At 43.3% G+C, this 143748-nt stretch overlaps 8 protein-coding genes and 1 long non-coding RNA gene across 14 annotated transcripts; 2 read left to right on the plus strand and 7 right to left on the minus strand.

Annotated features, from left to right (window-relative positions):
* The first annotated feature begins 4212 nt into the window (after positions 1 to 4212).
* LOC100487732 lies at positions 4213 to 10476 on the plus strand. Its single transcript, XM_031906148.1, has 5 exons — positions 4213 to 4280; positions 7048 to 7223; positions 7497 to 7634; positions 8607 to 8729; positions 10046 to 10476. The coding sequence occupies exons 1-5, from the start codon at positions 4261 to 4263 to the stop codon at positions 10177 to 10179; spliced, it is 591 nt and encodes a 196-aa protein (XP_031762008.1). The 5' UTR covers positions 4213 to 4260; the 3' UTR covers positions 10180 to 10476.
* A 213-nt stretch (positions 10477 to 10689) lies between these two features.
* lim2 (lens intrinsic membrane protein 2) lies at positions 10690 to 16466 on the minus strand. The gene is given in 5 exon segments (NM_001102779.1): positions 10690 to 12101; positions 12209 to 12343; positions 12498 to 12647; positions 14802 to 14998; positions 16411 to 16466. Coding segments are annotated over 4 exon segments (525 nt in total). The 5' UTR covers positions 14980 to 14998; positions 16411 to 16466; the 3' UTR covers positions 10690 to 12039.
* Positions 16467 to 19158: 2692 nt separating this feature from the next.
* On the minus strand, positions 19159 to 26064 carry LOC101733353. The gene is made up of 2 exons (XM_004916400.4): positions 25958 to 26064; positions 19159 to 21871 (listed from the first exon to the last, which is right to left on the minus strand). The coding sequence occupies exons 1-2, from the start codon at positions 25984 to 25986 to the stop codon at positions 20110 to 20112; spliced, it is 1791 nt and encodes a 596-aa protein (XP_004916457.1). The 5' UTR covers positions 25987 to 26064; the 3' UTR covers positions 19159 to 20109.
* A 996-nt stretch (positions 26065 to 27060) lies between these two features.
* LOC100487412 (nucleotide-binding oligomerization domain-containing protein 2) lies at positions 27061 to 35507 on the minus strand. The gene is made up of 7 exons (XM_002938201.5): positions 35187 to 35507; positions 33888 to 33974; positions 33276 to 33317; positions 30871 to 32668; positions 29721 to 29804; positions 29069 to 29236; positions 27061 to 28290 (listed from the first exon to the last, which is right to left on the minus strand). Exons 1-7 carry the CDS (start codon positions 35413 to 35415, stop codon positions 27972 to 27974), a joined length of 2727 nt encoding a protein of 908 aa, XP_002938247.5. The 5' UTR covers positions 35416 to 35507; the 3' UTR covers positions 27061 to 27971.
* A 4884-nt stretch (positions 35508 to 40391) lies between these two features.
* On the minus strand, positions 40392 to 43998 carry hamp2 (hepcidin antimicrobial peptide 2). Its single transcript, NM_001097261.1, has 3 exons — positions 43829 to 43998; positions 42251 to 42313; positions 40392 to 40731 (listed from the first exon to the last, which is right to left on the minus strand). Exons 1-3 carry the CDS (start codon positions 43907 to 43909, stop codon positions 40633 to 40635), a joined length of 243 nt encoding a protein of 80 aa, NP_001090730.1. The 5' UTR covers positions 43910 to 43998; the 3' UTR covers positions 40392 to 40632.
* Positions 43999 to 52908: 8910 nt separating this feature from the next.
* On the minus strand, positions 52909 to 55644 carry hamp (hepcidin 1). 2 transcript variants are annotated; one of them, XM_031904679.1, is made up of 4 exons: positions 55630 to 55644; positions 54239 to 55521; positions 54036 to 54098; positions 52909 to 53445 (listed from the first exon to the last, which is right to left on the minus strand). In XM_031904679.1, the coding sequence occupies exons 2-4, from the start codon at positions 54317 to 54319 to the stop codon at positions 53344 to 53346; spliced, it is 246 nt and encodes an 81-aa protein (XP_031760539.1). In that variant the 5' UTR covers positions 54320 to 55521; positions 55630 to 55644; the 3' UTR covers positions 52909 to 53343. The 2 variants fall into 2 exon arrangements, with proteins under 2 accessions (XP_031760539.1, NP_001090729.1); NM_001097260.1 differs by lacking the exon at positions 55630 to 55644 and having other exon boundaries at positions 53184 to 53445; positions 54239 to 54342.
* Positions 55645 to 64413: 8769 nt separating this feature from the next.
* usf2 (upstream transcription factor 2, c-fos interacting) lies at positions 64414 to 83182 on the minus strand. Of its 2 annotated transcripts, none has more exons than XM_012966455.3 (10): positions 82613 to 83182; positions 71407 to 71453; positions 71166 to 71281; positions 70757 to 70876; positions 69556 to 69709; positions 68841 to 68928; positions 67335 to 67396; positions 66259 to 66353; positions 65927 to 66055; positions 64414 to 65365 (listed from the first exon to the last, which is right to left on the minus strand). In XM_012966455.3, exons 1-10 carry the CDS (start codon positions 82645 to 82647, stop codon positions 65276 to 65278), a joined length of 936 nt encoding a protein of 311 aa, XP_012821909.1. In that variant the 5' UTR covers positions 82648 to 83182; the 3' UTR covers positions 64414 to 65275.
* A 3552-nt stretch (positions 83183 to 86734) lies between these two features.
* Positions 86735 to 102403, plus strand: LOC100487110 (signal-regulatory protein beta-1-like). Of its 4 annotated transcripts, XM_031906055.1 has the most exons (7): positions 86735 to 91629; positions 93606 to 93638; positions 95719 to 96057; positions 98714 to 99010; positions 100184 to 100285; positions 101613 to 101653; positions 101946 to 102403. In XM_031906055.1, the coding sequence occupies exons 1-6, from the start codon at positions 91581 to 91583 to the stop codon at positions 101639 to 101641; spliced, it is 849 nt and encodes a 282-aa protein (XP_031761915.1). In that variant the 5' UTR covers positions 86735 to 91580; the 3' UTR covers positions 101642 to 101653; positions 101946 to 102403. The 4 variants fall into 4 exon arrangements, with proteins under 4 accessions (XP_031761915.1, XP_012823033.2, XP_012823034.2 ...); XM_012967579.2 differs by lacking the exon at positions 86735 to 91629 and having other exon boundaries at positions 93245 to 93638; XM_012967580.2 differs by lacking the exon at positions 86735 to 91629 and having other exon boundaries at positions 93245 to 93638; positions 101950 to 102403.
* Positions 102404 to 123738: 21335 nt separating this feature from the next.
* On the minus strand, positions 123739 to 128409 carry LOC116412473. Its single transcript, XR_004223720.1, has 4 exons — positions 128352 to 128409; positions 127489 to 127642; positions 126103 to 126239; positions 123739 to 124327 (listed from the first exon to the last, which is right to left on the minus strand). It is a non-coding gene; the product is annotated as an uncharacterized LOC116412473 (long non-coding RNA).
* Between the last annotated feature and the right edge of the window lie 15339 nt (positions 128410 to 143748).

A 143748-nucleotide genomic window follows, 5' to 3' on the forward strand; every position in this document is an offset into this window, starting at 1 on the left:
ATTCAGCAGGAACAGACCCCTAAGTTTGCTCATAGCCTGTACAGAGAGATACCATAAAACTATGGCACATAGGGATTCCCCTGTACTAAGCACAATTCAGCAGGAACAGCCCCCTAAGTTTGCTCATAGCCTGTACAGAGAGATACCATAAAACTATGGCACATAGGGATTCCCCTGTACTAAGCACAATTCAGCAGGAACAGCCCCTAAGTTTGCTCATAGCCTGTACAGAGAGATACCATAAAACTATGGCAGCATTGGGATTCCCCTGTACTAAGCACAATTCAGCAGGAACAGCCCCCTAAGTTTGCTCATAGCCTGTACAGAGAGATACCGTAAAACTATGGCAGCAGAGGGATTCCCCTGTACTAAGCACAATTCAGCAGGAACAGCCCCCTAAGTTTGCTCATAGCCTGTACAGAGAGATACCATAAAACTATGGCACATAGGGATTCCCCTGTACTAAGCACAATTCAGCAGGAACAGCCCCCTATGTTTGCCCATAGCCTGTACAGAGAGATACCATAAAACTATGGCACATAGGGATTCCCCTGTATTAAGCACAATTCAGCAGGAACAGCCCCCTAAGTTTGCTCATAGCCTGTACAGAGAGATACCATAAAACTATGGCAGCAGAGGGATTCCCCTGTACTAAGCACAATTCAGCAGGAACAGCCCCCTAAGTTTGCTCATAGCCTGTACAGAGAGATACCATAAAACTATGGCAGCAGAGGGATTCCCCTGTACTAAGCACAATTCAGCAGGAACAGCCCCCTAAGTTTGCTCATAGCCTTTACAGAGAGATACCATACCCCAGCATACTATACTACCCGAGTAGATTTGTACAATCTCTGCAGCCAGTAAATGCATTAATCTCCCCCTAAAACATTTTTCTGGGGGCAGCTGTATATCTGGGTGGGGGGAGGTTTCCCACATGTTCTGAGGTTGCATGGGAATTGTACACATAATACCCAATACTGTTGTTTCCGCAGCTGAGACAATCCTGCCCAGAAGTGATGAGTGACGCTGCCTCCAATTTCTGTCAATATTTTGTCTTTTTCTTGAAAAAGATTTCAGTGCGGCTGTTGTGCAACTTCCCAAGTGCCTGTCAGGGCAAAACTGGGAAATAATGTTGCACAGAGACGTGCGGTTGCACAACGCCATTTCCTCCATAACAGGGTCACGCCGAGGCAATAAACACCTATTATCCCTCTGTTATACCTGCCAGGGTGGAAGTGTCACAGGGAAGCTGTAAAAGAAATATATTTGCTTCATGCTTAGTAAATAGACCAGTTTGAGGAAAAGAGGATTTATTTCAATTAAAGTCAATGTAGGAAATGTAGACTCTACATAGAGCTGAACCCCCCCCCCCACATTTATTGGGGTGCCACCCATATATATACAGGTATATCCCCAGATGGGAGCAGCAGTAATAAGTAATAAGAAGGACAAGTGATTATGGGCCCGTAGGGCAGGTTCCATGTTACCAGGGCTGCTGGGGAGGGAAAGCCGATGGTTATAAAGACATTCCAACCTACTGCACTTCCGCTGTTAGTAGATGCAGAGAGTTGTAGCCAATCACTGAACTGCAGGTTGTGCTGCACTCATTTAGCATCTCCATCTTGCCCTACTGTCTCCATCTTTTACTATTATCTCCATCTTGCCCTACTGTCTCCATCTTTTACTATTATCTCCATCTTGCCCTACTGTCTCCATCTTTTACTATTATCTCCATCTTGCCCTACTGTCTCCATCTTTTACTATTATCTCCATCTTGCCCTACTGTCTCCATCTTTTACTATTATCTCCATCTTGCCCTACTGTCTCCATCTTTTACTATTATCTCCATCTTGCCCTACTGTCTCCATCTTTTACTATTGTCTCCATCTTGCCCTACTGTCTCCATCTTGCCCTACTGTCTCCATCTTGCCCTACTGTCTCCATCTTGCCCTACTGTCTCCATCTTGCCCTACTGTCTCCATCTTTTACTATTATCTCCATCTTGCCCTACTGTCTCCATCTTTTACTATTATCTCCATCTTGCCCTACTGTCTCCATCTTTTACTATTATCTCCATCTTGCCCTACTGTCTCCATCTTTTACTATTATCTCCATCTTGCCCTACTGTCTCCATCTTTTACTATTATCTCCATCTTGCCCTACTGTCTCCATCTTTTACTATTGTCTCCATCTTGCCCTACTGTCTCCATCTTGCCCTACTGTCTCCATCTTGCCCTACTGTCTCCATCTTGCCCTACTGTCCCCATCTTTTACTATTGTCTCCATCTTGCCCTACTGTCTCCATCTTGCCCTACTGTCCCCATCTTTTACTATTGTCTCCATCTTGCCCTACTGTCTCCATCTTGCCCTACTGTCTCCATCTTGCCCTACTGTCCCCATCTTTTACTATTGTCTCCATCTTGCCCTACTGTCTCCATCTTGCCCTACTGTCTCCATCTTTTACTATTATCTCCATCTTGCCCTACTGTCTCCATTTGTTCCTATTATCTCCATCTTGCCCTACTGTCTCCATCTTGCCCTACTGTCTCCATCTTTTACTATTGTCTCCATCTTGCCCTACTGTCTCCATTTGTTCCTATTGTAATCTTGCCCTACTGTCTCCATTTGTTCCTATTATCTCCATCTTGTCCTACTGTCTCCATCTTTCCCTACTGTCTCCATCTTGCCCTACTGTCTCCATTTGTTCCTATTATCTCCATCTTGTCCTACTGTCTCCATCTTGCCCTACTGTCTCCATCTTGACCTACTGTCTCCATCTTGCCCTAGTGTCTCCATTTTTTCCAGTTATCTCCATCTTACCCTGCTGTCTCCTTCTTTTCCAATTGTGTCCATCATGCCCTACTATCTCCATCTTGCTCTACTTTCTTCATCTTTTACTATTGTCTCAATCTTGCCCTGCTTTCCTCATCTTGCCCTACTGTCTCCATCTTGTCCTACTGTCTCCATCTTGCCCTACTGTCTTTATCTTGCCCTACTGTCTCCATCTTGACCTACTGTCTCCATCTTGCCCTACTGTCTCCATCTTGCCCTACTGTCTCCATCTTGCCCTACTGTCTCCATTTTTCCAGTTATCTCCATCTTGCACTGCTCTCTCCTTCTTTTCCAATTGTCTCCATCTTGCCCTGCTGTCTCCATTTTTTCCAGTTATCTCCATCTTGCACTGCTCTCTCCTTTTTTTCCAATTGTCTCCATCTTGCCCTACTGTCTCCATCTTGCCCTACTGTCTCCATCTTGCCCTGCTGTCTCCATTTTTTCCAGTTATCTCCATCTTACCCTGCTGTTTCCTTCTTTTCCAATTGTCTCCATCGTGTCCTACTGTCTCCATTGTGTCCTACTGTCTCCATTGTGTCCTACTGTCTCCATTGTGTCCTACTGTCTCCATCGTGTCCTACTGTCTTTATATTGCCTCTACTGTCTCCATCTCATCCCACTGTTTGCATTTGGTCCTTATACACCTATACCTGCCTACCTACAGGTGCTAAGTACAAGGCCCTCTTGCCCTACTGTTTTAATTTTCCCTACAGTCTCCATCCTGGCCTACTGCCTTTATCTTGCCCTACAGTCTCCATCCTGGCCTACTGCCTTTATCTTGCCCTACAGTCTCCATCCTGGCCTACTGCCTTTATCTTGCCCTGCAGTCTCCATCCTGGCCTACTGCCTTTATCTTGCCCTACAGTCTCCATCCTGGCCTACTGCCTTTATCTTGCCCTACAGTCTCCATCCTGGCCTACTGCCTTTATCTTGCCCTACAGTCTCCATCCTGGCCTACTGCCTTTATCTTGCCCTACAGTCTCCATTCATTGCTATCGTTATTTTTATTTGGGTCCCTCCTATTCATCTTCCAGTCTCTCATTCCAACCACTGCCTGGTTGCTATGGTAAACTGTACACAGCAACTAGCTGCTGGTGAACAGTAAAGTTAGAAAATAAACATGTGGGTCCCTGTGTCTGTCACTGAATCTCCCAGGATGCATTTCCAAGTGAATAGCAGAGAATAGCGGGACCTGCGGGCCCAGGAGAGTTCACTACATCACCTGAAAGAGTTTCCAATAAAAAGTTGTTTTAACATTGTGTAACCACATCCTTATTGTCCTATCTGACTATAGTTCCCCTTGTGGGTTACATAACAAGTTCCTGCTGTAACTGCCACTGAGCCTGGGTGTGGGGCAATTCTGCAGGATATAAGCTCGGACCCCTGACCCAGCCGTCTCTCCTGCAATTGCCTCCTCCCAGAGTCACTATGAACCCCAGCCGGCCAAGGTAACTCAACTCTTCTCTTCTCCACTTTTGTGGCTTCCATAATGGGTACCACCATGCTGATGGCTAGACCTTTACTTTACCCTAAATATACAACTCCCACAATTCCCTGTTAGCCTGCAGCTATGGGGGTGGGGTTATAGGTATTGTGATGTGCTTCTGTTTGTATATATTGTGCAAAAATGTGTGTTTGAGTGTCACATGGGCAGGTTGTGGGTTTTCCTACATGCACTCATTTGTTTATTAAGTTGGAGCCCACTGTACCAGGGGGTGGGCAAGTATCTGACAGCTGGAGCCATACTATTCATGGTACTGCAGCCCAATACATTATTGTACCGGCGCCCCCAGCCCAGAGTGGGGTAAGGCTGCATGCTTACTGGGGCAAGTGTTCTTAATATAATCAGCCCCAGAAACCAAAGAGGAGTGTGATTTGGGGCCAGATTTGTATCTTTATATTCATTGTGGTATTGCAACTTCCTGGTCAGAAGCCCCTTTTCCCTTTCTAGTTATTACTTCCTGATTGTCACTAACTGTTGGTGTAAATGCCACAATGCAGAAAACCTACCAAAAAAGCAGAACAAAGGGATATTATCCATGTCTCTATTTGCCCCTCTGTCTTCATCTTGCCCTACCTTCTCCATCTTGTCCTAATGTTTTCATCTTGCCCTACAGTCTCCATTTGCCCCTCTGACTTCATCTTGCCCTGCTATTCCAAGTCTGCCTCCCTGTCTATATCTGGCCTTACTGATTCCATCTTGTCCTACTGCCTCCATCTTGCCCTACTGCCTCTATCTTATTCTACTGTCTCCATCTTGCCTTACTGATTCCATCTTGCCCTACTGTCTCCATCTTGCCTTACTGATTCCATCTTGCCCTACTGGCTCCATCTTGCCCTACTGCCTCTATCTTATTCTACTGTCTCCATCTTGCCTTACTGATTCCATCTTGCCCTACTGTCTCCATCTTGCCCTACTGCCTCCATCTTATTCTACTGTCTCCATCTTGCCCTACTGCCTCCATCTTATTCTACTGCCTCCATCTTGCCCTACTGTCTCCATCTTGCCTTACTGATTCCATCTTGCCCTACTGTCTCCATCTTGCCTTACTGATTCCATCTTGCCCTACTGGCTCCATCTTGCCCTACTGCCTCTATATTATTCTACTGTCTCCATCTTGCCTTACTGATTCCATCTTGCCCTACTGGCTCCATCTTGCCCTACTGCCTCCATCTTATTCTACTGTCTCCATCTTGCCTTACTGATTCCATCTTGCCCTACTGGCTCCATCTTGCCCTACTGCCTCCATCTTATTCTACTGTCTCCATCTTGCCCTACTGCCTCCATCTTATTCTACTGTCTCCATCTTGCCCTACTGTCTCCATCTTGCCTTACTGATTCCATCTTGCCCTACTGGCTCCATCTTGCCCTACTGTCTCTATCTTACCCTACTGCCTCCATCTTGTTCTACTGTCTCCATCTTGTCCTACTGCCTCCATCTTGTCCTACTGTCTCCATCTTGCCCTACCTTCTCCATCTTGTCCTAATGTTTTCATCTTGCCCTACAGTCTGCATTTGCCCCTCTGTCTTCATCTTGCCCTGCTATTCAAGTCTGCCTCCCTGTCTATATCCTGCCCTACTGTCTCCATCTTGCCTTACTGATTCCAACTTGCCCTACTGGCTCCATCTTGCCCTACTGTCTCTATCTTAACCTACTGCCTCCATCTTGTTCTACTGTCTCCATCTTGTCCTACTGCCTCCATCTTGCCCTACTGTCTCCATCTTGCCCTACTGTCTCCATCTTGCCCTACTGTCTCCATCTTGCCCTACTGTCTCCATCTTGCCTTACTGATTCCATCTTGCCCTACTGTCTCCATCTTGCCCTACTGTCTCCATCTTGCCCTTCCTTCTCCATCTTGTCCTAATGTTTTCATCTTGTCCTACTGTCTCCATCTTGCCTTACTGATTCCATCTTGCCCTACTGTCTCCATCTTGCCTTACTGATTTCATCTTGCCCTACTGTCTCCATCTTGCCCTACTGTCTCCATCTTGCCCTTCCTTCTCCATCTTGTCCTAATGTTTTCATCTTGTCCTACTGTCTCCATCTTGCCTTACTGATTCCATCTTGCCCTACTGTCTCCATCTTGCCCTACTGTCTCCATCTTGCTCTTCCTTCTCCATCTTGTCCTAATGTTTTCATCTTGTCCTACTGTCTCCATTTTGTCCTACTGTCTCCATTTTGTCCTACTGCCTCCATCTTGCCCCTCTATATCTATCCTGCCCCACTGTCTCTGTCATGTCCTACTGTCTCCACCTTGCCCTACTGTCACCATCTTGTCCTACTACATCTATACCTTCCTACCTACAGGTGCTAAGAACAAGAGCCCCACTTTTTGACTTTTGGGGATGGGTAGTTGCTGTTGCAGGTCTCTGTGCTTAATAATTAAAAGGATTACATTTATGTCTGGATATAAAGGATTAAACTGATACAATGGAAATGTTTGGTTGTTTTATAGTACAAAGTTTACCCTAAATTATGTTTATTTCATACGGACAGTGACTAAACTACTTTGTTGTTTAGCTGTTCAACTGTTATCTGGTTGCTAGGTGCATTGACCCTTAGTAACTAGGCATTTGTAAATTAAAATGACCTTATTATCAATTTGCTACTTTGATTTTAGATTTTTGGCCTCAATATTAACTAATTTCTTAATCTCTATCTTTCCTTCCTTATGTTTCCCTCCTTGGCCCATTGCCCCTGGTGGTGCCGGCAGCGAGGAATTATCCTACAAGCTGAGGTTGGCAGTTGCGCTGCTGATAAGTGGCAGCAATCTCTTCCTGCTCATCGCCCTGGTGTCGGATTATTGGATCAACGCCCGCAATGGGCTGCTCTATTTGGGCTTATGGAAAGGCTGCAACGCGGATGTGTGCGTCTCACAGACCGGACTGGGTAAGTAGAATATGAGCGAAAGACCCAAACACACCACATGCAATGAATTTAATTCCATGACTGCCAGTATATAGTGCTTCTACCCCCCATATGTAATAGCCCACTCTAAGTTTGCCCAGGAGCAGTAACCAATAGCAACCAGTGAGATGTTTCCTTTTAAACTGTTGACCAGTAAGTGCTACCTACTGATTGGTTGCTATGGGTTACTACGCCTGGGCAAACTTAGTGCCTTTTATTACATAACCCCATATGTGCCAACTCTCTCTCTTTCAGTTTATGCCAAAGTCGCCCTCATTACCTGCTTTATCCTGGCCCTGGTGTTTAATGCGGTCACCGTGTTGCACTTCAAATACGACTTCTCCACCATTCCCAACTTCAAGAGACGTATAGGATGGGGAATGATGGCAATAGGTAAGTACCGAGCGGGGACCATTGCCTTTATTCCAACTGGGAGCGGGCAGGAGGGACCGGGCCCCTTTAAGAATTACAATATTGTAGACCCTCCAGCTGTTGTTGGAAAGGATCTTGGAAATGTAATTGAACAGCAATGAAAGTTGTATCCCCCAATTATTCATTGTCTTAGGGGACCCCAAGCCCATGATTGGGGGCAGGGAGCCCTAAATATGTGAATAGCCCCTTAATTTAGATGAGGGGGTATCAACTTAACCATAATACATAATACAAAAAAATAATATACCCCTTGGTATTTCTAATCTCCTTTATTTAGGACCCTAGCTAGGGTTGCCACCTTTTTTTTTGTAATACTGGCCTTTGGGTTGGGTGCTGGCAGTGATGTCATTTGGGGGTGGGGTTATGATGTAAGGGGTGGGGAATTGGGCGGGCTGGGTGGAGGAAAGGACGAATGGAGCAGGGGAAATGAGCGGGGCAGAGGTGAGCCGGTGACTATAAAGGCTGATTGGCGGTGGAGAAGGTGAGGAAAGGGAAGGATTTATAGAATATTACAGATTTACCTTGATGGTAAATTTGTAATACCAGTGCTAGCTCTAGCTGGTGATTTACTGGCCAAGCCGGTTACCTACTAGCCATGTGGCAACTTTAATCCCAGCACTGCAAAGCTCTGAGCCACTTGCTCCCCATAAAGCACATGATTCTTATAGGGGGCAAAGTAGAGCAAAAAAAAAAAAGGATAAGCCACACCCACATTTTGTTACTATTTATTTACCTTACATAGAGCTGACATACTATAAATCACATTATAGATGGGGAATATGTCCCACCAGTCTGTAACACATACACCGGGGTCAGTTTGAACATGGCCATAGAAGGAAAGGAGAGTACCTGGATCATCGGAACCAGGGGGGGCCGTGGACGACATGGGTTTGGCACGTTTTAGATTAACAACCATTTTTGCTGTGATTACAGGATTGTTCGAGTTTTATGGAATGGCCCACGGAACAGCTTTTCTTGTGGTCTCGCCAATTTTTGAGAGTGTTTCTTGGGCACTCATCCTGGGTTGGATAGCAGTCGTTCTTGCATTTGCAGCAGGTAAGATTTTTACTACTCGGCATAACAACTTGCAGCATCCATCTTTTCTTATTACTAATAAGCCATATACATTTGATACATGGGTGGTGTGAAAGGCTGGAGGTGGCAGTTATAAGTTGGGCCTATAATGGCTGCAGTTGATCCATACATCTCTAGCTACAGCCTTGCCTAGATAGCAGCCTGTGAATAAAATATTTGCAAGTTGGCAAAGCCACCAATACTCGCATCCAACTCCAACCTTCCAACAAGTATCCTCCAGAAATGGTAAAATGGTAGGTCCTTGAGGCCCTGAGTTTTGGAAGCGCTCTACAACATATTTGTTTGGAGGAATGTTATAATAGGCAATGCTCCTGTTTGGCCAAGATGACGGCAGCAGAATAACAAAAAGACAGTAGGGCCATATGGTGATGGTAGAATAAGGTGGACACAGTAGGGCAAGATGGAGACAGTAGGGCGATATGGTGATGGTAGAATAAGATGGACACAGTAGGGCAAGATAGTGACATTAGGGCAAGATAGTGACATTAGGGCAAGATGGAGACAGTAGGATAAGATGGTGACAGTAGGGTGATATGGTGATGGTAGCTTAAGATGGACACAGTAGGGCAAGATGGAGACAGTAGGATAAGATGGAAGACAGTAGGGCAAGATGGAGACAGTAGGATAATATGGAGACAGTAGGGCAAGATGGAGACAGTAGGATAAGTTGGTGACAGTAGGGCAAGATGGAGACAGTATGATAAGATGGTGACATTAGGGCAAGATGGAGATAGTAGGATAAGATGGTGACAGTAGGGTGATATGGTGATGATAGATTAAGATGGAGACAGTAGGGCAAGATGGAGACAGTAGGATAAGATGGAACACAGTAGGGCAATATGGTGGTCCTCAACCTATAGCTCAGGAGCAACATCTTGATCACCAACCCCTTTAGATGTTGCTCCCAGTGCTTATTTGTGAATTCCTGGCTTGGAGGCAAGTTTTAGTTGCATAAGAACCAAGTGTACTGCCAACCAGAGCCTCCTATAGGCTGCCAGCCCACATAGGTACTACCGAATAGCCAATCACAGCACTTATTTGGTGCCCCACAGGTACACAGTTCATGTTTATGTTGCTCCCCAACTTTTTTTTACATTTGAATGTTGGGGACCCCGAAATTAGGAAGTCCCCATTTGGGAAAAACTACAGTAGTAGGCTCAACTGTAATTTGTTGTATGCCGCATTACTCCCAAGTGAGTTTGTTAAACCTACCTCTGTACTGTCTTGTTTGGGATGATCTGTAACATATTTTTCCTTTCTTTTTTTCTCTGTTTTAGGAGGGGTGAGCTACTATCATGCCAGGAGAGAGCCAGAGATTCCAGAACCAACCACTGCCCCCACCTCAGCAACCAATCCAGTGTTTATAACCACAGAAAAAGACCCACCCCCCAGCTCTATTATTGTATCTTAATCTTACTCTCATCAGGTGCCGCCATTTTATCCACCCACCATGTTCTACACACAAAATACAGTGGACCAAATAAATAGGATTGGGGTGGACATGCTCAAAAACAATCACGTGGCCACTTGCTACACCAAAAATGCAGATGTTTTTTACCTGTATATATGCTTACCCCCCACCATAGGTAAATATTACAACCTTGCTGATCATTTCTCTTGCATTAACTCTATGCATACTGTGCTGTAAATAAGAATAATTGAGGGTGGGTTCTGGGAGTATTCAATAAATTCGTAAAAACAAAGTTGACCTTGAGGAGTGGATCTTCATTGCTTCTTTTCATACAGGACCATGATGGACCCCTCGTTTTTATGTGATGCCAAAATCATGTGATGGTGGCGAATGGTTGAAAGCGATCATTTATGCATGTGATTTGGGTACAGAATGTCTGTGTTTATTCTTTTACCAAAATAAAAGCAAAAAAAAATACCCGACCAGAAGGAAAACCACTCGGGACTTCTATTTCACCACTGAAACCTTGATGAAAGCATCAGATTTCTCCTTTATTATAAACACATTTGTGGGCAAATCAGACTGCAAAGAACTTGTAAGTACATGAAGTGATTGTCCAGTTGTTTGTGAGTACCTTGACATGATTAAACCTGTTGCAGGCATTGATAGGGGGGTCATTTATGACCAGGGGGTGTGGCCACTATAGTCTGTCTGAACCCAGAAGGAGAGTTTATTGAATAACAGCAGTTTGGTGTCATGGCTGACTGCCCAGAAAACTGAGAACCATGCTGTGTAGGGGGTCAACCCAACCCATAGGCCAAAAGATGGCAAAATTAGATCTACTCATTCAACCAGCAAACCAAATAAGGGAACTTAGGTGACTTTGAAGTTGGCCATTGAGCGTCCATACATACCAATGGGGTTGAATTTTCTTTAGGGACATACCAAGTGTAATTTGATGGGATCACAGACTAGTCATAGATACCCTCTGTGTCATAGATCAATGGTCAAATAAGCCTAGTTTGCCAGACTTTATTGCTCCATGTATGACTATCTTTAATCTTTAAGAACTGCTCATCTACAATTTCCAACACATCATTCAAAGAGTTCTGTTGTATAGTCCAAAATATGCCCAGCAAATGCAGAAGAGTGGGGTCGTTGAGTTTACATTGTGATAATTCTCTATAGTCTAAGATGCTTCTTTTTTAAGCTTTACAGTCTTCAGACACATTGCTGAGGGGACAATGTCGTGTCAACTGCATTTAAGATCTTCTGCTCAGTGCAGAACTCTAATATTTGAGTGGAAGTCCTTAGTGCATAGTCTTAATGGATCTTCAGTTGTTGAAATGTCCTTCAAAATATCTAGCAAGAGACAACTCTAGTCTTTTCTTTGGTGGCCTCTAGGGTTGAGCAATCCCTATTCGTTGTATCCACCAAGGTATTTTTTGAACATGCTAAACACCAAAGCAGGAGAAGACTATTATGGCCAAAAGATTTTGAATTCACTTATTACTGCACTAAGCCCTATGAATTATTATTACCATCAAGCTCTTTCTAAATATAATCCATGATCAACTATCATCTGTAGTCCTGGCATCTCTAGATCTTGGACACCATAGGAGATGAAGAACTAGACAGGGGACCTCCTCAAAATTGTATCTGAAATCAGTTTGCCATAAAAAAGAAGCATGTTAGGACGTAACAGAAGACCCTAGTAGATAGAGCATAGGTGTGTGGTGCAACCTGAGAAATATGAGGTTTGTGGATACAGAGAGTAAGGTTTGGAGGTCTTTTCATTTTGGTGGTTCATTTATAAATCAGAAATTTCTTTTTAATATCCTTAATGTAGCTCCTTCAGCATTAACGGGGTCCTGACCCTCGCCGGTTCTCGTGCATTCTGTAAGCGCACATGTAGAATATACCTGCAAGTAAAAAGGTATGGTGTAAGTAGACTATAAATGTGGAAGGTACAGATTACTACAAGGTAACACAATCAATGGGATGTAGAAGCAACAGACACAATAAATACCTGCAAAGAAGGTCATGAGCAAAGCCACCCAACCAAGGATGTAGGACCATGAGAATCGCCAGTCGCCAAAACGCTTTCCCAGGAAATTAACGGTTACTCCAGTGTAGACAGCCATGGCGAGCAGTACAAACAGTGCTAGGGAGAAGAGGCAAAGGGAGTAGTAATGAGAGAAGAAAAGGGCATAAGGAGAACCTTACCTAAGACTACTAACCCAACATCTTATGAGAAATCCAGGTGTTACCATGTCCTTAGCAGTCTAATTTCCCCTGTTTATGTTCAGGCTACTTACTGGAAATAAAGAACATGATCCCTGCAGCGAAGGATCTGTTAAACCTTTGGAAGGTAGAGAAGTGAGCGAAGGACAGAATTCCAGCGATGATCCCACCAAAGCAACTCAAAGTGGAGAGGATCATGAAGGCACGGGTGGCGTTCCAGTAGGCTGCATTATAAATAATGCAATATAATTATAGTAAATACTATGGTTTCAAGGTACTGACACAGACGTCCAATTGCACCAATGCAGGTACCAGTAGTGACCATTCAGCATTAAGCTCTGCTTGGTTAGAAAAAGAATCAAACACACATTTTTACTAACTAGTCTCTGTAAGGATCAAACTGGCCTCCTATAGTACTAGAGCATCTCCTGTGGGCCTGTTCTTAGTGCACCCAAACCTATAAGAATTTCCATTTCCCCAGCTTTATTTCCACTGTGGGCCTTTATAAAGTCTATACCAGAAGTTTGGAACTACCTATATTTTATTGCTGTTGTTCCAGGGTGTCAGGTTCTCTGGTGGAGTCTAGAAGACCCCTTTGGAGGCCCTGGGGTTGGAAATTCTACAGATCCTAGATTATTCTGTAAAGCCAACTTTAAGACTGCAATTCCACGGAAGCTAACAGCTGGAGACATTATATATACTGTAGAGTATAGGCCCTATGGAGTAACGAACGACTTGGATTGTCCTACACATTTTTACTAATTAGTCTCCACAAGGATCAAACTGGCCTCCTATAGTACTAGAGCATCTCCTGTGGGCCTGTTCTTAGTGCACCCAAACCTATAAGAATTTCCATTTCCCCAGCTTTATTTCCACTGTGGGCCTTTATAAAGTCTATACCAGAAGTTTGGAACTACCTATATTTTATTGCTGTTGTTCCAGGGTGTCAGGTTCTCTGGTGGAGCCTAGAAGACCCCTTTGAAGGCCCAGGGGTTGGAAATTCTACAGATCCTAGACTATTCTGTAAAGTCAAATTAAAGACTGCAATTCCACGGTGAACAGCTGGAGACATTATATATACTGTAGAGAAGAGGTGCTATGGAGTAATGAAGGGCTTGGATTGTCCTACACATTTTTACTAACTAGTCTCCATAAGGGTTGGACTGGCCTCCAATAGTACTAGAGCATCTCCTGTGGGACTGTTCCTAGTGCACCCAAGCCTAGGAGAATTTCCATTAGTCCATGATTATTTCCACTGTGGGCCTTTATATAAAATCCATACCAGACATTTTGCTCTACCTATCTCTAATTGCTGTTGTCCCAGAGTGGTGGGTTCTAGAAGAACGGAATAACACAAAACCTGGAGAGATAATATAGCTGAAGGTTATGGCTTTCAAAAGAATGAAAACCGGGGCAGCACAATGCTAGTGTCAGCAAACAGCCAATACCTCCCTAGATGGTCCAACACTATCGAACTCTTAAAAGGACAATTATGTTGGGGTCAATAGGATAGGTCTTCAGCTACACTCACACAGATAAGAGTTTCATTGTCCAGGCTTTAAGCTGATCTGAACGCCCCTCCACCCCACGCCAACAATCATCACAACAGAGTCCTAACTAAACCTGTTGGCAGAGGGCTGTATCAGCAGCTCCAGAGGATTCTTGCCCACTCGGATTTACAAGCCAGCCTAATGAATACGTTGCCAAACCCCCATGCAGATATTGGTTGGAGAATTCTGACTTTTATCTTCATGTACAGCCTAGTAAGCTGAAGTGCCCAACAATATCACCTTATATAGGCTCATCTTTAGGGTATGACACACCTGCCTTTTGTCTTGAAATGTCCAAACAGTAATAGGGACATTTCTAGGGTAAACAAAATTCTGCTAAAAATACAAATGATCCATGACATTGCACAACAATTATTATAGATGAGATGATGATGGCCGTTCTTCATTGACTGAAGAGTTCTCCACTAGTTCTCAATTATTTATTGAATACCTTCCCATTCTGATCGGAGCCCTCACTTTCCTGCCCAGGTCCCCACGTTAATAACTGTAGCCATGCCTGAATACTTCCATTAAGGCCCAGGCACTCAGGGGATACTGGGTAATAGTAGTACAAGCCCAGGCTGTAGAGCAGGGGTTCTCAACCTGTGGGTCGGGACCCTTCCACAGGGGTCGCCTAAGACCATTGGAAAACACATATTTCCGATGGTCTAAGGGATAATTTCATGGTTGGGGGTCACCACACCATGGGGAACTGTATTAAAGAAGGTTGAGAACCACTGCTGTAGAGCTTGATGTATCCCTAATGGTGGGATTGCTGAGCTTCTAGCTCTTACACACTAGATATGAAGGCTGAGAAGAGACACTCACCGATGCTCTCTGTCTGCATGTAACACTTGCCGGTCACACAGTACCTCCACAGCCCCTGATGGGCGAAGGCCCCAGACAGCCGATACTGCATCCAGAAATCAGTGGCTGTAGAGACAACCAACAAGATGTTGCCCACACAGGCACAGAAGAGTCCTCCTCCCATAAAGCTGTACATCATGGCGACCGTGTGGTTCTACCTGCGGGAAATGGAGAACAGTGGCCTTAAACATATGTTATGTCTATCGTACACTGCATATATGTACAAAGCACGCATGTCCCATGTATACTGCATGCAACCCTATAGGTAATAGACAGTCTTGGCCATTTGGTTGAGGAAATATCTCTGCATTTGGGGTCTCAAACATATAAGCACAACTTTATTAAAGGCAAACTGTCATAAAAATGAAATATTGTGATGGCGCCCCCTAGCCATTGCCATGCAAATATTTACCAGCACCCACTCTGGCTCCACAGGTATCTCCCATGGAAGTTAAAAGTTGTAGGCAATAGAAAAAAATACAAGTACAGGTATAGGACCTGTTATCCAGAATGCTCGGGACCAAGGGTATTCCGTAATATGGAGCTCCACATCTTAAGTCTACTAAAAAATCAATAAAACATTAATTAAACCCAATAGGATTGTTTTGTATCCAGTAAGGGGTAATTATATCTTAGTTGGGATCAAGTACAGGTACTGTTTTATTATTACAGAGAAAAGGGAATCATTTAACCATTAAATAAACCCAATAGGGCTGTTCTGCCCCCAATAAGGGGTAATTATATCTTAGTTGGGATCAAGTACAGGTACTGTTTTATTATTACAGAGAAAAGGGAATCATTTAACCATTAAATAAACCCAATAGGGCTGTTCTGCCCCCAATAAGGGGTAATTATATCTTAGTTGGGATCAAGTACAGGTACTGTTTTATTATTACAGAGAAAAGGGAATCATTTAACCATTAAATAAACCCAATAGGACTGTTCTGCCCCCAATAAGGGGTAATTATATCTTAGTTGGGATCAAGTACAGGTACTGTTTTATTATTACAGAGAAAAGGGAATCATTTAACCATTAAATAAACCCAATAGGGCTGTTCTGCCCCCAATAAGGGGTAATTATATCTTAGTTGGGATCAAGTACAGGTACTGTTTTATTATTACAGAGAAAAAGGAAATCAATTTTAAAAATCTTAATTATTTGATTAAAATTGAGTCTATGGGAGACAGGCTTTCCGTAATTCGGATCTTTCTGGATAACTGGTTTCCGGATAACCGATCCCATACCTATGGTTTATAACCCCTTACTTTAAAGGGGAACACCACCCACACAATGAAAAAAAAAACATTTGTTACTTGTCATTGAAATCAAGTTTTTGTTTATGCCTTTGTGTTCCCTGGTGTAGCATAAGTCAGTCCCAATGGGTCTGTTAATCAGAAGTCAGAACCAGCAGTGCAGACAGATACTGCTGCCAATAACAATTATGTTAATGAATAGCATTAAAGACACAGAATATTACATTACGAAAAAAAGAAAAAAAAAAGCTTTTTAAGTCGTATGTCCTGTGCGACTTGAGTTGCCATGTCCCGGGCCATAGCAACAGCTGCTTACCTGCGTGTGTGTCTTTGCAAGAGCTGCCAGAGATGTTTCTCCTGCGCCGAGCAGAGTTGAAGAGACCCAGACTAGGCTGGCTTCCAAAAAAAAACCCCATGATGCCCAAACACTTTGCTTGTTTTCTGTTGACGCAGGTAAAAATGGTTTCCTCCCCCCCGGCTACCTGATAATAGAATCCAGCAGATCCCACCCCTCTCTCCCTGAGCTGGTATGGTCCATGATAAAGACTTGTGCTTAGCTGGCACTCTGGGGCCCTGAATGGATGTGATGAGAGGGACAGATTTCTTTTTCTGCTCCGGGGAAGCGAGGCCTCTCGGAACAATGCGGCCAGGGTTAACCCCTTTCTTGCTGACACGCACATTTGTTTGGTACATGATTCATCCCTAGGGGGCTGGGGGGGGCAGGTTTGGGACTTTGTATATTGATGTTATTCCTTTATCTGCCTTTATTTTCTAACCCAGGCACAATATAATAGGTTATGGGATTTCATAATATCATATCATACAACAGGCTGCTGTACAAGGGGATATGTAAACCAGCTCCGACTTTAAATCAGCCGCAGGTATTTCCAGGCAGCAGAGCTGTAAACTTTAATACTCCTTTCATATAAAGGGTAACTGATCCTGTCTTATGGGGCGCTGGCCCTTGAGCTTGACCAGGTATCTAGCGTCCATAGAGCAAGGTGGGGCTTTGATTCTTTGCTAGAAAGGATATGTAAAAAATCATGATTACAGGTATGGGATCCCTTAAAAATGGTTTCTCTGTAATAATAAAACAGTACCTTTACTTGATCCCAACTAAGATATAATTGCCCCTTATTGGGGGCAGAACAGCCCTATTGGGTTTATTTCATGGTTAAATGATTCCCTTTTCTCTGTAATAATAAAACAGTACCTGTACTTGATCCCAACTAAGATATAATTACCCCTTATTGGGGCAGAACAGCCCTATTGGGTTTATTTCATGGTTAAATGATTCCCTTTTCTCTGTAATAATAAAACAGTACCTGTACTTGATCCCAACTAAGATATAATTACCCCTTATTGGGGGCAGAACAGCCCTATTGGGTTTATTTAATGGTTAAATGATTCCCTTTTCTCTGTAATAATAAAACAGTACCTGTACTTGATCCCAACTAAGATATAATTACCCCTTATTGGGGCAGAACAGCCCTATTGGGTTTATTTCATGGTTAAATGATTCCCTTTTCTCTGTAATAATAGTAATACAACTCGGTGTAATATCAGTCACCCTACTAGAGACCCCGGGTTGTTTGGGATATATTATATAACAGTACCAGCCATCAGCAATCAGATTACCTACTAACCTGCTGTATTCACTATAGAAATGATCCTTAATTCAAATACCTGACATTACACAGTACTATTGTACCCAGACTATAATCCTGTGTCAGGATAAACCCTTGCAAGGGGCAGGCTGTGTCCTGTCTATAGATTGCTGGGGGTTTTCAGAGAATTCCATGTGGAATTTAAACAACCTGGCAGAACAAGGGATTATCTGCTCTCAGTTTTTAACAGACTCAGGAAAAGCCTTTCCCTGTAGGTTTTGTGCCCCTTCTGTCCCAGCTTTATGGATTATCCCCCACTCTGTGCAACTAATTCTCTCTTGTTGGAAATGGGAGCGTTATACAGGGAACTCTGAGTATCACTCGTGTATTATAAGGGATAATGTACCCCCTACTGTAAATGATAAGGATATTAGCAGTCACTGAGGGGTTCTGTGCCCATATAAAGGCACAAGGCTGCAGGCTGAGTTATACAGGGAACTCTGAGTATCACTCATGTATTATAAGGGATAATGTACCCCCTACTGTAAATGATAAGGATATTAGCAGTCACTGAGGGGTTCTGTGCCCATATAAAGGCACAAGGCTGCAGGCTGAGTTATACAGGGAACTCTGAGTATCACTCGTGTATTATAAGGGATAATGTACCCCCTACTGTAAATGATAAGGATATTAGCAGTCACTGAGGGGTTCTGTGCCCATATAAAGGCACAAGGCTGCAGGCTGAGTTATACAGGGAACTCTGAGTATCACTCATGTATTATAAGGGATAATGTACCCCCTACTGTAAATGATAAGGATATTAGCAGTCACTGAGGGGTTCTGTGCCCATATAAAGGCACAAGGCTGCAGGCTGAGTTATACAGGGAACTCTGAGTATCACTCATGTATTATAAGGGATAATGTACCCCCTACTGTAAATGATAAGGATATTAGCAGTCACTGAGGGGTTCTGTGCCCATATAAAGGCACAAGGCTGCAGGCTGAGTTATACAGGGAACTCTGAGTATCACTCATGTATTATAAGGGATAATGTACCCCCTACTGTAAATGATAAGGATATTAGCAGTCACTGAGGGGTTCTGTGCCCATATAAAGGCACAAGGCTGCAGGCTGAGTTATACAGGGAACTCTGAGTATCACTCATGTATTATAAGGGATAATGTACCCCCTACTGTAAATGATAAGGATATTAGAGGGCACAAGTTAAAGAGTATTCCCTTCTGTCCCACTTATAGTAGAGGGTATATTATTTCAATGTTTCAAAGAATGAATAAGTCATGTCAGTAACATCACCAAACACTAACCCTAAGCAGCAGTATCATTAAGCACTATATTTATATATATATATATATATATATATACATATATATATAAAGCTGAGTTTTATAGATTATTAGTGGCATTTATAGGTTATATGATTTACTGACGACACAAAGTAGCGAAAAAAATGAACATTTTTATTGAAGCTGCCAAATACGCAGAGTAAAATCCTCATATAAAATATAACTATTCTTTAGATTTCTTACATTTTAACATATGAAACCCTATCTCTGCGCCTGAGATGCTCTCGGCCAATCACTCACGTACGGTCAGACGGCGCCACAACTGCCCTGGGCACGTACCTTATAGAGAATACAGTTATAGGGGACTGAATATTCCAGGCAAATAAAAACAAAAAATACCCATATGTGCCTATGGGCTAAAAAGTGGATTTTAAAGGGAAACTAAAACATATTTCTGAAGGTTGTATTACACAAAGTTGGGGTAACCCCTTGGCTTTTACACTTGCACACTGGGTGCTGTAAACAATCTGCAATCACTGGGTGCCTATTACTGGTATGTAGCTCCACCCTCTTTGATAAAGGCGTGGCATGGCCTATGGAAGGCGGAGCCAGCAACAGAAGCAGTTAGGTTATAATAGGTTATACAGTTGTCTAAACTAACATCTCCAGTATGTGGCTGGCAGAGGATTATGGGAGTTCTGGTGACTATGGCTAACCTATATCTATCTTTATAGCCAGCCTTCAAAAAGCTATACTTGCCCAACAGAGCAAAGGCAAGCAGGGCAAACCCCCGTGTGTTTATTGCTTGGGTGCTTGGGGTGCCAACCCTCCATATGGGCACTGGGTGGCTGGAGGTTTACTCCTATTGTGCCTTTTGGTGTTTCCCATTTGAAACATACAATATAAAATTCTTAAGGATTAAGTCTGTGACTGGTCAGCAACAGCTGAGAGCCAGTGGTTACAAGCACTACCTAACTGGCAACCCCATTAAATGCCCCAAGCTGAAGACCCCTAACTCTCTACTCTCTACCTATGGTTTCTGCATATTTAACTTCAATCAACAACTAGTAAAAATAAGGTTTAATATATCCCATAATGCTCCAGTTAACCATCTGTGGAGTCTACAAACTCCAACACAATGTCGTCATTCTCCTTCGGCACATAAACCACCAATGCGTAACTGTCAGTTCCTGACGCCTCTGTGTTTGGTTCCTGGGTCTCAAGGGCGCCGGATTTCTCTTCTTTGGGATGAGTGCCGGTAGGAGATGGAGAATTAGATGGTACATGATCTTGGCCAGTAGTAATTTCAACCTCCATCTGTTCGGATTTGGCATCAGTATCTCCCTCGTCCTTGTTGGAACCTTGCATGAAACTGATATTTGCTCCACCAGCCTCTTCCTCTGTATCTTTGGACGAACTGGGTTCTTCTTCATTGGCCAGACTGGCAGATGTTGATGTTACATTTTCAGATGATCGATTTTCTTCAGTTGACTCTTTTTTTATTTCCCAGTCGTCTGTCACCAAATGGTCTGGAACCGTGTCGGCATTTGCAGCATTCTGTTTGGAGGACTCAGTAGACTCGACAAGAGACTTTTCTTCAGGACTAGTTGTCTCCCAATCTTCATCTTCATTGGCTTGTTTTGCTTCTCCAAATGAACTGGACTGGTTTTCTTTGGTGGTTGCGTCAGACCATGGAGAGGTGTCAGACACGTTGGTTCTCTGTTGCCAAGAAGCCCGGGTTTCTCCCCCTGTGTCTATACTGTTGGACCAGCGGCCCCGTTTCAAATTATACCCTCTGCCTTGGAATCGTTCTGGACTGTCTTGGTCTCTTCTCTGAGAAAAATAGCCCCTTCTGTCTCCAAACCTTGATGCTCTGTCCTGGTTCATTGAATTATTCTGCCAGCGGGGCGTTCCAAAGTCATCTCTACCCCTTCCACCACCCCTGCCGAAATCTCGCTGCTGCCTTCCAGGCCAGCCATCTCCCTCCTGTTTATCTCCAAACCTTCCAAAGCTTTTTCGTGCTGGGGCCATTTGCTTATCCCCGTCTGGTGCGTCATTTGCAGCATCTGAAGATCTATCAGTAGACCTCCTGTTCCAGCCGTTGCCCTCAGGCCTGTTTGTATTGGGGTAGTTCTGTGCCGAGTAATTTGCAAGGTTGAAAAACCTGTCACTAGACATGCCAGCGGCGTTATTAACCTCAGGCTGCTGCGGGCCACTGTTGCTTTGTCCTGATGAAGTTCCATAAGGATTCCACGGGATTCCGCTCTGAGCAGGGCAGTTGGTGAATGAGCTATGATTGAGGTTAGCTTTTCCACTACTGGGGACCTGCATGAAACATGAAGGCTGATATGATTGGTTGCCCTCGTGGTTAAGGTAAGGAAAGTATCCCGGCTGGCAACTGGCAGACACATTGGAGCAAGAAGGAAAGCATTGACTCTGGTTCATCCAGGGGCTGTATGGTGCACATCCCGTCTGATAAGGACAAGCAGATGGGACCCAGGACCCTCCATAGTAAGGACTCTGGGGAAGCATTCTGTGGGAACCAATGATTGCATTGTTGAGCAGATATGACAAGGCATCCAGGCGGATGGGAACAGTCATGGCAGAAATGGATGAACCACTGCGCCCAAACACAGATGGCTGAAGGTCCGTGGTCCCAGAGGAATGGGAGGACTGCACAAGAGAGTGAGAAGGCTTCTGGTGAGAGGAACTAGAAGAGGAGGGCCTGGTGGGTGGATTATGTGGCTTTTTTTCTGCAGCTTTGGAGCCCTCTGCTGGTGGGTTTGCATTAGTGTCCATACTGCCACTATTCTTACTGACTGCATCATGAGAAGTAGATGCTTGGTCTCCTTCCTTGGTCTCCTCCCTGCAATGCAAGGAAAAATACTAAACTGTTACTGTTTATGTTGCAGTCAGACAGGACCAAGGCGCCAGAGATATCTACTGATCAGGGCAGAGATTTCTATATCTCCATACACCAACCCTCTGGTCCCTACTCAGGTATCAGGTAGGGGCATACTCCTGTTATATATATATATAGCCAGCAGGAGAGGTAGTGACCAACTGCATGGCATTATTATGAAGCCAATGACAGTACCCTTAAAGATTGTGGTGACTTTTTTCAATATGTTGGTGGCATAGTGGGTCAGAACTTTAGCCCAGAAATACCCTCCTTTGCAAACAGCCAGTCACACAATACAGTGGCATTTTAAAGACCACCAGAACAGGCGCTACTGACTGTGAGGAGGTAAAAAATATAATCTGCTAAATGTCCAACCTACAGTCCTACGGGAGAGATATAGGCCTGGCAGGAGTGATACAGAGGGGACACAGACCCTGCCAGAGTGACACATACAGGAGACACAGGACATGGAGGGACAGACGGCTAGCATGAGTTATATACAGGGGTGCGTGTAATACAGGAGAGATACAGGAAAACAGGAGGGATATACAGGGGGCAGGAGGGATGTACAGGGGGCAGGAGGGATATACAGGGGGCAGGAGGGATATACAGGGGGCAGGAGGGATATACAGGGGGCAGGAGGGATATACTAGGGGGCAGGAGGGATATACAGGGGGCAGGAGGGATATACAGGGGGCAGGAGGGATATACTAGGGGCAGGAGGGATACACTAGGGGGCAGGAGGGATATACTAGGGGGCAGGAGGGATATACTAGGGGGCAGGAGGGATATACTAGGGGCAGGAGGGATACACTAGGGGGCAGGAGGGATACACTAGGGGGCAGGAAGGGATACACTAGGGGGGCAGGAGGATATACTAGGGGGCAGGAGGGATACACTAGGGGGCAGGAGGGATATATTAGGGGGCAGGAGGGATATACTAGGGGGCAGGAGGGATATACTAGGGGGCAGGAGGGATATACTAGGGCAGGGGGATACACTAGGGGCAGGAGGGATATACTAGGGGGCAGGAGGGATATACTAGGGGGCAGGAGGGATATACTAGGGGGCAGGAGGGATACACTAGGGGGCAGGAGGGATACACTAGGGGCAGGAGGGATACACTAGGGGGCAGGAGGGATATACTAGGGGGCAGGAGGGATATACTAGGGGGCAGGAGGGATATACTAGGGGCAGGAGGGATACACTAGGGGGCAGGAGGGATACACTAGGGGGCAGGAGGGATACACTAGGGGGCAGGAGGGATACACTAGGGGGCAGGAGGGATATACTAGGGGGCAGGAGGGATTACACTAGGGGGCAGGAGGGATACACTAGGGGGCAGGAGGGATATACTAGGGGGGCAGGAGGGATATACTAGGGGGCAGGAGGGATATACTAGGGGCAGGAGGGATATACTAGGGGCAGGAGGGATACACTAGGGGCAGGAGGGATATACTAGGGGCAGGAGGGATACACTAGGGGGCAGGAGGGATATTCTAGGGGGCAGGAGGGATATACTAGGGGGGCAGGAGGATATACTAGGGGCAGGAGGGATATACTAGGGGCAGGAGGGATACACTAGGGGGCAGGAGGGATATACTAGGGGGCAGGAGGGATATACTAGGGGGCAGGAGGGATACACTAGGGGGCAGGAGGGATACACTAGGGGGCAGGAGGGATATACTAGGGGGCAGGAGGGATACACTAGGGGGCAGGAGGGATATACTAGGGGGCAGGAGGGATATACTAGGGGGCAGGAGGGATACACTAGGGGGCAGGGGGGATATACTAGGGGGCAGGAGGGATATACTAGGGGGCAGGAGGATATACTAGGGGGCAGGAGGGATATACTAGGGGGCAGGAGGGATATACTAGGGGGCAGGAGGGATACACTAGGGGGCAGGAGGGATATACTAGGGGCAGGAGGGATACACTAGGGGCAGGAGGATATACTAGGGGGCAGGAGGGATACACTAGGGGGCAGGAGGGATATACTAGGGGGCAGGAGGGATATACTAGGGGCAGGAGGGATATACTAGGGGGCAGGAGGGATATACTAGGGGGCAGGAGGGATATACTAGGGGGCAGGAGGGATATACAGGGGGCAGGAGGGATATACTAGGGGGCAGGAGGGATATACTAGGGGGCAGGAGGGATATACTAGGGGGCAGGAGGATATACTAGGGGGCAGGAGGATATACTAGGGGGCAGGAGGGATATACAGGGGGCCGGAGGGATATACTAGGGGGCAGGAGGGATATACTAGGGGGCAGGAGGGATATACTAGGGGGGCAGGAGGGATATACTAGGGGGCAGGAGGATATACTAGGGGGCAGGAGGATATACTAGGGGGCAGGAGGGATACACTAGGGGGCAGGAGGGATACACTAGGGGCAGGAGGGATATACTAGGGGGCAGGAGGGATATACTAGGGGGCAGGAGGGATATACTAGGGGGCAGGAGGGATATACTAGGGGGCAGGAGGGATACACTAGGGGGCAGGAGGGATATACTAGGGGGCAGGAGGGATATACTAGGGGGCAGGAGGGATATACTAGGGGGCAGGAGGGATACACTAGGGGCAGGAGGGATATACTAGGGGCAGGAGGGATACCTAGGGCAGGAGGGATATACTAGGGGGCAGGAGGGATAATACAGGGGGCAGGAGGGATATACTAGGGGGCAGGAGGGATACACTAGGGGGCAGGAGGGATATACTAGGGGGCAGAGGGATATACTAGGGGGCAGGAGGGATATACAGGGGGCAGGAGGGGATATACTAGGGGGCAGGAGGGATATACTAGGGGGCAGGAGGGAACACTAGGGGCAGGAGATATACTAGGGGGCAGAGAGGATATACTAGGGGGCAGGAGGGATACACTAGGGGCAGGAGATAACAGGGGGCAGGGGATATACAGGGGGCAGGAGGGGATATACTAGGGGGCAGGAGGATTACACTAGGGGCAGGAGGATATACTAGGGGGCAGGAGGAATACTAGGGGGCAGGAGGGATACCTAGGGGGCAGGAGGGATATACTAGGGGGCAGGAGGGATATACAGGGGGCAGGAGGGATATACTAGGGGGCAGGAGGGATATTACTAGGGGGCAGGAGGGATACACTAGGGGCAGGAGGGATATACTAGGGGGCAGGAGGGATATACTAGGGGCAGGAGGATATACTACGGGGGCAGGAGGGATATACTAGGGGGCAGGAGGGATATACTAGGGGGCAGGAGGGATATACTTAGGTGGGCAGGAAGGGATTATGACTAGGGGGCAGGATGATATACTAGGGGGCAGGAGGGATATCTAGGGGGCAGGAGGGGATATACTAGGGGGACAGGAGGGATATACTAGGGGGCAGGAGGATATACTAGGGGGGCAGGAGGGATATAACTAGGGGGCAGGAGGATATACTAGGCGGGCCGGAGGGATATACTAGGGGGCAGGAGGATAATTACTAGGGGGCAGGAGGGATATACTGGGGGCAGGAGGGATATACTAGGGGGCATGGAGGGATATACCTAGGGGGCAGGGAGGAATATACTAGGCGGGCAGGAGGGATCATACTAGGCGGGCATGAGGGATACACAGGGGGCAGGGACGGGATGACACTAGGGGGACAGGAGGGATATACTAGGGGGCAGGAGGGATATTACTAGGGGGCAGGAGGAAAGGGGCAGGAGGGATATACAGGGGCAGAGGATAATACTGGGGGCAGGGAGGGATATACTAGGGGGCAGGAGGGCATATACCAGGGGGCAGAGGGATATACTAGGGGGCAGGAGGGATATACTAGGGGGCAGCGAGGATACACTAGGGGGCAGGAGGATATACTAGGGGGCAGGAGGATATACTAGGGGGCAGGAGGGATATACTAGGGGCAGGAGGGATATGGGGCACAGGCCATGCAGGAGAAAGAAATGATGGTAGAAACAACTAACGGAACGGATTAATGAAAAGAACAAGATATCGATGGGGCAGTTTATGGGGCAGTTTATGGGGCAGTCGCTCAGGACAGACACCCTATGAGCCCCATTGCGCACCTGTTCCGCTGGTTGGAGTTACTCTCCATGGCTCCTTCCCGCTAGTCACAGCCAGTCAGATCCGACTACTCAACTCCGCACTTACAGACTCTGCCCCTGACCACGCCCAGCCCTGAGGGACAAGCCACGCCCAGCCCTGAGGGACAAGCCACGCCCAGCCGCGGAGCGTTTGCTTCAGAAGAGCCAATGAGCTTCCTCATTCCTAGGGAGTTATACTGGCCAGGAGCGTTATAACCTTCCGCTTGGATCCCTAGCTAAGGCCCTGGGTCTGCTTTATGCTCATTGGTTGTTCAAATATGTTCAATATACCTGCTGGGGCCCCTAGTCTGGCTAAGGGAAGGGTCACATTGGGGGGGGGGGGTAACTAATATGTTGTTATTGCTTTCCCTGTTTTTTTTAATAACAGTCTGTCTAGTTTCAGCCTGAGATATAAAATTCAGCCTGGTTGTTGGGGGTCGGTGACCCTAGCAACCAGAAGGCAGATAAATCCTGATGTTAGATTTGCATTGCCTTTATTACCTTTCTGTTAGCTTCCACTGCCTGGGGGGGGCTTTTATTAATCAAAATCTCAGTGATGTGGGCGGGGGGGGGGGTGGTTTAACCCGATGGCCCCACGTCTGGATAATGGGTTTGATTTGTGGGCACTGTTGTTAAAGGGAAACTATATCCCCAGAATGAATACGTAACCAACAGATAGTTTATATTATGTTAAGTGGCCTATTAAAGAATCTCCCCAAACTGGAATATATATATCAGTAAATATTGCCCTTTTCCATCCTTTCCCTTGAGCCGCCATTTAGTGATGGGCTGTGTGCTCCCTCAGAGATCAGCTGACAGGAAGTGATGTGGGAGCAAATGGCAGAACTCTGCCCATTCATTGGCTGATGGGGCCTAGCATGTATGTGTGCCTTGGCTTGTTTGTGTGCACAGTGCTGAATGGAAAGTGAAAGTAGTTATCTGCCCCGCCTCTATGCCTGAGACATAGAGGCGGGGCAAGCAATATATGATTGACAGCTGGGATTTTTAAATGCCTTTATAATGGGTACAGATGTGTTAATAAAAAAGAAATTTGGGTTTCAGGTTTAATTGGAACAGGACTTTTATTATACAGCTTTTTATGTCTGGCTGACAGGTCCCCTTTAAGGCTGCGTTGAACACAATAGCCAGTGAGGGGGGCGGAGTTTACAATAAGCACACACCCAATGAAATACATAGAACAATAAATGAAACCTGCAAGAACGTATTATTTGTACAGTAAAACCATAATCCAAACCAGGCACTTGGCTTTGTTCTATTAAACTAAACATATTTCACTTGCAAAATGTGGAATTTCTTGCACGTAGTTCAAAGAAGGGTTAATTTCTAATTTCTGATGTTTTTACAAAAAAACACATATTTTTAATATATAAACACAAACAAAGCCCTTTGATCAAAGGAGATGGGAGTGGCATAAGAGGGTGTATTAGACCACACCCCTAAATATTCCCCCCCCTCCCGTTGCTCTACGTGGAGCCCCCAGTGCATCACTCTGCAGCTGCCAAATGTGTAATGATGTCATCACTGCAATGACATCATCACTCTTCATGGGTTTGTGGGGGCTTGAGGGTCTTATTAAAGACTTAATGGGGGTTTAGGGTTTATAATAATTAAGCAAGAGGGCAGGAAAGTCATTTTATTGCCCCAACCAAACGTGATTCCGTCTTCTTTTATAAAAAAATGGACAATAATATTTATTGAGAAATGTTGGCACAACTTCAAAAATTGCCTTTTGCCCAATATAAAAGGTTGTTTCTGGGAGCATTAGGTACACAGCAGTCCCCGCCCCCCCCTATGGCTTAGCACCCCAGTTCCAGAGCCACCAGTACAGGAATCCCAGTGGTACTATTAGAGGTAGACTGAATCGTCCCTTAGTCCTTTAGGTGCCCCAGAGAGTAAGGCATTGCCTATATTTTACAGGAGTTTGTATTTTTACAGTATGTAGGAATGATGCCATTTTGGAATGGGCGGGTCTCTCTCAGCATACCGCCCCTGAGGAGCACTCTAGGAGTTCAGTTATTTCCTTCTTCAGTAGAAGTGTCCTTTCCTTAACATTATTATCTTCCACCTCCACCTCCTCCTTCTCCAGCTCCCACAGAATATTGTGCAGGGCATTGGCATTCTTGGCTGACTCCAGCTGCTGCGGGTCCTTCTTCAGATCTTCCACCCAGTCCAGATAGGCCTGTAGCAGCCCCATGTCCCCCGCAAAGCTGCGCAGGATCTTCAGGTCTTGCCTACACTCTTGCAGCTCTACGAGGAGGTGCTTGCTGCTCTCAGACAGGTTGTTGCCTGCAATTCTGTGGACAGAAGAAGGCGAGATTTGTAAGTACACACCCCCGAGGAGCAAGGCCCTGTTCCACAATTAAATGATTATGGTTTGTTACTGCAACTTTGTAAATAGTCTTTTTTTTATTAAGGATTTCTGTTGTTTTTATTCCATCTCTCTCTAAGCTGGCATTTAGGGGTGGAATTGAGTCATTTCACTGTGTGTTGTAACAAATTGCAAGATGTGATTGGTCAACTGCGGCACAATGAAAGAACAAAAGCTAGACCTGATTGGTTGCTATGTGAGTGGGTACAGACAGGTAGAAATATGAGTTCGGGTTTCAAAAATTGATTTTATATGCTGCGCTCTTACTGTTTCTCACTGTTCTCAAATAAACTCGTTTGTTTTTGTTTTGCTGTTGCAACATCTCCTGTGTACAGTAGGGGGAGCTCCTGCTTCACACCACTCATTCTGATAGGCTATTTTAGTCCTGGTCTGACTATTAGGCAGGTTTCAGGCCACAAGCATCAACCTATTCCACTGAAATAAACTGCTGTCAAATGTGTGCTTACTATTCATTTCATAAAATCAGATTGTAAGCTCTTTGGGGCAGGGCTCTCTTCACCTCTTGTATCGGTTATTGATTGCTTTATATGTTACTCTGTATGTCCAATGTATGAAACCCACTTATTGTACAGCGCTGCGGGATATGTTGGCGCTTTATAAATAAATGTTAATAATAATAATAATACTAAAATCAAATAAGTTACTTGGCCCCTAAGGGTTAAGGTGTGGACAGCGCAACTCACGTCAGGAGTCTCAGAGTGGAGTTGTGGGTCAGGCAAGGCACAAAGTTGTCCAGGCCGTTGTCTGTGATGCCGGTGATATCTACATACAGCTCCTCCAGGGTCTCGTTACTGCTGAGTGCGTCCCATAGATACCGCACACCTTCTGAGCCAATGCTATTGCCACACATCCTAGGGGGGGAAATGGCAGAATTAGGGACAGACAGTGGCTAGGTAGTGAGTATGTAAGAAGGTAACGGTGAGGCAGTGGGCTTTATTATGGTGGTGTAACTATAAAGGGAGCAGATATATTGTATTTCAATACCAGCCTCTGAACCAGCATTGAGAACTGTGCTGCCAAAAGTGCCGGCTACACAGCACCTTCTACTGGTTGAAAACAATATTGCAGCATGCTTGCTCTTCCCACTATGGCCTATTCCATCCCTTATTATATGTTGGTAGGGAGCAGCTGTGATAAGGGTTGTTTATTTGTGTTGGGTCCATGAGGGAAAAATATGTTGAGCAAGAATGTCTGACTTCAACTGGTTTTAAACTACAACTCCCAGCACCTCTGACAGGCTGTATGGCTGCTGATCATTTGGACATCTTCATGAGAAGTAATACAGGTTTGCATTTAAGGATAATAAGCAGGAAAGTGAGCAGCTTTATAACTTACAGGAGACTTTTCACTTCACAATCAGACTTCAGCACCTTGGACACAATCATGGCAGCTTCCTTGGTCAGGGAGTTATAGCGAAGGCTGGAGAAGAGACAAAGGGAGCGTTATCATTTCTACAGGATCGGACTGGGCCGCTGGGACACCGGGAAAAATCCCGGCTGTAGTGGGTCCCGGCGGCCCGGACCCAACCCTTGCCGGCGCTCCCCCAACTGACTGTTCCTCCCCTGACGTGTCAAATTTACGTGCTCGGGGGAGGACGTTGGGTGGGGGGCCCTGCGAGGGGGTTAGGGGGGTTCCTGCGGGGGGGTTAGGGGACGCACCCACCTTCACCCTCCAGTCCGACCCTGCATTCCTATGTTTTTTCCATCCTCTTCTGCCTATTACAATTGATTGGTTGCTATAGGTTACTAGACCTGGAGCATCCTGGGTGGTTGATAAGGTTTTCTATAACTGGAGTAGACTGTTCACCTATTACTTATAAGCAGTTGCTAGACCAAGGGTTACCATGTTTTTTTTCACATAATACTGGCCTTCGGGTTGGGGGCGGCCAGTGACATCATTTGGCGGGCGGTGCTATGATGTAAAATGGACGGACTGGGTAGGGAAACAGTGAATGTGACTAGTAAATGGGCAGAAAAATGGGTGAAATGGGCAGGGCAGGGGTGGGCCTGTGATTATAATGGGGGTAAGGAAAGGGGGCAATGTCGGACTGGGATGCCAGGGGCCCACCAGAAAACCTTAGACCGTAGGTCCATTCTCCACATACTTTTCCTCTTCACCTTACTCAAATTCCTTATTCTACTAGTCTCTTCTCTTTACCATTCTATAATCTACCCTTCACTCCATTTCTATTTCTACAGAAAAGATGAATGACAAAGATATAGACATACAAGGCAAAGTGTCTGGGAGGGAAGTTGGGGGCCCACTGACACCTGGGACCACCGGGAGTTTTCCTGGTATCCAGGTGGGCCAGTCCGACACTGAAGCAAATTGTACCCCTGTTACTGCTGGTCGGTAGCTATGGATTCCCAGACCTGGAGCTATGAGAGTCTGGTCTCTTTAGGTTACTATACTTGTATTGCTTTGCCCATAAGGACTTATTTCTAGTACCCAAATACAGCTGTGCAGTGGTACAGCCAATACTCACTAGAGGGTTTGGCAGCGATGGAGCAGAGGCTGTAGAATCCGCAACCCTTGGATACCGATATTGGCATAGCCGATGTTGAGGATCTTGAGGCTGCTGGTGCAGTGCTGGAGGACGTAGCACAGAGTGGCGCAGTCGGCGGGGTTCAGCGTAACCTTGAAAAAATTAACTTCGTCGATCTCAGAGGCCACGTTTTGTACCACCGTTTCCTGCTGGAATTCCCTCAGGCAGTGCAACAGATTGAGGAGCTTCTGATTGACTTCATATCTAATTTTCCCTTTAAACCAGCTGGTCAGAGGGTCCAGGACATCGTGGCTCAGGCAGTCTACCAGCCCTTTCATCTTCCCTTCAATTCTAAAACAGAGGAGGCCCATGAAGAACCTAGAGAACATCTGCAGCCTTTCCCACTGGTTGTCCATCTGGATCTCCAGAGTGGTGGACAGAAGTTTGCTTGGGACTGGGTCTTCAGGAATGACTCCAAAGCACCAGAGATCAAGGCATTGTGTCAGCTCTTCTGCCTCGGGAGTGAGAGACATGACACAGTAGAGGGCAGCGAGGTGCTCCTGGAGAGTTAAATGGAAGAATGCAAACACCTCCTGTTGCTGCCCAGATTCCTGCACAAAGATTCGTTGCAAGAAGCTGTCCGGTAGTTCTGTAGGGTGAAACCCATACGTTTGGATGTCCTCTGGGTAAAACAGAATTTTGTTCTTCAACAGTGAATAGTAGGCCAGTTTCCCCAGTTGATAAAGTACATCCTTCATAGCCGTAAGAATGGGAGGGCTGCAGAGGACGATGGGCTCAGAGGCAGCTCCATCTCTGCTTGAGGACCCTCTCATGTGGTGGTGCATGATGGTGCAAAGATAGCAACGATAAACCTCAGTTATGGTCTGGGGCGGCCTCTCGGTGCAATAGCCACTGTCCCGGCACTGGAAGAAGGAACTCAGGGCTGTGCATATGATGAAGCAATAGAGTGGGATGAAGGACATGCCCGATAAATGGTCATTTTGTATTATGTACTGGAAGACATTCTCCGACAGGTCTTTCTCTCTAAAAAACCTGAAGCAGTACTCTCTCACTTGCTCCTGCTCAAATCCCAGGATAACCACTCGACGATCAAAAGCGGCTATTGGAATGGATGGACGTGGCCTACTGGTAACCACGATGGAAGCCCCTGGTAACAGCTTCCCACTGATAAGGCTATAAACCAGGTCTTTGATGGGTACGGCCTCCCTGATATTCTTCACGGCCTTCCCATCATTTATGGAGTACTGAAATTCATCCAGACCATCTAGAATAATCAAGAGGTTTCGGGGGTCAAGGCATAGCTCTTCCAGCACATCTTCTAAGTGGACATGGTTGCGCTTTACAAGATCAAGAAAGCTCAACGGGCTTCTTGATAAGTTCAGCTCCCGAAATGCAAAATGTACAGCACAGGCGACATCTCTGTATAGCATTCCTATAGCCCAGTCATGGATCAGCCTCTGCATTGCCAGACTCTTGCCAATCCCAGCAATCCCAGTGACAAGAACCCTCCGTGGCATTTGTGATTCAGAAGCCACCGGAGTTAGAAGGTCTCCTAAAGTGATCTTCTGGTGCTTGTTATGGGCGTAGATGCGAGCACGGCGATTAGCAAGGATAAAGTACTCGTGTTGGTCGGGAAATGTCTCAGGGTCTTCATTGGTGATCAATAACTCGGTGTACTTGATCTCTATCAGCTCACAGCAGCTGTGGGAGGTCTCCAGGTTCCCTTGGATCTTCTTCTTTTGGGACAGAATGGAATGCTTGTGGTACCGCAGACTCTCTGGATAAAGAATAAGGAAGGTTCCATTACTTTTCTCAACTTTAGATCTTTGGGGTAAAATATGATTAGTGATATATTGCTGCATTACAGGGTTTTGACTGAGAGGAACCAGAAGACTGGTGAACTCATACCCATGGAGAAGGCATTAACAGCATAAGGGGCAGAAGTAATAAACCCTATGGCGATATGACATTCTAAAGTACCCCACCTAACATGGGCCTGTATCTCCTTCAAGTAAGGGGTCTTTCCTGTGCTTGGCCTGCCCCTCAGTTCAAGCCCCACAATCTCCAGCCTTTGGTCAGCCCCCCCTTATCTCATGAAATGAGTACATGCCGAGCTGGGATTCCTTATGTGGCTCTAGGAGTTCAAAATGATGATGGAAGATATAGTGATAACAATAGAAATGTATTCCTACTCAAGGAGTCTGATTTCTGGTTGCTAGGTTAAGTGAGTCTTGGTAACTGAGGTTAGAGTATGCCAGAAGAGAGAGGCAATGAAATAAAGATCCACAAACAATGCCAAAAACACCAACTTTTGTAGAGTACATTAACCTACAATACACAAAGGAATTTCCTTTTTAACCCTATACTTGTTAGTGCTCACTTACCTTTCACCCGGCAAAACTTGACGGACGGATTTGTTTTTGTGTCTGTAAAGAAGAGAATAAAAGATATAGGTCTTTGCTCTGGGTCTGACATGCAGTACATGTGTATGGTATTTACTCAATGATAGGATAAGCAGCAATACAATGACCAAGCCTTAAGGTCCCCATACACGGGCAGATCATCTTCTCCCGATATCCCCCACCTATGGGTTGGCGATATCTGGAGAATCCAGGGTAAACGGTCGAATAATAATGATGGACATAGGGAAAGTCGGTCCTGAAATCGTCCAGATCTCGATCGGACAGGTTAGAAAATCTAGTCGGATTGGGGACCGCATTGGCTCGTTGATGCGGTCCCCGATCCGACTAGATTTTCTAACCTGTCCGATCGAGATCTGGATGATTTCAGGCCAGATATCAGTCAGGCAGGCCTGTCGGGAGTGCCCAAACACAGGTCGATTATCAGTCCATGTATGGGGACCTTTATGATTCCTACACAAAGAATGAATTGGCCACTGGGGGGCTTCCGTTTTGGGCCGGATCGGGGTTCTTCAACCTTCAGAAGTACTGGCTGTTGCCCAATTGTTCTGTTGAGTTGTTCTGACAATAACTCACCCAGTCTCTCCAACTTGAACATGCGAGTGTTACTCAGCTTTCTCTTTAACGTGGTCCAGGTACTGGTTTTGTCAGGTTTCTCTTTTTCTGAAAATGAGCAAATTTAGCAAAGGTCACTCGATCCGTTTAGTTCAAAGGCTTCATATTTGGTCAACAATAAACTCATTTTAAAGTCTTAAAGTTGCTGCACGCTGCCTGATACATTCTGCTGGCCCTCCAACTATGTCTGCAGTTTATTGACCCACGTGTAGGGCTCTTCTGCCTCTCCAGTTGATAAATGTCCAAAGAATTGGCCAGATACCAGCAGGCGTAAAGGGGAAAATGCTTTCCGGCAAGGACCTCAGTAATGTGTTAATGTGGTTGTTTCCTAGCAGGACTCCTTAGCACCCCATAACATTCAGTGACATTTCAATGCCATAGCTCAGGCTGTAAGAATAGGGTGGTGGCCCCCCAAGCTTGAACGTCTAAATGGGTAGAGACCCAATGCAGGTCATCTTTGTAAAGGGCAAGATGGAACGTGCAAAAAAGACTGGGATCGCCTCTGGTTTTTGAACTTTGCAAGCTGCCTTGCACATAATAAATGACTCCCTAAGAGTCATAAAGTGGCCATACACGTTAAGATCCGCTCGCTTGGCGGTGGGGATCTTCTCCCGATATCCCCACCTACGGGTGGGGGATATCGGGCAAATTTAGGCTATTTCAGTCGTTTGTCCCTGGGGCAAAACGATCAAATTATAAGGATGGTAAAGGGGCAGTCAGTTCGGGGACTGTATCAACGAGCCGATGCGGTACCCGATCCGACTAAATTTTTTAACTTGCCCGATCGAGATCTGGCCGATTTCAGGCCAGATATCGGTAGGGCAGGCTTGTCGTTGCTACCCCTACATGGGCCGATAAGCTGCCGAATTGGTCTAAGGGACTGATATCGGCAGCTACAATCGGCCCTTGTATGGCCACCTTAACTGGTCTAATGAGGGAAGTGCTATCAAACAAACACTTACTGCTCCTCAAACAAAGTTGTCTGAGAGCTCCCTCCTCCCTTTAATGATGTCACGGACTAACACAAAGGAATGTATCCTACGCTGAGCCAAACTAATGTCATCGATGTGCTGCCTGCAGGTTGGAGAACCTCAATATCAAGGTGTTGTTGACTCCATCTTGCATCGCTGGAACTAAAGACAGCTCTGTTCACAAGGGGGTTCTTCCAGGATAAGCCCGGTGATGCCTGCTTAGCTGAGCCTACCACTTTCTACCTAACGTTAATGAACCCCAATACGTTTCCCATTCCCCTCTCCGTACCGATTGACCCAGGCGTTTGACAGAAGTAGACCGGGAAGGTGTTCCGTAGCCAGTTTTGCAGGTCTTGGCAATAATAATCTTGCACCTGTTGAAGAACATGGAGGAACTTCCGGCAGAACTCCTCATCCTTGGTCACCATCTCCAACATGGACATGACCTGGTTTTTTTCCGGCTGGCATTCCAGAAGCTTGAAATATAGCTCCTGGGAGAAATGTCCCTCTTCGTACATGTGCCTGAGGATCACAACCGGGTTCCTTTCCAGCCATTTGGTCAAACTGGGTCGGAACAACAGAACTTCACAGAGGCATTTTTCTTTGAAAGACATCTACAGACATAAACATAAAAAAGCCATAAGCATAGAGCTCTGCTAAGCAGGACCATGGCAACTATATGGCAATATACACTGGAAGATGCTTTGGCTTCTTCCTTGGCTACCCTTAAACCTTGGCTAAAGGTTCTAAAGGTTTCCTATCACTAGGGAGTCACACTTATGACTTTATAGCCAAGGCACATAACCATAAAACTAGGTCGCCTTCCTGGGGTTGATATTGGTGGCCAACCCAACCATGTCTGATGGAAAAGACACTGCTTTCAATAGCAACTGCATTTACAAATAATTTTATAACCATTGAAAATATGTCATTAAAGGGGAACTCCACCCAAACACAGCTTTTTGAAACATAATTTCAAGCAACTTTGCAATATACATCATTTAAACAATATGCAGCCTTTACATGATGTTTGATGTAATAATATGGTTTGGAACAGTTCCCTAAGCCCCGCCCCCTGTTCCCCTGCTGATCTGGCTGACTACTTTGAGAATAATAATAATAAAAAAAAATAAAATAATAATAAAATGTAACTGTAGTCACCTGCCCTCAGCCTGCCTTCAGCCTGCCTCCTCCCAATCCCACAATTCCCTGCTGCACACGTGATGTCAATAAGGAAAGGAACATCCCAGTGCAATGCATTGTGGGTTATGTAGTTCCTGCATGCTGTCTGTAAGCTGTGGGGAAGTTGTTACAATTTGTAACATCAGTGTTTTAGTCCCTCCTCCCCTGCCAGGATTTCAAATGATACAGAAAGAGAAGAACTAGTTTGCAGCTGGATTTCAGCATATGAAAGTAGTATCCATGCATCTTTTTGTATACAGTGATGGGTATATTAGGGGTTTCTGGGTTGTGTGGGGCTCTTTAACAAACGTTGGCACAGGTCCCGTGCCTGCACACGTGGTTCTTGTTGCTGATATTGTATAAAGTAGTATATTATTCCTGTTGCAGAATCAGTTCCATGTGTTTAATTGCAGGTAAATCACCCAGGGAGACCATATCTGACACTATTTATTGCTTTTATCATGGAGAACCTATTTAACTTGTCCTTTATTGTCGGTTGTTTTCCACGTTTCATCATCAGAGTGTCATCAGCGCGTAGTCTTTTCAGTAGTCAGTGCCTGGCGCCTTGCTCAGTTGACAGAGAGTGGACCATTAAGGGGGTGGTCCCAAACCAAAATGTGTTAAAGAGCCCCACACAACCCAGAAACCCCTAATATCCCTATGTTCCTTCAACAAGTAGGAATAAGTATAATTTTTATATGCTGAAATCCAACTGCAAAACAGTTCTTCTCTTTCTGCATCATTTGAAATCCTGGCCGGGGAGGAGGGACTAAAACACTGATGTTACAAATTGTCACCGACCCCAGCACCCATAAAGTTGTTCTGTAAGGCTACAATTTTATTGTTATTGTTACTTTTAATTAATTATTTTTCTATCCAGGTCCCCTCCTTTCTATATTTCAGTCTCCATGGTTGCTATTGCAATTTAAAACCTAGAAACCAGATAACTGCTGAAAGAAAATAAAAATCATTTCAAAACTCCCCACAAATAATAAAAAATGAAGACCAATTGCAAACTGTCTCATAATATCACTCTCTACATCATAGTAAAAGTTCATTCAAAAGTGATGTAAGAACCAACACTTATGTTTACAGCTCCATTATGAATTGCAAGCTCTTCAGGGCAGGCAGTACCAGCTATAGATACACTAATTCCCCTTATGAATAAAGTGGGAGCTGCAGTTCAGCAGCACCTGGAGGGAGTGATCCCTGCTGTGACCCATAGTTACAGGTGACCCATAGGTTTACCCATATCTCCTTTCTGTAAGGCAAAAGAGCCAGAGATTGGGCACCTACCTTGGGCGGCTCGGTCACGGCTCTGAGCTTCTCTCAAACATATTCAGATCTGTTTTATCTTGATCCATTTTCTGCATTTTGCACAGGTCCAAAGTACTGGGAAGATTACCTGCAGCGACCACACCCTAATATGAAGTCCATTGGGCCGTGTAGTACGTGACGCCGGGAGCGACAGCACCGGATTTATTAACTAGTACAGCAATATTCAACTAACTCTCTTGGGCATAGTGCTGCCAGCTCTGCCCATTCATTTTGCCCACATACTGTATGGCATCCCGGGATCAGTCCTGCCCTGCTTTATGGCTGAGATTCTAGCTATCTGTATAACAGAGCATTCTGTCACAGTGGCACAGATCCTATCTGATCCCCCCCCCATTGTAAGCAGCAGTCCTGCCCTGCTTTATGGCTGAGATTCTAGCTATCTGTATAACAGAGCATTCTGTCACAGTGGCACAGATCCTATCTGATCCCCCCATTGTAAGCAGCAGTCCTGCCCTGCTTTATGGCTGAGATTCTAGCTATCTGTATAACAGAGCATTCTGTCACAGTGGCACAGATCCTATCTGATCCCCCCATTGTAAGCAGCAGTCCTGCCCTGCTTTATGGCTGACAGGGAGGCATTGACTGCGGTAACAAAAAACAAAGCTTAGCAAGGCAAATGAAAAAAAAACAAAAAACTTTACATTTGGACATGATAATATCCCTTTAAATGCATGGAAGTGGTTTTAACCCTAAAAAAGTAGTTGTTTTAGTTTCATTCCAGGGCGGCTCATGAAGGCAAATAACCAAGAGGCCTTATCAGCAGTCGCGCTGTAGTTACAGGCTGTGGGCTGGTACCAAGGTGCCTGTTTATTACACTTGTACCAAAGTGGGACAATTAGCCCATTACTGACAGTGATCCGACGCCCTACACTGCAGATACACATTGATAAGGACGGGGCTTGTTTTTCTAATCTATCAATGACAACAGATCTACCTCCATATGTAACAAATGCACTAAGTTTGCCCAGGAGCAGTCATTTGTAGATTGTAAGCTCTTTTGGGCAGGGCTCTCTTCACCTCTTGTATCGGTTACTGATTGCTTTATATGTTACTCCTTGTAGAGTGTAAGCTCTTTTGGGCAGGGCTCTCTTCCCCTCTTGTATCGGTTACTGATTGCTTTATATGTTACTCCTTGTAGAGTGTAAGCTCTTTTGGGCAGGGCTCTCTTCCCCTCTTGTATCGGTTACTGATTGCTTTATATGTTACTCCTTATAGATTGTAAGCTCTTTTGGACAGGGCTCTCTTCCCCTCCTGTATCTGTTATTGATTGCTTTATATGTTACTCCTTATAGATTGTAAGCTCTTTTGGGCAGGGCTCCCTTCCCCTCTTGTATCGGTTACTGATTGCTTTATATGTTACTCCTTATAGATTGTAAGCTCTTTTGGACAGGGCTCTCTTCCCCTCCTGTATCTGTTATTGATTGCTTTATATGTTACTCCTTGTAGATTGTAAGCTCTTTTGGGCAGGGCTCTCTTCCCCTCTTGTATCGGTTACTGATTGCTTTATATGTTACTCTGTATGTCCAATGTATGAAACCCACTTATTGTAGTGCTCTTGCATTTCCCTCTAGACAAATGACCCCTCTGGTTATTCGGAATTTAAAGGGCAACTAAACCCATATATTTACACCTTTCAATACACACAACAATAATGTACCCGTGAAGCAGATATTTTCATCTTAAACCCAAAATAATTTTTTGCCTTTGTATTTGCCTGTCCCCTGTTGTCCTGCATTGTCCTGTACCCTGCATTGCTGGTTCTGACTCTTGCAACAATGTAGCAGAAAGGAACAAACTATTTAAAGCAATATCAGTGACCCCAGGCTTCTGTTTTTAAAATAAAAAATCCCATGATGCTTTGTCCGTTACTTTTTTTATATGAAGGCAGCAATGACAATGCAGCAAGAGGGGAAGGAAGATACGAACAGTATGGCTGAGTGGGCTTTTGGCACCAATGGGCAGATTTTGATGCAGGTGTAAATGTTGAACTGGGGGGACGGCTTGCCAAAGTATCTCTTGTCTGTCCTGCCCCCTATTATCCTTGGTTATTCCTTTCTTTTTACCCTATGTAGTTGCTGGTAAATTTGTATTAACTTGTCCTCTGCCCCCATCCCACCTTCTGGCCCCTCTCCCAGCTCCCTTTCTAACCAGCCTTGCTCCCTATTTCCCCCTATATGCTCCCACTATTGTCATGCCCCGCCCCTGTCATGCCCTGCCCCCACCCACATCACAACTCCGCCCTAATGTCACAGCCCCAATCCCTTGTGGCCCCGTCCCCTACCCTGGCCAGTAAGAACATTGATGAAAAGTGACAACCCTAAATGTTTTGGGTCTCATCTCTACTTGAACTTTTAATATGATATAGAGAGTAATACTCAGACAATTTGCAATTGGTTTTCATTTTTTTATTATTTGCGGTTTGTTAATTATTTAGCTATGGTCTAGTTGCTATGGTCTAAAGTATCCTAGCAACCAGGCAGTGGTTTGACAGAGAGACTGAAATATGAATAGGAGAGGGCCTGAATAGAAAGATAAGGAATAAAAAAATAAGAATAATAATAAAACTGTAGCCTCACAGAGCAATAGTTTTTTGTCTGATGGGGTCAGTGACCCCCATTTGAAAGCTGCAAGGAGTTAGAAGTAGAAGGGAAATACTCTAACACTATAGTAAAAAACGTAAGATTTATATATATATATATATATATACACAATATATAGAGGCACATATAAGGCAGAAATGTATTTTTTATTGCTTACCCATTGGCACAAATCAGTTAAACAAACAACTAAATCAGTCATTAAGTATTAAAGAGTAAACTGCAATGAAATAGTTCTATACAAAGAGTCGGTAGATAAGGATATTAAACAATAATATAAAAGGGAATATAAATAAATGAGGAGAGAAGCAGCATTCTAATAAATAAATATGTTCAGCAGGTGGGGGGGGGGGTGTACAATGGACAAGAGGAACGGCACGTAAGGAATGCAAGGGGACCCAGTGTGGGTTATACAGAGCATTCTGTATCGTCTCAATGAGAGCCTGAATTGTAGGGGACGGTTATAATGACCCCCAAAGAACCTAGAGATGATTCTTGAAGACCATCAGGATCTCCAGGCCTAGAGCAGAGGGTTGTCTGTGGCTGCTCATCCCTAAAGTTGGGTCTTGCTTGGTCCTTTCATGATGTTCCTCCTTTCTGGATCGAAGGGAAGAAGGTTCAGGTAAAACAGCACATCCCGCAGCCCTTCTGTTTCTTGCAGCACTTGCAGCAGTAGACGCAGATGTTGAGGTGTCTCTTGGTCCGGAACAGAGGTCCCTGCAGGAAGAAGATAACGGATATCAGAGAGGGATTCTGCCTGGGTCCAAACCTGCCATCATTATCTGGGTAATGCTATCTTTTATACTAATATTCCACTACTATCAGTCTGGGACTCCCATTATTAAAGGGGAAGTTCACCTTTGAATTAACTTTAGTATGATGTAGAGCAGTGATCCCCAACCAGTGGCTCAGGGGCAACATGTTGCTCCCCAACCCCTTGGATGTTGCTCTCAGTGCCCCCAAACCAGGGAGTTATTTTTGAATTCCTGAGCCTCTAGTAGTCTGCCAGTCCACACTGGGCTACTAATTAACCAATCTGAGTCCTTATTGGTCACCTACTAGGAAAGTTTTTGCGCTTATGTTCTCCCCAGCTTTTTTTTAACTGGAATGTTGCTCATGGGTAATAAAAGTTGGGGATCCCTGATGTAGAGAGTAATATTCCAAGACAATTTGCAACTGGTCTTCATTTTTTGTTATCTGTAGTTTTTTTTTTTCAACTATTTCACTTTTTGTTCAGCAGCTCTGGAGTTTCAGCGGCTATCTGGTTGCTAGGGATGAAATTACCTTAACAACTAAGGAGTGGTTTAAAGGAGAGGCTGATGTGTGAATAAATAGAAAAATAATAATAATAATAAAAAGAGCAATCGTTTTTTGGCTCTGGGGTCAGTGACCCCCATTTGAAAGCAGGGAAAAATCAGAAAAAGAAGGCAAATAATTCAAAAACTATAATAAAAAAAGAAATAATGAAGACAAATTTAAAAATCGTATGTTACTATGTTTTCAATAGACCCTGGGGACCAGGCAACAGTAGGGCCCGCTGTACCATAGTCCCCCCTCCCTAGCCCCTCTAGTATCTTTAAATATAGTAATGCGGTCGGGGCCGGCGGTGCAACGAGGGGGGGGGGCAGAGGAGGAGGGAATGGTTGTGTCGGGCCCCTTCAAAAGATTTTTCAGCAGGGGGGCCTGGAGCAAACACATTTAGCCGCTGGGTGAACTACCTCTTTAAACGCTCCCACTGAGACCAATGAGCCACTGACCAATGAAATTGATTCCCAGCACTATGGCAGCCATCTTGCTATTATCTTACATACAGAGATTACTGTGCCATTTTGGCTATATCAGACTGGAGTCAGACATCAGTAGAGAGGACATGCTGCTGTTTAGTTGTTCGGTGTTTATTGCTTTGAGCTCCAGTTGAAGAAACAAAGAACATGGAGCCAGATGTACACAGATTAGGTAGGATTCTCATTGGGCTATTCATTTGCATTTTAATGAGGCCACTGGAGAGCTGGGGTAAAGCTTTATAGGTTTAATATCGTGTTTAGCATCCAACCCTGATGTTGCTGGACTGCAACTCCCAGCATGCTTTAACCCTTGCGAGTATTTTTGTACCCCGGCGACAATATACAGTGTGGTTGAGCAAATCATGTAAAAGTGGCAAGTGTGCTGTAGATGCATATATGGGATATTAGACTATAGATACACCTTCTACAGGGGAAACAGGGGCTTTACTCACCAAAGCATCGGATTCCCCCTGCTCAGATTCAGAGATCGGGTGTTCTGGAGCCTTTATTTCATTCTGTTAAAGAGGATAAAATAAGACAAAATGAATATACAGATCACTGATGTTGAATTCCAGCATTGGGGGTTGTTGGGACTTGAACTACAGGTGGAAGGACATGGTTAAGTGAAGGCGACCACACACTGGCCCACAGTTGACTGACCCATGGCCAAACCAGGGGGTCCCAGTGGGGACCAGGCAACAGGAAGGGGGGGCCCTTGGCTGATGTAGAATTCCAGCCTCCAGCATTGGGAGTTGTTGGGACTTGAACTATAGCTGGAAGGACATGGGTTAGTGAAGGCGACCACACACTGGCCCACAGTTGACTGACCCATGGCCAAAATCAGGGGGGTCCCAGTGGGGACCAGGCAACAAGGGGGCCCCCTTGGCTGATGTAGAATTCCAGCCTCCACCATTGGGAGTTGTTGGGACTTGGACTATAGCTGGAAGGACATGGGTTAGTGAAGGCGACCACACACTGGCCCACAGTTGACTGACCCATTGGCCCAAACCAGGGGGTCCCAGTGGGGACCAGGTAACAGGGGGGGGGGGGCCTTGGCTGATGTAGAATTCCAGCCTCCAGCATTGGGAGTTGTTGGGACTTGAACTATAGCTGGAAGGACATGGTTAAGTGAAGGCGACCACACTGGCCCACAGTTGACTGACCCATGTCCAAACCAGGGGGTCCCAGTGGGGACCAGGCAACAGGAAGGGGGGGCCCTTGGCTGATGTAGAATTCCAACCTCCAGCATTGGGAGTTGTTGGCACTTGAACTGTAGCTGGAAGGACAGTGCAGGCGACCACACTAGCCCACAGTTGACTGACCCATGACCCAAACCAGGGGGTCCCAGTTTGGGGGGCCCTTGACTGATGTAGAATTCCAGCCTCCAGCATTTGGAGTTGTTGGGACTTGAACTATAGCTGGAAGGACATGGTTAAGTGAAGGCGACCACACACTGGCCCACAGTTGACTGACCCATGTCCAAACCAGGGGGTCCCAGTGGGGACCAGGCAACAGGAAGGGGGGGGCCCTTGGCTGATGTAGAATTCCAGCCTCCAGCATTGGGAGTTGTTGGGACTTGAACTATAGCTGGAAGGACATGGGTTAGTGAAGGCGACCACACACTGACCCACAGTTGACTGACCCATTGGCCCAAACCAGGGGGGTCCCAGTGGGGACCAGGCAACAGGGGGGGGGGCCCTTGGCTGATGTAAAATTCCATCCTCCAGCATTGGGTGTTGTTGGGACTTGGACTATAGCTGGAAGGACATGGTTAAGTGAAGGCAACCACACAGTGGCCCACAGTTGACTGACCCACTGGCATGGCCCAAACCAGGGGGTCCTAGTGGGGACCAGGCAACGGGGGGGCCATTGGCTGATGTAGAATTCCAGCCTCCAGCATTGGGAGTTGTTGGGACTTGGATTATAGCTGGAACTGTACCCCAACAAAACATTTATGTCTTACTCTACCCAATATCCCACCATTGATAGACCATCTCCCAACACCCAAGTGGTTTGTGAGTGGCACTTACCCCACTGAGGGAGGCGCTGTGGCCCCTGTGGCAGATGAGAGAGAGAAGGAGCAGCAGGCAGCAGAGCAGGAGAGACTTCATTTTGCTGGTTGGCCAGTGACTCTCTGTTGGGCAGATGAATGGCTGATCGTGGCTACCCTGTTCTCAGACAGACGTATTTATGGGCAGCGCCAGGCTCAGGGGTCACCCAGTAGGTCACACTGCTGATAATCCCATGCGCCAGGGTGCCCTCCCTCCTTATCTCCCTCCTCCTTATCTGCTTTGTTTATTCCTTTCTTACTGGCAATCCGAGTTCCCGTTATCTATAGGGAAAAAGCCAGAGTTTGGAAATAGGTATAGATGTCACAGGTATAGTCACACTAAATATAATTCAGTTTCTTATACAGAGAGATATATCTGAGAGTGGGTTAGGGGGTGCAGGCCGGTAGGGGGCCCTGAGTAGTAGCCGATTGCACCATATGCAGATCCCATGCAGTGTAATTTGTTGGGATTTATATAGGGGCATCACTGTAGAGGCAGCAGACCCCAAAGACGTAGGGGCCCACTAAGCAATTTAAATACATGTTCATTAAAGATATCTTATATGGAGAGATTATGGGGTGCTGAAATGATTTTGCTATGGGGACCTATAACATCTAGTTATACCACTGGATTTCTGGAACACATAGGGGTCTATTCATCAAATCACGAGTTCGAAGCCCGAATGGGAAAAATTCGGATTGGATACAATAATTTCTGAAGATCGCAAATATCACAAAATGCTTCCAAAAAAATCGTATTAGTCACGATAATATCGTATTGGCGATCTGAAATTTTCATATGGAACGATCGTAAACGGCAGGAAAACCTTTCCGACTTTGATCCATCTGTGCATGATTTTGGAAGCCTCCCATAGGGCTCAATGGCACTCTGCAGCTCCAACCCGGCCCAAGGAAAGTCTCCCATAGGGCTCAATGGCACTCTGCAGCTCCAACCTGGCCCAAGGAAAGTCTCCCATAGGGCTCAATGGCACTCTGCAGCTCCAACCCGGCCCAAGGAAAGTCTCCCATAGGGCTCAATGGCACTCTGCAGCTCCAACCTGGCCCAAGGAAAGTCTCCCATAGGGCTCAATGGCACTCTGCAGCTCCAACCTGGCCCAAGGAAAGTCTCCCATAGGGCTCAATGGCACTCTGCAGCTCCAACCCGGCCCAAGGAAAGTCTCCCATAGGGCTCAATGGCACTCTGCAGCTCCAACCCGGCCCAAGGAAAGTCTCCCATAGGGCTCAATGGCACTCTGCAGCTCCAACCCGACCCAAGGAAAGTCTCCCATAGGGCTCAATGGCACTCTGCAGCTCCAACCCGGCCCAAGGAAGGACCCAAGGCCAAAGCCCTGCAGCCCAACCGCCAAGGAGCTCCCATAGGGCTCAATGCACTCTGCAGCTCCAACCCGGCCCAAGGAAAGTCTCCCATAGGGCTCAATGGCACTCTGCAGCTCCAACCCGGCCCAAGGAAAGTCTCCCATAGGGCTCAATGGCACTCTGCAGCTCCAACCCGGCCCAAGGAAAGCCTCCCATAGGGCTCAATGGCACTCTGCAGCTCCAACCCGGCCCAAGGAAAGTCTCCCATAGGGCTCAATGGCACTCTGCAGCTCCAACCCGGCCCAAGGAAAGTCTCCCATAGGGCTCAATGGCACTCTGCAGCTCCAACCCGGCCCAAGGAAAGCCTCCCATAGGGCTCAATGGCACTCTGCAGCTCCAACCCGGCCCAAGGAAAGTCTCCCATAGGGCTCAATGGCACTCTGCAGCTCCAACCCGCCCAAGGAAAGTCTCCCATAGGGCTCAATGGCACTCTGCAGCTCCAACCCGGCCCAAGGAAAGTCTCCCATACGGCTCAATGGCACTCTGCAGGTCCAACCCGGCCCAAGGAAAGTCTCCCATAGGGCTCAATGGCACTCTGCAGCTCCAACCTGGCCCAAGGAAAGTCTCCCATAGGCTCAATGGCACTCTGCAGCTCCAACCCGGCCCAAGGAAAGTCTCCCATAGGGCTCAATGGCACTCTGCAGCTCCAACCCGGCCCAAGGAAGCCTCCCATAGGGCTCAATGGCACTCTGCAGCTCCAACCCGGCCCAAGGAAAGCCTCCCATAGGGCTCAATGGCACTCTGCAGCTCCAACCCGGCCCAAGGGAAAGTCTCCCATAGGGCTCAATGGCACTCTGCAGCTCCAACCCGGCCCAAGGAAAGTCTCCCATAGGGCTCAATGGCACTCTGCAGCTCCAACCCGGCCCAAGGAAAGTCTCCCATAGGGCTCAATGGCACTCTGCAGCTCCAACCCGGCCCAAGGAAAGTCTCCCATAGGGCTCAATGGCACTCTGCAGCTCCAACCCGGCCCAAGGAAAGTCTCCCATAGGGCTCAATGGCACTCTGCAGCTCCAACCCGGCCCAAGGAAAGTCTCCCATAGGGCTCAATGGCACTCTGCAGCTCCAACCCGGCCCAAGGAAAGTCTCCCATAGGGCTCAATGGCACTCTGCAGCTCCAACCCGGCCCAAGGAAAGTCTCCCATAGGGCTCAATGGCACTCTGCAGCTCCAACCCGGCCCAAGGAAAGTCTCCCATAGGGCTCAATGGCACTCTGCAGCTCCAACCGGCCCAAGGAAAGCCTCCCATAGGGCTCAATGGCACTCTGCAGCTCCAACCCGGCCCAAGGAAAGTCTCCCATAGGGCTCAATGGCACTCTGCAGCTCCAACCTGGCCCAAGGAAAGTCTCCCATAGGGCTCAATGGCACTCTGCAGCTCCAACCCGGCCCAAGGAAAGTCTCCCATAGGGCTCAATGGCACTCTGCAGCTCCAACCCGGCCCAAGGAAAGTCTCCCATAGGGCTCAATGACACTCTGCAGCTCCAACCCGGCCCAAGGAAAGTCTCCCATAGGGCTCAATGGCACTCTGCAGCTCCAACCTGGCCCAAGGAAAGTCTCCCATAGGGCTCAATGGCACTCTGCAGCTCCAACCCGGCCCAAGGAAAGTCTCCCATAGGGCTCAATGGCACTCTGCAGCTCCAACCCGGCCCAAGGAAAGTCTCCCATAGGGCTCAATGACACTCTGCAGCTCCAACCTGGCCCAAGGAAAGTCACCATACTGAAGCTTGAATGAATCCGAAACTTTCGTACGTGTTGCGATAGAACCATTTTGACGTGTAATTTTTGATGCACGGTACAAAAAAGTTACGCAAAATAACGAAAAAACCAGCAAAAATACGCAAGGTACGAAGAAATACGAATTAGTTGTATTCGGAGCGAATATACTTTCATGAATAGACCCCATAGACTTGCCGCAGGAATGGTGGGATTTACAGCACAGCAATTTCACATTATTTGAATCAAATTTGGTATGAATGATTTCCATGTCAATCTGTAGTTAGCTCAGTTTGGACTCTATCCCCTATATGTAATAAAAGGCTCTAAGTTTGCCCAGGAGCGGTAACCCAGAGCAACCAATAAGATGTTTGTTTGTGACCAGTAAATGCTACATGCTGATTGGTTGCTATGGGTTACTGCTCCTGGGCAAACTTAGTGCCTTTTATTACATAACCCCAATAAACCCCTTCCAGCCCTAAATCACCCTAAACCAGCGGTTCTCAACCTGTGGGTCGGGGCCCCTTTGGGGGTTGAATGACCCTTTCACAGGGGTCGCCTAAGACCATTGGAAAACACATATTTGCGATGGTCTTAGGAATAATTTTATGGTTGGGGGTCACCACAACATGAGGAACTGTATTAAAGGGTTGCGGTATCAGGAAGGTTGGGAACCACTGCCCCAAACCAACCACAGTATCATTTATATACCCGCAATTTACCGACCACAGGGTCAAACTGGGCAAGTGGGACACCAGGAAAAATCCAGGTTGGCTCTGCCGTCCTAGGCCTGCTGCCTGTCTGGGAACTGCGGGGTGGGAAGAACGGTTTTGATGGAAAGTTGGCCGGTTGGCAGCTAGAGAAGATACATGATGGGACTGTGGAGAGTTGCGTTGGGGTGGGGGAATGGGGTTGTTGGCCTTTGAGATGTAAGCCCACCATATGGGTAGGGGTGATGTCCCCTGTTGGGCCCCCCAGTACCCCAGTTTAACACTGCCCGCCCATCTCTGATGTCACAGGAAGGGGAAGGAGCGACTATATAAATAATAGCAGTGCTCATTTTTAACATCTAAAATGACTTGGGATGGGGGGGGTCAAAAAGATGTTGGGCTGGAGGTGACTATGGCCCCCATACACCTGCTACAGGGAGCAATTGGTCGGTGCTTTCCATCTGTGGTTGGTAAGGGTAACTGTACTGGTGTAATTTAACCCCCACATTGGTAAATGAGCCCCTGAATGTTGTAATGATGAGGGAAGGTAGGGGGCAAGGAGACAGGAGGACAGCACTTTATGCACAAAAACAATCTCAATGGGGCCCTAAAATGATAAATATAACTGCGGTTCAGATATTTCAAATAAATGTAACAATGCAGAAGGTTCAATGATCCCCAGTAAAATAACATCCCTACTTGTGTGTAAATCTCTGTTATGGGGGGGTTTCTGTGTGTTGGGTGGGGGGGAGACACCGTATAGTAACACAGCTATGGCTGATCCACATCACAACAACAAGGACCTTTCCTGTAATAATCTCCCTGATAAGGTTCCTGCCTCCGACCTGTGTGTTGGGCTGAAGTTCAGGAGCTGTCGGCTCCCAGGTGTCGGTCACTGTCAGACCCAGGGGCGCCAGCCGAGATGAGGACATCAACCCACCAACCTGGGGAGGGACAGGGGGGTGGGGGAAATTCCTGCTCTATGTGCATATGGGACACAAAGTATAGAGAAATGTCCCCAAAATGTTTGTGCAGAAATTGCTCTTCCTGTCAAGGATGAAAGGGAATGAGGTCACGCGGAGACAGAATCTGATAAGAAAAGAGATTTCAGGACAATAAAAAAATTGCAGTGTTTATACCTTGGAAAATAAAGTGATCTTCAGTGCGATACAGAAAAAATACACGTATAAAATATATGTTTCCTTGTCTTTGTGATCTCGGCAAGTCCCCGTGTAACTGCCTCCCTGCCTTTAGCACATTTAAAATGAGCCCCAAGATTTCCCCAAAAAACACATTTTGTATTTGTGAGATTTGTGCCACGTAGAAAGACTGTCTATTGCCATACAAAATGATTTGCTCACATGTTTATAGCACTCAAATCTGGCTTTCAGGGGGTAGAAAAATGTGGACTGCCCCATGTATACTGTGTACTGGGTCTCCCCATAGCATGATCTGTAGGTGCTAACAGAAAAGGAGGTTTAGAGGGTGACAGTAGGGAAAGATGGAAACAGTAGGGTGAGATGGAGACAGTAGGGTCAAGATGGAGACAGTAGGGCAAGATGGAGACAGTAGGGCAAGATGGAGACAGTAGGGCAAGATGGAGACAGTAGGGAAAGATAGAAACAGTAGGGTGAGATGGAGACAGTAGGGTCAAGATGGAGACAGTAGGGCAAGATGGAGACAGTAGGGCAAGATGGAGACAGTAGGGTAAGATGGAGACAGTAGGACAAGATGAAGACAGTGGGACAAGATGGAGACAGTGGGGCAAGATGGAGACAGTGGGACAAGATGGAGACAGTAGGGTAAGTTGGAGACAGTAGGGCAAGATGGAGACAGTAGGGCAAGATGGAGACAGTAGGGCAAGATGGAGACAATAGGACAAGATGGAGACAGTAGGGCAAGATGAAGACAGTAGGACAAGATGGAGACAGTAGGACAAGATGGAGACAGTAGGGCAAGATGGAGACAGTAGGGCAAGATGGAGACAGTAGGGCTAGAGGGTGTCAGTAAGCAAAGATGAAAACATTAGGGTGAGATGAAGACAGCAGGGCTAGAGGGGAACAGTAGGGCTAGAGGGTGACAGCAGGGAATAATGGAGACAGTAGGATAGGATGGAAACAGTAGGGCAAAATCGAGACATTAGGGCAAGATGGAGACATTAGGGCTAGAGGGTGACTATAGGGAATAATGGAGAAACAGTAAGGCAAAATGGAGACAGTAGAGAAAGATGAGACAGTAGAAAACAATGGAAAGAACCGGGCTTGATTATTTGGGTATGGTAGCAAGAGTAAGACAAGAGATAGGGTCACTAGGACAAGCAGGGGCGGGCCAAGTCGACCGGGCGCCCTAGGCAACTCGGTCGGCCACCTCGCCCCTGCACCTTCCTCATTGGCCCCCCCTTTGGCGCGCATGCACAGTTGAACGCGCTGGGGGGCGGGGTTCGCGTTGCGATTCTATGGATCATTGCCCCCACCGCGTAAGGACAAGCGGTGGGGGCAATGACTAAAGAGAGTGGACTAGGGGTAGGCAGGAGAGGCTGCCTGGCGCCCCCCAATCATTGCGCCCTAGGCAGCTGCCTCTTCTGCCTACCCTAGTTCTGGCCCTGAGGACAAGATGGTTACAATTGAGCAATATGATGAAATGAGGAGAAAGCAGGAGGAAAAGATGGGTTGGGGGTAAGTTAGGCACAGTAGGGCAAGAGATGGGGTATCTAGGGCAAGATAAAGACAGTAGGGCAAGAGGGTGACAGTAGATGGATACAGTGGGGCAAGATGGAGACAGTAGGGAAGACTGAGAGAGTAGGGGGAAATCGAAAGAGCAGAACTATGTTTTCCTATTTGGGCAAGTTAGCAACGGTAAGTCAAGGGGAAAAGATGTGACATTAGGGCAAAATGGAGAAATTAGAGGAAGATGGAGACAATGAGGCAAGATGGAAAGGTTAGGGCAGTGCTTACCAACCCCTTGGGTGTTGCTCTCAGTGCCCCCAAACCAGGGAGTTATTTTTGAATTCCTGACTTGGGGGCAAGTTTTGGTTGAATAAAAACAAGATTTCCTACCAAATAAATCCCCTGTAAGCTGATAGGGTGCATAGAGGCCCCTAATAGCCAATCACAGCCCTTATTTGGCTCCTCCATGAACTTTTATGGTGCTTGTGTTGCTCCCCAAGTCTTTTTATATTTGACTGTGGCTCACAAGTAAGAAAGGTTGGGGACCCCTGGGTTAGGGTAAGACAGAAGGAAAAGTTGGTCCTAGTGGAGCAAGATGGGGCCAATAGGCCCAGAGGAAGATGTTAGAGCAAGATGGTTCAAGTTGGCCAAGAAAGGGACACTAAGGCAAGAGATGCAGTCACAAGTCACATTGATGGTAGATTCAAGATCTTGAATATAGAGAAACAGTAACAAACGGGACAAGTGCTCAACCCACTTGGGAAAGATTGTGGGTGCTTAGAAATAATCCATAGAGACCCTGTGTAATACCTGTAATATTTATTAATAATCTGAATGATATTTTGTGATGGTGTAGCCACAAGTAAAAATTGTCATATAAAAGGAATGTTTATTTGTCAAGTCAAATCCAGGGTTGAGAAAAAAATACTTTTCCCCCTCATATTTTTATTACATGGGCCCCGTTAATCCCTATGCATTTTCCAGGCAGGTGTAAAATAATGGCATAAGTGCATATGGGACACAACATAAGTGCAAAACCTGGCACTCAGCAGCAGGTAAAAGCAATAATTAGTAAGTGATCTATTAGTAATGCATAACAATCATGCTGGGTGTAAGTGTAAGTACGAGGAATAACATATAGTTTCAGTAAGGATTGTGTGATGTAGTTTAGTTTATTATAGCACCACCTACTGGGCTCATGTGATAACATATTTGCTGGTAGGTGGTACAGCGCCAAACGTATAGCTAGCTCCTGGGGGGCACATTTATCAAAATGTGAGATTAGAACTAAAAAATTCACTCACTTCCTATTCATTTCTATGGGATTTTTAGAAGTGTATCTATCAAATGGTAAACTCTAACTTTCTAAAAACCTATAGGAATGTATAGGAAGTGTGTGATTTTTTCTGTGGTGAACTCTAATCATTTTGATAAATCTGCCCCTTATTTAGAGTTCCCTATGGGCACAGAACCCCTCAGTGACTTCTAATATCCTTATCATTTACAGTAGGGGGTACATTATCCCTTATAATACATGGGTGATACTCAGAGTTCCCTGTATAACTCAGCCTGCAGCCTTGTGCCTTTATATGGGCACAGAACCCCTCAGTGACTGCTAATATCCTTATCATTTACAGTAGGGGGTACATTATCCCTTATAATACATGAGTGATACTCAGAGTTCCCTGTATAACTCAGCCTGCAGCCTTGTGCCTTTATATGGGCACAGAAGCCCTCAGTGACTGCTAATATCCTTATCATTTACAGTAGGGGGTACAGTATCCCTTATAATACATGAGTGATACTCAGAGTTCCCTGTATAACTCAGCCTGCAGCCTTGTGCCTTTATATGGGCACAGAACCCCTCAGTGACTGCTAATATCCTTATCATTTACAGTAGGGGGTACAGTATCCCTTATAATACATGAGTGATACTCAGAGTTCCCTGTATAACTCAGCCTGCAGCCTTGTGCCTTTATATGGGCACAGAACCCCTCAGTGACTGCTAATATCCTTATCATTTACAGTAGGGGGTACATTATCCCTTATAATACATGAGTGATACTCAGAGTTCCCTGTATAACTCAGCCTGCAGCCTTGTGCCTTTATATGGGCACAGAACCCCTCAGTGACTGCTAATATCCTTATCATTTACAGTAGGGGGTACATTATCCAGGGGGGGTTTGGAAACCACGCTGGGGGACCCTGAGGCGGTAGCCCTAGTGGGCCCTGCACACCCCATTCCATCCCTGATCCTTTCTATGTATCTAATCAACCTGTATTGTTGGTTGATGGAATGCAGTGGTGTGGATGAGTATAACTAGAGACTGGCCAGTCTGAGACCCCAATTTTATATGTGTAAGTCACTCTTGATGCCCAGTGTTCATAACCCCTATACCCCCCAGCTGTTACCTACCATCAGTGCTAACTGGAAAATGGGGCAGGTTTGGGGCAGGTCGGTACAGCTAGGTGTGACTTGATCATCTGAGTGGTCATAAATGTCATAATATATCGAAGTTAAATATTAGAAGGCACCATAACACCCTGTAGATGTTCATGTCAGTATGGCAACAACACAAGTAATGGAGATGTCACATCTATCACCAAATATATAATACATTTTTTATTTTTACTACTCCTGTACATGCCAATATTACATCAAATCTAACAATAAAACATATAGAATACACAACATATTTACAAAAACACAAGACAATGAACACAAACCAAGTTATAAATACAAAGGGGCAGTGAGGGGCCACGGGTATGAGAGGAAGAGAGATTGTGACGTATAATAAATAAATATATTCAGCCTCAGCAGGCTCAGGGAGGAGATGGGGGGAGCGGAACTAAGTTTAGATATTTTGAGATGGGGCAGTTGTTGGCAAGACTTCTTATTGTAGGAGATGTTGTCCAACCCCAACTGAAGATCCAAAGCTTGACCCTATCTGATCATAAGTGTGGACCTTTCCTCCAGCCATACATTGTGTCCCCTGATGAAGTCCCTCTTCCCTGGATTAGGAGGCGGAGCCTTCAGGTCAGACAGCATTTGCCACAGCCCTTGTATTTGCAACAGTTGCAGCAGTGGACGCAGATGGAGAGGTGGGACTGTCTCTTGCTCCTGAGTAGAGGCTCCTGCAAGATGAAAAAAGCAGATATCAATGAGGAGCCCTGGGATAGGAAAGTGGGAAAGTTAATGTAACAAAGTTGGGATCTCTGATTGGCTAGAGATACAGTAATGGATCAGGGAACCACGGTGATTGATTCCTTAAAGTGACAGCAGCCCCCCAATAGTGTAAGATGGCTGGCCAGCTCGCTAGATTCAAGTGGCTGTAATGCAATTGGCTTGCTAATGCAATGAATGGCATAACTAAAAGTGGCCCCCCTCCCTTAGAAGACTTTGGGGAAGCCTGGCAGGAATCTGGTCAGCTCAACAAGAATAGGGGCAGGCTGGGCATCCCTTGGTGCATGAAGAATAGGAGGGACCTGCTATCAGTAGCACGTTATCTCTTGGTGGACCCCCCATCATACCTTTCTTATTTCAACTTCTATAACATGTAGATAATTGCTGTAAGGAGTTGGCTGCAGATGTTCTATGGGGGGCTGAGGGTTCAAGACTGGATGCATATAAGGATAATAGCAATTCGTCCCTTGTAGGCCCCAGTAAGGCCCTACCCTACAGACAGACCCACCAGTAGCCCTACAGCCCCGGACAGGAGACTCACCAGAGCATTGGACTCCTCCATCTGGGTTTCAGGGATCTGGTTTCCCGTCACCGTGACTTCATTCTGATAATGAGAACACAAAGGATAAAGAGAGAATGTGAATGGGTCAGGGACCTGTTCCATTGGGGTCTGCAAGTACATCAGCAGTATAAACATGGCTGCCTGGGTACCAAGTAGGATAAAATGCTCATAGCTGCACTTACCCCACTGAGGGAGGCGCTGTGGCCCCTGTGGCAGATGAAGGAGAGAAGGAGCAGCAAACAGCAGATTGGGACTGGTTTCATGGTTCTGTAGCGCCTGTCAGTCTCTGTTGTGCAGGTGAATGTGACTCCGGAGCAGATCCTGTCTCCCCTGCTCCCAGACAGGCGTATTTATAGGCAGCACCCAGCTCAGGGTCAGTCACCCAGTAGGTCACACTGCTGATAATCCCACGCGCCAGGCTGTCTTCCCTCCCTACTATCTGTTTGTTTATCCAAGCCCAATATCTTTTTTTTAAAAAAATCCAGGTTTCGGAATTTCGTAGGACAAACAGAAATACACGGAGAGTCTTCTGAACTCTCACAGCAGCCAAAGTGCCCAATGTGCCCAAAGTGCCTATAGAAAGTGCTGAATTGGTGCAGTTCCCCTTAATACCATAAGCACATACATGCACAGGTTTTGGACTTTCTAAATTCAAAGCTCACTGTAAGAATCAAGAATAACTGGGGTTTATCCCTATAAGTATCTAATATGGCAAATAGGTATTCTCTCCAAATTTCACCTTAACTGGCCTTCAGGCGAACCCCCCCCCTGGCCATTGTTTTAGGCTCATCTACAGGGGTCAACCTATAGTTTGGCTGCTCAGCAAACACAAATCAGAAAATATCCTATAGTCAGTTATGGTGGGACCACTCCAAATCTCACCTTAACTGTCCTTCAGGCCAAGCCCCCCGGCTGTTGCTTGAGACCCACCTGAACGGGCCAATCTCAATTGTGGCAACCACAGGTCTCCAGTAAAATTAGCTGCTCACCAAGCAGAAAATATCCCATAGTGAGCCATGGTGGGACCAATACAAATCTCACCTTAACTGTCCTTCAGGCCAAGCCCCCCAGCTGTTGCTTGAGACCCACCTGAATAGGCCAATCTCAATTGTGGCAACCACAGGTCTCCAGTAAAATTAGCTGCTCACCAAACAGAAATCAGAAAATATCCCATAGTGAGCCATGGTGGGACCAATACAAATCTCACCTTAACTGTCCTTCAGGCCAAGCCCCCCCAGCCGTTGCTTGAGACCCACCTGAACGGCCAAATATCAATTGTGGCAACCACAGGTCTCCAGTACAATTAGCTGCTCACCAAACAGAAAATATCCCATAGTGAGCCATGGTGGGACCAAGACTCCATTGTCCAAGCTCTATCCATACTATAGTTGTATGATACCCAGGGCTCCCTTCAGAAATCTTGGAATCCCATACAAGTAAATGTTCTTTGTTCGGGTCCCCCTGTCTGGGAAAAGCACAACAACTGGGTGTTTGTAAAAAAAAAACAAAAAAAACCCTAGTTGTCTGGGTCTCCTCCCAAAACTAGGCAGCTAAGCCCCCATTAATATTTTACCTGCAATGGGTGTACCACCTCCATTAAGAGCTTTAGATATCACAAAGTTGGCTGAGCTTGATAGTATATGAACCTCCATCTTACCCCCCCCCCTCAAAGCAATAGCACCACGGGCACATAGACACTATTCTCTGATAGGCTACTGGAATATTGGTTGTGGCCCAGGGGCCTGATGACTTTAGAGCTCAGTACAAACATTTCATTGCATCCCAAACCAAATAACAAATATGTTACGGACAGCCCAGAAAATGCTGATTAATGCTGAATAACAGGGACCTTTGTTGGAATAGGCTCCTTGTAGAGGTGCAGGGTTCCTCCCTCTAACCTGTGTGCTGGGCTGAAGTCCAGACGTTCCCGACACCCAGGAGACAGCCTCTATCAGACCCAGGGGCGCCAACTGAGATGTGGACATCAAACAACCTCACTCCAAAGGGGAGGGAGAAATATTTAGCCCTATGGGTGACTATGGGACAACAGATTCCCAAAACATAAAGTGTTGTATATGGAAAATTACCCCTGGCAGAGGGAAAAAAAGAGACACGGGGAGGCCTAGTTTAAAATCCAAATATAAAATACTGGATTGAATAAAACTCAAATTTATGAGTTTAAAAAAACGTGAATTGACTAAATAGTTTCCATTTTGCCAAAGACAGCTCCCATGGTAAAAAAAATTACAATTCTGGCCTTGATAAATCAATTTGAATTTGCGAATTTGCGCTTGCTTGTTTCTAAAAAAAATCCAATTATCCAATAAAAACCTCAATAATGAATAAAATTTTGGGAAAAAAAAAAATTTGCTCAATAAAACTGGAATTGAATAAATAGTTTCCATTTTGCCTAGGACAGCTCCTATTTACTTCTACATCACCTTTTAGATACCAAAGTTTTCCATTTGACTTGAAGTTAAAACTCGCATTGCGGTAAAAATTGCGTTGATATATCAGCCCCATTGACATATGTGCTATTGTTCCTAATACTGGCCAATTGACTCAATCACCATACAACCAAAGTTGCTTTGAATTAATGGTGGGCCCCAGAATATTGGTTTCCTGATGACCATATACACAAGCTGTTGAGATCATTGGCTAAAAAGATCTTTCCAACAACTTCAGTCCCTTTCTCTTTCATATTAGGACGACATTTGAACCTGGTCTTGCCCTTGGTACTGTTCAACCTGTATGGGGCTTATTGTGGCCATACACTGTAAGATCTGTTTGTTTGGCAAGGGCACCAAATGAGCAGATATTCTCCTGATATCCCACCTATGGGTGGTCAATATTGGGCTAATTTGAGCTTTTGGCCCTAGGACCAAACAATCTAATTAAAACGCAGGGCATAGGCGCCGTCGGTTCAGGGACCACATCAATGAGCAAATGCAGACCCCGATTCAATGAAAAAATCAAACCTGCCCAATCGATATCTGCCTGAATTCAGGCCAGATGTCAGTAGTGGAGGCCCAATGTTGGTGCTCATACACGGGCCAATACGCTGCTGAATTGGTCTAAAGCAGTGATCCCCAACCAGTGGCTCGGGGGGGCAACATGTTGCTCTCCAGTCCATTGGATGTTGCTCCCAGCGGCCTCAAAGCAGATGTCTATTTTTGGATTCCTGGCTTTTGGGCAAGTTTTGGTTGCATAAAAACCAGGTGTACTGCCAAAAATACCCTTATGTAGGCTGTTAGTCCCCATAGGGGCTGCCAAATCGCCAATCAGAGCCCCTGTTTGTAACCCCAGGAACATTTTCATGCTTGTGTTGCTCTCCAACTCTTTTAAAATTTGAATGTGCCTTGCAGGGAAAAAAGGTTGGGGATCCCTGGTCTAATGGACCGATATCGGCCGCTGAAATTGGCCCGTCTATGGGCACCTTTAGAGCTATGCAGAACCGTTTGTGCAAACGGTAAAAACACAGCCATAATGAATGAAATTTCACGATCGGTACCCACTGTTCAGAAGTTGTAATTATTCTAACTATATAAATAATGCCAAGCACCTATTTTCTTTGGTTAGTCTCTCATCTAAGGTGGGCCATGGTCTAAAAGTCTTAGCTTGGTTTCAAGTCACCACAGTTTGGAAAAGAATAACAAATACACTGCCCTCTATTTATTGCTCACTGGGGAAGCCAAAGGAACCCTCTAGTATCCAATTTCTAGTCTTCAGTCTAAGAGGCTACCTAGAACACTGTAGAGTTCCACCATATCTGACATCTCACAAACCCTTTCTAATCAGTATCACCAATGGTCAGTATGTTTGTGATTATAGACTAGACTGATGGAAGAGCCACAGCATCATCACATCATTCCACAACAGATAAGAACATGTTGGATGACTTGGTTGATATTGTGGCTACAGCCTATGGCTACTTTCCCGAGAGAAGTCATGGTGGGAGAATACCAGGAAGTGCCTCAAAGAGGCTCAAGTGTTTTGGGGTGATCACCCTGTATAGCAGGGCAAGAAGGAAATGATCCCAGGGCCACCAACCAGAGAAGGGGTATTTTGGGTTATCTGTAGAAGTACATATCATGACATTCTCTAACACTTAGTAGCACTGGTTTCAGAGATGGTACCTGTGGCCTTTTCGCTGTCCAACTAGTTCCTTAGTTGTTTTTGTCAGTGAGCAATGTATTTGTTACAGAATCAATGTTTATATCTAATTAAATGTATTTTTTAAAATAAAGTTAAACAGATTTGAGTGGATTCTGGGACTTGAAGTCTCTTTGCTTTTCAGAGAATCTGTGCATGGAAAACAGAGGCACTTGAAGGCCCAGAATCCATCATTTCATAACGACGATCACAGTATAGCACCTCTAGTGGCCAAATGATTGGGAACATGGCAGACACCTTAGTACAGGTTGATCCAGGGACTGGTCCGATTGCCATCTTGGAGTCAGGAAGGAATTTTTTCCCCTCTGTGACAAAGAGGTTTTTTTTGCCTTCCTTTGGACCGACTAGCAGTTAGGCAGGTTATATACTGTATAGGCATTATGGTTGAACGTGATGGATGTACTTCTTTTTTTCAACCTAACCTACTATGTAGAACATCTGGCTTTAACTACTTATATTTCACTTAGCAAGAATGGGTTTGTGGCTGGGAGGGCAGTGCAGAACAGTAAGAAGCCGACAAACCCTGGGAATACAGTCTGGAAGGAGAATGTTTAGGGATACTCTGCACAAGTCTGTCGCACAGGAGAATCAGTACAGCAGCCTCCAGTGATGAATGGACAGCGCGTCGGGGAGCCGCCTTGCCAGAAGTGGCTTTGTGTGTCCCTCAGCTCTCGTAGATTCCCGGTGATTTCATCATGTTGTGACAGGGAAAGGAGACAGAGGTAAAGTTCAAACACAGCAAACACCAGTGGCGCCGCTAGCAGCCTGGGCGTCAGGGAGACTGGCCAGTCCCGGGGACACCGGCAGAGGAGCGGGACACTGAACAAGGACCTTGGGGCTTTGTAACCATAACTCCTGCTAAAGGTTACATAGAAAAATACTAAGATATAGAAATGTATCTAAAGCAAAGCCAGGTATATACATAGCAAACACTGCATTACTGGAGGCTGGAATCCTTGGGCACAACAGGTATATCTATCAGAAAATATAGTCTAAAATTGCAAATGCACAATGCCAAGCATCCCCTGGAGTGGGGCTAACTTGGCCACCGTTGGACAGTGGAGACATCTCTGGAGTGATGAATCCTGTCAGTGTGAATGAGGAATCTGGGTTTGCTGATGGTAATGTTTAGTGGAAGAGGGACAATGTCCTGGGGCAATTTTTCATGGTTTGAGCTGGGCCCTCCCTGGTTCAACTGAACGTACAATGATATTCTTGACCAGTGATCCCCAACCAGTTGCTCAGGGGCAACATGTTGCTCCCTAACCCCTTGGATGTTGCTCTCAGTGCACCAAACCAGGGAGTTATTTTTGAATTCCTGACTTGGGGGCAAGTTTTGGTTGAATAAAAACAAGATTTCCTACCAAATAAAGCCCCTGTAAGCTGATAGGGTGCATAGAGGCACCTAATAGCCAATCACAGCCCTTATTTGGCTCCTCCATGAACTTTTATGGTGCTTGTGTTGCTCCCCAAGTCTTTTTACATTTGGCTGTGGCTCACGAGTAAGAAAGGTTGGGGATCCCTGGTCTATTCTGTGCTTCGAACCTCGTGGAAACAATTTGGACTTGACTCGTTCCTGTTTCAGCACAATAATGCCCCCATGCACAAAGCCAGGTCCATACCGCATAGGTTTGCGGAGATAGTAGAAGAACCTGACTGCACAGAGCACTGACCCCCAACCTAAATGAACACACGTGGGACGAATTAGAACCCTAACACCCAACATCAGTGCCCAACTAATGCTCACGTGGCTGAATGGAAGCAAATCCCACACCAACAATGTTCCAACATCTAGTGGGAACCATCCCAGAAAAGTAGAGTAGAAGAATCCCCTTAATTTGGGAATGAGACATTAGGCTTGTTTGTCTTTACACAGCTCAACAAATCACATGGCTGGTGGGAGAACCAATCATAAGGCTGCATGGGTAGAAGAACCCTTGACCAATATGCTCATTGGGCCTGAGGATATGACCCCCATGAATGGGAAAAACTTTCTAAGCTCTTATACCTGCACCATCAAGGACAGTAAATGATTTCCATAGAGGTTCCCAATTCATAGCTGGAATAGTTAGATGATCAAGCTTCCTGCAGACAGAGCTGCCACCAGTGCCCATTGGCTCCCCAGCCTGTCAGTCAAAGCAAGGTTATTTTTAATGGAAGTCTCATCGCCCTTTGTTAAAGGTCTATAAGCCTAAAATACATACCACTTCCGTGTCTATACTACATGGTACACGTGGTACATGTAAAGGTCAGTATCGCAGAGACAAACTAATGGCCCATTTAAAAAATAATAATTCTGATATATATACATTTTTTTTTTTTTTTTTTTTAAAACCCTACCCTATTGACTATGCATCCACATGGTACAAATAAAGACAAGTGAAACAATCAGGTTTAAATAAAACGGTTTTATCACCTTTGAACGTGTTATTTACATTGTTACACGTCCCCCGGCGAACAAAAGATCCCCCCCCTCAAAAAAAAAAAAAAAGTAACGTTGCCCGCGGCAGCAATGTTAAAAGATTTAGGATATGGAGGATGGGGAAAACTAAAGCGTGTTGCCCTTAAGAGCGATAAAGGCATTGGCATGGGGCAGGTTTGGGTGCTTTGCCCCTTGCTATAAAAAAAAGCCTTAGCAAAAAAACAGCTGTAATCCCCCTCCAAGATGGCTTTCAAGTCATGGTCACAGTGGGCAACGGGCACGTGGCAAGCAAGATACGGAAAAATGGGCATGGGCAAAACGTTGGCATGGCAACATCCTAAAAACACAACTTTATCTTAATCCAACGTAAAAAGACCTGCTGCCTATCTGTACAGGAGGTAACCCATAGCAACCAATCAGCAGGTAACATTTACTGGTTTTGAAAGCCAACGACTTATTGGTTGTTATGGATCGCTACCCCCTGCCCCCCACCTCAAAGGGGTTGTTCACAGTGTGCTATTCTGAAACAATTTGCAATTGGTCTTCATTCCTTATTATTGGTGGTTTTTAAATTATTTAGCTTTTTATTCGGTTTCTCATTTGAACCACTGCCTGGTTACTAGGGTCTTAATTACCCGAGCAACCAGGCAGTGGTTCAAATGAGAAACCGGAATATGAAAAGGAGTGGGTCTGAATAGAGAGATATATAATAAAAAGTAACAATAACAATATTTTTAGCTTTTTTTTTTTTTTTTCAGCTGCCGGGGTCAGTGACCCCCTTTTGAAAGAGTCAGAAGAAGAAAGCAAATAATTCAAAAACAATAAGACCAATTGAAAAGTTAACATGAAGGTGAACCACCCCTTTAACATCCTATTGGCTGTGACTGGCAGAAACATATATACAAGCCATTAAAGAGTGACTGAGCATTTCCAGGGAAGACGCATTGGGCACATTTTGTAATTTTTTATTTTTTTATCAATACCGACCCCCTTGCCCTTTATTAATTAAGGTTGTGCTGCATTTAAAGCTGAGGTGTGTGTGCTGTATTATTGTTTCAGCTACAGCTGGCCAATCACAGTAAGGTCTGCTTGGCCGGCGTCGGTACCAAACGAGTGGATCTCGCCCCAATTTGGCCCATAGCACAATGACTGGATCACACTGCAGGGCCTATGAAATGGATTTCCCCATAGACTTGCATTGTGATAGATTCCCCACAGAAGCAAAAGCTTTGTTTCCTCCATTGATGGAGAAGAATTTGGAGCAGGTTTGGCCCTTGGGGGGGGGGGGGGGGACAAGTTAGATTTAACCAGTCCAACCCCCATGTGTTTTTTATACAAAAATACAAATTTTTAACAGCTTTACATACATAGACTGAACCAGGGGGCATGAAGCATATGTTTGTTTTGGTTTTACAGACCCTTTAAAGGGCAACTCAAGCCCAAACGCGAGTTGTACCGTTGCTATGATATGCACCACATAATGGGTGGCTATAAGCCATTGGGCTCCAGGCAGAACCACAGGGTAATACAAAGTAGAGGTCAGGGAGTCAGTACTATATAGTTAAGGATTGCTGTGATTTTACACTTCAATAATGGGTTGCCCCATATAAACCCAGAGAGCTGCCTATGTTATAGAGGGGGTGAATTAAGGCCTTTTTCATCTGGCCACACCCCTCCATTTTGCCAGGCCCTGCCCCCCTTAGGCTTTGTGGGGAGGGATTACAGCTAGCGATAAGCTGTCAGTCATAAGGAAGGTGGTGGCAGCCTTGGCAAGGGGCAATAGGAATACAGGTATGGGCCCTGTTATCCAGAATGCTCAGGACCTGGGGCTTTCCAGATAAAGAGTCTTTCTATAATTTGGATCTCCATAACTTAAGTTAACTGAAAAATCATTTAACCCAATAGGGCTGTTCTGCCCCCAATAAGGGGTAATTATATCTTAGTTGGGATCAAGTACAGGTACTGTTTTATTATTACAGAGAAAAGGGAATCATTTAACCATGAAATAAACCCAATAGGGCTGTTCTGCCCCAATAAGGGGTAATTATATCTTAGTTGGGATCAAGTACAGGTACTGTTTTATTATTACAGAGAAAAGGGAATCATTTAACCATGAAATAAACCCAATAGGACTGTTCTGCCCCAATAAGGGGTAATTATATCTTAGTTGGGATCAAGTACAGGTACTGTTTTATTATTACAGAGAAAAGGGAATCATTTAACCATGAAATAAACCCAATAGGACTGTTCTGCCCCCAATAAGGGGTAATTATATCTTAGTTGGGATCAAGTACAGGTACTGTTTTATTATTACAGAGAAAAAGGAAATCATTTTTAAAAATTATAATTATCTTATAATGGAGTCTATGGAAGATGGCCTTCCCATAATTTGGAACTTGATCTTGATAATGGGTTTCTGGATAACTGATCCCATCTCTGTATAATACATAATTTCTATTAGACACATACAAAGATTAAATAACTGAAGGTGAAGAAGTCTCATCTGTGCTAAACTTGCCTAAAACATAACAAAAGAGCAACGAGGCAAGACACGCTGGATTAAAAAGGTCAATAATCCAAAAATAAAAAGTAAAAATTTCAATATTTCTAGCCTGTGCCTTTCCATGCAGTTTCTAGTCAGTACACGTAAAATCCTTTGCTTTAAAATAAAGGGCCAATATTCACCTGTCTGCAACATAAGCTCAATGGATATTGGTTTGGAAATGCTTTCTGCCTTATCAGCTTGCGGTGCTGAGACAACACTGTAAAATGGACTCCTCCATATCCGTAAACTTAAGACACAGGCAGAAATGGGAGTGGAGTTCATTTTGTTTTTGTTTTAGGCAGAACACATTTTCAATAGTCATTTTATATAAAGGAACATGCCCTCTGTTCAGCAAAGTTTCTCTTTCCCGTCTAAGCAAAGCCCCGGAGTATTGTGATGAACAGACGTATATTTGTGAAGTGGCCCCAGTGCTACCAGTGAAAATACAAATATCATGCAGTCTAGAGATGGCGACGACTATTTCAAAAGTACAGAATCTGTGAACGTTTTGGGTAAAGGTTCTTCGGAACATCGTGGGCCTACGAGGACGTACCTTTGCCCTGTAACACTGCTGCACCCCTATTTTAAATGGAGAGTATTACCAATCGATATAGGTTTCACAGACCGGCCCTGCCTTGCCTATGCCTACAGGGCAGAAGAACTAATAAGCAATAGAGGAACAACTTGCCAATAAACCAGCAGAAAGTGTCTCTGCCTCCTTCCCTGACTGCCAGCTACAGGAAAGTGTCACATTCCGTCAAACTGTGGGGCAAGATTTTGGGTAGGGACCTGGACACATTGCTGAATTATCAATGATTTTATACATCTGTAGCCTTCTCATGGGCTAAGGGCAGGCCCGGACTGGCAATCTGTGGGTTCTGACGAATGCCAGAGGGGCTGCTGTAAGATGCCATAGACAGTAATTATTTATTGGGCCGTTGGGGAGCAGTTTGTGCTTCTGTGTGAAGCCCAGTCTAAGGGATCCTAAACCAAATAACACTGTCATTTTACTATATACGTATATAATGCTTCCCCCATGGTATCACCTGGTTACTATTGCTGCCGGACACATACAAACCTATTCTAACCATCCGACGGGAGCTATTTTCATACTTCCACTCCCAGGGGCTGCGTATATATTTTAAATTAACCTCAAAAATTACCTTTCTACCCCCTGCAATTACAGCTATATGAAATCATGACAGCGCCTGCAAGACTTTAGAAGGAAATGCAAACTCTTTAATTGTAAAGATGTTCATCCAAACTCATTTTGGTAGTACTTTCCCTTTAAAAAGCAGAATAATGTACAGGGATGCATAGATGCACGGAGCGGGCCCTGCTTAGTATACAGCTCCTGCTGATTTCCTTGCAAAAATGAAAGCGCTTGGCATCCAGACGTGGGCAGCCGCTGTAAGCTGCAGAGTTACTGCATGATCCTTTCTGGGCTGCAGAACCAATCAACTTTTTGCAAGGGGAGGGGGGGAAAAAAAAACAAAAAACCACAGCTTTTAACGGAGAGCATAAGGGCAACTAATACTACAATCTGCTCCTCCACACACATGGGTTTAAAAATAGTTTTAAAAAGCAAAATGAAAAAAAAAAAACAAAAACAAAGTTGTATTACCTATATTCAATTGCTAAAAGTCTAAGGTAAGTTCATATTTATATATATTTATAATAAAAAAAGAACAAAAATGTAAAGCAATACTTTAACCTTCTGCTGCTAAGCACAGACCTGGAACATATTGCATTGCAATAGTGCGCAGGCCCCAATCTGCAGTGGAATGGGGAGGGGGGGGGGGGTGAAAAGGTTCTCTCCACAGAGTGTAAATGGCTATTGTTTAAACCCCCCCATCGTGGCTAACAATCCACAAAGTCCTTTAGAAGGATCAGGGAAACATTTTTTGACACCATAAAGTTAAAGGAGAAAAAAAGCTGGAGGGGGGGGTGTGGTTTGAATGAAGGGGTAGTGGCAAGTGAGATGGTCACTGAAGGAAGGGTGCTGATAGTTCCGCTGTGTGGCATTTTCCTCCTACTCCCCCATAAAACGGGTTTCCTTGGTGGGTAAAGTGAAGAACGTCACTGCCTCTGAGATTCTTCTACCACCTCAATACCGTGCTGCTGTAGCTGCGCCCTCAAAAGTGCATTCTCGTTCTTATGCTCTTCGATCTGCAAAAAAAATAAATATATAGATTAAAAAAAGGAGAAGATACCACAATGATGAATGATAGATATTTTGTTCTCTTAAAAGGAGAAGGGAAGTCATTTTGGCATTTTACTGCCAATAGATTCACCACGTTAGTGCCACCTATAACACTATATTTATTCTGCAGAAAGCATTACCATACCTGAGTAAACAGCCCTAGATGCTCCCTCTGTTTGTTTAAGATAGCAGCTGCCATTTTAGCTAGGTCTCAGTAGCTTCCTGCTGCAGCTCTAGCTGCTGGTAGCTCACATTTTGATGGGAAGGGGATGTAAATTCTTCTGAATACTTATGGGGGGGGGGGGGGGGAGGGAGAAGGGAGAGAGTAAAGAACTGGGCAAACTCCAGTCTGGGAATAAAGGACAAGAAATCTCAAGTTTGTTTTGATAGAGGACTCAGTGTAGCTTTTCTGTGTATTTACATAGACCTTTCTGATAACGCTTACTTAGTTTTTTACCTTTCCTTCTCCTTTAAACATGGGCGAACCACCCAACTGATTGAGGCCCTCTGTTTAATTACCAACCAACCTGTTGTCGCAGCAGATCGTTGTCCATCTGCAGTCTCTCGGCTTCTTTGTAGGTCTCCTGCATGCGCTGGTTTGTCTGCCGGAGCTCGCGGATGTAGTCACAGGCTTTAGAGAGTATGCCACCTTTACTCTGCTGAAAAGAAAGAGCAAAAGGGATTTTTGACAAGTACCAAGTCACACGAGAGCAGAGCAGCAAGATGGCAGCGCTGCGGATTGGTCAGAGAGGAGAGAGACAGCCCTCAGTCATACTGTGGTATCAGACTGCTTTGTTTAAACGAGAGGGGTCAGAAGGGAGGAAAAAAAAATAAAAAAAAGAATACGTATTCCACTCACTGCGCCAGTTTTGGTGCTTTCCGTGTTGCAGTCTGGAATGATTTTTGACAGCTGAACGATCCAGTTGTTAATCTTGTCTCTCCGTCTCCTCTCCACTAGAAATGCACAAAAATAAATGTAAGAAGTGTAGCGAAAGCAAAAAGGATTTACTAAAGTAAAAAAAAAAACTGGCCCAAAAAAGGGGGTAGTTCACCTTTAAGAACTTTTAGTATGTTGTAGAGAGTACTATTCTGAGACAATTTGCAATTGGTCTTCATTTTTTGTTATTGGTAGTTTTTTCGTTATTTCAGTTTTTGTTCAGCAGCTCTCCTGTTTGGAGTTTCGGCAGCTGTTTGCTTGGGTCCAAATTACCTTAGCAACCAGGGTGTGGTTTGAATGAAAGACTGATATATGAATAGGAGAAGACATGAATAAAAAAAAAAAAAAATAAGCACTAAAAAGTAACAGTAACAATTAAACTGTACTTTCACAAAGTACCGTAATAGTTTTTTGGCCCAGAGGTCAGTGACCCTCATTTGAAAGCTGCAAAGTGTTAGAACAGGGGTCCTTAGACTTTTTTTTAAACATGGGGCCAATTCATGGTCCCTCAGACTGTTGGGGGCTGGACTGTAGTCCTCAAACCACGGCCCGATCCCTGCTCCCCCCCTCCCAGCTGTCCCCTGCGTCTGCAGACAGGTAGTAGTCAGGGGTAAGGACGCAGTGGGGGCTCGGTAAATTACCTTGGGGGGTCGGAGACCGTAGTTTGAGTTAGAAGAAGGTGATAAAAAATTCAAAAACTTTGAAAAATAATTAATGAAGACCAACTGAAAAGTTGTTTAGAATTGGCCATTCTATAAGATACTAAAAGTTAACATAAAAGTGAACCACCCTTTTAAAAATGCAGCAAGAAACAGAAACTGGTCAAAAAGTAGATGTTTGCTTAACATTACCCTAGATTTAAAGTGTGAATTGGCGGCTACTGACAGATTAACCGGGCCATGAGGAGTTTACAAACAAGGCCCAGTGGCAAACTGAGGCATTTTAACCCCATCCAGTTGGTATAATTTCCCTGATTATTAGCACCCTGTCCCATTTACCTTCATTGTGCTGAGCTCTGCGTCTCTCATCACGAGGGGTTCTGTTCCCGTCCATCTTAGTACTGAGTAAAAAGAAATAAAAAGGTTGACGTAAGTAACAGATATACTTTAGGCAGCATCATAGTGTTTCATCTGCTCCCTTTAAATTGGTAACCTACACTTTAAATTGACCAAATAAGCACTATAAATGGCTACCATCACTCAAAATGACAAACTGTACAAACGTTGCAATCCCTAGCTGCACCAGGAAGGCTCGGTTATGCTCTTCCCAATACTCAGAGTTTCGAGCCCCCATAAGAACAGAGACAGGGGCTCCACATTTACCTTTAGATACCCAGTAAGAATTCAACTGTTTCACCAGCAATTTTTCCTCATTTTTATGATGGTTGGGTTTGATTTATTGTTATGCTACTGCCATCTATGGGCAACTTTCCCCACATTCCCTATGCTGCCATATCCCAGCATAGAGAAGTTTCTGACACAGAGCTGGGCAATTACTTTGAGAGGGCCGCAGAGCACACATGTACACAATATAATATATATGCAAACCTAGCCCAGTACCAAAGCTAATTTTTTATTCAAGTAAAACAACTATTTTTATTGAATTGTGCTTAGTAAAGATGTATCCTGGAAAAGTTTCAGTGCTCATAGCCTGTACTGAGAGATAAACTTAGGGGGCTGTTCCTGCTTAGTACAGGGAAATCCCTATGCTGTCATAGTTTTATGGTATCTCTCTGTACAGGCTATGAGCAAACTTAGGGGGCTGTTCCTGCTGAATTGTGCTTAGTACAGGGGAATCCCTATCTGCCATAGTTTTATGGTATCTCTCTGTACAGGCTATGAGCAAACTTAGGGGGCTGTTCCTGCTGAATTGTGCTTAGTACAGGGGAATCCCTATGCTGCCATAGTTTTATGGTATCTCTCTGTACAGGCTATGAGCAAACTTAGGGGCTGTTCCTGCTGAATTGTGCTTAGTACAGGGGAATCCCTATGCTGCCATAGTTTTATGGTATCTCTCTGTACAGGCTATGAGGAAACTTAGGGGGCTGTTCCTGCTGAATTGTGCTTAGTACAGGGGAATCCCTATGTGCCATAGTTTTATGGTATCTCTGTACAGGCTATGAGCAAACTTAGGGGGCTGTTCCTGCTGAATTGTGCTTAGTACAGGGGAATACTTATGCTGATATAATTTGTTTAACAGAATTTAGTGAAAGCTGTGTGAAGTCAACGTGCCACTTGTACAATGCCCAGGGCTCTGACCCAGTCGTAATGGCATTTGCCATGCAAGGCAGTTTTGTGTTCCAGGTTTTTTTCCACTTTTGTTCCTACATTCATTAATGGCCTCCATCCCTGTAGTTAGAGACCCACACAGAAGAATGCCCTTATAAACAGAGGCAAATAGCCAAATCCCATTCTGGCACTTGAGACAACACAGACAGATGGGCTTGGCACTTCTCACAGCCGAATAACTGCACTTAACAATAGTTATCCCTTGCTCATACTTACGGCGAATAGGGATGAGTCCGTGGAGCAATCGTCCTCTGTGTTCCAGCAGGAAGAACATCTTGGGGGGTCATCATGACATAGAACTGCCCTAGGGAATGAAAGATAGTGTTTGCCAAGAGTATCAGGAGTTCTGCTGTTGGGGGGCTTATGCTACAGCCAGATACACTGTATACTAGGGATGCATTATATATGGCCGAACCCTGAATCCTTAATGAAAAATTAGCCTGAAAAAAGGAAGGGCTAAAGAGAACCGTGCTTCCATGTTTATGTGACAAAAAGTCATGCTTTTTAAGGATTTGGATTCGGGCGAATCTGAATGCATTCACGTATGGATTTAGAAAAAGAACCATTTCCCAAAGGAAAAAAAATCAGGTCTGGCTCCTTGCAAGGAAGTCAAGTCATATTCAATTTCCATGCACCGCCAAAGAAAGAATAAGGTTAAAGACTTAAGAAATAAATCGGCAGTAACTGCATTTAGTTACACAGTAACCTTGTAAAGACACAGAACACAAGGTGGATACAGAAAGTAGAATATTCCCTGTAAACGATAACGAGAGTGAAGCTGCTATCAGGAAAAACATTACTTGTTAGGGCAAAAATCAGTTTCTGTCAAGATAAGCCACTCAGGGCCTAACTGCCTGCTGAAAGGTTAGCCTTATACAGTTATAGGGCCAAGTTACAGGAATAGGGAATATTTAGTAGAGCTTAGAATCACCTCCTGCCTGTGCCAGGGAAGGGTCAGACGTCTGCACAGACACTGCTGTAGTGTCCCCCACCGTGGAAGCCGGAAAGTAAGCAAAGCGTGCCTCCCCGCTAACTGCATCAGTTGTAGGGCTTCCTCCGTTGCTGAATGGGTTCTGGATCACAGCCTGCAACAGACAGAGGAACGAATGGATATACAAGTGAGGGAACAGAAAACATGAACACCTATTGCTGGACTAGACCCGGCTAGATGCCAATTTAGACGTAGAAAAGTCATAATCCAGCAAACTCTAATACAGAGTAAGAAAAGGGGCCACAGGTCTGACTTCTTGGATATTTGAAGTGAAGAAAGCTGGCTTGGTCACATGACACCAAGTACAGTCAGAGCATGTGACTGGCAGTTGCCATCTGACGCTAGTCAGATATAACATGTGACCGGTTTTGGAAAGTAAACAAACTACAGCTGGGACTCTGCTACATTAGAGCTATATTATTACTGTTTAAACCATACAGTATAGTGTTATTAGCTTGAAGAGGGTTTTACTGGAAATAAAATACTTTACTGTCGGGAAGAATTTGGCTAATTGCGCTAGGAAGCCTGGTTGCATGCAACAGACTGCAACTAAAGGTCCCCACACAAGGGCCGATTGTAGCTGCCGATATCGGTCCCTTGGACAGGGGCAGAAACGCGGTGCCTGCCCGACCGATATCTGGCCTGAAATTGGCCAGATATCACTCGGCCAGGTTAGAAAATTCAGTCGGATCGGGGACCGCATCAACAAGCCGAACCGACTGCCCCATTGCCGCCAATATAATTTGATTGTTTGGCCCCAGGGCCAAACGATCGAATTAGCCTACACACTCCCCGATATCGCCCACCCGTAGGTGGGGATATCGGGTGAAGATCCGCTCGCTTGGCGATCTCGCCAAGTGAGCAAATCTTAACTTGTATGGGGACCTTAACGTAAGGCAAATTCTTTCCCCCTCGGGGGCAATGGAACAGCTACATTATACTGCAAACAGGGTCCCCTTCCTTGCAGACCAGGCTTGTCCTGATGACATAAGTCCCAATTTGGCGCTAGTGTTTAGTAGATCTATAGGGTTAGGGGACACCACAAACAGATTTCACAGCAGCTCCAAACATTCAGGCAAGAGTTTTTTTGCCATTTAGTCTGTCTGCACCCAACTGTCAGCAACCCCAGAAAGACACTTACCTGTGCTACAGCTTGCTGGGTGCCGCTAAAGGCTGCCGTTGACACGACACTGACTGCCCCCGTTGCATCCCCCTGGCCGTCCAGCTGACCATCTGTCACCTGGACAACTCTGTATGTCACCTATAGCAGAGAAACAATGTAAAACCTGTAACTGATGTGGCCCCTTGGAATTGTTACATACAAACTGCACAATGTTCAGCTCAAAATGAACATGAAGATATGGTGTAAACATAGTACTGCCATTGCAATATTATATATATATATATATATATATATATATATATATATATATATATATATATATATATATATATATATATATATATATATATATATATATATATATATATATATATATATATATATATTTTACAGGCAGCCTTATCATAAAGAGACATTTGTTCTGTACCTGTCCTCCATTGTTTTCTGTGCGAAACTGATACTGGATATTGTGGTCTGAGAAGGCAGCTTGTTGGACAGTAGCAATGGCCACGGCAGTGTGTTCCTCGGCACTCGTGTCATCTCCTGTATTGGGAAAAGCAAAAAGGAAATAGTGAGGAGCGTCCCTCCTGCAGTTCCTACATCCTTAATAGCACAATCCCTCAGAAATATGGCGATTGCAAATTAGTCGGCATCAGAGCCACACTCACCTTCATGTAACTCTACAACTTCTTCCGTGTCCTGTCCTTTGTCGTGACTAGAAAAGAAAAAAAAGATTAATTTAGGTAATGCCCCTTTTAAAAATCATCATAGTCTAGTTACTGAGATTGGGAGCAATCGTAACGAAAGCCCCCAATGATATGGAAGATTTGCTATGTGACCGAGTAGGCAAACAAATCCTAGCCGGAGGGCTAAAAAGGGCAAAAAGTTCAGAGGAGTTTGCATGCCGTATTTACCCTATTAGCTTTGCACACAGAGGCATCTGTACTTTGCATTATAAGGCTTCAGGCCCAGCGCCCCATTATAATTAGCTATTTTAACAATTAAAGCAATTTAACGTCCCAAAGAGGCTTTCCTGTCATGCTGTTTCTCACAGAGCTGCGATTTCTGGGTCATATAATTAATTTCGCATCTAGTCTTGTGACACGGCTCTCTGGGCCTGCGTTCTGCGATCATTAACCATTCCCCAACACCACAGGCACTTCATTACTTGCTGCTTCACATCAGGGTCTGACCAAACTGGATTGTTCTGTGTGTTTTTCAGAACATCTAACTTTTTTTTAAAATATTGCCAAGGCTGGTACATACAGAATGAGTAACCAGGAGAGGTACCCTGCCCAGATAGAGGGCAAGGTGAGTGGTACATACAGAATGAGTAACCAGAGAGGTACCCTGCCCGGATAGAGGGCAAGGTGAGCGGTACATACAGAATGAGTAACCAGAGAGGTACCCTGCCCAGATAGAGGGCAAGGCGAGTGGTACATACAGAATGAGTAACCAGGAGAGGTACCCTGCCCAGATAGAGAGCAAGGCGAGTGGTACATACAGAATGAGTAACCAGGAGAGGTACCCTGCCCAGATAGAGAGCAAGGCGAGTGGTACATACAGAATGAGTAACCAGAGAGGTACCCTGCCCAGATAGAGGGCAAGGTGAGCGGTACATACAGAATGAGTAACCAGAGAGGTACCCTGCCCAGATAGAGGGCAAGGTGAGTGGTACATACAGAATGAGTAACCAGAGAGGTACCCTGCCCAGATAGAGGGAAGGTGAGTGGTACATACAGAATGAGTAACCAGAGAGGTACCCTGCCCAGATAGAGGGCAAGGTGAGTGGTACATACAGAATGAGTAACCAGAGAGGTACCCTGCCCAGATAGAGGGTAAGGTGAGTGGTACATACAGAATGAGTAAAGGACACACTGAGTGGTGCCCATACAAAGGGCAAGGTAAGTGATACACTCAGGATCTGTACCCACTAGTGATGCGTGGGGCTATACATGCATGACCCTAATCCACCTACTCATAAATGGAGCGGAAGGAAACGGACCATCTTTTCTCCCTGCCTGCGTTTCTATGCCTGTGTGCCCCTAAACGCAGTTTGGAACCCCCTGCCCCCACAAGGGTAATATGTCAGCCCAAAACTTCCAGTCACACATTTTTCAGAAAAGCCCACTCACCACCATGCCAGATTTTCATTCTGATTTGTGAGCGGCACATCAGAATGAATAACATAGATACACCCTTGCGAGCGGTGCCCGGGGGGCACAGATAGTGACAGCTGGATACAAAGGGTGACTGGGTTCAGTTTTCCGATTGCTATGGCCAATGATCCTAACAACCAGAGAAGCCGCACCGCTGTAATAAGGGAGCAACCAGAAGCCCTATTCCGACAATAAGAAACAGCTCGTCCTGGAAAAAAACGGCGTCGGCAATAAATCATTTAACAAACACGGCGGAGAGCACACATAGGATAGAGGGAAAACATATTTGCACAAGGCTAAAATTCTGTTCCGAGGTTCCCTGCGTCACTGACACTGAGCCTAAGAACTCCATCTGGGATATTTAGGGGAAAACCAAAAAGAGAAGGGAGGGACGGTGGAATTTTATAGCCTTTACCTGCACAAATGTGTGTGTGGATTTTACCTGCACTACTTCCTGATACAGACGAACAACAAATCCTAGCATCCCAAAGGCAGCCCAATGCTGTTAGTTGTACACGTATGGGACCCATTATCCAGAGTGCTCGGGACCTGGGGTTTTCTGGATAAGGTATCTTTCCGTAATTCAGATCTACTGCCTAAAGTCTACTAAAAAAATAATTTAAACATTAAATAAACCCAATGGTTTTGCCTCCGATAAGGATTCATTATATTGTTGGGATCAAGTACAGGTACTGTTTTATTATTACAGAGAAAAGGGAATCATTTAACCATTAAATAAACCCAATAGGGCTGTTCTGCCCCAATAAGGGGTAATTATATCTTAGTTGGGATCAAGTACAGGTACTGTTTTATTACAGAGAAAAGGGAATCATTTAACCATTAAATAAACCCAATAGGGCTGTTCTGCCCCCAATAAGGGGTAATTATATCTTAGTTGGGATCAAGTACAAGGTTCTGTTTTATTATTACAAAGAAAAAGGAAATCATTTTTAAAAATGTGAATTATTTCATTAAAATTGAGTCTATGGGAGATGGCCTTTCCGTAATTCGGAACTTTCTGGATAATGGGTTTCCGGATAAGGGGTCCCATACCTGTAGTTCAGTACCCTAGCAAGCAGGCTGATTATGCATTATTATTACGTCTCCACCCATAAAGCAATGTGTTTTGCAGCAGGCACGTAATTGGGAAATATGTAATTAAATCTCATCCCGAGAGCTCCAATGTCAGCAACCCTGACATATATTATTATAATCTGGCCTGTGGTAGTCAATAGGACATAACCGCAGGGTACAGGAAGGAGTTGAATAGGAAAAAAGGGTAAGTAAGCCAGACCCAGGAGTATTCCAGTTATGTTCATATTAGTAGGATGTGCTGTAAATAACCCAACTTGCCCTAGGCCTTATAGCAAGGTGACTTTAATGGCTGCAGCCGCTGGGGCCCTGGTTAGCATTTTTCTGCAATAAAAACCACTAGAAAGTCACTTGTGTGGCCCTGGGCTGAAGTAATAAAGTGTAACAGTGCACCCACTAGATAGGCCCAGACACTGGCCCCACTACATCCAGACCCACATATACAGTCTATACAGAACCTGGGAGTTAGAGCTCAATGGGAGAGGGGGCAGGGGGCTAATCTGAGCATTTTGTTCCTGGGTAACTAGTAGTAGCACCCCCCTTCCCCTATTCACTAATACGACACCTTGCTGCAAGCCCAAGTACACTAAATCCAACCCTGACTGCCACATTTTTAGAGCAGGGATCCCCAACCTTTTATACCTGTGACCCACTTTCAATTGGAAAAATTTTCGGAGAGCAACACAAGCATTAAAAAAGTTCCTGGAGGTGCCAATGAGAGTTATAATTGGCTATTTGGTAGCCCCTGTATGTACTGGCAGCCTACATGAGGCTCTGTTTGGCAATTACATTGGGTTTTTATGCAATCAAAGCTTACCTCCTAACCAGAAATTCAAAGTTGGGGAGCAACATGTTGCCCCTGAGCCACTGGTTGGGGATCACTGTTTTAGAGCGTCAATCACCCAGCGGGCGAGTGCACCCTCTTGTAGGTGGCTGCCATAAAAGCTAATGAGGGCGAGCAATTTTGGGCTTTTTGCCACCCACTTTGCATGGGCAAAACACCCCCAATTACACTTTTAAACAAAAAAAAAAAAAAAAGTGTGAGGGGCTAAAGGTGGCCATACATAAAGATCCGCCCATCCGGTGACCCGATATCCCCACCTACAGGTTTGCCCCCACCTGGGGCCAAACATTTGAATTAGAATGGCAGGTATAGGCGCCATCGGTTGGGGGACCGCATTAATGAGCCGATGTGGTCCCCGATCTGACGGAAAAGTCAAACTTGCCCCATCGATTTCAGGGCAGATGCCGGTCGGGCAGGCCTGTCGTTCGTGCAAATAAAGCCCCCTGTAAGCTGATAGGGTGCATAGAGGCCCCTAATAGCCAATCACAGCCCTTATTTGGCTCCTCCATGAACTTTTATGGTGCTTGTGTTGCTCCTCAAGTCTTTTGACTGTGGCTCATGAGTAAGAAAGGTTGGGGTCCCCTGCTCTATGGGAACTGGTTTTGGCTTAGATCTCCCAAAGGCCCTATGTGCCATTATCCTTGGATGGTCAATATCCCGCGTGTATACATTTGTCAAACACAAGGCCTGTGGACTGAATCCGGCCCACCTGGCTGTTTTATGTGGCCCATGGTGACTGTGCAGCACCAATTGCCTGACTACTACTATGTAATTTGGCCTGCCCCCTTTTGCGATTGAGTTTGACACCCCTGGTATATTCGCTTGCACTGCAACCCACAATTTGTGGGCCCTTTATATGAAATGGGCAAACATCATCCTCCCAGTTCTTTTCAACTTATAACTCCCAGCATCTCTTGGTAGCCAAAGGGACATTAAGGAGTGCCAGAGCTTGGATATTGCCTGGAGTGTACATGCAGGTATGCAACTGGGTGTGGGTTTATATGATGGTGCAGAGCAAAGAAATATACGTTGAATGAACATCGGTCAGTCTAAAGGAAGTGACAAGAATCACTGGTAGGGCAAATCTGTTCTAAGGGAGATAAGGTGCTCTGTATAAACAAACCCTCTTCATTACCTAAACTGCAGCTTTGTAATAAGCCAGCTGTATAATGAGCTGGTCCTTATCTGCAGACTGGTCATTTGTTTGCACAGCTTCTCCTCTGCAAAGTGACTCGGCAGAAGGTGAAACTGAGAAGCGAAAGTAGTTTCAGTTTCTTGATCAGAGCAAGAAATAACAAAAAACCATAGGTATTGCTTCATTAAAGGAGAAGGAAAGGCTAAATCATTGGGGGGGGGGGGGGGAATCTGTCACCCCCCCTCCAGTGATTGGAACTTTCCTTCTCCTTTAAAACAACAGGCAAAAAGTACATTCAGCACAAGCTCTATTCATTGTACTCAAGCCAAAAATTGGGAATTTCCATTAAAATGTCATTTTCTTTAATTATTGCTTTCGGGGGGGGGGGGGGGGGGGGGGGCACAAAAGTCTAATATGCGGTACAGTAAAAAGATACAATTCCTATGGGAATAACCATGTCCCCAATGAATCTCCAGTTTCCCCAATAATGGGCCCGACGCTGCTGTACAATGCAGCCCGTACAGTAACCCTAAGCCTATCGGCAGCGCAGGCCGCAGAGCCTGGGCTTAGATTACCGCGGGCGGTGCAGTTTTCTCCTAACAGGGGCAACGGCCGTGGGTTTCGGGTAAGCGATAATCATTGGGAGGTGCTTTACATTTTGCTACACCCCAATGATTTTAACTTTCCTTCTCCTTTAAAACAACAGGCAAAAAGTACATTCAGCACAATCTCTATTAATTGTACTCATGCTGAAAAGGGGGGTATGCTGGGGATTAGTGCTGGGCGGTATACCGGTAAAAACCGATCACCGTTTTTTTTTTTGAAACCGATATGAATTTTCGACATACCGGTGTGCTGAATACTTCCGGGTGCGCACGTGACGTCAGCGCGCACGTGACGTCAGCGCGCACACTCTACAAAAGCGCCATCGCTAGGACGCATTCAGAGTCGGATACCAATGTGAGCTGTCGGGGGTGCCTGGCCAGTAATTATATTTTATGTGAAGGGGATGGGTGGGGGTGGGTGGGTTATACTTATGTGAAGGGGATGGGGTTGTGTTTGGGGGGGGTGGGATGGGGTGGGGGGTTATATTTATGTGAAGGGGATGGGGGGGTGTTTGGGGTGGGGGTGGGTGGGTTATACTTATGTGAAGGGGATGGGGTTGTGTTTGGGGGGGTGGGATGGGGTGGGGGGTTATATTTATGTGAAGGGGATGGGGGGGTGTTTGGGGTGGGGTGGGGGGTGTGTGTGCGGATGGGGGGGTGTTTGGGGTGGGGGGGGTGCGTGTGGATGGAGGGGTGGGGGGTGCGTGCGGATGGGGGGGCTGCGTGCGGATGGGGGGGTGTTTGGGGTGGCGGGGGGGGTGCGGGTGGCGGGTGTTTGGGGTGGTCACCTAATCATGCATGGGGAAAAAAAAATACCGTCAAATACCGTGATACCGATATAATTTTGAAAAATACCGTGATATAAATTTTTGGTCATACCGCCCAGCACTACTGGGGATATGTAGCTTAGGGGTATTTGTAAGTGTAATTGGTATTGATGCCAATTAATTGGCCGTTTATAACCGGTTCCGACTTCTGAGACGTTTTCAAGAAAAAAAAAAAATACTCAGAAAGGTCCAGTTGTTTAAGACTAAATTCTACTAGAAACTGTATGTCATGACCTGGAGGAGTGAGAATCTAGATAGACACTGCAGCAAGCCAACTGACTAAAGGAGGCCATACACGGGCCGATTCTAGCCACCAATATCGGCCCCTTAGATCAACTCAGCAGCTTATCGGCCCGTGTAGGGGCAAGCATGACGGCCATACCCGACCGACATCTGGCCTGAAATCGGGCAGGTTAAAAAAAATGTATTTGGATCAGGGACCGCAACGGCTCGTTGATGTGGTCCCCGAACCGACTGCACCTATTGCCGGCGTTCTAATTCGATCATTTGGCCCCAAGACCGAACGACCGAATTAGCCTGAATTCACTCAATATCGCTCAGTCGTAGGTAGGGATATCAGGAGAAGATCCGCTCGCTTGGCAACCTTAACAGCCCTGCTACATTGTATCAAGAGTCAGAACCAAAGACTAAAAAGGGACAGAGACCGCTTTAGAGACCATGTAGATTTGTATGTAACTCTAAAACCAGTGCAGAGGGTATATTGGGAATTTTCATTACAATTTGAATTTCTTTCTCTATAGACAATACTTACAAATGTCTTCCAATACAAGAAGCTACAATTCCTATGGGAATAACCATGTCCCCAATGAAACTCCAATTTCCCCAATAACGGTCCCGGCGCTGCTGTACAATGCAGCCCGTACAGTAACCCCATAGCCTATGGGCAGCGCAGGCCGCACAGCCCGGGCCTACATTACCCCAGCTGGTGTCTTAAGGTTATTTGTAAATGTAAGTGGCATCGATAGCAGTATCTATTTAGCGGTTTATAATCTCCACACAACTGGTTCTGAAATGTTTTCAAGAAAAAAAAAACCCAACTCTAAAAAATCCAGTTGTTTTAGACTTAATTCTACTAGAAACTGTATGTCATGACCTGGAAGAATAAGAATCTTCATAGACAGCAGCAGCAAGCCAACTAACAGCCGTGCTACATTGTATCAGGAGCCAGAACCAGAGAATAAAAAAAGGGATAGAGACCGCTTTAGAGATCATGTAGATTTGCGTGTAACTCTAAAACCAGTGGGAATAAGCACAGAACGTATATTGGGAATTTTCATTAAAATTTGAATTTCTTTCGCTATAGACAATATATACTTAATTCTACTAGAAACTGTCTGTCATGACCTGGAAGAATGAGAATGTTCATAGACACAGCAGTAAGCTAACAGCCCTGCTACATTGTATCAAGAGTCAGAACCAAAGACTTAAAAGGGACAGAGACCGCTTTAGAAATCATGTAGATTTGCATGGAACTCTAAACCCAGTAGGAATAAGTGCAGAGGGTATATTGGGAATTTACACTAAAATTTAAATTTCTCTCACTAGAGACAATATAAACTTAGTTCTACTAGAAGCTGTATGGCATGACCTGGAAGAATGAGAATGTTATACACACAGCAGCATGCCAACTAACAGCCGTGCTACATTGTATCAGGAGTCAGAACCAGAGAATAAAAAAAAGGGATAGAGACCGCTTTAGATATGATGTAGGTTTGCGTGTAACTCTAAAACCAGTGGGAATAAGTGCAGAGGGTATATTGGGAATTTTCATAACAATTTGAATTTATTTCTCTATAGACAATATATACTACTAGATACTGTATGTCATGACCTGGAAGAATGAGAATGTTCATATACACACACCAGGGCTGTTAGTTAGCTGTCTGCTACATTGTATCAAGAGTCAGAACCATTGTATCAGGAGTCAGAACCAGAGAATAAAAAAGGGACAGAGACCGCTATAGATATCATGTAGATTTGTATGTAACTCTAAAACCAGTGCAGAGGGTATATTGGGAATTTTCATTACAATTTGAATTTCTTTCTCTATAGACAATACATACTTAATTCTACTAGAAACTGTCATGACCTGGAAGAATGAGAATGTTCATACACACACCAGGGCTGTTAGTTGGCTTGCTGCTACATTGTATCAAGAGTCAGAACCAAATACTAAAAAAAAGGGACAGAGACCATGTAGATTTTCATGGAACTCTAAAACCAGTGGGAATAAGTGCAGAGGGTATATTGGGAATTTTCATTACAATTTGAATGTATTTCTCTATAGACAATATATACTACTAGATACTGTATGTCATGACCTGGAAGAATGAGAATGTTCATACACACACCAGGGCTGTTAGTTGGCTTGCTGCTACATTGTATCAAGAGTCAGAACCAAAGAATAAAAAGGGACATCATGTAGATTTGCATGTAACTCTAAAACCAGTGCAGAGGGTATATTGGGAATTTTCATTACAATTTGAATTTCTTTCTCTATAGACAATACATACAACAAATGCCTTCCAATACAAGAAGCTACAATTCCTATGGGAATAACCATGTCCCCAATAAAACCCCAGTCTCCCCAATAACGGTCCCGGCGCTGCTGTACTATGCAGCCCGTACAGTAACCCCTAAGCCTATAGGCAGCGCAGGCCCTGGGCTTAGATTACTCCAGCCAGTGCAGTTTTCTCCTTACAGGAGAACCAGCCCAGGGGTTTCAGGTACATTGCTACATTGTATCAAGAGTCAGAACCAAAGAATAAAAAGGGACAGAGACCACTTTAGAGATCTAAACGAGTCGGAATAAGTGCAGAGGGTATATTGGGAATTTACATTAAAATTTCTTTCACTATAGATGTAAGTATTGTGTTGTAAGTATTGTGTATAGTGAAATAAATTCAAATTGTAATAAAAATTCCCAATATACCCTCTGCACTGGTTTTAGAGTTCCACGCAAATCTACATGAGGTCCCTTTTTATTCTTTGGTTCTGACTCTTGATACAATGTAGCAGCAAGCCAACTAACAGCCCTGGTGTGTGTATGAACATTCTCATTCTTCCAGGTCGTGACAGTTTCTAGTAGAATTAAGTATGTATTGTCTATAGTGAAAGAAATTTTAATGAAAATTCCCAATATACCCTCTGCACTGGTTTTAGAGTTACACGCAAACCTACATGATCTCTAAAGCGGTCTCTGTCCCTTTTTAAGTCTTTGGTTCTGACTCTCGATACAATGTAGCAGGGCTGTTGGCTTACTGCTGTGTCTATGAACATTCTCATTCTTCCAGGTCAAGACAGACAGTTTCTAGTAGAATGAAATATATATTATACTTAGTTCTACTAGAAACTGTATGTCATAACCTGGAAAAATTAGAATCTTCATAGACACAGCAGTAAGCCAACTAACAGCCCTGCTACATTGTATCGAGAGTCAGAACCAGAGACTAAAAAGGGACAGAGACCGCTTTAGAGACCATGTAGATTTGTATGTAACTCTAAAACCAGTGCAGAGGGTATATTGGGAATTTTCATTACAATTTGAATTTCTTTCTCTATAGACAATACTTACAACAAATGTCTTCCAATACAAGAAGCTACAATTCCTATGGGAATAACCATGTCCCCAATAAAACCCCAGTCTCCCCAAAAATGGTCCCCACGCTGCTGTACAATGCAGCCCGTACAGTAACCCCATAGCCTATAGGGCTTAGATTACCCCAGCCAGTGCAGTTTTCTCCTTACAGGAGAACCAGCCCAGGGGTTCCAGGTACATTGCTACATTGTATCAAGAGTCAGAACCAAAGAATAAAAAGGGACAGAGACCGCTTTAGAGATCTAAATGAGTCGGAATAAGTGCAGAACGTATATTGGGAATTTACATTAAAATTTTAATTTCTTTCACTATAGATAATATAAACTTAGTTCTACTAGAAACTGTATGTCATGACCTGGAAGAATGAGAATGTTCATAGACACTGCAGCAAGCCAACTAACAGCCGTGCTACATTGTATCAAGAGTCACAACCAGAGACTAAAAAAAGGGACAGAGACCACTTTAGAGAGCATGTAGATTTGTGAGTAACTCTAAAACCGGTGCAGTGGGTATATTGGGAATTTTCATTAAAATTCGAATTTCTTTCCCTACAGACAATATATACTTAATCCTACTAACTATATGACATGACCTGGAAGAATGAGAATGTTCATAGACACAGCAGGGCTGTTAGTTGGTTGCTGCTACATTGTATCAGGAGTCAGAACCAAAGAATAAAAAGGACAGAGATTTTCATGGAATTCTAAAACCAGTGGGAATAAGTGCAGAGGGTATATTGGGAATTTTCATTAAAATTCGAATTTCTTTCCCTATAGACAATATATACCTAATTCTACTAGATACTGTATGTCATACCCTGGAAGAATGAGAATGTTCATACACACAGCAGGGCTGTTAGTTGGCTTGCTGCTACATTGTATCAGGAGTCAGAACCAAAGAATAAAAAGGACAGAGATTTTCATGGAATTCTAAAACCAGTGGGAATAAGTGCAGAGGGTATACTGGGAATTTTCATTACAATTTGAATTTCTCTCTCTATAGACAATATAAAGAACAAATGTCTTCCAATATGCCAATGTCTTCTAACAGCCCTGCTACATTGTATCAAGAGTCAGAACCAAAGACTAAAAAAAAAAGAGATCATGTAGATTTGTATGTAACTCTAAACCCAGTACAGAGGGTATATTGGGAATTTTCATTACAATTTGAATTTCTTTCTCTATAGACAATATATACTTAGTTCTACTAGAAGCTGTATGACATGCCCTGGAAGAATGAGAATGTTCATACACACAGCAGGGCTGTTAGTTGGCTTGCTGCTACATTGTATCAGGAGTCAGAACCAAAGAATAAAAAGGGACATCATGTAGATTTGTATGTAACTCTAAAACCAGTGCAGAGGGTATATTGGGAATTTTCATTACAATTTGAATTTCTTTCTCTATAGACAATACATACAACAAATGCCTTCCAATACAAGAAGCTACAATTCCTATGGGAATAACCATGTCCCCAATAAAACCCCAGTCTCCCCAATAACAGTCCCGGCGCTGCTGTACAATGCAGCCCGTACAGTAACCCCATAGCCTATGGGTAGTGCAGGCCGCACAGCCTGGGCCTAGATTTTCTCACCTGGCGGAGTCGAGGCCCTGATCTAGCATGTCCATGTGTCGAGCGTCGGGGTTGGGAGGCAGCGGGCAGAAGGTTGGGCCCGGTTCCCCCCCGGTTCAGGCGGTGCAGGCCCGGGGCCCGGGGCGGCCCGGAGAGGGGGAGGCGGGAGGGCCGGCGGTGCTTGTTCTGATCACGGGGCCAAACAGACGGGTCATGTGAGGAGCCTTCCCTTCCCTGTACCGCCGCCGGGACACGTGAGGAGGGAGGCGGGGAGAACTCACACACACTGCCTCTCAGGCTAATGCCCTGCGTACGGGAGAGACGGCTCCGGAACCGACACACACCGAATGGCAATAACGGCGGGAGCGCGCTTCACACGGAAACTGCGCCGAGAAACAGAAGCGGGCGGGCCCGACACGCACTGCATTCATACAGGAGCGGGCGGGCCCAACCAACTGCACTGACACAGGGGCGCGGCCGGGCCCGATATACTAAAGGCTGACAGACGCGGGCGGGCCGGACAACAAGCCACTAGCCAGCGCAAAGCGCAACCAACGTAGATTAGCGGGCCAGAGAAAGTGTGGGAAAACTAGGGTATCCATGTTGGAAACATACCCGGAAGCTTCCGTCTGGAAAAGCCAAGAAAAACGACATATTTATACAAGAGCGGGCGGGCCCGAGAAACAAAAAAACTTCATGGACTGTCTGGGACGGCGAAACATAATATTTATAGCAAGGGCGGGATAATACAACTATAAAGGCACGACGGTTGTTTATATTGGAAATATCAGTCAGTGGAACTGTATTCGTCTAAACAGACATGTTTATTTATTTATTTTTCCTGACTTGTCGCAATTGCGCTGTCAAGCAGCGCTTTTATAAAGCGGCGCCCTCTGCCGGGCATGGTTTGAGTATGGTGAAGGCGCGTCCCCGAGTGCTCGGAACCCAACCCCGCCCTTTGTAACAGACAAAGCAGGAACGCGGGAGTTGACAGGCCACGCCCGCTGTCTGAGGGGGCGGGGCTAAGAGCTGTCTATAAAGCGCTAGGTGGCCGGGGATTGTGGGTAGTTTGGAGACGGCGGTGAAACAGAACAATGAGACGCGGAGCGGTGGCGCTAAAACTGGCGCTGTATTCCGACACGGCGAAGATTTTTTTTTAATTTTTAAAGAATTGGCTACTTATAGCTAATGAACCGATCGAGTTTTAGGAGCAATAGTGCAGTTTTGAGAACGTAGAACCGGGGATCAGTCGACGGTGTGTGCGGCCCTGGGGGGGAGGGTTAGCAAGCTGTATGGGCAGCGAATTGGGGCTAGGGCCTGGCTGCACACCCGGCTCTCAACTGATCCATTCGGTCTGTAGGGATTCCATCATATTATAGCTGCAGGCACAAAGCCTTACTTACAGCCATTTGCAATTTATATGGTGATAAACACCAAAATATGTAACTCCTATTTGGCTATGAAACAGTTAAACATGGCTAGTGTAGGTATAGAGCATGGATGGGCCTTTGCTATATGGAATACCCAGGGGTGTAGTGTAACTACAACTCACTGTAGCTGAGTGCAGTGCAAAGTAGCAATAATGGACGCCAGACGGTTCTTGCAGAACAGGTTTATTGTCCGAGACAATAAGCAGGGTTATAGCATACACACAAACGGATGGTATGTGATAGTACACTGAGGACAACAAGAGAGGATGCACACCGGTTTATCCCACCTCTTTTGGGAGTCTGGGCAGGGTAAATGGTCAGCTTGGCACCCCTTTGGGAGCAGCCATAGATACCTTGAATACCTCTAGCTTTAAGAGTCCTACAGCCGACTGGGGAACAGGGTTTAGGTACTGCCGGTCTCCTATGTCTTAACCGTGGCCCTATGCTAAGGCAACAGTGCCTGTATGGGAGGTACTTCCAGCTAGTTTCCTTGGTGGAGCCGAGCTGCTCTTCCTTCCTACCCTCTTTATCTCACTGCTCTACAAGAGTAACTATCTAACTGGTCCTCGTTCATGGGGTCCCTTCACTAGAGTAGTTGGTTACTCTAGGGCAGTGCTGTCCAACTTCTACGGTGCCGAGGGCCGGAATTTCTCTAGCATACATGGTGGAGGGCCGCTAATGGAAGCCAGTTTTGACCACTCCCCTTTTTGAAACCACACCCACTTCAAACCACACCTATTTTATCACAATGGTGGTAGCACAGCAAAATCCCAAATGCTTGGTCCTTACTGTGGGGATATCAACCATCATTCATATGTGAAAGAATTATGTCATATTAAGATATACCCTTAAATTCCATATGCCTCCTCCTCCCCTGTGGATAGCACACCAACCCCCAGTACATAATTACACACCTTAGGGACCATTTAATGGCTATTTCCAACTGCTCACAAACTCCCACAACAAACCCCCTGCCAGGTTCACCTCCCACAAGCAGCATAGGGCAAGCAGAGTATGGCACACACAGGCAGCACTCTGCCTGTCCTAAGCTGTCTGTGCGTGCCATACTCTGCCTGCCCTACCCTGCCTGTGTGTGCCATACTCTGCCTGTCCTACCCTGCCTGTGTGTGCCATACTCTGCCTTCCCTACCCTGCCGGTGTGTGCCATACTCTGCCTGCCCTACCCTGCCGGTGTGTGCCATACTCTGCCTGCCCTACCCTGACTGTGTGTGCCATACTCTGCCTGCCCTACCCTGACTGTGTGTGCCATACTCTACCTGCCCTATGCTGGCTGTATGTGCCATACTCTGCCTACAGTACCTATGTCTGAGGTGTGAAGAAGTGAACAATGGGAGTGATTACAGTCTGAGCCTGAGGTGTGAACACTGCAGGGGGGAACAATGCAGGTATTAAAAGGTGTGAACAACACAGGGGATTACATATTTAAACAATACAGCCTGATTACAGCCTGAATCTGAGGTGAGAACCATGCAGGGGGGCAGTTAATCACAGTACTGATACCATTTAAAGCTTACTCAAAGGTAATCCATCAAAGCAGCCAGACAGGTGGGGGGCCACACAGAGGGGGGTCGCGGGCCGCATGCGGCCCGCGGGCCGCCAGTTGGACAGCACTGCTCTAGGGTAAAATATGGCTTTACTTGGGCCCTGTTGATCCCAGGCTCAGTGGACCTTCACATGAGACACAAAGGCAGCCAAAGAGAAAGACCCACCCCTTGCTAAACACTATACTGGAGTGCAAAGGGAGTGGGCTACCAAATAACCAGTAAGGCAGGGGTCCCCAACCTTTTATACCAGTGAGCCACAGTCAAACGGAAAAAGTGTTGGGGAGCAACACAAGCATGAAAACAGTTCCTGGGGCGGCAAATGAGAGCAATAATTGGCTATTTGGTAGCCTCTGTGTGGACTGACAGCCTATAGAAGGCTCTGTTTGGCTTTACAATTGGTTTTATGCCATCAACACTTGCCTCCAAGCCAGAAATTTAAAATTAAGCACCTGCTTTGGGGACACTGGGAGCAACATCCAAAGGGTTGGGGAGCAACATGTTGCTCACGAACCACTGGTTGGGGATCACTGCAGTAAGGCAAGGGATAAACTAGATACATGGGACTTTGCCCAGTAACAGCATGAACTAAGGAAGTTGTAGGGTTTAAAGCCATAGGGGCATGTTAACCCTATGGGTCCCTACATTTACATCCATTTACAATTTATATGGTGACAAACACCATGTGCTGAGCATCCTATTAGAATTTAGTGTGAGCTGTGAATACTTGTGGGTGGGGGGGAGGCAGGTACCACTTCTACCTATCCCTAGTTGCACTCTCTTGCTCCCACAATGTCACTGCGGTTTGCTGGGTTGACTGGGGCGCCCAACTGGCTTTGCTCGCCTCTCAGCCAGCGCTACACATTAGAACTGCTTTCAGCTAACCTATTGTTTCTCCTACTCCCATGTAACTGGAGGAGTCCCAAGCCGGACTTGGATTTCTTACTATTGAGTGCTATTCTGATACCTACTGGGAGCTGCTATCTTGCTCCTTTCCCATTGTTCTGGGGGAAGGGGGATATCACTATAACTTGTGGTAAAGTGTGAGTGAAGTTTATCAGAGCACAGGTCACATGGCTGTGGCACCCTGGGAAATGAAGAATATGGCTAGCCCCATGGGAAAAACAGATTACAATGCTGAATTTTGCTGGAGAAGCTCTATTAACTGATGGGTTTTGACATGTTTTCCTATGAGAGTATTCCTTTAACTTTCCTTCTTTAATAACCCCTCTACTGGGTACCCATGGGATATTGTACAGCAGATTTATGCTTTAATGAAAATAAAAAAGGAGTTTGGTTGGGGGGTGGCCCTTCCAAGAGGAGAGGAAGGAAACATCAGATAGTTGTGCAGCACACATGGAAGGAGCCTCTGACAGAAATAGATCTGACCTAGAAACATTATTTCCTGCCCTCCCCTCTATCGAGGTGCTTATGTTGCGCAAGGCCAGCGACCGCTTATAATTTCCAAACCGATGAAAAATTTATTTGTGTTGATAAAATTGCGTATGAAGCAAGTGCCCATAAGTGGGTCATTTTGATAGAGCTTGCCAAAATGTGTTCAGATATACACACAAGGCCAGTCATGGCTGGTTTATGTAGATCAACTGGACCCATTTTGTGGTTCATTTCCTCCCCGTAACAATAACTGACATGAAAATGTAATGGTGGCATACGCCCTTTTATATTCACCTATTTGCTTTTAAGCTGCCCACCCATTCATTGCATTGGACCCATAGTTTCAGAACCAATGCTGTTGGGTCAGTGAAACTGAAGAGTTGCCCGTTGGCTAGTTGCCCAGGAAAAGAGAGAAGAGTGTAGTCAATCGTAGCCAAAGTTTGGTGTTTGGAAAGGGCATGGCAGTGAGGTTGAGGATGGAAGAAGGAAGAAGAGAATCCATAAATGGGAGAATAGAATGCATAGGGCAGTCAAAGGAAAGGTGGTCTCAGTAACTAGGGCAAGTTCAGAACCAGAAACAGTAGGAAGAACTTCAAATACATGAGATTTAAGAGAAGCCCATTGCAAAGTTCTTGGGGATTTAGTTGCCAATGGCCCATCCTCCCCCAAAACCACCCCAATTTGCCTTGATCTTACCTTATCTCTTCCAAGATGCACTCCCATTACCCTTCCTTCAGCAGGTGCAATATTATAGTTCCATCTATTTATGCCATTATTCCACCCCATTTACACCATCGCCATGACCACTTTTGTGCCCTCCCCCATCTGCTGGTAATATTCTCTAGAAAGGTGGCAACCCTACGGGGGGAAGAGATTGCTGGGGGCGGTGGAAGAGGCCACCTGGAATAGAGGGGTGCATGGGGAGATGTGCAGAAGACGATGGGTTGAGTGAATGAAACCATGATACAGTATGAGGGCAGTAGTAAGGCTATATGATCTTGTAATAAACAATTCAGAAGCTCAGAGCCTGCTGCCCGTCAAGACTAGATTTAATAAATGTATTTAAGCTAATGGGTAGATATATCTATAAAGCAGACCTTGTAAACACACAAGGCTTAGTACTGAGATGAAGATTACATGCCCTTTACCATTACCCATTGTTCTATTTGATCTTCTCTCATGGTATAATTGAATCAGTAAAGACAAAATCTACCCTAGTTATGAATAACCAATTTGATTTACACATAAGGGCACATTTATCATAAATCACATGGTCATGTTTTTCTGTCTTGCAAGACTAGGAAGCTAAGACTTGAGTAGGCAAATAAGGATTACATTTGATTGGAGAAATTATATTTGAACGTCTGCAGTAAATTTGCGGACACATTGCATCTCAAAAGAATCTTAATGTTCAAGTATCAAGGGAAAATTTTTTTTTATCCCATTTTTATTTAAAAATAGAACTTTCTGTATATTGTAACTGGGCTGGTATAAAGGCTGCTCTGAGATACTGCAATAACCAAGCTGCCCTATTCTGGTAGATCATGAAGTCAGAGCCTGAGTGGCACCTGCCTTTGGACTTGTAGGGCAATATATAAATGGCATGTATCAATATGTCCCTTATGCATCTGCTACCAAAGTCCATTCATTAGTACATGCAAAAGCCCATCGTATTGACCCAAGTACTGGGAATGTGTTTCACAAACTGAGTATTTTCCTATGCAAAACATAAAGAGACTATAGATAGAACCTCTAGTTTCCTAAAGAGATACTAAAAGAACATACATATTTGTTCTCATGGAGGTAAATATGTCATCGTAGCACAAACAACCACTGACCCGCAGAGTCAGCAAAAATTTGCCCTTCTTTCACAGCCTATATGTGATACACGTCCCAGTACCCAAACCCAAAGCCCTATTTCATCATCACGCACCCACCACAGCAATAACCAGCTTTAATAGCTGCTTGCACGATTATACAAAGTCAATGTACTGAGATGGGGGGAGGGTAAAATGTACGATTCCCATGTTTTCTAAATACAATCCCATGGCAAGTTTAGGATACTGTATGCAGTGAACCCCCATTTCCCAGTTTCCAAGGGAAAACATACAACCTGGGAAAGAAAATCCACAGTGGGGGTTCTTCATAAACATTGGGAATACTTGCCCCTGGGCAGTAACCCCATGGCAACCAATCAGATATCTGCTTCTGTTGCTCTGGCTGAAAAAAAATTAATCACTGGGTGTTATGGGTTACTGCTATTTGCCCAATGTTTATAACTGAGCCCCACTTTGCCTGTGTGGGACTGGCAAAAACAGAGCAGTAGAGGCATAATACAGAGAAGGCAATGGCCAGACTGGAACAGGGTCAAAAGAGTACCCAGGACCAGGGTCAGACTGTAGTGTGCAAGGCCCCCACATCCCCTTAGCTCAGTGGTTCTCAACCTTCCTAATGCCCCAACTCTTTAATACAGTTCCTGATGTTGTGGTGACCCCCAACCATAAAATTATCCCTAAGGCCATTTCAAATGTTTTTTCCGATGGTCTTAGGTGACCCCTGTGAAAGGGTCGTTCAATCCCCAAAGGGGTCCCGACCCACAGGTTGAGAACCTTTGATGGGATAGGGGAGGGCATTGGAGATCACAGGTGGGGATTGGATCTGGGTTTTTTCCCAGTCCAACCCATGACTTGTTTGAATGTTACCAGATGTTGTTTGATTTACAAGAGAAATGGCACAATAATATCATTCTGCTGCCCACATCATCCATGTCCAGACTATGAAATCAAGTTGCACTTGGCGGTGATGGACATACCCCATGCTATAGGAAAGTACCTGTGGTGGTGCAACATTGCTGCCATATCTCATTAAGGCTGTAGGATTCAGACTCCTTAGGTTGGGTTGCAGTCTAACATTGACCAACTATAGTCTACAAATCTTATATTGGATTGGAGATTTTTTCAGTTCAAGCCCTCATTTTGGATTTCCGCCTTTGTAAATAGGTCACAAATACCAGTGTATCAGTCATTCACCTTTGGTTTTAAGAATTTTTAGCGCAATAAATGTTTTCATGCCCCATCTGTCCCTAACTGCCCTTCAAGCTAGGCTTTTTGGAGTATTAGAAGAGCAAGTAAACATTCTCCCCAATTATAACCCAAACTAGCATTCAGGCTGAGCCTCCGTGCCAGTGCTTCAGACCCCCCGGGGGCAGAGTTATGAACCACATTTCCCTCAATAAGGAGAGTCCACAGTTTTTGAACTTTTCTGACACCCAGATTCCACATCACTGAGTAATTTTTACAAGGTCAAAATTAGCAAGATCATGATGAAGTAGTGCCGGGGAATTCTGTTCCATTTCCTTCACCAAAATTTTGGGGCAAAAATTTATAACATGATTGAAGTCAATGGGTATTTTTTGGTTTTTCTTTTTGCTTGAATTTTCCCAAACTGCACAACTTCTTTATTTTTATTTTTGCAGTAAAACCTGGCAAAACATTTCACCCATCACTACTGATAAGCTCTTATTATATCATGAATTAGGAATCAGTATGTGAATATAGATGGCATTTTTGGTTTCTACATGACAGCAATACTTGGTACCCATTTTTACAGATTTGGCCCAATGGGAAGCCCAGTTCAGCTATATAAGCTATATAAGCAGGTAAAGGGGGTGATATATCAATATTAAAATGAAATTTTTTTGTCACGATTCAATTTTTTTTGTGCTCAGAAACTCAAATTTCAGATATTTAGAAAGTGCAAAAACTCAACTTTAAAAATTCAGTTATGTACAGAAGTCAACTGGAGTTGTCCTAGGCAAAGTCAAGCCATATTTTTAGTTTGAGATTTTTGAGTTTTCTGAAATTTATAAACTCCAAAATTCAAGGTATTCAAGTTTTTTTTTATTTGAATGAGTTTATTTGAATTAGAAAAACACTCTTGAATTGACAAACTTGAAAACTGATAGATAAGCCCTTTTAAGCCTCAGGGTGCCATTTACAAACCATCAGATTTGTTTTTTTATGTTACGATTTGGATTTTTATAGCTTTATTTATTGCTGGATGTTTATCGCGGCTACTTATCCGAATGTGACAATTCACCAATTCACTTGCAGAGATCATGTAGAACGCAATGGCAGATGTCCTTTCCCTGGAGAATCCTCCTTTTGCTTTGGAACTTTGGAGGTTTCGGATTTTTTGTGTGACAATTCTAAAAAGTTGCAATTTTCATTCAAATTTTAACATTAAAAAAATGAGAGAGTATTAGTTAGTCTGCTCCTCAGTATGTCAGGAAGAGGCTATCACAACTGTGCTACAATAACATGGCCATGGGGTTTTCCGCTGCCCAAAGGTGCTAATCAGCAGTTTTTGATGCTCTAGCACAGTTGAAATAAAGAAAAGAAAGTGTTATTTAGCTGCTATGTGTTACTGGAGGGGCGGAAACCTTTGCTCTCGTTGCAACTCTCACAGTAATTACGTAAAATAAATTGTGATATAAAAGAGAAACCACAGGTAGAAGCACTGACTATAGACAGAGCCCTAATAGCTCCACCTTTTGTCGGGGCTTCAACATATACAGAGAAGCCTCTGCTTCCAGTACTGACAATGATGTGGACTCTCAGCCTACTTCTACTGGGGGGATTTCTGCCCCAAGGTAAGAGATCCATTGCCCACACACAGACCTAGAATTAGGTTATTTGATTTTTTACTGAAGCAGAAAAGTGTGAGATTTAGGAGGCAACCCTATTCATCACTCTTCCTGTGGAGATACATGCTTTTGTCTTTTTCTCCTTTTTGTAAGAACCTTTGTACGGAGGGCCCTATACTGCTGACACGCTAATTCTGCCATGTTCTACCTTTTGTGACTAGGAGATGTAGTAGTAATGGATTTCATACACAGAGCCTTGCACAATATTCAGTTTTCAGTGCCTTAATCATTTCTCTTATGTTACTGAATTAAAAATCTACACTAAAATTTAGTTCTCTATGATAGTAAAATACTGGAACTCCAACGTTCTTAAATCTTAAAGTGGCAGTTATTTATGTTAGCATACCCTTGGTATGAAGATTTTTAAGGTGTGGGTAGTGGTAGATATACACCACATTGCCTTGAACCTCGACCAAACAGCTGTATCTTGGTCTCATCTGACCACAAAACCTTTAACAAAAATCAGTACAGGTACTGTTTTATTATTACAGAGAAAAGGGAATCATGTAACCATTAAATAAACCCAATAGGGCTGTTCTGCCCCCAATAAGGGGTAATTATATCTTAGTTGGGATCAAGTACAGGTACTGTTTTATTATTACAGAGAAAAGGGAATCATTTAACCATGAAATAAACCCAATAGGGCTGTTCTGCCCCCAATAAGGGGTAATTATATCTTAGTTGGGATCAAGTACAGGTACTGTTTTATTATTACAGAGAAAAGAGAATCATTTAACAATTAAATAAACCCAATAGGGCTGTTCTGCCCCCAATAAGGGGTAATTATATCTTAGTTGGGATCAAGTACAGGTACTGTTTTATTATTACAGAGAAAAGGGAATCATTTAACCATGAAATAAACCCAATAGGGCTGTTCTGCCCCCAATAAGGGGTAATTATATCTTAGTTGGGATCAAGTACAGGTACTGTTTTATTATTACAGAGAAAAGAGAATCATTTAACAATTAAATAAACCCAATAGGGCTGTTCTGCCCCCAATAAGGGGTAATTATATCTTAGTTGGGATCAAGTACAGGTACTGTTTTATTATTACAGAGAAAAGGGAATCATTTAACCATTAAATAAACCCAATAGGGCTGTTCTGCCCCCAATAAGGGGTAATTATATCTTAGTTGGGATCAAGTACAGGTACTGTTTTATTATTACAGAGAAAAGAGAATCATTTAACAATTAAATAAACCCAATAGGGCTGTTCTGCCCCCAATAAGGGGTAATTATATCTTAGTTGGGATCAAGTACAGGTACTGTTTTATTATTACAGAGAAAAGGGAATCATTTAACCATGAAATAAACCCAATAGGGCTGTTCTGCCCCCAATAAGGGGTAATTATATCTTAGTTGGGATCAAGTACAGGTACTGTTTTATTATTACAGAGAAAAGGGAATCATTTAACCATTAAATAAACCCAATAGGGCTGTTCTGCCCCCAATAAGGGGTAATTATATCTTAGTTGGGATCAAGTACAGGTACTGTTTTATTATTACAGAGAAAAGGGAATTATTTTTACATTTTCAATTATTTGATTAAAATTGAGTTTATGGTAGATGACCTTCACATAGTTCGGAGCTTTCTGCAGGTCTCCGGATAACAGATCTCATACCTGTACAACTCTTAAATCAGCATTTGAAGCTCCCTGTGTAATAATTGATGAACAATATTACAAAAATGCCAATTTGTTCCTTAATTTTGCTTCTATTACTATTATTACATTACCCTACAAGTTTTTGATAGTGGTAGCTCCGAGCCCATCACCAATGGGAAATGGCAGAATTGTCCCATTGGTTTTAGATGGTAAAAAACCTGAAGTTCTTTCTTAAGGAAATAGGATGTATTAAAAAGTCCTGCAGGAAATTCCTTTATTTTGATTTTAATAATTTATATCCACTTTTGCTTTTTGTAGCATTTATGGAGCCTCATGCACCAGGACAAACATGTGAGTAACAGATCAGAAACATATATGTACCCTAGAATAATCCACATAATACAAAATATTAGCTCTTCCCAAACTCTTAGACTAGCCGTCATGCATGTCAGGGGAAATGTCTAAATGTTAAACTAAAGGAGAAAGACTACATGGAAATTCATTGGTCCTCACCCCAAGGAAAAAAAAGTTTATTTTTATTATGAGATACAAACATAACATTATTACAAAGAAATTATAAAAACTATGGCCTGTCTGACCAATATCTGGACCAAAATCACTGAGCAGGTTGGAAAATACCACTGGGTGAGGTCCGTACAAGCCTGTTGGTGCTGTTCTCTCCTGATTGAGCTGCATAAGTCATTATTTTCCAATACTTGTCCTGGGCCAAAAGATTGGATCAGTCTGATTTGGCCCAGAATGTTGGTAACAAATTGGGTAAAAATCAAGCAGTTTCCTTATGTTCCTGGTTAAGGGCCTGGTTAGGAACATAATGTTTTTCTTTCCTTTGTATCAGTAAGTTGTTATTCCTCATCCTTTTCTCTTCCTCACTATTTTGGTTTAAGTATGTAATAAGCTTGAACGTAATCCAAAAGTTCAGGAAAATTTAAAAATAATCTTTTGTGATTCTCATAACCCTTTATGGGATGTGAATCACTTCATTAATCCTGGGCTCCCACCTTTATGGAAGCCCTAAATTCAAGATACGTTTTAGCCTTCTTTTATTTTTCTTTATATTGGAAATTATTGCCAAACTCACTATTAATGACTGAATGTTTAATTAGCCTTTCTTAGTCACTTACGTTGCCCCCTTGGGATTTACTTGAAGGCTCTTGCGTAGATACTAGAAGATCATTTCTTTAATGACAAATTGAAAATAACCTTATTAATGGAAGAGGGAAATCATCCATTGCCATAAGCTTCTTCAACTTTTGCTTTAATTCTGAAGTTTTTTCATTTCGGCCTTTGTTTCCGCCATCGATTTGCTCAACTTGGTGCATAATTTGCTATATTACATAATATAAGGCCACAGATACCTAAACAAAAACCCAATTGTTATGAAACTTTTTGGATGGTAGGGGTGTTTTTGATGTGCTGGGAATAGAGTAGTATGGCCGCACACCACATTTTACAGAATTCAGATGGTCTGGTTCAACCATACAATACGTCTATTATTGACGTAATGTTTAATTAGCCTTTCTTAGTCACTTACGTTTCCCCCTTGGGATTTACTTGTAGGCTCTTGCGTAGATACTAGAAGATCATTTCTTTAATGACAAATTGAAAATAACCTTATTAATGGAAGAGGGAAATCATCCATTGCCATAAGCTTCTTCAACTTTTGCTTTAGTTCTGAAGTTTTTTCATTTCGGCCTTTGTTTCCGCCATCGATTTGCTCAACTTGGTGCATTATTTGCTATATTACATAATATAAGGCCACAGATACCTAAACAAAAACCCAATTGTTATGAAACTTTTTGGATGGTAGGGGTGTTTTTGATGTGCTGGGAATAGAGTAGTATGGCCGCACACCACATTTTACAGAATCCAGATGGTCTGGTTCAACCATACAATTGTTTTATAGAGCTTGCAAGTTTTTTTTCTAATTGCTCAAATTTAAACATTCAACCTATGGATTGGATTTGGCTCACTGTTGGGCCGTATCGTTTGTCAAGGATTTCACTATGAGAAAAAATCCAAAAATTATTCTTTGGTACATCCCCGCTGTGTAGTAGAAATTAGTCATGATTAGACCCCTCATTCAGGTTCCACATTTTATCAGGCCCCTCTTAGCTAACGAATTCAGATTTAAGAAAATAGTGCATCATTCAGCCATAGTTCCAGGAAAACAAATAGATTACAAAGTTAGTGGTCACATTTAAACTTCATAAGTGGTGAATTGAGCATCTGTGGTGTTAACATTCAAACTGATGGATTTAGCAGAAGACTCAAATAGGCTGGATTCATTTTTGCAGGGTGCCACATTGTCCACCAATTCCCACCAACTTCCAATAGTGTTGCATCTTGATGTGAATTCAAAAACATGGTTCCAGATTATCAGTACAGCATCGTATGTATTTTCCTTTTCCAGCTGATGCAGATTTACATGTCTTACAATCACCCCCATCCCTTGTGCTGACTAAGGGGGACCAAGCTACTCTGCACTGCTCCTTCCCAGCTGGAGACCCTAATGGAAAAGGCGCAGTGTCCTGGCACAGGGTCAGTTTGGAGGAAGACACAAGCTCCAGCCGAACTCTCTCTTTCGGAGGACGCTTTTCCTTGGCTTATCCTAAGACTTCGCTGGGTAAAGGGAATGGATCCTTAGTCATCAGTAACATAAGCTGGAAAGATGCTGGTACCTATTTCTGCAAGGTCTGGTTATGGGGAAAGGAAGAGAAACAAGGCAATGGAACCCGGCTCGTTGTTTATGGTACATGAACGTAGAGTAGAGTCCGTAGGCATAGTGTCCAAGAGGCTGCCTGAATAGCATTTAAGAAATATGAACCCTTTCTGCAGCTGAAGGTGCAATGGGTTTATGGTTATCTGTCCTGTTTCTTTTGTAATTTGTTTAAAAGAGCAGCAAACAATGCTCCTTCTTTGGATAATATATTGATTTACTTGAAGAGTCTTTGATTGCAAGAAGCAATTAGATATAGGGCTGGAGACCAGATTAGAAAAAATATTTTTTTAAAAATTGGTTAGTTCATTTATTGCAGAATAAAGAGAGGCTACTAGTACATAATTTCTGAAATACTCATTTAGCATCACTATTTTCTTTGGTATGCAAAGATCGTAACCATTCACACTGTATTTGATCTTAGTCTAATCCCTTAAATATGTTTATTATTGTCTTGAAAAGAGAGATGAGTTACTTTTTTAAGTTATAAATGGTAATATTTTCACGAGCAAATATCCACCGCTCCACCACTTATATATTATTGTATTATTATCTATGTGGATGTTTTGCTATACAAAAGGCTTGTTTATTTAAAAAAAAATGTGTTAAACAAATTTTAAATGCTAAAAAGAGCAGCCAATGTTGGTTTCATAATTTACTGCTCAACAGGAAGCTTGGCGGATCTAGCCCTCATATCAACAGTGATTAAAACTGGCCATATAGAAGTATATAATTTGACATTTGGGTTTTATATTAATCTACATAACTGATTCCTGGAGCCTTTGGGCGCTCAATCATAAAGGAACCACCCCCTCCTGCTGATTCCGAGGGCTCTAGCTGTTAGCTAATGGAAAACTCCTGGCATGGCATCAACAGCACCTGTATTTGCTTGTATTCTGTAAATAGTTGCATAGTTACATAGGGTTGAAAAAAGACCAGAGTCCCTCAAGTTCAACACATCCAAGTAAACCCAGCACCCACAACCCACACCTACCAATCTATACACTCACATACATAAACTATAAATACAACCACTAATACTAACTGTAGATATTAGTATCACAATAGCCTTGGATACTCTGCTTGTTCAAGAGCTCATCCAACCCCTCTTATAGGCATTAACAGAATCTGCCATTACCCCATCACTAGGAGGGGCATTCCCCAACCTCACTGCCCTCACCGTGAGGAACCACCTACCCAACATCCCCCGGCAGGGCATTCCCCAACCTCACTGCCCTCACCGTGAGGAACCCCCTACCCAACATCCCCCGGCAGGGCATTCCCCAACCCCCTCACTGCCCTCACAGTGAGGAACCCCCTACCCAACATCCCCCGGCAGGACATTCCCCAACCCCTCACTGCCCTCACCGTGAGGAACCCCCTACCCAACATCCCCCGGCAGGGCATTCCCCAACCTCACTGCCCTCACCGTGAGGAACCCCCTACCCAACATCCCCCGGCAGGGCATTCCCCAACCCCCTCACTGCCCTCACCGTGAGGAACCCCCTACCCAACATCCCCCGGCAGGGCATTCCCCAACCCCCTCACTGCCCTCACCGTGAGGAACCCCCTACCCAACATCCCCCGGCAGGGCATTCCCCAACCCCCTCACTGCCCTCACCGTGAGGAACCCCCTACCCAACATCCCCCGGCAGGGCATTCCCCAACCTCACTGCCCTCACCGTGTGGAACCCCCTACCCAACATCCCCCGGCAGGGCATTCCCCAACCTCACTGCCCTTACCGTGAGGAACCCCCTACCCAACATCCCCCGGCAGGGCATTCCCCAACCCCCTCACTGCCCTCACCGTGAGGAACCCCCTACCCAACATCCCCCGGCAGGGCATTCCCCAACCTCACTGCCCTTACCGTGAGGAACCCCCTACCCAACATCCCCCGGCAGGGCATTCCCCAACCCCCTCACTGCCCTCACCGTGAGGAACCCCCTACGTTGCTTCAAATGGAAGCTCTGTTCCTCTAATCTAAAGGGGGGGCCTCTGGTGCGCTGATTGTTTTTATGGGAAAAAAGAACATCCCCCATCTGCCTATAATCCCCTCTAATGTACTTGTACAGAGTAATCATGTCCCCTCGCAAGCGCCTCTTTTCCAGAGAAGAAAACCCCAACCTCGACAGTCTCACCTCATAGTTTAACCCTTCCATCCCCTTAACCAGTTTAGTTGCACGTCTCTGCACTCTCTCCAGCTCATTAATATCCTTCTTAAGGACTGGAGCCCAAAACTGCCCCCCATACTCAGGGTGAGGCCTTACCAGGGACCTATAAAGGGGCAAAAATATGTTCTCATCCCTTGAGTCAATGCCCTTTTTATACAAGACAGCACTTTATTTGCTTTAGTAGCCACAGAATGACACTGCCTGGAATTAGACAACTTGTTATCTACAAAAACCCCTAGATCCTTCTCCATTAAGGAATAGAGATGCCCCTTATGTTGGTTTCTAGCCTATATAGAGAAATGCCCTGTAACTGCAAGCTTAGGTGTTACACTATAAGCTGAGAAATGCAATGCTGTTTTCCTTTATGAAGAACAACCCTATGACACAATTTAGCCACAACCAACTACTGATTTTGCTTATCAACTATATTTCCCTGCTGCAGATATATATTAAAGTTGTATTTACTCTGTTTATTGTGACCTGTCATTTAATCTTAGTGCATTCAATGTTTTTGAAGGTCACCCAAACCAGCCAGAGATTTACCTTCAGGTCCATGGACAGAAAGAAGGAACAATAACATTGGCATGTAGAACCTTTGGTTTTTACCCAGCTCCAGTTAACTTTAGTTGGCATGGTTCAGATGTATCATTAACAGCCCTTGGACCAGCGGAACTATGGGAATCTGAAGCTGGAGGCTTTCAGTCCATCCATTATGTGGCCATGCCATTTAGCTCCACATGGGATATCAAGACCATCACTTGCTCTGTCAGACATGTCTCCCTGGTGGAGCCGCTGAGCAGTAACTACACCTACGGTGAGCTAGGGGCATGCTGGGAATATTTATTCTGTAAGAAATTAAGATCTATATCTTTTATATATTTCCTGGAAACGTTAGAATGCCCTACACCCAGTTGCCAGGGATGTTGTAAATTGATAGGAGGTGCATTGCATAAGGCCAAATATAAAAGAAGTTAATTTATGTATTGAATGCTGGTTGGTAAATATCTAATTATTATTATCTATCTTTGGTGTAAGTAGCTACCATTTTCTGTAGGCCTTGGTAAAGGGGGTGGATGAATTTATGATAAAACAATAATGGCACAGTCCAGAAATTAGTTGCTGAGGGTGCCATAGTAGGTGCCATACAAAATTTTGAACTAGTGATTGGCAAATTTTTTTTGCCAGGCATGGATTTGTGGCGAATTTCTGTGTTTCGGATTTTTTTGCGATACAAGGTGCAAAAATTGCATTAGAAAAATTTGCTGCGCGACAATTTTTTGGACGCTGCAACAATTTGTCTGTTTGATGCTCGACATATTTGGCGTTTTGGAAAACTTTTGAAAGATTTGCACATTTTTCGGTGAAATGGGACAGATTCGCTCATCACTAGTCTCGTGATTTTAAGTATTCGGTTCGGCCAGGCACTTATATTCATCCGAATCTCAATCCTGCTGAAGGCCAGATCCCAGCCAAATCCTGGATTCGGTGCATCCAAAATGCCACAGAAAGATAAAAATTGCCTTAGATTTGTGTATTAATTGGCCTCACCAAACAGGCAGATCTTCAAGAGAATGGTCTGAAGCCAACAGGTAATGGGGCAGCCACCCCCTTGTTCAACATAAGTGCAATGGTGCTTGTGCCAAACATTTTTTTTTGTTATCTCTTGAGTGAAGACAGGGCAAGCAGGGAATTTAAAGCTCCTCCATGTTAGAACCTTCCTACATAGATTATTATAGAGAGTATGAGTAGAAAATGCCATTGTGCTATTACTGCAAAGGTAACCTGAAATGTATAGTTCCTGGCTTTTAATGCAACAGCAAGCTGTACCCTCACTGAAAGAATATAAACAATTCTAACTGGGCAATAAACTCAAATAAGTAGAAATGGGAGTTCATCCCTGATGAAAAATGTCTCTATGTTATATTTACCCAGCAGCTCTGGGAGGAAGACATTCAGCCTTGTAATGGACTTGTTATTTTATTGGCAGATCCTGGGGAACGCGGGCTGTCGGGGAACCAGCTTATGAAATATCTCAATATTATTAAAATTAGCCTTGTTTTGGGCCTGCTAATGAGCATGATACCAACAGGTAGGGTAACAGGAACGTCATTCCCTCTGATAGAAAATCCCATCATCAATAACTTGTTCCATATACTATTCATAAGTCTTAAGCCATGCGTTTGGTGTTTAGCTGGTGATAATAAAAGTGCTCTGTCTTTTTAGCGTTTGTTATTTTTGTTACCATTATGGTCTCTATCAAGCTTTTATTAGCTCAGGGGAAAACACCAACTGAAACTTTTATTATTACAGGGAAAAGGGAATAATTTAACCATTAAATAAACCCAATAGGGCTGTTCTGCCCCCAATAAGGGGTAATTATATCTTAGTTGGGATCAAGTACAGGTACTGTTTTATTATTACAGAGAAAAGGGAATCATTTAACCATTAAATAAACCCAATAGGGCTGTTCTGCCCCAATAAGGGGTAATTATATCTTAGTTGGGATCAAGTACAGGTACTGTTTTATTATTACAGAGAAAAGGGAATCATTTAACCATTAAATAAACCCAATAGGGCTGTTCTGCCCCAATAAGGGGTAATTATATCTTAGTTGGGATCAAGTACAGGTACTGTTTTATTATTACAGAGAAAAGGGAATCATTTAACCATTAAATAAACCCAATAGGGCTGTTCTGCCCCCAATAAGGGGTAATTATATCTTAGTTGGGATCAAGTACAGGTACTGTTTTATTATTACAGAGAAAAGGGAATCATTTAACCATGAAATAAACCCAATAGGGCTGTTCTGCCCCCAATAAGGGGTAATTATATCTTAATTGGGATCAAGTACAGGTACTGTTTTATTATTACAGAGAAAAGGGAATCATTTAACCATGAAATAAACCCAATAGGGCTGTTCTGCCCCCAATAAGGATTAATTATATCTTAGTTGGGATCAAGTACAGGTACTGTTTTATTATTACAGAGAAAAGGGAATCATTTAACCATGAAATAAACCCAATTGGGCTGTTCTGCCCCCAATAAGGGGTAATTATATCTTAGTTGGGATCAAGTACAGGTACTGTTTTATTATTACAGAGAAAAGGGAATCATTTAACCATTAAATAAACCCAATAGGGCTGTTCTGCCCCCAATAAGGGGTAATTATATCTTAGTTGGGATCAAGTACAGGTACTGTTTTATTATTACAGAGAAAAAGGAAACCATTTTTAAAATGTGAATTATTATGATTAAAATGGAGTCTGTGGGAGATGGCCTAATTCAGAGCTTTCTGGATAATGGGGTCCAATACCGTATAATAAACAATATATGTGCCACCATCAAAAGAACTAACATAATATTAAGCTTATTATAATTTTTTGTTTTAATAATAAATTTTTTTTTCATATTTCTAGTTGGGAGGAAATGTAGAAAAATGAAATAGATGAACATTTTGGTAAGTCTGTGATCATACCAATGTAAAGTGCATTGCTTTACAGTTATTTGGTGTTGAAAGCTCTTTACCTTCTCTGCATTTTTGGCTTTGACTCCTGAAAGACTGTTGCAAGCCCCAGCTGATTAACAGACTGGCTCTTCCTACACTTTTTTGATTAGAGCCACATCGACCAACATGATTAAATGGAATCAGATTAAATGGAGACAGATATTGGCCACCAGTCCAAATGAGTTTAATATATATGAAACGGCAAATTATGAGATGGACTTATTATTGTGACTCTATATTCCAGATAGCACCTTAAATGAACCATGGGATTGTATCTTCTCTACTATGTGTGACCACCGACCCAGCAGAAGTTCCTGATCTATTGTACAGAACTTGGATACTTGGACATAAAGGGATATCTTCCCTAGAAGAGTGTTTGCCATTCATTCAACTTTCCCACTTACAATTAAATGCAACACTGATTATGGACTTGACATTCAACTTTAAATTCATAAGCCACATCAATAATGGGAGTGTTATCCCTCCCCCCATTGCTTTGTTTCTTTAGTGGGGGCTGCCATACTTGTTACTTATTGTAGCAACCAGTTGAATGCCATCATTTCACTAGTAAGAGTTGGATATTGTTAATAAAAACAGCAAGAAAGGCAACATACAGATCTGAGAGATCTCAAATAAAAAGTGATTTTAGGAGGAATTTTGGCTTTGTTTTTTGCTCAGATTAATAAAAAAAAATTCTGATTATTTCCATGAAAACATTCATGAGAAGGGGCTAACACTGATTTGTAATGTTGGAGATGTTTGTAATGTGTCTGTAACCTTGTTATGGGCTAAGGGGGCCCAGCCTGAAGGCCAGTTAGGGGGGGATTTGGGGTGAGTGCTTATTTGTGCCCTGGGTACCCCTGGAACTATAGCAGGGTGACTGTTACCCCAATGTTTCTATATATCTGTAACCTTGTTATGGGCTAAGGGGGCCCAGCCTGAAGGCCAGTTAGGGGGGGATTTGGGGTGAGTGCTTATTTGTGCCCTGGGTACCCCTGGAACTATAGCAGGGTGACTGTTACCCCAATGTTTCTATATATCTGTAACCTTGTTATGGGCTAAGGGGGCCCAGTCTGAAGGCCAGTTAGGGGGGGATTTGGGGTGAGTGCTTATTTGTGCCCTGGGTACCCCTGGAACTATAGCAGGGTGACTGTTACCCCAATGTTTCTATATATCTGTAACCTTGTTATGGGCTAAGGGGGCCCAGCCTGAAGGCCAGTTAGGGGGGGATTTGGGGTGAGTGCTTATTTGTGCCCTGGGTACCCCTGGAACTATAGCAGGGTGACTGTTACCCCAATGTTTCTATATAACTGTTACCTTGTTATGAGCATTGTGACATCCTTTTTAAGGTCCATATTCACTACAATAGAACAGGTTTAACCCTCTATTAGAACCAACAAGTGCAGTTGCATACTTCTGTTCCCTCTGTAATTCAAGCCTTATTGTGTAGTTAAAACCATTCCTACTATAAAATCATTTTATTTTTTTATAATAATGCAAAGATAATCCAGGCCTGTGTAAATCTAAAGTCTTCATATTAATTTCTTATCATTAGAGATAGGAAATAACAATGGGGATCTGTGTAACCGAGCTATGCACGGGCAATATAGTTATACTGTTGGCCAATAATTGTAATTGTCTGTCTATCTATCTGTATGTCAGTCTCTTTTTAATTGATCTATTTATGTAAATATATTAATATATCTATTTATTTTATGAATGTATCAATCTATAGTCTGTCTTGGAGGTTCAACCATTTGTCAGGCCTCCCCTTAGCTCATAACGTGATTACAGGAATAGGAAAGCATTAGCTTAAAGGGGTTGTTTATTTTTAGTATGTTGTAGAATGTCTAATTCTAAACAACCTTTTTAATTGGTCTCCATTATTTATTTTAGTTTTCAAATTATTTCCAACTTCTGATTCTTTCCGACTCTAAAATATGCAGCCAAAAACTATTGCCTTGCTCAATGAGGCTACAATTTTATTGTTATTGCCACTTTTTATTACCTATTTTTCTATTCAGGCCCTCTCATGCTCATATATTAGTCTCTCATTCAAACAACTCCCTGGTTGCTACGGTAATTTGAACCCTAGCAAACTGCTAGATATCTGCTGAAATTACAAATTGAGTTTTTGAATTAAAAAGCTATTTAAAACTACATAAAACACAATATGAGCTCTCCCCAAACTCTTATACTAGCCGCCATGTATGTCAGGGAAAATGTCTAAATTATAACCTAGACTACAGGAGACTAAATGGAAATTTACTGGGCCTCTCCCCAAGCAAAGAAAAAAGACCAAACACGTAACAACACACTTATTTATTAGGTGTATTTTCTATTATAAGATACAAGCATGAAATTATTACAAAGAAATTATAAAAACTATGGCCTGTCCGACCAATATCTGGACCCAAATCACTGAGCAGGTTAGACAATCCCACTGGGTGAGGTCTGTACAAGGCCGTTGGTGCTGTTCTCTTCCAATGGGGCTGCATAAGTCATTATGACCCAATACTTGTCCTGGGGCCAAAATATTGGATCAGTTGCCGAAGTTTCCTCTCAAGGCAACTTCAGCGACTTTGGCACATCGCGGCGCCACGTATGCCATGCCACCGGGGATTTAAATTCTAGCCAATGGGATGGCATTGCGGGGAGATTAGTCGACCGTGACAATGGAGATTTGTCACAGCACGACTATTCTTTATTGCAACGTGCCTGCATGCAGTTTGTAGGACAAAAGGTGATTTAAATTCTTTATGAATTTACATTTCTAATATAAGACCACAAATTCCTAAAACATAAAAAAGAACTATATATATATATATATATATATAAATGTAGGTACTGCAAGAACCCGCTGGCACAGGACTTTCTCAGCCTTTCTCAGTTACACAGCCGGGTGAGCCATAAATACAACAACTGGCGGGAAATGCAAACAACGACGTGCGTGAGTGACGTAACAGATTACAAACCCCAAAACACACCCACATTTAACCAAGTAAAAATGAAAACCAAAAGTATAGTCAAAAGGCAAAAAGTCATAAAACATATAACAAACAGTTGCACTGGTGGGTTCAGGCACAATAACCCTATTTCAGAAGGTAAGGACAGGGGTGCCCAGTGCTATTTAATTGAACACTAAGGGTCACACTTTAATGCCCCTTAGTTCTCTTGCAGTTGGGTTCAGGGTGTGTGTAAATGACCCCTTCTGGGACTCCTCTGTTTAGCCTGCAGCCTAATGACACAACTAAGGGAAAGTATTGTGTCCAATGAGTTCTTTTGAGTCTTGGTCCAGTTTAATGATTATGTGGCTCCACTGCCCCCGATCCAGATGTCCCTGGGAATCTATCATACGTCACAGGCATGTGTTATAATGTTTGATTTTGCACCTTACTCCATACCCTGTATATATTAAATGACCCCCTACTGACTCCCATTCCTGTTCTGGAGAGAATGATACTGAAATGAGTAGCTGCTGTATTTAACTAATAACGTGCTTGGGTTTGAAGATTAAAGCACAAACATTTTATTAGCAAAATCCTTTTAAATATCCAAGTAAATGATCCTTTCCAACACATTTGTCTACTACAGGTATCCCTTATCTGAAAACCCAATATCCATAAACCTTAGGATAATGGGAAAGCCGTCTCCCGCAGACTCCATTTTAATCAAATAGTTAAACATTTCAAAACATATTTCTTTTGTACTGTAATAATCAAACAGTACCTGTACTTGGTCCCAACTAAGATATAATTACCCCTTATTGGGGGCAGAACAGCCCTATTAGGTTTATTTAATGGTTAAATGATTCCCTTTTCTCTGTAATAATAAAACAGTACCTGTACTTGGTCCCAACTAAGATATAATTACCCCTTATTGGGGGCAGAACAGCCCTATTAGGTTTATTTAATGGTTAAATGATTCCCTTTTCTCTGTAATAATAAAACAGTACCTGTACTTGATCCCAACTAAGATATAATTACCCCTTATTGGGGGCAGAACAGCCCTATTGGGTTTATTTAATATTTTATTGATTTTTTAGTAGACAAGGTATGGAGATCCAAATTACGGAAAGACCCCTTATCCGGAATACCCTTGGTCACGAGCATTCTGGATAATAGGTCCTGTACCTGTTCTCTGGGATGCACCCTCACTTCTTCATCACCTACACACACTGTCTCCTAGCTCTATAAACTGATGAGTTTTCAGACCTCCACTACTGAATTTCTTTTACTTTAAAGCCTGGCCAAGATGTTAGCCTCAGGCTGAATGAGGATAAGGTTGATACTATTCTAAGAGAACTCTTTAAAGTAGAAGGAAAGGTAAAAACTAAGTAAGCTTAATCAGGAAGGTCTATGTAAATACAGCCATAAGCACTCACAGAAACGCTGCACAGAGTCCTCTAAAAGAAACACAAGATTTCTTGTCTCCTTTTTTCCTGTGCCAGAGTCTGCACAGCTCTCTCCCCTTTCCTGCTCCCCCTCCCATAAGAATGCTAAGAACTCCCTTCCCCCTTAGGAATGTGTGATCTGAGCCAATCAGCTGCAAGCTTCCTTATAGTCTTACAAACTGCGCAGGACTGAGGCATCATTGGAATTTTGTTTACAGAGTTAAGTGGGGTTTTTTTTCCTATGAGGCTTCTGATCATCTGAACAGGTGAAATATGGGGAGACTTAAGGGCACTATTGAGAGAACTGAAGGTATGCCTGCAGCTTGAGATTCTTTATTAGCCTTTCCTTCTCCTTCAAGGGCTCCCGCTACTGCAGTATTCAACAAATGAATTACAAAATACTTACAAAGCAGTATTATATATACCCCCCCCCCCCCAAGTGGAAACTAATATACAAAAATACTAATGAATGCTTGGGAGATGCAACAGAGATCTAGGTGCACCATTTATTCTGGAAGTGCCAACTACCTTTTTACAGGAGGTGTTCTAAATACAAGGGTCCGATGTTTCTAGTGACCTGGTCCCATTTCCTAAATGCTGTTAAACTACAGATCCCTGCATGTTGGAAGTCACCCCACCCTCCTACAGTTCAAGATTGGTTCCTCAAGTTAAAAGAGATACACAGATATGAGAAACTCTCTGCCGTCACCTCAGAACAATTCACAAAATATACCTAGTATTGGGGCAACAGCTTCTATTTAGGGAATCTACCCCAATTAGGTCTATCAAGGTCTGAACTGCGATCCCCTCCATGGGCCAATCACACTCCTTCCTAAACCCCTAGTCTCCTCATCTATCCCTTCCACTCCACAAGCCTTTAGCCAGATTTTGATTGGGCAGGTTTATGTTCCGACGGATCGGTGACCACATCGGCTCGTTGATACGGTCCCTTTACTGATGGTGCATATACCCTCCGGTTTAACAGGGTCAAATGATTAAATTGGGCCAGTATCGCCAAGTCTTAGGTGGGCATATTGGGAGAAGATACGCTTCCTTGGCGACCTTGACAAATGAGCGAATATTCCTGTGTATGGCCACCTTTAGCTCTCAATTCTTCATGTATTTATGACAAAGGGAAGGTCATTCAACTGAAACTTTAAAAACACTTTTTTTGTCACATCTGTGGCTAATAACTTAATCCTGGAGCTAGCGCCAGTTTGAAAGTGGAGGTAAAAAACTGATTGATTAGTTGATATGGTACAAGTGTATATAAATAGATAAAACTAGATAGGGAAGTTTGAGAACAAACTTAATGTTGGTTTGAAAAATGTGATGTCACTGAATGAAATCTGATCTGTTTTTGGCTTTTCCCACTGTTTCTAACCTTGGACCACAGTTATACAGTATAAACCACTGTGCAAACTTTAAAGACCCTGGTTTTAATAGTGTCTGAATGGCAGCAATTTAAATTTCCCCCCTGAAAGTCAACGAGTGACATCTGATTGGTGGTTGGTGGCTCTGCACACTTTTTTTCTAACCTTGAGTATAAGTCGCCCAGTGACAAACAGTGGGCACCCTGGCATAAATAGTGTGAGAATGGCAGCATTTTATATTTAAACCAGTAAAATTCAGTGGATGAAATCTGATTGGCTGTTAGTGGCCCAACCCACTTTTCCTGTTTTTTAACTGCAGTCCCCCAGTGACCAAGTTAGCAAAGTCTGGGGACTCAGGCATAAAAATTGTGGGACTGACAGCATTTTACACTTTACCATTGAAAGTAAATAGGTGAAATGTGATTGGCTGTTGGTGTCTCCACCCACTTTTTCTATCTTTGAACGGCAAATACCCAGTGACTTACTTTGTTTAACACTCCTAAAATGAATACTTAAATAATGGCATCAGTTTAAATATAAATCAATGAAATTTAATGGATTGGCTGTTGGTGGCTCCGCCCAATTTTCCTAACCCTGAATAAGTAGTCAGGCAGTGACTTACTTTGCAAAGTTTGGGAATCGTGGCATAAATAGTGAGAGAAAGGCAGCGATTTAAATTTAAAAAAAAAAAAATGAAACAAGTGAAGGCTGTTGGTGGCTCCAACCACTCTGTAAAAACTAAGTGACCCTGGTGTTAATACTGTGAGAATGGCAGCAGGTTGAATTTCCCCTTTGAAAATCAAAATTTAAAATCTAATTGGCTTTTGATGGCTCCACCCACTTTTCCTAACTCTGAACCACAGTTACCTGGTAATTAGCTCTGGTTTGGGGACCTTAGTATTAATAATTAAAGAATGGCAGCAGTTTAAATTTAAACATATGAAGTCTATAGGTAAAATCTGATTGGCTGTTGTTTGCCCCGCCCCCTTTTCTAAACGTGAAACATAGTCACCCAGTGACAAACTGCAGTTTGGGGACCCTGACATTAAACATGTGAGTCTGGTTGTGATACCCCTAAAACCATAGGAGAAGTAGTGTTTAGAAAATGGGGGGGCGCTAAGAAGAATCGGAAGAATAAGCTGAAGTTGAAAAACAGTAGGTTGGGTTTTTCAGCCCAACATAATAAAACAAAGAAAACTTAATAATTATTAAATCACTTTATGATTTATTATCACCCATCCTGTACTCTGAAAGAATAATAAAACAAGGCAGATAAAATGAGTTATTGTCCCATGTCTCAATAATGTGCTGATAATGTCATAATGCTGGGTAGGGACAGTGACCTATAGAAACCTTTGGGTAGGGACAGTGACCTATAATAACCTTTGGGTAGTTACAATGACCTATAATAACCTTTGGGTAGGGATAGTGACCTATAGTAACCTTTGGGTAGGGATAGTGACCTTTAGTAACCTTTTAATGAACAGCTGGCGTTGTCTTGGTGTTTTGATGATGTCACAATAGTACAAGTACCATTGTGACATCATCAAAGGTCATTAAAGGTCACAACACTCCCCTGCATTATGACATCATCAGCAAGTTAACTTAAGGAGTGAGCGACTGTACAGAGATCATTTGGATTTGGACTCTCGTGCTGACAGTACTGGAAAGCAAACGAGTAGCCCATAACCTATTCAACCTATCACAGATTTATTCAAACATGGAAAACCAACCTAGAAGAAGCGCCCGTATACGGGCTTACAGACAGAAGCAAAATAATAACAACCTTTCTACAACTGGATTCCGGATTTTACATCTCCAGCAGGAGATCCAATCAGAGAAACGGAATGTGCATTCTTTAGCACAGAAACCCGGAAAAGGCCATTACCATGCCAGATCTTTCATTGGCATCTCAAAATGGCTGATTATCCTATTTCTTTTAATTGCCATTTTGATTGGATGTGTAACTGCTTGGAACTGGAGATTCTTAACTGAATTTCCTCCATTCAGCAGGAACAGCCCAATAGATAGAGATAACAAGGAAGAGACACCTGATAGCTCAACACCCTCCCAACTGACCTTAGAGGATTTTATAGAGCAACTGACTCAGTCCCAGGTCTGGGAGAAGGAGCACAGGGTGAGGCAACTGATCAAACAGAGGAAAGAGAATGATCAGTTCCTGAAGATAACAAGGAACATGGCGGCCAAAATAACAGATAAAATCATGGCCGTGCAGGTAAAACAGCAGGAATCCATGCTGAATGCTCAGAAAATACAGGAGAAGATGCACCAGCTGAGCAAATCGATGGCGGAAACAAACGCTGAAATCATAAAACTAAAGAATTCAAGCAAAAATTGGAGAAGCTTATGGCAACGGTTGACTTCCCTCTTCCGGCGCCATTAATAATGGAACATTCCTATAGGAGCAAAGGAGCCCAGCAGGCAGTAGCATCACCCAGCCAGGCCTGCAATGTGAATAGGCCACAGGCACCCCAACAGCTGGAACTGACAATCAGTGGCGTAACTGCCACCGGGGGAGCAACTGCACATGGGCCCATAACATATCTTGGCCCATCAGAGAAGAAGAAATTAACAACATTCTGCACACTTGCATGCCGCTAGTAAAAAGATTCATGCCTGGCGGGGGTGGGGGGTGGGAGGGTGCAGATTTACACATACTGCACCCAAGCCTGGCCAGGCTTAGTTAAGTTACTCTTGGTCTCAATGGTACTCTGCAATTATGATAGAGAACACACAATAGTGCAATACGATTTAACCCTTTAAGTGCCAGCCGAATTCGTCATTTCGGTTCCCCCCAGTGCCGTTTTTTAAGCATTTTGTACTCATTCACTTTAACAATGTTTTTTGGTAGGAAAACCTCCATGAAACTAGGGAAATTATATATCGTTTTTTTCGTCACTAATTGGGCTTCGACATACATACCAAATTTTATAACTTTTCTGGAGATATGATGTGTATTTTGGGTGAAATATGTAAAAAAAAAAAAAAAATTATGAAAAATTTCTGTATATTTTGAGTTTTTTTTCCATAGAAAAGTTAATTTTACACACTTTTTTTTTTTGTTGTTTCTAAAAGCCCTGATACTCCCAAGTCCAACGATACCAAATATGTGGTGGTACCCCGCAGTTCCTGTCCAGAAGTAACCCCCAAACTAAAGCAATACTTTGTACAATATCACACCAGAACAAAGCGGAAAAGCGCTTGTAACAGTTGATGCAGCATAACTTATATGTAAATCTAAAATATCCCCTCATGTTTGGTATCTTTAGAAACTACAGACCTTCAGGTTTCTAGGTGCAATGTTGTTTTCACTCAAAAGCCAAATACCTTTTGGACGCATGATCAAATGTGGATTTGACAAAAAAAATCTCATAAAAATTTTCTAACAAAGGCAAATTTGAAAGACAAACTTCTCCTGAATAAAATGATTCCCCATATGTATGGGTGCACATAAAGACATGGGCACCAAACACCCCAAAGCAGGGGCAATGCACAAGGGCAATTACAGCTAAAAATATGGGTGCTGTGCTCTATGTGCACTACCTGCAGTTTTTCAGTGTTAACCCCCCTCTACCTGTAAAATAACCCCCACAAACTATATATTTCTGTAAAGTGCACACCATCAGCTATTCAGAGACATCACTCTTCTCTTTCTACATAGAAAATTGTGGCCGCAGTCCCTTGCAGAAGTCAGCGCTTTGGTCAGAAATCAAGGAAAAAAGATAAAAAACCTAGATTTCTCCCCAAAATCTCCATGGCAACTACCAAAAAACTTACTAAACATCAACCTGCAAGTTCCCCTGAATAAAACGATACCCCATATGTATGGGTACACATAAAGACGTGGCCACCAAATGCCCCAAAACAGGGGCAATGCATAAGGGCAATTTCAGTTGAAATTTTGGGGGCTGCGCTCTATGTGCACTTCCTGCAGTTTTTCAGTGTTAACCCCCCTACCTGTAAAATAACCCCCACAAACTATATATTTCTGAAAAGTGCACACCTTCAGCTATTCAGAGATGCCACTCTCCTCTTTCTACATGGAAAATTGTGGCCGCAGTCCCTTGCAGAAGTCAGCGCATTGGTCAGAAATCAAGGAAAAAACAGATACAAACCTAGATTTCTCCCCAAAATCTCCATGGCAACTACTAAAAACTTACTAAACATCAATCTGCAAGTTCCCCTGAATAAAACAATACCCCATATACAGTGGAGGAAATAATTATTTGACCCCTCACTGATTTTGTAAGTTTGTCCAATGACAAAGAAATGAAAAGTCTCAGAACAGTATCATTTCAATGGTAGGTTTATTTTAACAGTGGCAGATAGCACATCAAAAGGAAAATCGAAAAAATAACTTTAAATAAAAGATAGCCACTGATTTGCATTTCATTGAGTGAAATAAGTTTTTGAACCCCTACCAACCATTAAGAGTTCTGGCTCCCACAGAGTGGTTAGACACTTCTACTCAATTAGTCAACCTCATTAAGGACACCTGTCTTAACTAGTCACCTGTATAAAAGACACCTGTCCACAGAATCAATCAATCAAGCAGACTCCAAACTCTCCAACATGGGAAAGACCAAAGAGCTGTCCAAGGATGTCAGAGACAAAATTGTAGACCTGCACAAGGCTGGAATGGGCTACAAAACCATTAGCAAGAAGCTGGGAGAGAAGGCGACAACTGTTGGTGCGATTGTTCGAAAATGGAAGGAGCACAAAATGACCATCAATCGACCTCGCTCTGGGGCTCCACGCAAGATCTCACCTCGTGGGGTGTCAATGATTCTGAGAAAGGTGAAAAAGCATCCTAGAACTACACGGGAGGAGTTAGTTAATGACCTCAAATTAGCAGGGACCACAGTCACCAAGAAAACCATTGGAAACACATTACACCGCAATGGATTAAAATCCTGCAGGGCTCGCAAGGTCCCCCTGCTCAAGAAGGCACATGTGCAGGCCCGTCTGAAGTTTGCCAATGAACACCTGAATGATTCTGTGAGTGACTGGGAGAAGGTGCTGTGGTCTGATGAGACCAAAATAGAGCTCTTTGGCATTAACTCAACTCGCTGTGTTTGGAGGAAGAAAAATGCTGCCTATGACCCCCAAAACACTGTCCCCACCGTCAAGCATGGGGGTGGAAACATTTTGCTTTGGGGGTGTTTTTCTGCTAAGGGCACAGGACAACTTATTCGCATTAACGGGAAAATGGACGGAGCCATGTATCGTGAAATCCTGAACGACAACCTCCTTCCCTTTGCCAGGAAACTGAAAATGGGTCGTGGATGGGTGTTCCAGCACGACAATGACCCAAAACATACAGCAAAGGCAACAAAGGAGTGGCTCAAGAAGAAGCACATTAAGGTCATGGAGTGGCCTAGTCAGTCTCCGGACCTTAATCCAATAGAAAACCTATGGAGGGAGCTCAAGCTCAGAGTTGCACAGAGACAGCCTCGAAACCTTAGGGATTTAGAGATGATCTGCAAAGAGGAGTGGACCAACATTCCTCCTAAAATGTGCGCAAACTTGGTCATCAATTACAAGAAACGTTTGACCTCTGTGCTTGCAAACAAGGGTTTTTCCACTAAGTATTAAGTCTTTTTTTGTTAGAGGGTTCAAAAACTTATTTCACTCAATGAAATGCAAATCAGTTGCTATCTTTTATTTAAAGTTATTTTTTCGATTTTCCTTTTGATGTGCTATCTGCCACTGTTAAAATAAACCTACCATTGAAATGATACTGTTCTGAGACTTTTCATTTCTTTGTCATTGGACAAACTTACAAAATCAGTGAGGGGTCAAATAATTATTTCCTCCACTGTATATGGGTACACATAAAGACGTGGCCACCAATTGCCCCAAAACAGGGGCAATGCATAATAATGGGGCTGCAATTTATGTGCACATCTCAAAGCTTTTCAGACAAAATTGCCCCTTACCTGTGAAAAAACCCATATAAACTGTACATTGATTAAAAATAGACAACTTCAGCTATTTAGAGACACCATTCTTGGTTTTCTACAGGCAAAATTGTGGATGCAGTTCCCTATACAAGCTGGACTTTAGTCTGAAAAAAAATATAAAGTTAGATTTCTCCCCAAAATCTCAATGGCAACTATCAAAAAACTTGCTCAGTATCGATTAGCAAGTTACCCTGAATAAAATTACACCCCATATGTCTGGTTGCACATAAGTACATGGCCGCCAAACCTGAAAATGCATAATATTGGGGCTGCACTCTATGCACCCCTTTTTTTTTGCTTGCTTGTTTTGACTTTGCCTGCTGATTGCTAGATTTGCAGTTGTCAGTATATTTCTGGCACAATGGCCAAACGGTTTTACAGATACATGACAGATACATTACGTTTTTTTGTGCTTGTAGTACAAATTGAGTATCTACTGTATGTTCTGGTTAGGTTACACAAGTTGAAGTGGCTCTCTAAATATAAAAACTTTGTGTAATACTTGTGTGCCACTGGTGACTGCTGCACGGCACGTAAGTAAGTCGCCGGTGTGATGGCACACGCGGCGGCGTGATTTCGCGAAATCGCCGAAAAAGCCTTGCGAGTCCAATAAAACCACCTAAACCAACAAAAGAACAACAATTGCAATGAAATCGGTGGTCAGAGCCCTGGATCCACCAATGTCACTGCAAAAGCAACCTTTTAGGGGCACTAAACACACAATAAGGGCTCTGGCACACGGGGAGATTAGTCGCCCGCAACAAAACTCCCTGTGCGCGGGCAACTAATCTCCCCGAGTTGCCATGACCCGCCATCCCTTCGGCCAACATGTAAATCGACTTACATGTTCGCCAGCGGGATGGTGGGTCATGGCAACTCGGGGAGGTTAGTCGCCCGCGCACAGGGAGTTTTGTCGCGGGCGACTAATCTCCCCGTGTGCCAGAGCCCTAAAGAACAATGCAAAGATAAAACACAGTAAAATCAGTAAAATCCAATAAAACCACCTAAACCAACAAAAGAACAATAATTGCAATGAAATCGGTGGTGAGAGCCCTGGATCCACCAATGTCACTGCAAAAGCAACCTTTTTTGGGGCACTAAACACACAATAAAGAACAATGCAAATATAAAACACAGTAAAATCTGTAAAATCCAATAAAACCACCCAAACCAACAGAAGAACAATTATTGCAATGAAATCAGTGGCCAGAGCCCTGGATCCACAAACGTCACTGCAAATTCAGCACCCAATAGCAATAAAAAAGTTACAGTGCAATAAAACAGAAATCAATTATGAAAATGCCAAAAAAACACTAAAATGCAACCAAATAAGTCAGATAATTATAGAGCAAGATCAGAAATAAAGTTTTCGTAAAAAAAAAAGACTGCCAAAAAAGCAAAGAAAGAAAGAAAAGAAAAGAAAGAAAGAAAAAAAAGTGTAAGTGTCTGTGTGTGCTTGGGAAAGTTGTAAATAAGTGTGTATGTGTGCAAAAGTGTAATAATGACAAAGATAGAAGAAAAAATGGAAAAAGAAAAATTTTTTTTAGACAGTTGAAGTAGAAATAAGCAAAATAAACAGTGTTAGAGAGTTGTAGTTCAGCTTACCCAAGGCAGGCAGGCGATCAGGGGCGATCAAACTGGCAGGAAGGCAGCAGGGGAGCTCCATCCGGTCCAAAGTGCGCAGCAGGAGTGAGGAGCCGACAGTAGGCGGCGATATTTAAAGGGACAGCAGTGGACACGTCATCAACGCGTGCCCACTGCTGTCATTGGATGAAGCGACCGATCGCCGGCGATGGAGGACCCGATCGGTGAGTATGTTGTTCTCTGCTCGTTGCCTAGGGGGATCTGAGGGTTTTACAAGCGCTGCGCTGCTTTAAAAGCGAGCGCATCGCTTGTAAACCCGATAGTGCTGTAGGACGTAGATTCTACGTTCTATGGCACTTTGGTCCCTTGGTACCTAGGACGTAGAATCTACGTCCTATGGCACTAAAAGGGTTAAAACCGTAGGAGGAGGAGTAGTGTTTAGAAAATGGGGGGCGCTAAGAAGAAGAATCGGAAGAATAAGCTGAAGTTAAAAAACAGTAGGTTGGGTTTTTCAGCCCAACATAATAAAACTTAATAATTATTAAATCCCTTTATGAAGAAATTAAGTTAACTCTTTGGACTCTCGTGCTGCCAGTACTGGAAAGCAAACGAGTAGCCCATAACCTATTCAATCTATCACAGATTTATTTAAACATGGAAAACCAACCTAGAAGAAGCGCCCGTATACGGGCTTACAGACAGAAGCAAAACAATAACAACCTTTCTACAACTGGATTCCGGATTTTACATCTCCAGCAGGAGATCCAATCAGAGAAACGGAATGTGCATTCTTTAGCACAGAAACCCGGAAAAGGCCATTACCATGCCAGATCTTTCATTGGCATCTCAAAATGGCTGATTATCCTATCTATTTTAATTTTTTTTATAACTTCTTTTTATTGCACAAGTATATCAATAAAACATTGCTGTTGTATTACTTCAGTTTACAGTTGTGTTCTTTTCTTCTAGGAGGGGAAGAAAAGGAAAGGGATGTCGTGGATTCATCCATCCAGAGTTTAGGTAAGAAAGGTAAGGGAAGTGCAAGGGTAGCGAGGTGGGAGAAGGGGGGACAAAGGGAAAGTAAACATTTAACTTTATAAAGTATAATGCTGTAAAATTCTTATAGTTTCTGTATCGACACCAGGTTTGTCACTTTTGTTAGTTGGTATTGGAAGTTTAGTATCTCTGTTCTATTAAATGGGGAAAATACACAAGGGGGAAAACCATGTTGGGGAAGGCCTCATCTATGTACTATCCTATTTCTTTTAATTGCCATTTTGATTGGATGTGTTACTGCTTGGAACTGGAGATTCTTAACTGAATTTCCTCCATTCAACAGGAACAGCCCAATAGATACAGATAACAAGGAAGAGACCATGCTGAATGCTCAGAAAATACAGAAGATGCACCAGCTGAGCAAATCGATGGCGGAAACAAACGCTGAAATCATAAAACTAAAGAATTCAAGCAAAAATTGGAGAAGCTTATGCCAACGGTTGACTTCCCTCTTCCGGCGCCATTAATAATGGAACATTCCTATAGGAGCCAAGGAGCCCAGCAGGCAGTAGCATCACCCAGCCGGGCCTGCAATTTGAATAGGCCACAGGCACCCCAACAGCTGGAACTGACAATCAGTGGTTTAACTGCCACCGGGGGAGCAACTGCACATGGGTCCATAACATATCTTGGCCCATCAGAGAAGAAGAAATTAACAACATTCTGCACACTTGCATGCCGCTAGTAAAAAGATTCATGCCTGGCGGGGGTGGTGGGTGGGAGGGTGCAGATTTACACATACTGCACCCAAGCCTGGCCAGGCTTAGTTAAGTTACTCTTGGTCTCAATGGTACTCTGCAATTATGATAGAAAACACACAATAGTGCAATACGATTTAAAACCGTAGGAGGAGTAGTGTTTAGAAAATGGGGGGTGCTAAGAAGAAGAATCGGAAGAATAAGCTGAAGTTGAAAAACTGTAGGTTGGGTTTTTCAGCCCAACATAATAAAACTTAATAATTATTAAATCCCTTTATGAAGAAATTAAGTTAACTCTTTGGACTCTCGTGCTGCCAGTACTGGAAAGCAAACGAGTAGTCCATAACCTATTCAATCTATCACAGATTTATTTAAACATGGAAAACCAACCTAGAAGAAGCGCCCGTATACGGGCTTACAGACAGAAGGAAAATAATAACAACCTTTCTACAACTGGATTCCGGATTTTACATCTCCAGCAGGAGATCCAATCAGAGAAACGGAATGTGCATTCTTTAGCACAGAAACCCGGAAAAGGCCATTACCATGCCAGATCTTTCATTGGCATCTCAAAATGGCTGATTATCCTATCTATTTTATTTTTTTTATAACTTCTTTTATTGCACAAGTATATCAATAAAACATTGCTGTTGTATTACTTCAGTTTACAGTTGTGTTCTTTTCTTCTAGGAGGGGAAGAAAAGGAAAGGGATGTCGTGGATTCATCCATCCAGAGTTTAGGTAAGAAAGGTAAGGGAAGCGGAAGGGTGGCGAGGTAGGAGAAGGGGGGACAAAGGGAAAGTAAACATTTAACTTTATAAAGTATAATGCTGTAAAATTCTTATAGTTTCTGTATCGACACCAGGTTTGTCACTTTTGTTAGTTGGTATTGGAAGTTTAGTATCTCTGTTCTATTAAATGGGGAAAATACACAAGGGGGAAAACCATGTTGGGGAAGGCCTCATCTATGTACTATCCTATTTCTTTTAATTGCCATTTTGATTGGATGTGTAACTGCTTGGAACTGGAGATTCTTAACTGAATTTCCTCCATTCAACAGGAACAGCCCAATAGATACAGATAACAAGGAAGAGACCATGCTGAATGCTCAGAAAATACAGAAGATGCACCAGCTGAGCAAATCGATGGCGGAAACAAACGCTGAAATCATAAAACTAAAGAATTCAAGCAAAAATTGGAGAAGCTTATGCCAACGGTTGACTTCCCTCTTCCGGCGCCATTAATAATGGAACATTCCTATAGGAGCCAAGGAGCCCAGCAGGCAGTAGCATCACCCAGCCGGGCCTGCAATGTGAATAGGCCACAGGCACCCCAACAGCTGGAACTGACAATCAGTGGTTTAACTGCCACCGGGGGAGCAACTGCACATGGGTCCATAACATATCTTGGCCCATCAGAGAAGAAGAAATTAACAACATTCTGCACACTTGCATGCCGCTAGTAAAAAGATTCATGCCTGGGTGGGGTGGTGGGTGGGAGGGTGCAGATTTACACATACTGCACCCAAGCCTGGCCAGGCTTAGTTAAGTTACTCTTGGTCTCAATGGTACTCTGCAATTATGATAGAAAACACACAATAGTGCAATACGATTTAAAACCGTAGGAGGAGTAGTGTTTAGAAAATGGGGGGTGCTAAGAAGAAGAATCGGAAGAATAAGCTGAAGTTGAAAAACTGTAGGTTGGGTTTTTCAGCCCAACATAATAAAACTTAATAATTATTAAATCCCTTTATGAAGAAATTAAGTTAACTCTTTGGACTCTCGTGCTGCCAGTACTGGAAAGCAAACGAGTAGTCCATAACCTATTCAATCTATCACAGATTTATTTAAACATGGAAAACCAACCTAGAAGAAGCGCCCGTATACGGGCTTACAGACAGAAGGAAAATAATAACAACCTTTCTACAACTGGATTCCGGATTTTACATCTCCAGCAGGAGATCCAATCAGAGAAACGGAATGTGCATTCTTTAGCACAGAAACCCGGAAAAGGCCATTACCATGCCAGATCTTTCATTGGCATCTCAAAATGGCTGATTATCCTATCTATTTTATTTTTTTTATAACTTCTTTTTATTGCACAAGTATATCAATAAAACATTGCTGTTGTATTACTTCAGTTTACAGTTGTGTTCTTTTCTTCTAGGAGGGGAAGAAAAGGAAAGGGATGTCGTGGATTCATCCATCCAGAGTTTAGGTAAGAAAGGTAAGGGAAGCGGAAGGGTGGCGAGGTAGGAGAAGGGGGGACAAAGGGAAAGTAAACATTTAACTTTATAAAGTATAATGCTGTAAAATTCTTATAGTTTCTGTATCGACACCAGGTTTGTCACTTTTGTTAGTTGGTATTGGAAGTTTAGTATCTCTGTTCTATTAAATGGGGAAAATACACAAGGGGGAAAACCATGTTGGGGAAGGCCTCATCTATGTACTATCCTATTTCTTTTAATTGCCATTTTGATTGGATGTGTTACTGCTTGGAACTGGAGATTCTTAACTGAATTTCCTCCATTCAACAGGAACAGCCCAATAGATACAGATAACAAGGAAGAGACCATGCTGAATGCTCAGAAAATACAGAAGATGCACCAGCTGAGCAAATCGATGGCAGAAACAAACGCTGAAATCATAAAACTAAAGAATTCAAGCAAAAATTGGAGAAGCTTATGGCAACGGTTGACTTCCCTCTTCCGGCGCCATTAATAATGGAACATTCCTATAGGAGCCAAGGAGCCCAGCAGGCAGTAGCATCACCCAGCCGGGCCTGCAATTTGAATAGGCCACAGGCACCCCAACAGCTGGAACTGACAATCAGTGGTTTAACTGCCACCGGGGGAGCAACTGCACATGGGTCCATAACATATCTTGGCCCATCAGAGAAGAAGAAATTAACAACATTCTGCACACTTGCATGCCGCTAGTAAAAAGATTCATGCCTGGCGGGGGTGGTGGGTGGGAGGGTGCAGATTTACACATACTGCACCCAAGCCTGGCCAGGCTTAGTTAAGTTACTCTTGGTCTCAATGGTACTCTGCAATTATGATAGAAAACACACAATAGTGCAATACGATTTAAAACCGTAGGAGGAGTAGTGTTTAGAAAATGGGGGGTGCTAAGAAGAAGAATCGGAAGAATAAGCTGAAGTTGAAAAACTGTAGGTTGGGTTTTTCAGCCCAACATAATAAAACTTAATAATTATTAAATCCCTTTATGAAGAAATTAAGTTAACTCTTTGGACTCTTGTGCTGCCAGTACTGGAAAGCAAACGAGTAGTCCATAACCTATTCAATCTATCACAGATTTATTTAAACATGGAAAACCAACCTAGAAGAAGCGCCCGTATACGGGCTTACAGACAGAAGCAAAACAATAACAACCTTTCTACAACTGGATTCCGGATTTTACATCTCCAGCAGGAGATCCAATCAGAGAAACGGAATGTGCATTCTTTAGCACAGAAACCCGGAAAAGGCCATTACCATGCCAGATCTTTCATTGGCATCTCAAAATGGCTGATTATCCTATCTATTTTATTTTTTTTATAACTTCTTTTTATTGCACAAGTATATCAATAAAACATTGCTGTTGTATTTCTTCAGTTTACAGTTGTGTTCTTTTCTTCTAGGAGGGGAAGAAAAGGAAAGGGATGTCGTGGATTCATCCATCCAGAGTTTAGGTAAGAAAGGTAAGGGAAGTGCAAGGGTAGCGAGGTGGGAGAAGGGGGGACAAAGGGAAAGTAAACATTTAACTTTATAAAGTATAATGCTGTAAAATTCTTATAGTTTCTGTATCGACACCAGGTTTGTCACTTTTGTTAGTTGGTATTGGAAGTTTAGTATCTCTGTTCTATTAAATGGGGAAAATACACAAGGGGGAAAACCATGTTGGGGAAGGCCTCATCTATGTACTATCCTATTTCTTTTAATTGCCATTTTGATTGGATGTGTTACTGCTTGGAACTGGAGATTCTTAACTGAATTTCCTCCATTCAACAGGAACAGCCCAATAGATACAGATAACAAGGAAGAGACCATGCTGAATGCTCAGAAAATACAGAAGATGCACCAGCTGAGCAAATCGATGGCAGAAACAAACGCTGAAATCATAAAACTAAAGAATTCAAGCAAAAATTGGAGAAGCTTATGGCAACGGTTGACTTCCCTCTTCCGGCGCCATTAATAATGGAACATTCCTATAGGAGCCAAGGAGCCCAGCAGGCAGTAGCATCACCCAGCCGGGCCTGCAATTTGAATAGGCCACAGGCACCCCAACAGCTGGAACTGACAATCAGTGGTTTAACTGCCACCGGGGGAGCAACTGCACATGGGTCCATAACATATCTTGGCCCATCAGAGAAGAAGAAATTAACAACATTCTGCACACTTGCATGCCGCTAGTAAAAAGATTCATGCCTGGCGGGGGTGGTGGGTGGGAGGGTGCAGATTTACACATACTGCACCCAAGCCTGGCCAGGCTTAGTTAAGTTACTCTTGGTCTCAATGGTACTCTGCAATTATGATAGAAAACACACAATAGTGCAATACGATTTAAAACCGTAGGAGGAGTAGTGTTTAGAAAATGGGGGGCGCTAAGAAGAAGAATCAGAAGAATAAGCTGAAGTTGAAAAACAGTAGGTTGGGTTTTTCAGTCCAACATAATAAAACTTAATAATTATTAAATCCCTTTATGAAGAAATTAAGTTAACTCTTTGGACTCTCGTGCTGCCAGTACTGGAAAGCAAACGAGTAGTCCATAACCTATTCAATCTATCACAGATTTATTTAAACATGGAAAACCAACCTAGAAGAAGCGCCCGTATACGGGCTTACAGACAGAAGCAAAACAATAACAACCTTTCTACAACTGGATTCCGGATTTTACATCTCCAGCAGGAGATCCAATCAGAGAAACAGAATGTGCATTCTTTAGCACAGAAACCCGGAAAAGGCCATTACCATGCCAGATCTTTCATTGGCATCTCAAAATGGCTGATTATCCTATCTATTTTATTTTTTTTATAACTTCTTTTTATTGCACAAGTATATCAATAAAACATTGCTGTTGTATTACTTCAGTTTACAGTTGTGTTCTTTTTTTCTAGGAGGGGAAGAAAAGGAAAGGGATGTCGTGGATTCATCCATCCAGAGTTTAGGTAAGAAAGGTAAGGGAAGCGGAAGGGTGGTGAGGTGGGAGAAGGGGGGACAAAGGGAAAGTAAACATTTAACTTTATAAAGTATAATGCTGCAAAATTCTTATAGTTTCTGTATCGACACCAGGTTTGTCACTTTTGTTAGTTGGTATTGGAAGTTTAGTATCTCTGTTCTATTAAATGGGGAAAATACACAAGGGGGAAAACCATGTTGGGGAAGGCCTCATCTATGTACTATCCTATTTCTTTTAATTGCCATTTTGATTGGATGTGTTACTGCTTGGAACTGGAGATTCTTAACTGAATTTCCTCCATTCAGCAGGAACAGCCCAATAGATACAGATAACAAGGAAGAGACCATGCTGAATGCTCAGAAAATACAGAAGATGCACCAGCTGAGCAAATCGATGGCGGAAACAAACGCTGAAATCATAAAACTAAAGAATTAAAGCAAAAACTGGAGACGCTTATGGCAACGGTTGACAGCTGCAGTAGCGGTGGATGAGCCGGCCGGTGGAGAGATAAAAGCGTGGGGGGGGGTGCAGGGATAAAGGGGGGGGGGGTGGGGTGGCAGCGATAGTGGTGGTTTCATAGCCGGCAAATGCGGGGATCACAGTAGGGGGTTGGGGATATGGGTTTGTGAGCCGACAGGTGCTGGGATCAGAGGCGGGGTTGTGCTTTTCAGCAATAGCCCATACAGGCATGGTGGACAAGATGGCGGCGCCGTTCGCTGAAACAAGTATGTAGTTTCTAGTATGTGTATCTCTGTAAATCTTTCATTAGGCAAGCCAGAAATATAGCATTTTTACACAGCAATAGTAGTACTATTTAATAGTGTGCTTAATAGATTTTGACTTTCCTTCTCCTTTAAAGGTGGGCAATAATATAATGACATGCACAGGTGCCATCAGATCGGGGGCCACATCAATGAGCCCACGCGGTCCCCGATCTGACAGAACCTGCACAATAGAGATCTGGACAATTTTAGGCCAGATTTTGGTCAGGTAGGCCTGTCCGGGGTGCCCATGCATGGACATGTTGTACAGCTACATTGGCACCATCTCCAGTTCTTAATTGCCCACAAGTGTGTGCATTGGTGCGGGAAAATCCTTGAACTACTTCCACCTTCAAGCTGCTTCATGGTTATGTATCTGCTATCTTTGCAACTGCAATTCATTTCCTAAATAAGCCCTATGGACTCATCATTACATGAGGCTGAACTACAATGACACGACTAGAAAATAACATTTACTGCCCACCAAAATTTCAATTATTTATAATAGCATACAATTTCTCTTGCTTTTCATACCTTACAAGTTAAACTTTATGGCCTTCACATAGGCAGGGAGTCTATACTTAATGTGCCCACAGAGTGAGCCTGGGCATAATTTACAGAGGAATGTTAGTGCTTACTGCCTGTCCATAGCAGGACCCCTTTGTGCCATTTCTTAATGTGTCCGGAGCCTCTGTCAGTTTAACCTTTTAAGTGCTACAGAATTGTAGATTCTATGTTCTGCAGTACTTCTGGGTTTGGGAGCGGAGGAGCAGCTTTTAAAGCTGCTTCTTTGCTTCCTGCTCGTTCCCCAGCCCCTAGGCCACGGGCCGAGGTGGGGAACAAGTGGCCCCTGGGGTGCGGTCACCCAGAGGCCCTATAGGAAATGACAGGCATGTGGTTACTATGCCTGTTGTTTCCTTGTCTCGCCCCCTCACCTGATTCTGGCCATGAAAGTGCTCCTCCGGTTCCTGCTTGCCCTCCAGGACATGTACTTGTGTAACAAAAATGTAAGGTAGAAACTGGCATTCATTATTGTTATAAAGTTGTGACTGGTTGATAAATATTACAAATTGCTGACACCTTGGAACGGAAGGTAAATTCTCTGCTGAAGTGAGATTTTTACCTCAATGACAGATTTTCCACTGGCAGTCAGATTGTATGTCATTGTGCGTGCTCTGCACTAACAAACTGACCATGCTATTCCATAAACTTGCCCTGTCCGTTTAAAGGGACTTTTGGAACCTGTGTTTTTCAGTAACCACAGCTCACAGTAAAATGGCCCATATCCTGCCATTTAACTGGAATTTTTTTGAGGCATTGAATTCCTCATGTACATCTGGAGCAAACTTTTATATAGACATTTGGTTCATCTTGTACTGTATTGCACCATGTGAACTTTATGATTGCCAGGAGCTGCCCTGTGTAGAAATTGGGGCGTTGGGGTGATTGTTCCTTTAGACAGATCCCCAGGATGTTCTGTAGGTTCATACTTGTAAATAATTATTAATAATTATTGTTTTTTCCTCCTCGTTTCCTCCTCCTGTTGATTGATGAAAGTGCTCCTCCAGGTTCCTGTTTACCCTCCAGGACGATCTGCCTGGTTAGTGTCAAACAACACACACTTATTACACGTAAAACACACACACATACATTTTGGGGGGTTTTTACACATTTTGCCACACACTATTTTTGCCTAAAAAGAATGTTTTCTTGCACTGTGCAATACCATATGTATATTATTTTGGTGCTTATATTACATCTTTAGTGCATTTTTAGTCATTTTATTGCATATTCACTCCTACATAGGAGCTGTTCACTTAATTTTGTCCGTAAAACTAATTTGCCCAAGCAAAAATATTCAGACTGATTCTGGCTGCAGATTACAGTAGGCAAAACCCCCCCCACAGATTTTAGTTGTTTTATTAAATTTTTGTGATTTTATTGCATTGTTCTTTGTTTTTGCCCATGGAAATTTTGTCTGCTATATATCAATTTGGGTGCCTCTGTACTCCATATATTTTGTTAAATGTATGCATATTGGGCATCAAACTGTTCAGTAGTCCCATGACGTTCATATTTAGATTGTTTTATGTTTCGAAATGTTGGCTATATAATGGGGTAAAATGCAAGCTTTGTGATGGTTTTCAGAAATTTCATAAAAACCACTAGGTTTAGCATAACTTTGTAGTGTGGTCGTTTGCAGCAGAAAGATGTATTTACCCATTTTTGTTTTGTCAGAATGTGTTCTTTCAGAAAATATAGGGTTTTCTAGGGTCTCTAATGTTAGGGGGGTCTTACGGCACATAATACACATACCGGGAGCTTATATTGCAGCGTTCAGAGCATCAGACGTTAAAATTCATATGCACTATTTTCATTTTGGGGCCTCTATACGCCATATAGTTTGGTAAATCTATGCATACTGGGCATCAACATTAGACGCATGGCATTCATATTTAGAATGTTTTATGTTGTTGGTACGTTATGAACACTAGCTTTTGAGACAATTTTGAGAAATTACTAATTGCTACATTTAGCGTAGTTTTGCTGTTTGGTGCTTTGCCATATAAAGACATGTTTTAAAGTATGAGTTTTCTGGGGTCAACTTACTTATTTCCCCACTTTTACTACATATTTTCTACTACCAAAAATACACCGCCTGAGTTATATGCCTTGAAATTTGTATGCACTAACTTCCTTTTGGGGTCTCTAAATGCCAGATACATTGGTGATCCTATGCACAATGGGCATCAAGCTGTTCAGTGGACCCTTGTCTTTCATATTGAGGTTGCATGTGGGAGATAAAAAGTGGAAGCTTTGAGCCGATTTTTTAGAATTGTCATAATTTTTTATAGAAACTGCTAAATTCAGAAAAGCATTGCTTTTTTTGGAAATCCTAAACCATCCCCCCCCCCCCCCAGTAAATGCCCCAAAAATGAGATAGCACAGAATGTTTATAAAACACCTGGCATTGAAGGGAACCGAAATGTGAAATTTTGCTGGCAATACTGGAAAAAGCATTTAAGACTGGAGGGGCATAATAAAAACCTCAACATTTAATGTGATGCATTCCACCACAGGGGAGTGCAGGAATAAATGCATTTGATTTTTCTGTATGTGTCTGTACTCACACAGGTGCAATCTACATTCTGTGTTCCACCTGGATTTGACGCTTACATGCGCCTGTATGACTACAGCAACATACGGAAAAATTGGATTTTTTTTCTTAACTGCGTCCCTCTGCGGTGGAATGCAGGAAAATGTGACTGCCGGGGTGCGCAGATAAAAACTCTTGTCTGTACGAGCCATTAGATTCCCACCTCATAGTTAAGAAGCAAATAAACTCCCCCAGTCACAGTTCTGAATACTCACTGATGCTGCCGCTCTTTGTCTCCAGATCAATCTTTATTGTGCTATGGCAGGGTGACTTGGATATACTATCGCGGATCCACAAAACGTTAGAAGATTAACATCCCTCTATCCCATTTATGTTGACATACATCTAAAAACTGAATTTGGAATTGAATATTGTATTAGTGTATATATCGTATTAGTGTATAAGAATCAAAAAAGTGGTGTTTATATTTATATAAACAAAACACGGAATGGAGAGTACACTGAAAAACTTAACCAATACCTGGGTGCCAGAGCTAAAGTAGTAAAATAAAAATAGGCAGTGTCGGCACTCACAGGGTTTTAGAGAACATTTTTTTTTAAGGACAACAAAGCTTGATAGGATGCAAAAGGTGATTGTTATTAGGGTCTAATAAAACTCACCTTTTGCATCCTATCTAGCTTTGCATCCTATCAAGTTCGCTAAAACCCTGTGAGTGCCGACACTGCCTATATATATATAGATTACTATAATATAAAATATACATACAGGTATGGGATCTGTTAACGGGGAAACCCGTTATCCAGAAAGCTCCAAACTATGTGTGTGTGTATATATATATATATATATATACATATATACACACACACACATAGTTTGTAGCTTTCTGGATAACGGGTTTCCCCATTAACAGATCCCATACCTGTATGTATATTTTATATTATAGTAATCTTTTAAATGATACAGGAACATATAAAAAAATAAAGTGATCAAACAAAAATGTTTCAAGAGAAATTGGATCCAATATTAATAAATTATACAAATGTAATAATTAGTATATTAGATTCTATATAAAACCTTGGTGAACCTACAGTGTTAGTTCTCTCAAATTTCTTAGTAGTAATTAGTTTATTGATTGACTAATACTAGCCTTTAGCAGACCACCATATTCTGAGGGTCATACTAGGGGAAGAATCCAGAAGATATTTCAGAAACAACCTGGTTCAGAGCTAACATAACAAACTGTACATTGGTAGGAATCAGAAATGCTATCAAGAACCAGGACAGGGTCAAAGAAATAAAAACTGAAGTGTAATTTTTCCATAAGTTTGAATCACCAGATGGTGATGGATTTGCTGCTGGTTTGACTGGCTGAAGTAGAGTGAACCGTATAAGTATATGCCAGTACAGTTCTGTGGACCACCAATTAAACCAGTTTTCAGATGGACCAGCTTTGGTGCAAACTCATGCTGATTATTTGGAAACTAGCCAAAGTGGATGGAAAATTGCCTGCTGCAAAGGTAGTTTTTAGTAAGTTTTTTTATCCAAAAACTTCATAAGTAGCCATAAACTACCCTTTTTGACATATATGTTCAGTCCTTATTATGTGAATGATCTATTTTGTTAGAGGGTTTGACAATCACCTCCTGCTTGAGTCACTGTTGGGTCAGAGGTTGATACAGACACTGCTGTAGTGTCCCCCACCGTGGAAGATGGAAAACAGGTGAAGTGTTCCTCCAGCTAACTGCCATCAGTGGTAGGGCTTCCTCCATTGCTGAATGGATTCTGGATAATGGCCTGGAACAAGAATAGGATATACACAAAACAGAGAACATCATGTAACTGTATATGTTTTTACATATAAATGTAAATGTACACTGTGTTTTAAATGTACACTGTATATTGTTCTATCTGCATTCTCATATGGCTGCACTATGTAGTAGAACACTTAATGCCATTTAGTAAGCCTGAACTGAGCAAGGCTAGAAGCAGTTGCATACCAGTTAAGAAAAGTGAAATAGTCACAATCTAAATGTGAAATGCAGACTCGAATACAGACTGCAACAAGATTTGTGAAATAATTTCTATATAAAATGTATGGTTAACATTAGTGTCTAATAAAACATATACAAATACAAAGATGTGAAAGTTTTTTGCGGTTTATAGAGACACTGTTAGAAGATTTATTGCACAGCAACTTCCTAGTCCCTATCATACATAATTCAGCATTCTCTTTTAAGCCTGGTGTCTACTAATGGCATCATATATTAGCCTAGATTGGAACTTCCATGTATGAGGCTGGGTTCCATTGAACACATACAGAGGGCTGCCAACTTTTTGACCAGTTGGAGATCTTTAGTTGTTTGTGGTTGATAAGCATTGAAAAAAAAAATCCACATAAATCCCGTACATTTACGCAAGCTTACAAGCCAAAGGAATTAGGTTTTTGTTTTCATTTAGTCAGCCTAACTGTCTACAGTCCTAGGGCAAAAGAGTGACCACTTACCTGTGATACAGAGTGCTGAATGCTGTTGACACAAAACCTACTGCCTCTGTTGTCCCCCTGTTGTCTAGGAGACCATCTGTCACTAGGAAAACACTATATGCCACCTATGGATGAAAAATAGAAATGTAAAACCTGTGCTGCATACATACAAACTCAATGTTCAGCTTAAAATAAACTTTAAAGCTGTAGACAGCAGACAATGTGATATTGGTGAGTGCAGAGGATCTCTTGCTTCTTGATGTATACATTTTTGGTCACACCTCTCTGCAACCCTGGCTAATAATTTAAAAATATTTAACTGGGCACAATTTTAACATACTAATAAGCAGCTTTCCAGTTTGGCATTTAAACTGTCCCACTGACGGTAGCAGCCAATAAACACATTGAAACAATTGCCAGATTGTGTCTGAGACAGTTGTAGGAGAATCACCCTACTTTTAGCACATCCTAGAGCCTCCAAAAACAAACACTCCTGTTTCGAGTTGATAACCACTTATATGGTTATATGCCATAACCCTCACAGACTGCTATCACTTATCTAAGGAATTCCTTTTGTTTTAACATTCGCTCTCCAGCTAAAAGAAAAAATAACAGAGAAAATTGCCCTTAAATGGAAAATATACCCACCTACATGAGCCCATTCCTTTGAGCTGCCAGTAATAAATATAAATGTATTTTTTTTCCAGACACCTGATTCCACAGAAACGATTGTCAGTTCCCCACCCAAAAGGCTCAAAAGAGTGATCCAACCTCTCCCTGCCTTGTTCCACTGCAATTGATTCTATGACAGGAATACTGTCATGATTTTTATGGGGTACTTTTTATTTCTAAATTACATGGTTTACATAGCAAATGTATACATTTAACATTTTATTCTAGAACCAACATTTTATTTTCAGCTGTAATATTGGTGTGTAGGCATTGTAGGGATTCACCTACATTTTTTAAAAATGGATTACAAGGCAGGATTCTGCTGAAGAAACTTTATCAACTGATGCGTTTTGGGTAAAAAAAACAATGTTTCCCACGACAGTGTTCCTTTAAAATCCATGTACTTTATAAACCCTTTAATGTTACATTGTTTATCCCTATATCAAAAGGTGCATGAATTCAGATGTATCTGGGTTACCACATGCTAGGATGTTAAAACCAACTATATTTGTGGTGCACACATGGCATGATCAACAAATAGCTAGCAGTGAGTCTTCTGGCAGCAGCAAGGTAATATTTATCAGGTCGGCAAAGTCACCTGCTTGAAAAGACACTGCCCCTGCAGCAATTCAACTACTTCCATTGCATTATGCATGTTAAAACAAATGGCCCTGGTTTATCTACCTGTTCATTGTTCTCTGTACAAATCTGATAATGGATATTGTGGTGTGAGAGCGCAGCTGGTTGGACAGTAGCAATGCTCAAGGCAGAGTATACAGGAAATTGGTGCTGATTCACAGTTTGTGTGTAATCAATGGCAGAGAATGGCAACCTCCTAAATTAGCCCAATGTTGCACTTAGTAAGAAAGATTCATTTACCATCACATAACCATAAAATAATTATGGTAGTAAAATTTCAAAAATAAAAACAATAAATATCACCGATTTTTCCCAATTACAATTTTTTATATTAATTTAGGGGTTAGGCTTCACAACTTCTGTTATAGTCTACTGTGTGTCTAAGATAGATGCCACGCAGTTTGGTCGGCTAATACAACAGCAGCACACTCAGCTACAGGTATGGCGTCTATTATGCTAAATACTTGGGACCTGGGGTCTTACAATGAAGAGCATCCTGTTTTAAAGAGTCAGTATAGCCCTTTGTTCAACATAAGTGCATTAAATAGAAATTCTGCTGTACATACTTGTTGCTTATTTTTCTTAGCTTTATTTACCCAGTTTAGCTCTAGAAATAGGGCTTTTAAATTTACCCAGGAAAATAATATATCATTTTGTTCAGGACAACTTTAGCTTTCAAAATATTCCACTTATGTATAAACATGTATATTTTTATTATACACAAAAATACGGATTTAGAGAGTCCCCTGTCTACCAATACCAACCATAGTTTTATGGAGATTTCTCACTTGTATGGCTCAACAATTCCCAGCAGTAGAAAACCAAATTTCCCAAGCACTGCTCCAGAAATCTGCATACTTCAGCTTCCAAGCCCAAAAATTCCACTAAGGGGCCGATTTACTAATCCACGAATGGATCGAAAGTGTCCGAATGCGCTTTTTTCGTAATGATCAGTATTTTTCCGTCGCAACTTTTTCGTAGCCATTACGACTTGCGTGAATTGTCGTGACTTTTTTGTAGACGTGAAAAAATTGGAAAGGTTTGCCCGCCGTTTACTAGTGCTCGATACGACAAAGTCGCGACAATTCGCGCAAGTTGTAACGGCTACGAAAAAGGAGCGACGATTCGCGCAAGTCGTAACGGCTACGAAAAAATCGCAAAAAATACGAAAAAGTTGCAAAATGTTAGTTTCCTAAAAAGAAGAGATTCTAACGAATCTGGAATAGGTAAATTTGTCTTTCTGCTCCAAACAAAGTTGCAATGCTTTTATAAATATATCAGTTTTTTTTTTAAATTGTGTGAACTTTTTGAAAAATCACTTCCAAGCTACAGCATGTAATCTCCTACAGGTCATTAAGTAACAAAATAAAACACCCTAAATATAAGTGCCAGGGGGCCACAGACCAGTTTGATGCCCAATGTGCATAAGTTTACATACGTATGTGCCATGTAGGAGCCCCAAGATAAAGATAACCCATAGGATCTATCATTTATGTCATTTCAGTTACTGCAAAATTAGCACCTTTACCGCATTTTCTGTGGGGTAAAGCTACACAATAGTAGGCTTACCACAGTAAGCCATATATTTTTGGAAAGTACACATTCCCCTGAATTCAAAATGGATAACTCTGTATTTACTCCAAAGTACAAAACTACAAAGCATGCCTACAGTACATCTGGCAATGTTAATGACATCTGTAGAAATCACCTCAAAGCTTCCACTTTGCAGCATCTTGTCTCCCACATGTTATTAGGTACTAAGATAAAACACCCTAAATATGAATCCCAGGGGCCCAGATGAAAGTATCCCATATGATCTATCACTTCTACTTCTGCAAAATTAACATGCAAAATTAATGCATTACATGTGGGATAAAGCTACAAAAAGTATGTTCACCTCAGAAAGCCATATAATTTTGGAAAGTACACATTCCTCGAAATCAAAAAGTGGGTACACATCTTTTAATTACAAAGCACCAAACCACAAAGTTGGCGATTTTGATTTCCCAAAAAGCATCTTCCATGTATCATAAACTACCAAGCTAAAACATCCTATGTCCTCCTTCCCAGAGGAGATGCGTAAAGCAACCATCACCACAATCCCCAAACCAGGCAAGTGTCTAACTGCGTGCCCCAATTATCTAACGAGATTGATGGCAGTCCTTCCCATACCTGAACCAAGCAGGATGTATGAAGGGTAGAAAAGGCCCAGATAATAGAATAAAAAAGGCTAGCACTCATTGAGATCACTAAAGGGAAAAATTCCACAGACTTGTTCAGTCTGGGAAAAGCCCTACAAGCATATGGTATGCAAAGCCCAATAAACCATGCCATCTTATCTTTTTATACCAAGCCAACAGTGAATAATAATGTTTTTTCCTGTTAAAGTTACCTGGTATCTGACACATTGTTTAACTTCTGAAACTCGAGAAAACATTTAATTAGAAAATAAAACGAAATATGGGAAAGCAATGGGCCACCTGAGAGAACTGGATTGACCTATGTTTTTCAGAGCAAAACGTCTGAGGTTCTTTTAAATTGGTTGTAAGAAACCTATAAAATAACACGATAATTACCCAAGCCAGGTCTCTAGCTGCTACTGATACACAGCTCCCTGCACCCTGAGACAGAAAAATCCAGACTGCATTCTCTTTCAATCCATGAATGTATGATTCCCCCAGCATTGGTACATGGGAAAACTTTAGAATCTGTATTTTGTTCAAGTAAAAAGGATGCAGACATCTGGCTGATTAGGAGTTGCCTTGGAAGCATACAGCAAACAGGCGATGGTTTGGATTGAAAATCAAGGTAAAACTGGAATAACAATGTCAAAACTGAGGGCTTGTTACTTAGAATATGCTACAAAGAGAGAGATGGTAGATAAATTGATATCATTTACAAGAGAAGTGGCAGCTTCATGCTAGGGATGGACATGCACCTCACCACTAGAAAGAACATGAAAAGTGTGTTGGGCCATTGAATTTTATTGGTTTAAATTTAAAATGCTGTCATTCTCACACTATTTATGCCAGGGTGCCCACTGTTTGTCACTGGTTGACTTCGACTCAAGGTTAGAAAAAGTGGGCGGGGCCACCAACCGCCTATCAGATGTCACTCGTTGACTTTCAGTGGGGAAATTTAAATTGTTGCCATTCAGACACTATTTAAACCAGGGTCACCAACCTTTGCACATTGATTTTTACTATATAGCTGTTGTCCAAGGTTATAAAAAGTGGGCGTAGTCAACAACTGATCAGATTTCATTCAGTGGCTTCACGTTTTTCAACCCAACATGAAGTTTGGAACTTATATGTAGGAGAGCTCTAGGGCTGGGTTGCCAACCTTTTTCCCATGTAGTTGAAGTGCATGTGTTGAAAAAATCCATAGAAATCCAGTCCATATTCACAAGCTTATCAGACAAAGGATTGAAGTCTTTGTTTCCATTTAGGCCAGTCTCTACCTTACCATCTACTGTCCTGAGAGTGACCACTTACCTGTGCTAAATGCCAATAAAGATGCTGTTGACACAAAAACTGCTATCCGTTGCTACCCCTGGCAGTTTAGGTGACCATCTGTCAGTAGGACAACACTATATGTCACCTGTGGATGAAAGATAGCAATGTGAAACTTGCAACACACACAGTGTCAATAGTTACATACAACCTAAGAACAAATGTTCATCTTAATATAAACTGTAGACAGCAGGAACTGAGGATCTCTTCTTTCTGTATGTATGAATTTTGTAGTCACACCTAATTGCAAATAAATATTTAAAATTATTTCGTAGTGGGCAAAACATTATCTTATGCTATTAAGCAGCACACAATGTTATTATAAACTAATCTACCATTAGTATATTATACATTTTAATCTATAATTATGAGTATAGTTATACTTTTAGTGTTTTTATTTACTGTGGCTTTAGAATTAAAATGTTAATAAGCAGCTTTCCCTTTTGGCATTTTCTGACTGTAGCAGCCAATAAAAATATTGAAACATTTCCAGATTGTGTCCTACAGTTATAGGAATATCACCCTACATTTGACACACCCTGGAGCCTCTGAAAACAAAAATACATTTTTATTAATGTTTGGTATTACAGATAGTATGTATGCACCTTCTTAACATAAACACAACTAATGGACTAATGGGCTCATGTCAAAAAGGAAGGTATATTTTCCCTTTAATGTTACATTGTTTATCCCTATATCCAAAGGTGCATGAATTCAGATATATTACATGTAAGGGTTACCACATGCTAGGATGTTAAATCTAGGGATGCACCGAATCCAGGATTCGGTTTGGTATTCGCCAAGATTCTGCCTTTTTTTCAGCAGGATTTGGATTCGGCTGGACCGGATCACACAACTTTTCATCATGTAGACACGGAAGTTGAAATTTTTTTGCAGTGCGCAGCTCTTTAACCCTTCCATATCCTAATTTACATATGTTAATTCAGATTCGGTTCAGTATTCGTCCAAATCTGAAAATAGTGGATTCGGTGCATCCCTAGTTAAAACCAACCATATGTGAGATGCACACATGGCATGATCAGCAAATAGCTAGCAGTGAGTCTCCGGGCATCAGCAAGATAATATTAATCAGGTCGGCAAAGTCATCTGCTACTACTTCCATTGCATTATGCATATGTGAAAACAAACCAATCAGAAATGGCTCACGTTTATGTACCTGTTCATTGTTTTCTGTACAAATCTAATACTGGATATTGTGTGAGAAGGCAGCTTGTTCAGACAGTAGCAATGCCCAAGGCAGTATTTTGTTTGGCCCTCCTGTCATCCCCTGTATTGGTAAAAAAAAGCAAGCAGAACATACAGAAAGTTGGAGCTGATCCAGCAGAGATATTGGCAACCTCCTAAAAAAAAAAAGATTCTAGAACGATGTATGTACAGGAGGCCGCTCATTAATATGCAAATTAATCCCCCAGTTTCTATGATAGCTTCCATTTCTATTGAACTTATTTGTCACTTAAAGTTATATTGTAGGTTTAGTGGCCCTACAAAGAAAAAGAAAAGCCCTTCTAAAATGTTTTATTTTCCACTTCGCTAACCAGGCTTGTTATCTTGACTTTATTACACCATTTCCGTGCAACAACAGACCCCAAGACACCTTGTGGGACCCTCTGCACTCTTTCACTTTAGGGGCCTTTCCTGGGGGGAACTTCAAGCTTACCCAGGAAAACAATATGGTAGAATGTTGGTGTAATTTACTTCTGTAACAAGATATAGGCTTCTACATGTCTAAAAATTAAACCCATGTTTCTTATAAACATTTGTGACATTTTTGAAAAATCACTTTAACAAGTCTACAGCATCTTATCTCCTACAGGCCATAAGGTAACCATATAAAAACACCCTAAATAGGGATGGCAGGGGTCCACTGAACAGTTGGATGTCTGATGTACATAGGTCAACCTAGGTATGTGGCATATACAGTAGGGGCCCAAAATGAATATATCCCAATCTGATTTATCATTTCTGTCATTTCAATTAGTGCTAAATCAACATCATTACTGTATTTTATGTGGGGTAAAACCCCACATTCCCCTGAATACAAAATGGGTACCCATACCTTTCTATTCCAGTATTGAGCCACAAAGCTTTCCTAAAAATTGAAATTTTGATGACATTTGTGATGAAGTTTCCAGAATCACCTCATAACTTTCACTTTGTAGCATTTTATCTCCTACAGTTCATTGGGTACCAAGAGTGCCAGGAGTCTACTAAACAGTTTGATACCGAATATACACAAGTTTAACAGAGTACATGGCATGTAAGAGACCCTAAAATATACCTTAAGCATTCAAATTTCATGGTTTACATTTACACTAATTCATAAACGCAATACCAGTTTTATGTGTAGTAAAAGGCACACTTACAGTATTTACAGAAAGTATGGTGACCCCTGGAAACCATATATTTTTACAGAGTAGAAGTAGACATTGCCCGTTATGAAGTAATTCTAGCCTCAATTTACACTAGGACGAGGTCCTAACTCAACCTGCCTTATTCAAGGGTTCATTCCTTCATAGCAGCAGGTGATTTTAACACAGTTGCTAACCCAGAACTGGACAGATGGTATAAATCAGATAGGATACCTAAAGACCAACCTACCAATTTTAAAATCCTATTGACATCCTTAAATCTAGTTAGATTTAGCGTGGTGGGAGCTAAACCCATCAGCAAAACAATTCTCCTGCGTCTCAGCCTCACACGTATCCCTTTTAAGGCTGGATATGGCTCTACTAAACCCCAAACTATTTCCCTGATAAACCATAGCCAGTATAAGCCAAGGGGTGTTTCACACCATTTCCCGCTAGAGCAGCAAATAAGCTTGACAAGACCTCCAACTGCCTGGTGGTCACTCAACCCCATGTGGCTAAACTTGCTGAATAATGGAGCCTAACTAGATGAGTCAATCAAGGACATTTTTCAGCTTAAATTATGTTTGACTAACCCCCTCATCATGTGGGATGCCTTTAATACATATCTAAGGGGTTTTCTGAATGCAGAGATTACTGCCTTTAAAGGGACAATCCAAGTCTACCCAAACACGTTTAGAACTAAGAGTGCAAGGCAGCCCTCAGACACATCAACCGCTAGCTTATAATTAGCAAAGGAACAATATGCAAAATACATGTAGGAAAAGGCACAACTTTAATTCTACTGTTACAAAAGCACAGGGGCGAATGGGCTAGAGAGCTTCTAGCATGCCTGGCCTCCTCACAGTTTCCACTCCCTGAAATCATCCTAGTGCAGTTCTATACAGCTCTTTACTCCTCTATATTACCCACAGGCACCGGCTTCATTGACACTTTCTTAGTCACTCTACCTTGCTTACCCCAAATATACAGACATTATCTTGACTCCCCACTTACTATAGAAGAAATCACTGAGGCAGTGAACTCGTTCCCACTGGCAAATCTAGTTAAATGTTCACTTTAACCCAGCTCTATGTATAAAGCATCCATAGTATCGCTTGTAAATCCGGAGGGCGCTTAGACTAAACTATAGACTAGCTGTATTTTGCCACCCCTGGCAACTTTGGGGGCGAGTTCCTCAACTTGGCTCATGGCAGCAATGCCAATGGTAACACCTCTCCCTTTTAGCTCTCTAGAGGGAGCTGGTAGGGCTGTCCCATCGCCCTTCCTGTTCACAATAGCTATAGAACCGTTTGCTCAAGCTGTTAGGGAATTCACCAATATTATTGGATTCCAACTGGGCTCTAGGCAGGAGAAAATACAGCATTTGCAGATGAGACCTTGGTATACCTGGGTAACAGGGGCAGCTCTTTACAGCACCACACCACTTGGGGGAGGTTTTGGGGAGGTGTCTGGTCTTAAAGTTAGTCCATCAAATTGGTATTATTCCTGGTGCACCTGCCAACACTGGGGGAGGACATGACACCTTGCCCTCTGAAAGTGGTGGAAAAATTGACCAACCTTGAGAAATGATCGCACTCCCTCTCCACAAATACACTGTACTTAATGTTACACCTCTACTAAAGCTAGTAAATTATACTTGCAAAGCCTGGGTGTACCTATTGGTCCAACTGGAAAGATCCAGCTTATAAAAATGATCACAGCCCCAAAAACTGTATATGCAGTCTGGCAAGCTACACTATAGATAGAAGATGCTTTCTTTCTATGTGCAGTTAAGACACTGGCATTGAGAAATCTGTCTGGATATATGACAGATATGAAAAGGCCTCACAATACAGTGGGAATATCATTCTCAGATACAAAACTAAACTTCATAGCAGCCCAGCTTGCTAAAATCAGCACATCATAATCACCCACTATACTGGTTAGAGAGAGCAGCCACTCCTGACAGGTCTGATCCAATTCAGGCAATCTTAGCCAAGCGTTCAGTATGCGTTATATTCCCGGCTCAACCCATACATCCACAGCTATTTGAAACTATTTTCTAAATTACTGTATATAAGGCTTTGTCACCCCCTGTCTGGTCCAAATGTGGTTTACTGATCCTAGAACATGTATAGTAAGAGGGTTGTCCCATATTCTGATGTAAAAAATACAAAAGACCTGTCAAACTCACAATGGCTTATATACCAATCTGATTCCATTACTCTGCAGTGGCTCCACAGGAGGAGACTAAGTGCCTTGGGTCACTGCTTGAATGAAAAATCTTAGAGCAAAATATCCCAGTTATATTACAGACTCTTAAATTATAAACTGGAGAAAGGCTCTGAACAACAACTGGGAACCCTCCTACATACAGTCTGGTACTGCCCAGAACTAACCAACTGCTGGAATGAGGTCCTGAACAAACTAACTACAGTCAGGGCCACCATTGGGATCTTAGGGGGGCCCGGCTATGCTGCACTAACTTGATGCGCCTGGCCCACTTCTTGTAGGGGCAGGGGCCCTGATAATTATGTTGCAAACTGTAAAGATTCCCAAACAAACCCTTTAGATAACTACAACTTAATATGGCAGGTTTGGCTAAACCCAGCATGACAAGCCACTTAAATGATTGGGACTTCTGTTAGGGAACTGGTTTTAAAGAGTCCAATTAATCTCTAGTCTAGTCCAATAATTGATTGAACACTCGTAACACTGAACAAAAACCTTATGGAAACACACTCAGGAAGCCATTAACCAACCCAAAGCTTTACAAAAACACTCCAAACACTGTGAGTATGCCATTATTTATTTGGTTGTTTCAATTAAATCTCGCCAGAATTCCAAAAAGTAAGATTCACTTACCATCACATAACTATAATATAACTTCTTCCACAGGAAATATTAAAATCTTAGCGATATTTCAGAAATAAAAGCAATAAATATGTCACCTATATTTCCCATTTTTTATTTTGATTACTACAGCTCCCTCAGCTACAGGTATGGGTTATATTAGGCTAAATACTTGGGACCTTACAATGAAGAGTTTCATGCTTTGAAAAGGCAGTACTCCCCCCTGTTCAGTGCAATAAGAGGGTTTGTGTGCTACATATTATTTGCCTATTGTTTCATCATAAAAAATTTGGCTTGTTATTTCTTATCTTAATATACACAGTTTAGCTCAAGAAATAACAAAAAACATGGATTTTTCATGATTAAAACAATAGGCAAAAAGTATGTTCTCCTCAAGCCCGACTTGCACTTATGTTGAACAAGGGGTAAACTACAGGTATGGGACCCATTATCCAGAATGCTCGGGACCTGAGATTTTCCGGATAAGGGATCTTTCCGTAATTCGGATCTCTTACCTAAAGTTTGCTAAAAACATTATTTAAATAGTAATTAAAGCCGATAGGATTGTTTTGTTAAGGGGTAATTATATCTTAGTTGGGATCAAGTACAGGTACTGTTTTATTATTACAGAGAAAAGGGAATCATTTAAACATTAAATAAACCCAATAGGGCTGTTCTGCCCCCAATAAGGGGTAATTATATCTTAGTTGGGATCAAGTACAGGTACTGTTTTATTATTACAGAGAAAAGGGAATCATTTAACCATTAAATAAACCCAATAGGGCTGTTCTGCCCCCAATAAGGGGTAATTATATCTTAGTTGGGATCAAGTACAGGTACTGTTTTATTATTACAGAGAAAAGGGAATCATTTAACCATTAAATAAACCCAATAGGGCTGTTCTGCCCCAATAAGGGGTAATTATATCTTAGTTGGGATCAAGTACAGGTACTGTTTTATTATTACAGAGAAAAGGGAATCATTTAACCATTAAATAAACCCAATAGGACTGTTCTGCCCCAATAAGGGGTAATTATATCTTAGTTGGGATCAAGTACAGGTACTGTTTTATTATTACAGAGAAAAGGGAATCATTTAACCATTAAATAAACCCAATAGGGCTGTTCTGCCCCAATAAGGGGTAATTATATCTTAGTTGGGATCAAGTACAGGTACTGTTTTATTATTACAGAGAAAAGGGAATCATTTAACCATTAAATAAACCCAATAGGGCTGTTCTGCCCCCAATAAGGGGTAATTATATCTTAGTTGGGATCAAGTACAGGTACTGTTTTATTATTACAGAGAAAAGGGAATCATTTAACCATTAAATAAACCCAATAGGGCTGTTCTGCCCCAATAAGGGGTAATTATATCTTAGTTGGGATCAAGTACAGGTACTGTTTTATATTTACAGAGAAAAAAGGAAATCATTTTTAAAAATGTGAATTATTTGATTAAAATGAAGTCTAAGTTTCTGTAATTCGGAACTTTCTGGATAATGACTTTCCAGATAAGGGGTCCGATACCTGTCCCACTTTAACCCTTTCACTGCCAGCCAATTTGGTTTGTTGCTTACTTTTATTGCTAGACATTTTGCGCTCTGTGAATTTAGGGGCCTTTCCCGAGGGGAGCTTTTAGTTTTCCCAGGAAAATGATAAATCATCTTTTTAAGCTTTCAAAATAAGATAGAATATTGGTGTAATTCCACTTTGCAGCATTTTATAAAGGCCCCAAGGGTCCACTGAACAGTTTGATGCCCAATGTATATAGGTTTTGTAAGGTTTGATATAATGTCCTATATTCTCATATTCATATATTCATATATGCATGTATTTTGCTACTTTGATACACTTTGATGCTTAGCATATCATACTCCATTTTAGAAATGTATCTCCATTTCGTAACAGCAAACAGCAAGGTTTGAACATCCCATAATAGTTGTTTTTCCCAAATAGTACCCTTGCACAGATTGCACCTTACGAAATACATGGTTTAAAAACAACTTAATCTTATCTGTGCACTAACGCCTCTTCTACTCCTTGTGTCCTCCTTAAAACTCCTGTCCCTCATTAGCCATCCTTGAAGATAATGAGGTTCTACTCCATCTTTATTTTATGATTCCTTTGTTTCTGCACGTACACAAGGGGTATAAATTCTATGATCACGTAAGAATAAACTGGATAAGTTTGAACTTCCATTGGAGTTGTGTCGTTCTTGTCCCCGTATACGTCTTGGTCCTGCCAGGAGGTCTCCCTTTGGATTACTAAATTTACAGTCGGCGGTCAGGAACCTTACAGTTTTACCTGACAATTTTGCATGTGGGGCCCCAAAATGAAAATACCCCCATTAACCCCATATGCTCTATCACTTTTGTCAATTCAGCTACTGCAAAATCAAGACATTTAGTGAAAAAAAAAGTATGTTCACCGCACAAAGCGGTTTGCACTTTGCAGCATATTATCTCCCACTTATCATTAGGTACCAAGATAGAACATTCTAAATATTGGGGGTGGAGTTTTTATCCAAAATGTACCCTCACCAATGAAAATAACAGAGCTTTACCTAAAGGCGAGTGTGCTTCTTCCATCCTTCTCAAGATGGCGGTGAATCAAAGAGCAGCAGTCCACCAACAAACAGTGCTATTGACTCCCCAGTGCCCTGTCAGCCACTTACTGTTTCTGCATTAAAGTCGCTCCTTTCCACCCTCACAACGGAGATCTGGAAGGACATCCTGAACGCAGTATCTGACTTATGCGACAGCATCAGGCAAATGAGTGAAGGCACAGACCACCTACAAAGTAAAATTACAGAATTTGTAAGCTCACGTAATGAGCTGGTCAATGCAAACAACGCATTGGACGAGGATATACAAATATTAATTCGAAAAATGACTTGTAAGACTGTAATTGACGGAATAACATCAGGCTCCATGGTATCCCGAGTAAATTCAGGCTCAAGAACTTAACACATTTGTCTGTTTCATGATCAGGGACTTACCAGATATCCAAGCAGATTAAATACTACTGGACAGAGTACACAGGTTACTATGAGCCAAAGCAAATATACCTCATTAGGCGCAATAACATAGACAAACTTAAAGCTTAAAGGAGAAGGAAAGGCTAGTAAAGAGTTAATCCCAAGCTGCAGGCATACCTTGAGTTTTCTCAATAGTGCCCTTAAGTCTCCCCATATTTCCCTTGTTCAGATGATCAGAAGCCAAACAGGAATAAAAAACGCTGAGCTGTGTAAAGAAAGTTCCCATAATGCCTCACTCCTGCACCGACACCCAGACCAAGTGAACATGCTCAGTTAGTAAGACTATGAGTCAACTTCCTGCTGATTGGCTCAGATCCACATTCCTAATGGGGGGAGTGAATTCTTAGCATTCTTGAGGGAGGGGGGAGCAGGAGAGAGGAGAAAGCTGTGTGTCTCTGGCACATGAATTACAGACATAAGACATCTTTTGACAGAGAAGTCAGTGCAGTGCTTATGGCTGTATTTACATAGACCTTTCTGATAAAGCTTACTTAGTTTTAACCTTTCTTTCTCCTTTAACAGCCTTTTTTTCCCCCTTTCTTGCTTTCTCTTTCTATTGCACCTCCTCTCTCCCATCACACATCAATAACCTAGCTAGACCATGAACAAATGCCAGCAAACAGAGGACCATGTTGATACCTCTTAGAGCCACCCAGACAGACCATGACCAATACAGCAACCAGAAATAGGGTGAGTTAGCACCAATCCAACACTGAAACACATTCACATGGGTACTATCACATAATATCACAAATTATTAATGGACTGAATAGCCAAAATTAGAAAGAAAAACATATAGCAACATAACATGGACATTCTATTATTACACGTAAACACACCTGATGGCCCACAGACCTACCAATCTAAATGTTGACACAATTCCTAACCCTCCCAAATACAGTATATGCCTCTAACATTGTAAAAAAAAAATGGAGTAACCATATGGATAAAGAGACTACCACATCACCTAATCAGTCAATGCGCGGACCCAACAGGCAGATATCTCACTGCCAAATTGTACGACAAGTTCTATACTATAGCACGTAGACTAAACACTAAAACAAATTCTATAAAGCCTTTTTGTATAAACTGAGCTCCATCAAAACTGGTCACATTGCTATAGGAGGAGACTTCAACATAAGCCTTATGGAAACCTATACATACGGGGGAAGCGATCCACTAACCCAAAGCTTTACAAAAACAATTTCAAACTTCTGCCCTGTATGTGTGGCGAACACACATTATTTCTGTATAAACTATTTCTTCACAGACAAACATCTGCTTCAAGCAGTCCTAAAATCTTCCATAGGGATTAATACCGGGTCATACCACTCTGTCTCAATAACCATTGACAATCAGCTTTCCCAAAGACCTCAGTGCCAGTGGCTACTAAATGCTACAACAAGCCTTGAGCACTGCAAAAGGACACCAAGGGAATACTTTCAAATACATATGACCCCAGAAACCTCACCATCCACACTGTAGTGCACCCACAAAGCAGTCATCAGAGGGCTACTATTAAAAATTGCCCCCACCACGAAACACATAAGGGAATGCACCTTACAAGCCCTAACAACTGCTGGTCTGGTTGCCCAGTACTAACAGGCAACAATACTTTAATGGTGGGAGCTTCCCACCATTAGAGATCTTTTGGTTTCAGCTAGAGCAAGATTCCCAGTTATACTCTAACACTTGATACAGACTAAATACATGGGCACACACTTACGGGACCGTGATGCAATCCAACTACGACAGCACTGGGCATATGACAACACAAGTCAACACAAGAAGTAAGCTCTCCAGCTTTCCAGCTCCACAAGCCCCTATAGAAATTCTGAAAACGTGCATCCCAAATCTCAAACAAGCTGGCGGAATAATAATGTTAACAATCAGCTGTTTGAGAACACAATGCTAAAGCCATATGACAAACTCACACAGGAATACTATCTACCTAAATATAACTTTTACAATTATTTTACACATCAGGCACCTCTGAAAAGCTAAGCCTCAACAATCCACGCAGCACAAAATGAATAGCAAAATATAAAAACCACTGGTGTAAGAGATGACCACAAAACCAACTCATGTAAAGTGGGAGCAAGAAATAAACACAACAACCTCACTACCATACTAGATCAAAACATCAAAAGTAATATGTACTATAGATGTTATAAAACAACTGCAGTCCTGCACCAATAATATCCCAACACTACTAAAACCTGCTGGAGAGAGAAGGGACTATAGTACACACATGGTGGCAATGCTCTAAGATAGGGCAACTATGGAACATCACCAGAACCATCACTGAACAGACCACTGCCTTAAAAATCAACC

The sequence above is a fragment of the Xenopus tropicalis genome, chromosome 7 (genome assembly GCF_000004195.4).
Source record: "Xenopus tropicalis strain Nigerian chromosome 7, UCB_Xtro_10.0, whole genome shotgun sequence".
Classification (NCBI taxonomy): Eukaryota; Metazoa; Chordata; class Amphibia; order Anura; family Pipidae; genus Xenopus; species Xenopus tropicalis.

Excerpts from the sequence above, each read along its gene's own strand:
- LOC100487732 (XM_031906148.1), top strand. The coding sequence starts at position 4,261 with ATGAACCCCAGCCGGCCAAG. Across the intron at positions 4,281-7,047 it reads ATGAACCCCAGCCGGCCAAG|CGAGGAATTATCCTACAAGC; the intron begins GTAACTCAACTC and ends TGGTGCCGGCAG. Across the intron at positions 8,730-10,045 it reads CGTTCTTGCATTTGCAGCAG|GAGGGGTGAGCTACTATCAT; the intron begins GTAAGATTTTTA and ends TCTCTGTTTTAG.
- LOC100487110 (XM_012967579.2), top strand. The coding sequence starts at position 93,494 with ATGGTAAAAAACCTGAAGTTCTTTCTTAAGGAAATAGGATGTATTAAA. Across the intron at positions 93,639-95,718 it reads TCATGCACCAGGACAAACAT|CTGATGCAGATTTACATGTC; the intron begins GTGAGTAACAGA and ends TTCCTTTTCCAG. Across the intron at positions 99,011-100,183 it reads GAGCAGTAACTACACCTACG|ATCCTGGGGAACGCGGGCTG; the intron begins GTGAGCTAGGGG and ends TTTTATTGGCAG.
- usf2 (XM_012966455.3), bottom strand. The coding sequence starts at position 82,647 with ATGGACATGCTAGATCAGGGCCTCGACTCCGCCAG. Across the intron at positions 71,454-82,612 it reads CAGGGCCTCGACTCCGCCAG|TCACGACAAAGGACAGGACA; the intron begins GTGAGAAAATCT and ends TTTCTTTTCTAG. Across the intron at positions 66,056-66,258 it reads AAAGCACCAAAACTGGCGCA|AGTAAAGGTGGCATACTCTC; the intron begins GTGAGTGGAATA and ends TCTTTTCAGCAG.
- hamp2 (NM_001097261.1), bottom strand. The coding sequence starts at position 43,909 with ATGAAGTCTCTCCTGCTCTGCTGCCTGCTGCTCCTTCTCTCTCTCATC. Across the intron at positions 42,314-43,828 it reads ACAGCGCCTCCCTCAGTGGG|AATGAAATAAAGGCTCCAGA; the intron begins GTAAGTGCCACT and ends CCTCTTTAACAG. Across the intron at positions 40,732-42,250 it reads AGGGGGAATCCGATGCTTTG|GGACCTCTGTTCCGGACCAA; the intron begins GTGAGTAAAGCC and ends TTCTTCCTGCAG.
- LOC101733353 (XM_004916400.4), bottom strand. The coding sequence starts at position 25,986 with ATGGAGAGTAACTCCAACCAGCGGAACAG. Across the intron at positions 21,872-25,957 it reads AACTCCAACCAGCGGAACAG|GGAGGAGACCAAGGAAGGAG; the intron begins GTGCGCAATGGG and ends CTTGCATTGCAG.
- hamp (XM_031904679.1), bottom strand. The coding sequence starts at position 54,319 with ATGAAACCAGTCCCAATCTGCTGTTTGCTGCTCCTTCTCTCCTTCATC. Across the intron at positions 54,099-54,238 it reads ACAGCGCCTCCCTCAGTGGG|AATGAAGTCACGGTGACGGG; the intron begins GTAAGTGCAGCT and ends TCTCATTATCAG. Across the intron at positions 53,446-54,035 it reads TGGAGGAGTCCAATGCTCTG|GAGCCTCTACTCAGGAGCAA; the intron begins GTGAGTCTCCTG and ends TTCATCTTGCAG.
- LOC100487412 (XM_002938201.5), bottom strand. The coding sequence starts at position 35,415 with ATGTACGAAGAGGGACATTTCTCCCAGGAGCTATATTTCAAGCTTCTG. Across the intron at positions 33,318-33,887 it reads GTTCAAGTTGGAGAGACTGG|ACACAAAAACAAATCCGTCC; the intron begins GTGAGTTATTGT and ends TCTTCTTTACAG. Across the intron at positions 29,237-29,720 it reads TGTGAAGTGAAAAGTCTCCT|GATGTGTGGCAATAGCATTG; the intron begins GTAAGTTATAAA and ends TTCCCCCCCTAG.